The following is a 144179-nucleotide window of genomic DNA, read 5'->3' as shown; positions in this document are numbered from 1 at the left end:
ATAGACAGATTGACTACGTGGCACAGGAAGTCTCCATAAGGCCAGTTGTAGTCATTAAGGATGTTCATGGCCCAGAAGGGCAGGCAGGCCAGGAGGAGCAGGTCAGCCAGGGCCAGGTTTCCCAGGTAGATCTCTGGGACGGAGCACTGCTCCCTCTGGAGAAGGAAGACCAGCAGGACAAAGCCATTACCCAGCAGCCCCGTCACACACAGGGTGAAGATGTAGGGAGGAATGATGCTGTGGACCAGGATCCAATCTGTGGCATTGTGGAGAGGAGTCTTGGTGGTGGGAAGGAAAGACCTGTTGTTTTCTGACAGGAGCATAGCCATGGAGACCACCAGCTCTGTTGTCATAAGAAAATGTCAAAATGTCATATCTGAGCCTATTATCCACTAATCAACAATATTGATCTTAATATTGTGACACTGAAGTTTAATATTTTATGTGTGTGTGGAAATTGAAGCCAAAGAAAAAACTATTCTGTAATCAATCTCCAGACCGTCTTCATCAAAGCCAGATATCTATCAAAACTTAACGCTAAAGAGTCCAAACTCTCTTGAAAGGTCATCAACTAATTAGCTGTGGTTGCATAAATATGCTGAATCCAACAACAACTTTAGTATTTCTGGTGTTGTGGGATTTAAAGCAGGATGTTTTGATAAAGACTTGACTTGAACTAATTGATTACTTTTTTCAAATGTGATTTAGTAACTCATAAGTCGCTCTGGATAAGAGCGTCTGCTAAATGACTTAAATGTAATGTAAATGTAACAGCCAATTCGTTTTTTTGCTTTTCCATTTATTAGTTGCAACTCTGAGCAGAACGTCCTTAATATACAGATATATGACTGATCAAATAAACAAGGCTTTCTTTTTGTCAAGTTGAATAACCTCAAAAGTGTCTGTCTCAGTGTTTTTGGTCTATCAGTATTCATATGTACTAAATTACTATGTCTCTGTTCCATTTACTTTATTCAGAAGCCTGACTCACGAATGTCATCCCAAGGAACATTTGTTAAAATATGCATTTGTAAGAAATCGCTTACCTTGTGCCAATCGTGTGAAAATATATTTTAGTAAGGAGAAGAAAACACTGCAGTTTATCACACACACCAACCCAGTAGACCATGTAGTGTTCGTCTTTAAGCTTCTCACTGAGTTAGGGAGAGATGTGCTGGAAAGTTTGGTTCTGTATACAACATTCTTCCACACCCTTGTCCGACCGTGTATTTCAATTTGTTTATAAGCCTGTTTCAGTTCGCCTGAAGGTCAGGTGAGAATGTAGGAATACTCAAAGAGAGAAAACATGTATTTTTGAAGTGAACGGCTTCTTATCCAATGGTACAAACACTTATTTTAGAATTTTGGCACTGTGGAAAAACACATACACATAACCACAGGCCCAGGGCCAAGTAGCTAGCTTAATCCATTATTTTTTCTCTCCAGTAGATTTAAAGCTAATCATTTAATACCCTCTGTTTATATTTCATTATGAGTCATCTTAATTTGATCACTCTTTTGTTGCTGAAAAATGTCCCTGCACTGCAGATGAGCTTTGTGATTTACATAAATTCCCTGAAAACCCACACAAACACACGGTTACATTAAAAACAGGTTTGCACTGTTCATGTAGCCTACGTTTGGCCAGCTAACAGCCTAACCACCGATCAAGCAACACTATGGACTAAACGTTCAAATCATCTTGCTGAAGGATTATTTTTTCTGTGACGATATAGGTCAAATTAAGATGCTACATCTGTATGTCCCATGCTATAGGTCAGGGGCATTCATTTCTTACCCTATGAGGTCCAGAGCCTGCTGGCTTTCTGTTCAACCTCATAATTAATTGCACCATCCTGGTGTCCCAGGTCTAAATCAGTCCTTGACTAGAGGGGAATAATAAAAAAATGAAGTGACATCGAGCCTCCCGAGTAGCTCAGCGGTCTAAAGTCATCACAGTATTGCGGCATCACTACAGCCTGTAGTTTGATCCAGGTTTTAAGAAGTGCGGTTAGGCGGGAGGAAGCATGACTCGACTTTCGCCTCTCCCGAGCCAGTTGGGGAGTTGCAGCGATGAGACAAGATCGTAATCATGAAATTGGGGATAAAAAAGGGGTTGGCACTTGCTTCAAGGTCCAGAGATGAGTTTGAGGGCTATAGGTAATTTTTTTTATTTTTTTATTTCACCTTTATTTAACCAGGTAGGCTAGTTGAGAACAAGTTCTCATTTGCAACTGCGACCTGGCCAAGATAAAGCATAGCAGTGTGAACAGACAACAGAGTTACACATGGAGTAAACAATTAGCAAGTCAATAACACAGTAGAAAAAAATGGGCAATCTATATACAATGTGTGCAAAAGGCATGAGGAGGTAGGCGAATAATACAATTTTGCAGATTAACACTGGAGTGATAAATGATCAGATGGGCATGTACAGGTAGAGATATTGGTGATATTGGTGTGCAAAAGAGCAGAAAAGTAAATAAATAAAAACAGTATAAAAACAGTATGGGAATGAGGCAGGTGAAAAAGGGTGAGCTATTTACCTATAGACTATGTACAGCTGCAGCGATCGGTTAGCTGCTCGGATAGCTGATGTTTGAAGTTGGTGAGGGAGATAAAAGTCTCTCCAACTTCAGCGATTTTTGCAATTCGTTCCAGTCACAGGCAGCAGAGTACTGGAACGAAAGGCGGCCAAATGAGGTGTTGGCTTTAGGGATGATCAGTGAGATACACCTGCTGGAGCGCGTGCTACGGATGGGTGTTGCCATCGTGACCAGTGAACTGAGATAAGGCGGAGCTTTACCTAGCATGGACTTGTAAATGACCTGGAGCCAGTGGGTCTGGCGACGAATATGTAGTGAGGGCCAGCCGACTAGAGCATACAAGTCGCAGTGGTGGGTGGTATAAGGTGCTTTAGTGACAAAACGGATGGCACTGTGATAGACTGCATCCAGTTTGCTGAGTAGAGTGTTGGAAGCCATTTTGTAGATGACATCGCCGAAGTCGAGGATCGGTAGGATAGTCAGTTTTACTAGGGTAAGCTTGGCAGCGTGAGTGAAGGAGGCTTTGTTGCGGAATAGAAAGCCGACTCTGGATTTGATTTTTGATTGGAGATGTTTGATGTGAGTCTGGAAGGAGAGTTTGCAGTCTAGCCAGACACCTAGGTACTTATAGATGTCCACATATTCAAGGTTGGAACCATCCAGGGTGGTGATGCTAGTCGGGCATGCGGGTGCAGGCAGCGATCGGTTGAAAAGCATGCATTTGGTTTTACTCGCGTTTAAGAGCAGTTGGAGGCCACGGAAGGAGTGCTGTATGGCATTGAAGCTCGTTTGGAGGTTTGATAGCACAGTGTCCAATGACGGGCCGAAAGTATATAGAATGGTGTCGTCTGCGTAGAGGTGGATCAGGGAATCGCCCGCAGCAAGAGCAACATCATTGATATATACAGAGAAAAGAGTCGGCCCGAGAATTGAACCCTGTGGCACCCCCATAGAGACTGCCAGAGGACCGGACAGCATGCCCTCTGATTTGACACACTGAACTCTGTCTGCAAAGTAATTGGTGAACCAGGCAAGGCAGTCATCCGAAAAGCCGAGGCTGTTGAGTCTGCCGATAAGAATTTGGTGATTGACAGAGTCGAAAGCCTTGGCGAGGTCGATGAAGACGGCTGCACAGTACTGTCTTTTATCGATGGCGGTTATGATATCATTTAGTACCTTGAGTGTGGCTGAGGTGCACCGTGACCGGCTCGGAAACCAGATTGCACAGCGGAGAAGGTACGGTGGGATTCGAGATGGTCAGTGACCTGTTTGTTGACTTGGCTTTCGAAGACCTTAGATAGGCAGGGCAGGATGGATATAGGTCTATAGCAGTTTGGGTCCAGGGTGTCTCCTCCTTTGAAGAGGGGGATGACTGCGGCAGCTTTCCAATCCTTGGGGATCTCAGACGATATGAAAGAGAGGTTGAACAGGCTGGTGATAGGGGTTGCGACAATGGCGGCAGATAGTTTCAGAAATAGCGGGTCCAGATTGTCAAGCCCAGTAATAATGTGTCTTTCTTACAATCACATACAGGAAAGGGTTCAGTGAGCTGTTGCTGTAGCCCAAGTAGGTAGCTGATATGCTGATGTCTAATGCATTCAGCAAGCCACAACCACAGATGACTTCGTAGTGATAAAGGGTCTCGAGGAAGATAACCTCCTGGTAAGGCAGCCAGCAGAGGATGAATACAGCCAAGGCGCTGAGTACTAGGTGGGCAGCCTTCCTCCATTCCAGCCTGCCGCCGTGTCTTGTTGTCCCGGAGCACCCTGATGATGTGGTAGCTGCAGAAGGACACAATAGGTACAGGAACCAGGAAGCCCACTATGTTGACAGTCAGTTTATAGCGCATCCTCCAGACATTGTGGGGGTACGCCACGTAGCACGCCTCCACCCCCAGGTGAGGGGAAAAAGTGGACAGTATGGAAGAACTGAGCGGGGAGGCTGAGGAGGCCACTCACCATCCACACACCCAGGTAGATTTCACTGGCCCAGGCCAGTCTTCTCCCCTTGCCCTGGGATGACAGGGGCTGAGCCAGCACGAGGAACCGGTCCACACTGACCAGCGTGAGGAACAGGACGCTGCAGTAGTAGTTACTCCCAATGACAGTGTTCACCAGCTGAAAAATAGGCTCGCCGAACAGCCAGTGGAACTCTTGTGAGACGGCCACCACCCAGAACAGCAGGCAGGACACCATGAGGAGGTCTGCAGCGGCCAGGTCACCCAGATAGATGTCTGCCATGGTGGCGTGTCTACTCTGGAAGCAGAACACACACAGGACGAAGGAGTTACCCAGCATGCCCAGCAGGCAGATGATGAACATGTAGGCTGGCTGCATACAGTACACCCACTCACAGGCTTCTGTGTGGTTTACACTCCTTCTTGGCAATGAGGAAACCCTCTATGAGAGGGTTCCTTGACCAGTTTGAGACCATTTGGGGAGCTGTCCTAAGACAGATTGTGTGTGTCAATGTTGAAGCGAAATGTTATATTGTAAAACATTCAAAAAGCTTTTGATGTCAAAGGTACTTCTCTAATTTCTCTCAAACCGCTACTACCTGGTTCAAACTAAAGTGGATGGCGAGCTGGTGAACAGGCAGGGTAGCCTAGTGGTTAGAGTGTTGGATGAGTAACCGGAAGGTTTCAAGTTCAAACCCCCGAGCTGACATGGTACAAATCTGTCGTTCTGCCCCTGAACAGACAGTTAACCCACTGTTCCTAGGCCGTCATTGAAAATAAGAATTTGTTGTTAACTGACTTGTCTAGTTAAATAAAGGTTAAATAAATAAAAATGGACTGGGGATAAGAGAATGGAATGGCTAATATTGTTATCAGTGAGAGTGCACAGGCTGTGTGTGTTGTTGCCTTGTGAAGCACACCTCAGCTCTTTACATAAATCACTGTGATGTACAGTCATCTAAACAGAGCTGCAGGTAACAGATGGTCTGATCTGGATGACCGATTATGATTTTTCAATACTGATTATTGAAGGACCAAAAAAGCAGATACCGATTAATCTGACAATTTTTTATTTATTTTTGTAATAATGACAATTACAACAATACTGAATGAACACTTATTTTAACTGAATATAATACATCAATAAAATCAATTTAGCCTCAAGTAAATAATGAAACATGTTCAATTTAGTTTATATATAATGCAAAAACAAAGTGTTGGAGAGGAAAGTAAAAGTGCAATATGTGCTACATAAGAAAGCTAACGTTTAAGTTCCTTGCTCAGAACATGAGAACATATGGTGGTTCCTTTTAACATGAGTCTTCAATATTCCCAGGTAAGAAGTTTTAGGTTGTAGTTATTATAGGAATTATAGGACTATTTCCCTCTATACCATTTGTATTTCATTAACCTTTGACTATTGGATGTTCTTATAGGCACTTTAGTATTGCCAGTGAAACAGTATAGCTTCCGTCCCTCTAGTTAACGTGCTAACTAGCTAGCCATTTCACTTCGGTTACACCAGCCTCCTCTCGGGAGTTGATAGGCTTGAAGTCATAAAAAGCGCAATGCTTGACGCACAAGGAAGAGCTGCTGTCAAAACGCATGAAAGTGCTGTTTGAATGAATGTTTACGCGCCTGCTTCTGCCTACCAACGCTCAGTCAGATACTTGTATGCTCAGTCAGATTATATGTAACGCAGGACACGCTATATAATATCTAGTAATATCATCAACCATGTGTAGTTAACTAGTGATTATGATTGATTGTTTTTTATAAGATAAGTTTAATGCTAGCTAGCAAATTACCTTGGCTTACTGCATTCGCGTAGCAGGCAGTCAGTCTCCTTGTGGAGTGCAACGAGAGAGAGGCAGGTCGTTATTGTGTTGGACTAGTTAACTGTAAGGTTGCAAGACAAAAAAATCTGTCATTCTGCCCCTGAACAAGGCAGTTAAACCATCGTTCCTGGGCCGTCATTGAAAATAAGAATGTGTTCTTAACTGATTTGCCTAGTTAAATAAAGGTATAAAACATTTTTTAAATCGGCGCCCAAAAATACCGATTTCCGATTGTTATGAAAACTTGAAATCGGCCCTAATTAATCGGCCATTCCGATTAATCGGTCGACCTCTAGAGCACACTCTCTGTGGACTCTGTCTACATCTCCTTCCTCACAGTACTATAAGTCAGCACAGCCTCAGTGGAATGCAAAACTTTATGTTTTCAGTCTATCAAAAGGGGAGTAAATGTAGGGTACCCGTGGGAAACAGGGGAGAATATTATTGGTGTTGACTAGTGACACTCTGTTTTTTTTAAACTAGGAGTACCACTCAGTTTTTGAACCGGCAGCAAATCCGACCACAACTCTATCCTCCTCATTCCTGCTTACAAGCAAAAAATAAAGCAGGAAGCACCAGTGGCTCGGTCTATAAAAAAAATGGTCAGATGAAGCAGATGCTAAACTACCGGACTGCTTTGCTATCACAGACTGGAACATGTTCCGGGATTCTTCCAAGGGCATTGAGGAATACACCACATCAGTCACTGGCTTTATCAATAAGTGCATTGAGGACATCGTCCCCACAGTGACTGTACATACATACCCCAACCAGAAGCCATGGATTACAGGAAACATTAGCACTGAGCTAAACGGTAGAGCTGCCGCTTTCAAGGTGCGGGACTCTAACCCGGAAGCTTACAAAAAATCCTGCGATGAAACATCAAACAGGCAAAGCGTCAATACAGGGCTAAGATTGAATCATACTACACCGGCTCCGACGCTCGTCGGATGTGGCAGGGCTTGCAAACTATTACAGACTACAATGGGAAGCACAGCCGCGAGCTGCCCAGTGACACGAGCCTACCAGACGAGCTAAATCATGTCTATGCTTGCTTCGAGGCAAGCATGAGAGCATCAGCTGTTCCGCTCTCCATAGCCGACGTGAGCAAGACCTTTAAACAGATCAACATACACAGGGCAGCGGGGCCAGACGGATTACCAGGACGTGTGCTCAAACACCGGCCAAACAGATCCACAGATGATGCAATCTCTATGGCACTCCACACTGCCCTTTCCCACCTAGACAAAAGGAACACCTATGTGAGAATGCTGATCATTGACTACAGCTCATCGTTTAACAACATAGTACCCTCAAAGCTCATCACCAAGCTCAGGATACTGGGACTAAACACCTCCCTCTGCAACTGGATCCTGGACTTCCTGACGGGCCGCTCCCAGGTGGTGAGGGCAGGTTGCAACACATCTGCCATGCTGATCCTTAACACTGGAGCTCCCCAGGGGTGCGTGCTCAGTCCCCTCCTATACTCCCTGGTTACCCACAACTGCATGGCCAGGCACGACTCCAACACCATCATTAAGTTTGTTGACGACACAACAGTGGTAGGCCTGATCACCGACAATGACAAGACAGCCTATAGGGAGGAGGTCAGAGACCTGGCCGGTTGGTGCCAGAATAACAACCTCTCCCTCAACATAACCAAGGCTAATTAAATGATTGTGGACTACGGGAAAAGGAGCACAGAGCACGTCCCCATTCTCATCGACGGGTCTGTAGTGGAGCAGGTTGAGAGCTTCTAATTCCTTGGTGTCTACATCAACAACAAACTAGATTGGTCCAAACACACCAAGATAGCCGTGAAGAGGGCACGACAAAGCCTATTCCCACTCAGGAAACTAAAAAGATTTGGCATGGATCCTGAGATGGGTTTTAGGGTTTAGGCACTTCATGGATACTGATGTGACTGCTATGGGGCGATAATCATTTAGGCAGGTTACCGTCGCTTTATTGGGCACATGGACTATGGTGGTCTCTTTGAAACATGTAGGTATTACAGACTCGGCCAGGGAGAGGTTGAAAATGTCAGTTAATACACTTGCCAGTTGGTCCACGCATCACTCGAGTACATGTCCTGGTAATCCATCTGGCCCCACGGCTTTGTTAATGTTGACCTGTGAGCAAGACCTTTAAACATCTGCTACGGAAAGCATCATCATACAGTCATCCGGAACAGCTGGTGCTCTCAGTGTTGCTTGCCTCAAAGTGAGCACGAAAGGCATTTTAGCTTGTCTGGTAGGACCCTATCCCCTCCTCTCTTCTCCAGACCATTTCCGGAGACCTTCTCCCTTACCTCACCTCGCTCATCAACTCATCCCTGACCGCTGGCTACGTCCCTCCCGTCTTCAAGAGAGCGAGAGTTGCACCCCTTCTGAAAAAACCTACACTCGATCCCTCCGATGTCAACAACTACAGACCAGTATCCCTTCTCTCTTTTCTCTCCAAAACTCTTGAGCGTGCCGTCCTTGGCCAGCTCTACCGCTATCTCTCTCAGAATGACCTTCTTGATCCAAATCAGTCAGGTTTCAAGACTAGTCATTCAACTGAGACTGCTCTTCTCTGTATCACGGAGGCGCTCCGCACTGCTAAAGCTAACTCTCTCTCCTCTGCTCTCATCCTTCTAGACCTATCGGCTGCCTTCGATACTGTGAACCATCAGATCCTCCTCTCCACCCTCTCCGAGTTGGGCATCTCCGGCGCGGCCCACGCTTGGATTGCGTCCTACCTGACAGGTCGCTCCTACCAGGTGGCGTGGCGAGAATCTGTCTCCTCACCACGCGCTCTCACCACTGGTGTCCCCCAGGGCTCTGTTCTAGGCCCTCTCCTATTCTCGCTATACACCAAGTCACTTGGCTCTGTCATAACCTCACATGGTCTCTCCTATCATTGCTATGCAGACGACACACAATTAATCTTCTCCTTTCCCCCTTCTGATGACCAGGTGGCGAATCGCATCTCTGCATGTCTGGCAGACATATCAGTGTGGATGACGGATCACCACCTCAAGCTGAACCTCGGCAAGACGGAGCTGCTCTTCCTCCCGGGGAAGGACTGCCCGTTCCATGATCTCGCCATCACTGTTGACAACTCCATTGTGTCCTCCTCCCAGAGCGCTAAGAACCTTGGCGTGATCCTGGACAACACCCTGTCGTTCTCAACTAACATCAAGGCGGTGGTCCGTTCCTGTAGGTTCATGCTTTACAACATCCGCAGAGTACGACCCTGCCTCACACAGGAAGCGGCGAAGGTCCTAATCCAGGCACTTGTCATCTCCCGTCTGGATTACTGCAACTCGCTGTTGGCTGGGCTCCCTGCCTGTGCCATTAAACCCCTACAACTCATCCAGAACGCCGCAGCCCGTCTGGTGTTCAACCTTCCCAAGTTCTCTCACGTCACCCCGCTCCTCCGCTCTCTCCACTGGCTTCCAGTTGAAGCTCGCATCCGCTACAAGACCATGGTGCTTGCCTACGGAGCTGTGAGGGGAATGGCACCTCAGTACCTCCAGGCTCTGATCAGGCCCTACACCCAAACAAGGGCACTGCGTTCATCCACCTCTGGCCTGCTCGCCTCCCTACCACTGAGGAAGTACAGTTCCCGCTCAGCCCAGTCAAAACTGTTCGCTGCTCTGGCCCCCCAATGGTGGAACAAACTCCCTCACGACGCCAGGACAGCGGAGTCAATCACCACCTTCCGGAGACACCTGAAACCCCACCTCTTTAAGGAATACCTAGGATAGGATAAGTAATCCTTCTCACCCCCCTAAAATATTTAGATGCACTATTGTAAAGTGGCTGTTCCACTGGATGTCATAAGGTGAATGCACCAATTTGTAAGTCGCTCTGGATAAGAGCGTCTGCTAAATGACTTAAATGTAAATGTAATTCTACCTCAGGTGAGCAATACCTTGAGACTTCTTTAATGTTAGACATCGTGCACCAGCAGTTAATGACAAATAGACACACACATTAAAGAAAATATCTTCCTCCAGTTCGAGGTGAACAATCCCTGTTCTGATGTCCAGAAGCTGTTTTGGTCATAAGAGACGGTAGCAGCAACATTGTGTACAAAATTAGTTACAAACAATGCAAAAAACTAACAAAATAGCACAATTGGTTAGGAGCCCGTAAAACGGCAGCTATAACCTCTGTGTGCCATTTTTCCACCCTTTGCCCTGATGACAGCTTTGAACACTCTTGACATTCCTTCAACCTGCTTCACCTGGAATGCTTTTCCAACAGTCTTCAAGGAGTTCCCACATATGCTGAGCACTTGTTGGCTGCTTTTCCTTCACTCTGCGGTCCAACTCATCCCAAACCATCTCAATTGGGTTGAGGTCAGGTGATTATGGAGGCCAGGTAATCTAATGCAGCAGTCCATCACTCTCTTTGGTCAAATAGCCCTTACACAGCCTGGAGGTTTGTTGGGTCTTTGTCCTGTTGAAAAACAAATGATAGTCCCACTATGCGCAAACCAGATGGGATGGCATATCACTGCAGTATGCTGTGGTAGCCATGCTGGTTAAGTGTGCCTTGAATTCTAAATAAATAACAGACAGTGTCACCAGCAAAGCACCCCCACACCATCACACCTCTATACTTCACGGTGGGAACCACACATGCGGAGATCATCCGTTCACCTACCAAATTGGAACTCATCAGACCAAAGGACAGATTTCTGGGCCCAAGCAAGTCTCTTCTTCTTATTGGTGTCCGTTTAGTAGTGGTTTCTTTGCAGCAATTCAATAATGAAGGCCTGATTCACGCAGTCTCCTCTGAACAGTTGATGTTGAGATGTGTCTGAAATTCCACAAATTAACTTTTAACAAGGCACACCTGTTACTTGAAATGCATTCCAGGTGACTACCTCATGAAGCTGGTTAAGAGAATGCCAAGAGTGTGCAAGGCTGTCATCAAGGCAAAGGGTGGCTACTTTGAAGAATCTCAAATATAACATATATTTTGATTTGTTTAACACTTTTTAGTTACTTCATGATTCCATATGTGTTGTTTCATAGTTTGGATGTCTTCACTATTATTCTACAATGTAGAAAACAGTTCAAATAAAGAAAACACCTTTAATGGGTACTGGTATATATATATATATTTTTTTACAGTGCACTCAAAACATTGATTTCCTGTTTGGCACGACCAACTATACTTTGGGGACAAACTGGGGGTGTGCCCCTGACCACAGTCACTCCTGACAACATGTCTAGCCAATGAAGTTGGGGTTTGGAAAAAACATAATAAGAGAGAGTAACGTTCTCCTCCCACACAAAGGAACACAACTTGTGTCACCACTGGAAAGTCTGTGACACATTCACTAATGTGGCCATCCAGACATTTAGTCAGAGAAAACATCATAAATCACTTACCCAGGGTTCACCGGGAGTCTCTGGGTCTTGTTTTAGGTTGTCTGACATTGACATGTATTTCAAATGATTCCACAAGACAGCCATGGTTAGTTTTTTACTTCAATAATGTTCTCAAAAGTAACATAAAGTTGACAACTGTTCTATATACATTTCTAGTCAATTCTGACTTGTTTCTAGAACACAATCGGTAGATTCTATTTACACAGCTTATTTCACAGAAAACAATATTCATATATATTGCACTGAATTAGGAGAAACAGCCCTCCTAAAAAACACATTACTGATAAATACATTCTAAACTTAAATGTGGCTTTTAAGTAAAAGCACATTGATTCTATTAAGGTTATTAGTATAAAATGCAGTCAACTGAGGGCGGGGTGCTGAAGTGTCAAATTCTGTCATAGAGATAAAAGTAATATAACTAGTTCCCTTTTAGTTCCTCAAACTCAAGCCAGTGTTTTGAGCGTGGAAGACAGCTGTGACCGTTGTGACCCGGTGGCCATTTTCTTCCTCATAGACAACTGTTCGAACACCTCCATTACTTTCTTCCTGAAGTTCTTCCCCACAATCACATAGAGGACTGGGTTGAGCACGCTGTTGAAGAAGGCCAGGTAGGTAAACACCTGGTTGCAGATATCCAGACTGTTGCTGAGGTTGCAGCCTGAGATGTCCGCTGCCCTCAGGAGGACATCCAGAGCAGTGACCAGGTGGAATGGCACCCAGCAGAGTAGGAAGGCCAGGAGAACAGACAGCACCAGCAAAGTGGCCTTCCTCTCCGTGTGCTCTGTGTTGAATCTCTCCATGGCCTGGTTCTTCAGGGCTTGGATGATCTGACAGGTGCAGTAGGAGATCACCGACACAGGGATGGCAAACCCAAACACGATGAGCGTCACGTTGAACACCAGCTCCATCTTGGGACTGGGGTAGTCCAGAAAGCAGGCGGTCACCTCGAAGTCTGGAACCCACTTCACTGCTCTGAAGAGCATGGTCGGGGTGCCCAGGAGCAGCCCGAAGCTCCACACTAACAAACAGCCCAGCTTGGCGTAGGAGGGCCTCCTCATCCTCCCGTGGCTCATCGTATGCACTAGCGCCACATAGCGGTCCACACTGACTAGAACCAGGAAGTAGATACTGCAGTAGGCATTCATCTTGATGCCCACGTTGACCAGGCGACACAGCAGGGGGCCGAAGGGCCAGTTGAAGCCGTTGGCCACGTTGACGGCCCAGAAGGGGAGGCAGGAGACCAGGAGCAGGTCAGCGGCGGCCAGGTTACTCAGGTAGATTTCTGCTACGGTGCAGGCCTTCTTATGCAGGCAGAAGACCAACAGGACAAAGACATTACCCAGAATCCCCAGGACACTGATGGCCAGGATGTAGCCCGGTTGCATGGTGTGGAGCCAGTCCCACTCCTCAGCGAATGGGCAGTGGCTGGCATTGGTACTGTTCCTTCCTGTCATGTCTGTAGAATTGGTGATCATGTCCATTTTGGAGCTGTAGAGAAATATGTTGTGTAAATGTAACTGGGGTTGTTCAATGAGGGGGAGGGGGATACATGGCAGATACCGTTCCTGGACAGGTGACTCTCAGTAGGCATTAATTTATAAAGTTTACTGTATAATCTAGTACGTTAGTCACATGGTCATGCTGATTGTGTCATAACATCCAGTCCTCATGCACTTGTGGTGATGGGAGCTGCGACTCATGTGGTTTATAACTCAACAGAATACGGAACTTCCCTCTCCACAATGTGACTTTTTTGTATTATTTATTCAGAGACACTGTGTCTGCAAGTCATCATAAGGAAGTTGTCTTATTACAGTACTGTACAAGTGGCTAAGTGGTTGTTTCAGTGTGCTATTCATTATGCATAACTTTATATGCATTTCTTGTAAATATCATATACTTAGACCGGAAATAAAAAACGCTCAGGTAGCGAAAGATAAAATATTCATGAAAGTTAAAGTGAGGATCAATATCTCTTGTCATGAAAATATTTGGGAGCCACATTGCCCCATAATTATTCTCAGCATTATGATTGCAATACTTATCTTTTTACTGTTGTACATCAGTATCATCATTGGCTGCGACTTATGACAAAAACAGCCCCAACCTTCTTTGAAAAGGCGTGCAATAAAATCTTATACATCTGTGCTGCTGGAGGAGTGGTACACACATTATTTGCTCAAAAATAAACATAAATCTGTATCTGTGCACCGAATGCTAATGAACTTTTTTATAGAGAAGAAATCCCTTCAATATGAGGTATTAAGAGATTATTGAAAAAACTGCCTCTCTCCCCATGCTGTCAACCACATATTATCGTTCACATCCCTCAATCTGTTTGAGGAGTTTTAGAGTTTAGCCACAGAAAGGGCTCTCCTTTTTGTCTGTCAAAAAGTCTGACAACACAAACAATCTTCTTGTTTCTAAGTTGGATTCGAAAATGAGAGGAGAGGCAGCGATTCAATCCAGTTTACCCTAAATATGATCTGAACAGCAAATATACTGTGATATAACTCTCCACTCATTTATCATTTTCTTGCATTAGTGACAAATCTATGTTATACATGTTAACGATACAGTACTTCATTTTACAAACCTTGTTGACTGGAGCAGGAGTCCTCTGGTCTAAGTGTAAGTCCAGATGTGCCGTGCGTCTGGTCAGCCCAGTCTAGACGTTTCCCCGCAGTGTTCCAGGCTCCTCTACCCTGGGGTCGGCTCTGACTTATTCTCTTAAAGGAGGGAGTCCATCATGGAAGTGATGTCACTCAAAATCTGTGCATTTTTTTTGTTCCCTCTTCCCCCAATTAACTTAAATTGTGTCTGGTTTATCTTGTTTATGATTTCTGCCCTATCTCAAACTCCAATTTTTATAGAACTTTGATGGAATTCCCCTCGATATAAGTGTGTTTGGATATCTACTGACATCCCAGCTGTTGTTTAGGTCATCCTACCATAACCTAGCATTACTGAGAAAGAAAACAAACTCTGAACTTGAGTTACTTAAAACAATTAATCTTTACTAATTCATTACTAATACCGGGAAGGACAAATGAAACATTTGCCACACACAATGACTTACACGAGATTTAAGCCTACATACCAAGCTCTTATTTAGTGTCAATGTAGACCTATACCACTTGATTGTTTTCTGTACATTCATGGCTGGATTGCGTTTTAGGAATGTTGTGAATCTAATATCCCTCTGTGAACAACCTTGAATCCAAACTGGGTGGGGTATCATCAGAGGGGAACAGCAAGGCCGTGAAACAATAAGCCATCAAGTGTTTAGTATCAGGAAGATCACAATCAAGGGTCAAGGTCAGAGCACAGAACAATGATCCATTACAAGTGTGTGTGAGTGTGTGTGTGTGTGTGTGTGTGTGTGTGTGTGTGTGTGTGTGTGTGTGTGTGTGTGTGTGTGTGTGTGTGTGTGTGTGTGTGTGTGTGTGTGTGTGTGTGTGTGTGTGTGTGTGTGTGTGTGTGTGTGTGTGTGTGTGTGTGTGTGTGTGTGGTCGGTCGGTCGGTTCACATACTCCAAGATAATCAGAGGTAACTGGAATAGCACTTTTCTCATTGATTGGGTGTTTGAACTTTAATGTTGTTGTTGAAAGATATGCACATGAGATGTGAGAAGAAGTGCATGATGCAGTGTTTACAGTCAACATGATCTGTGATCCCAACACAGTAATGATGGCATCACTATTTCAAATACATTAGGCTCCTTCAATTAAACAGATGAAAAAGTACCTCTGTGAAAGAGGTAATGTTGGTAATCTGTTTTATAGTCATGTCACAGCACGAGGCAAGGTTCAAGGTGCAAAGTGAAGTGTAGGTTTATTCAAATTACAAGGTGATAGAGTCCAAATTCCAAGACCTAGGCCTGAACAGGCATTCCTGCACTGAAAGTCAATTGGAGATGCACCGCTGTAAATCATTCTGTTTATGTCATTCACATGCCTGGCCTCTTGTCCTGCATTGTCAAGTATTTGCATTTATCTGGGCATTTATCTAATACTAAGAGCTTTTCCACAGTTAGGATCCAACTTGCACTGTTCTGTAATGGACAAATATAAAACAAATATTTCAAGAGCAGCCTTTTCCATCTATGTAACATTGTAAAAATCTGAAACTTTTTGTCCCAAAATTATGCAAAAAAGCTAATCCGTGCTTTTGTCACTTCAAGATTAGACTACAGCAATGCTCTACTGTCTGGCTACCCGGATAAGGCACTAAATACAATTCAGCTAAATATGGCTGCTAGAATCTTGACTAAAACAAAAAAAAATATCATATTACTCCAGTGCCTCTCTACACTGGCTTACTGTTAAGGATGAGGCTGATTTCAAGGTTTTACTGCGAACCTGCAAAGCATTACATGGACTTGCTCCTATCTATCTTTCTGATTTGGTCCTGCTGTACATACCTACACGTATGCTACTGTCACAAGACGCAGGCCTCCTTATTGTCCTAGAATTTCTGAGCAAACAGCTGGAGGCAGTGCTTTCTCCTATAGAGCAACATTTTTATGTGGTCTGCAGATCCATGTGAGAGACACAGACTTTGTCTCAACCTTTAACTCTTTACTGAAGACTCATCTCTTCAGTAGGTCCTATGATTGAGCGCATTCTGGCCTAGGTGTGCGAAGGTGAATGGAGTGACGAACCAACCTTGCTGTCTCTGCCTGGCCGGCTCCCCTCTCTCCACAGGGATGCTCCGCCTCTGACCCTATTATGGGGGCTGAGCCACTGGCTTACTCGCACTCTCCCATCCTTCCTGTCCTCGGCCTAGGGCTATACTTAAGCAAGGCACGAGGGGGTCTGGTATATGGCCAATATACCACAAGTAAGGGCTGTTCTGAGGCACGACGCATCGCAGAGCGCCTGGATACAGCCCTTTGCCATGGTATGTTGGCCATATTCCACAAACCCCCGATGTGCCTTATTGCTATTATAATCTGATTACCAACCTAATTAGAGCAGTAAAAAGAAATGTTTTGTCATACCCGTGATATACGGTCAGATATACCACGTCTGTCAGCCAATCAGCATTCAGGGCTCGAACTATCCAGTTTATAATCGGCCTTGTCTCAGGGTAGTAAGTTAGTGGTCTGTTAATATCCCTTTGGTGGTGTGGGAGCTGTGCTTTGGCAAAGTGGGTGGGGTAATATCCTGCCTGGTTGGCCCTTTACGCGGGTAACTTTGGACGGGGCCACAGTGTTATTCCCCCCTTCTCAGTCTCCACTGTCTGTGCTGCAGTAGTACAGTAACAGTCATACGTTTGGACACACCTACTCATTCAAGGGTTTTTATTAATTTTTACTATTTTATACATTGTAGAATAATAGTGAGGAGATCAAAACTATGAAATAACATATATCGAATCATGTAGTAACCAAAAAGGTTTTAAACAAATAAAAATATATTTTATAATTTGATTCTTTAAAGTAGCCACCCTTTGACCTGATGACAGCTTTGCACACCCATGGCATTCTCTCAACCAGCTTCACGAGGAATGCTTTTCCTACAGTCTTGAAGGAGTTCCCACATATGCTGAGCACTTGTTGGCTGCTTTTCCTTCACACCGCGGTCCAACTCATCCCAAACCATCTCAATTGGGTAGAGGTCAGGTGATTGTGGAGGCCAGTCCATCATTCTGCTTCTTTGTCAAATAGCCCTTACACAGCCTTACACATTGTCCTGTTGAAAAACAAATGATAGTCCCACTATGCGCAAACCAGATGGGATGGCGTATTGCTGCAGAATGCTGTGGTAGCCATGCTTTTTAAGTGTGCCTTCAATTCTAAACAAATCACTGACAGTGTCACCATCAAAGTAAAGCACCACCACACCATCAAACCTCTTACTCCATGCTTCACGGTGGGAACCAAACGTGCCTAGATCATCTGTTCACCTACTCTGCATCTCACAAAGACACAGCGGTTGGAACCAACAATCTCTAATTTGTACTCATCAGACCAAAGGACAGATTTCCACCGGTCTAATGTCAATTTCTCGTGTTTCTTGGCCCAAGCAAGTCTCTTATTATTACTCTTATTCTTATTGGTGTCCTTTAGTAGTGGGTTCTTTGCAGCAATTCGACCATGAAGGCCTGATTCACGGAGTCTCCTCTGAACAGTTTATGTTGAGATGTGTCTGTCACTTGAACTCTGTGAAGCATTTATTTAGGCTGCAATTTCTGAGGCTGGTAATTCTATTGAACTTATCATCTGCAGTAGAGGTAACTGGATCTTCCTTTCCTGTGGCTGCCCTCATGAGAGCCAGTTTCATCATAGGTCTTAATGGTTTTTGTGACTGTACTTGAAGAAACTTTCAAAGTTCTGGGGTGGATACTTAAAAAAATGTAACATATTTTGATTTGTTTAACACTTTTTTGGTTACTACTAGCATTTCGCTACACTCGCATTAACATCTGCTAACAATGTGCATGTGACCAATACAATTTGATTTGATTTCATGTGTTATTTCATAGTTTTGATGTCTTCACTATTATTCTACAATATAGAAAATAGTAAAAATAAAGAAAAACCCTTCAATTAATAGGTGTGTCCAAACTTTTGACTGGTACTATATATGTGCCGGGGGGCTAGGGTCGGCCTGACCTATCTGGTGTAATTCTCCTGTCTTATCTGGTGTGATCTTATTCTGTGTGATCTTAGGTATGCTCCCTCTAATTCTCCTATCTCTCTCTCTCGCTCTCTCTATCTCTGTCTCTCTCTCTCGCTCTCTCTATCTCGGTCTCTCTATCTCTGTCTCTCTCTCCCTCTCTACCTTTTCCCAGACTTGCTGTTTCGACTCCCTCTCTCTCTCTAAGCTCTTCTGTATAAGACTTTTCTGTAAAAAGACCATGCATTAGCATCAACTAAATAGGTTTTATATTGACCCAAAGCAGAGTGATCTTGGTGTTTCTCCATCTGAATGTTGCTGCTGCACTTACTGCAAATATATCCTGCAATTAGCATTACCACACATTGTCTGATAGTGGCTGTCCTCCTCATGTAGGGGTCGACTCAGAGGTCAATGACCACTCTCTTTTGGCAGTGACCATTACTCACACGGACTACCAGCTCAGACAAGGGCATTCTTGTTCACGGTCATGTTTGTTGTTTTATGCCAAATTTGTAGTATGCACGGGGTATTTTTCAACCCGTGTTCTTCAGCCGGGGATTTAATGGACTGTACAGTTTGTGACTTGTATTGGGTCTCGTAAATGGAGTCCGCTGTAAAAAACAACAACATTTTTTTCTTAGAGACCATGTGGCCAATGGTGCTAACACAATAACAGGCTCATCTGTCACACTACCAAAGGTCTTGGCGCCACCTTATTCCCCCCACTGTCTGTCTCATATGACAGGTCATACATGTGGTGGGGGCCCATAGTAGGCTTCAACACACCACCATACAATCTAATATTCCACTGGTGTCATACCAGACTTCCTGGTCTAGCAAAAATGGCCTCCACGTTTCTCTGCCCTTTCCTCTTAAAAAGAGTTAATCTCAAAAGTTGCCGAAAACCTGGAAATCAGATATCCTCTTAGATGGATTGGCGCATCAGATTTAATGGTTTAACAGTGCCATTCATGTATTGGCCCATCTGTTGTTTATGACTGATCTTTGTCTCTCCTCTAAGCCATGTCAACAGATATGGAGTTGAGGGGGATACTCTAAATTAAAAACGTATATGGCTTGCTATCGCAAGATATGATCATGCTTTATATTAGAAACCAATGGTTTATAAATAGAATATGGCTTGGGAATTGTTTACAAATGAACACTAACATTTTTATCCATCAACTGAACTGAATTGAGTGGAAATCCACTTAAGACACTGATCATAGTTTCAGATCTGGAAATTCTATTCATGAATGTAAATTGCCAATCATTATATAATGGGTTTCTCAAATTGTGAATTTCCATCAGTTCATTCATTGACTTTCAGAATGACCCCAATACCTAACACTCTTCATCATTGTCAGTCAACTCTGGTTAGTGAATGCTCTCAGTGCATCAAATACATCCTATGGCGTACCGTTCTTTATGGGCCATCAATAAATGCTCAGCCTTGCAAGAGAACGGACACTCTCATTTCCCTACAGCATTGGCCAGTCTATCTCTTCTGAGATTCTTACTACTCAAATGTTGCAAACAAATTACACTTCCCTTAATTAGTCCCACTTAAAAACTGATTATCAGTCTTTGTTGAGACCAACCGGCTACTTTTTTTCAGCCACCTTATGTTGTGTTGTTTAAGAGCACCTCTTAAATTGGTTGACAACTGCTCCATGTGCAATATGATAAATGGATATTTGCAGTCCGCAGGTGACCATAACAAAGTAACACAACAGCACACATATGCTATGTGGTGAATAAAACACTTCAACACTGCATATTTCAACTGGGGAAAAAATAGTGTCTGAATAACAATGTCCTAGAAAGTGCATGCCTCAAACATCACACTGCACTGTGGCACTAAAATGTCACACACCCTGATCCTTTGAAGTGCTAGCCCTCTATCAAGGTAGTTTTTAATACAGATGCCAGAAACAACTAGATAAATGGTGCACTTCCATTGTCAGTGTACTGTACTCTATGCACTGCCCGTGACGCTGCTATAGAGATGCTGTACTTTCATCCAGAATTTGCAAGCTGTTACACAAATAGAAACATTATCTAGTTATGTCCCTCTCGAAGACAATGGCTTCTATAAGTGGAACTTGGTTTGTCGTCATGTCTGTAAAATATCAGATGGTCCACCATGAACTCACTGCTTTAGCGGAGGATAGGGAAAGCAGAGAATTGGAGATCTTTAGACGTGGTGTGGTTGAGAGTTTGAGGTGAGAGAAGGGTTTTCAGAATTTATATGTCCAGACTTATTTTTTTCCATCTGTTTTCTGTGAGTCATTTCCCTCTAAACAGTGAATCACAAGATGTTGATGCACAGGATTATGGAAGTGTGACCATAGTTACACAGACATACTTGACTAGATCCAAACAAACAACTTGTCTAGATTTTAAAAATTAACTTGGCAAGTCAGTTCAGAACAAATTCTTATTTACAATGACGGCTATAGGGACAGTGGGTTAACTTCCTTGTTCAGGGGCAGATGACAGATTTTTAACTTGTCAGCTCAGGGATTCAATTTAGCAACCTTTCGGTTACTGGCCCAGTGCTCTAACCACTAGGCTACCTGCCACCCCAAATAATGGATGATGGTGGATTTATTGTAATCTAAACCCAACTCTTGGTATTATTCATTATCACTTGATATCGACTGTATTTCTGACAGTTTTATCATACCAACATTGCAAGATAAACTTTAAGACTAGACTAGAATTTAGGTTAGTTACACATATTGTGCAGGTATCTTACCGGAACTTCAAAGACAGTGTGACATTTAAACTTTCTGTTGTCAGCAATGTCAAGTAGCCTTTAACTAGCATTGTGGGTAAACTGTTTGGGAAAACTGTGTGTAGCTGGGGGAACATGGGTAACATCATCTTGACGAGATGGCAAATTTCTCTGTCTGTTTCTCAAACATGCTAATTTCTGTCTCTTCCTGTCTCTTGCTCTGCCCCCGCATGACGTACTGCCGTCACCACCAGTCCTGGGCGCCATGCAGTGTTTAGCACCAGGAGGAACTGTGGGACTTATAACCTCTGTGACCACTAATGTAGCTGGGAAATTATGCCACTTCTCCCATAGGCAGAGAAGATTCTGTACACCAGACTTATGCTGAGTAGATTGGCTGAACCCCAAGGCTAAAAACCACATACTTTGCCCACCCATAGTAATAAAAAAACCTTGTAACAGCTCCAAAGTCGGGTGGTTGCAATGATCAGTCTGTTTATGATTAAAAATGAGAAGTGTTTTAGGGAAGTATTGAGTCAAAGTTAGAGGAGGCGTTGAATCTCCTGGCATTGGAATGAGAGAATGATAGTGCACTTTCCTTTCTACTCAATTGGCCAAATAAATGACCCCAAAACTCAAAAAACATCACTGAATCAATGTACGTGTGTAACCTACGTGTAAGTGGTCTCTCCCACATCTTATTGACTCATGCTGCTCTCTACTCAGATTTAGATATCATTACCCGTCTCCTCCACCTCCGCTATAAAAACTGTTTTCTCAAAGCTGCATACCAGTAGCTGAAGAACTCTTATTTATTCCACTGGGTGGAGGAATTTATGTTTATGGTAACAGCTGCAGTATTGAGCAAGGCTTCTATCTCTCTGGCAGCCAGCCATACATAGTGTTTACATTATCACGGTGGGAGCAAGGTAAACTATTGAAGAGAAGACACACAGAACACTTTGGAAGGTCTATTTCACCACTCAGGCATTTCCAGTTGCAGGTTCATCTTACCACTGGAACTTCCAGAACATAACAGAACATAATAATATAATTCAACAACAAAAATAATTCTTGCCATTGTTAAATACATCTTAGAGAAATCTAAGCTTGAGTTAAGCTTTATTGTCCTTGCACCTAATATACAGACAGTGGATCAGCTCATTGAGTATGGCGGCAGTTTCCTGTGAGGTGGAAACCAGGCTAATTTGACACATTTCTGTAACCTTTTTACTGCATGTCTGACTGGCCATGCAACGTAAAGTATATAGGCTATTGTGGGTCCATATGGAGCTATTCCAATATATACACATGCTCATTGATTACATTATTTGTCTTTTTAACCTAAATCATGTGTTAAATGTCCTCTCCTGGACAGACACTTGGCACTAAACAGCAAGCCTGCATTTGGCCAGCATCATAGACCTAATAACATGGATTTCCATGTCAGTATTTTTTTTGCAACATTGTATTATGGGAGGAATTACAGAAATAAATAGTTGGCTTTACCTGGACATTTTTATTTATTTAAAGACCATCTCTATCTCCAGCCACCTGCATGTTAATGGATAAAGCATGGGCCTGTCTGACAGAGGTTTAGATCGGTTTACATGCTGAGCTACAGCATAGATGGCCTGTTATCATCGCCATCATCATCATGGTCTTTCTGTACATTACTCAGGCAGACTAACAGCATTGGTTTCAAAGTCACAGCCTTTTGTTTTCACCATGGACACAGAGAATGACAGGAAAATAAGTAATGTGGAATTTTGACTTTTTGCAGAGATTATCAGCCTAGTGGTTAGAGCGTTAGAGCGTTGGACTAGTAACCCAAAGGTTGCAAGTTCAAATCCCTGAGCTGACAAGGTACAAATCTGTCTTTCTGCCCCTGAACAGGTAGTTAACCCACTGTTCCGAGGCCGTCATTGTAAATAAGAATTTGTTCTTAACTGACTTGCCTGGTTAAATAAAGGTCAAATAAAAATAAAACACCCTCAAACACATCAAAGAGCAGTGACTGAAAATGTTTGTTAAAGCATCCAGAGTTGAAATGAGGAAATACAACCCAAACAGCCGAAAGAAACAGAGAGAGAAAGATAAATAGTTTTTATGAATGTCCTACAGATCTGAATCACCTCTGAGTTATGACAGACTGACAGACCTATGTAAGCAAAACAGGGACATCCAGTAAACAGTTTGTTTTGCAGGTTTTCCCTGCCAGAATGTTTTTTTAGGTCTGTGTTGGTCTGTTCTGCTAGAATGGCTAAAGAAAATTCTTACAATATATCATGTAAATAGTCCTCTAAATGTTTTTCTCACTTCATATAATTCAGTGCCCTCTACTGGTCAAAATAGTCGCTTGCGTACAAATCCTCATATAAGTCCGTCTATATATATGTTTAAACCAGACTGGTCTCATAGACTAGACGTAACATGGTGAACTTAAATCCTGGAAACTTAAATTTGTCTATTATTTTATGTTTGGTATGGTTACATAAGACAGAAGGTTACTAATGCAGGGTGGGTAGATGCATAACATGAATGTCTAGCAACCTAAAGGTTGTGTGTTCAAATCTCATCATGGACAACATGAGCAACTTTTCAACTACTTACTATTTTTTTAAACACTTCCCCTTACCCTGGCTTTAACCCTTTTAGCTAACACTTGCCCTAACAAGTCTAAGATCACCATGTGCAATGCTAAGCGTAATGCTCGCCGGACTGGAGTGGCGTAAAGCTCGCCGGACTCTGGAACAGTGTAAATGCTTTCTCTGGAGTGATGAATCACTCTTCACCATCTGGCAGTCCAACGGACTAATCTGGGCTTGGCAGATGCCAGGATAATGCTACCGGCCCCAATGCATAGTGCTTACTGTAAAGTTTGGTGGATGAGAAATAATGGTCTGGGGCTGTTTTTCGTGGTTTGGGCTAGGCCCCTTAGTTCCAGGCGAAATCTTAACTCTCCAGCATACAATTTTGGACGATTCTGTGCTTCAAACTTTGAGGCAACAGTTTGGGGAAGGCCCTTTCCTGTTTCAGCATGATAATTCCTCTGTGCACAAAGTGAAGTCCATACAGAAATGTTTTGTTGAGATCGATGTGGAAGAACTTGACTGGCCTGCACAGAGCCCTGGCCTCAACCCCATTGAACACCTTTGGGATGAAAAGGGTACTCCGACCGCGAGCCAGGCCTAATCACCCAACATCAGTGCCCAACCTCACTAATGCTCTTGTGGCTGAATGGAAGCAAGTCCCCGCAGCAATTTTACAACATCTAGTGGAAAGCCTTCCCACAAGAGTGGAGGCTGTTAATGCAGCAAAGGAGGGACCAACTCCATATTAATGGCCATGCTTTTGGAATGATATGTTTGATGAGCAGGTATCCACATACTTTTGATCATGTAGTGTATCAATGACCAATTTAAATGATGCAGTCTCAATGGGCATGGGGGAAGGAAATGGCTAGAGTGGCAGTGGGATACACAAAAAATAATCCCATTCCATTCCCTCCTTCTCCCTCTCTCTGTTATAGCTGGCACATCATTTACCATTACTTGAGTTTGGGAGAAAATAAGCCGAGCTTAATGTAGAAATGGATTAGAACTCCCTCTTGTGTTTTTTTTACCCACCCCTTTTCTCCCCAATTTCGATCTTGTCTCAACTCCCCAATGGGCTCAGGAGAGGCAAAAAGATGGAGTCATGCATCCTCCGAAACATGACCCGCCTAACTGCGCTCCTTAACACCAGACAGCTTAACCCAGAAGCCAATGTGTCGGAAACACAGTTCAACTGATGACCAGAGTAAGCCTGCAGGCACCTGGACAACCACAAGGAGTTGCTAGGGCGCGATGAGCCAAGTAAAGTCCCCCCGGCCAAACCCTCCCCCAACCCGGACGCTGGGCCAATTGTATGCCGTCCTATGCGACTCCCGGCTATGGCTGTTTATGGCACACGGGAATGAATCCGGGTCTGTAGTGTTTTTAATGACAGTACAAAATCTGTCCCCAGACAAATTCATCATGAGAGAATCTTTCAATTAATGTAGGCCAAATCTGTCTCAGAGGGATAAATGACCTAATCGGATCTATTTGAAAACACATCTTCAGTTGACTTCTCCATGTCCAACTTTGCAAAGCATGTAATTAATCATGAATATTTCTGTTTAGCACCATTGTAATTTTCAACGCGGCAGTGGAGGCTTCAGCTCTTTATCTATAACACGTTCATAAGATTTGACATGAGCCAGCAATCTGGTAATGACGAGGGCCATTTTTGTGGGTGACAATATGGAGCCTCGGAAATGACAGCCAAGGGCCAAAGGTCTAACTCTAGTACTGTACTTCTCACTGTTGCTTTGCACCACACCTGAAAGTAATCCAGTTTTGCCATCCATCCATCCATCCATTCACCCACTCACCCAAACCCCCCCTCTCAATCCCCTGCCCCACTTCATCATCAAGTATGGCTCCATTCCGGTCCAACTCTCGATTAAAAAACTGACAGGCAGCTGTCAGTAAATCACCAAGCCATCGGACCGAACAATGACTTTATCACTTCTGCCTATTCAAGCAGTTAACTGTAATAACATTTATCATACGCACGTCAAGGCGGATTATAGATTATGCAACTGCCAACACAATTACAACTCCTCTGGCACACTGTGAAACATTTCCTGCTGCTTTTAATCATTCTGACTATTCAACACCATGGCATTAAGATTCAGATTTCCAGTCAATGCAGCACAATGCTAGTTATAATTCTGTCTGGGGCGAAAGGAGGGAGGGGTTGACAGGTGAAACCCCTCTGTGGATGATGATGGTGACAGGTCCTGTGGGATCAGGATCCAGTAATGGGATGCAGTTGTTAGCCCAACTCAGGGAGGTTAAGGGTCAGAGAGAGAGAGAGAAGGCTGTGACCCAAATCATACTCTATTCCCTATTTAGTGCACTACTTTTGACCAGGGTCTTTAGGCTGGTAAAAAGTAGTGCATTATATAGGGAAGAAGGTGCAATTTGGGACACATACAAACTCAGGCCATTAATCCAGAGCCACTTACCTCATTCACTTGTCCCAGTGTTTTAATGGTGAAGGCATGAGGTGAACTCATGCCCTCCTCCACTCACCTGGGGCTGCCATTCAATCAGGAGCTCCGGTCAGAGCTCTCCACCAACACTGCCAGGTCGGGTCAATGTTGTACTACTGCCTGATTGCACGTAATGAGTCTGGGAAGCCCTGAATGGGAGTCAGTGTCAAGTGTTTGAATTCAGCCTCCTGATATTCAAATCAAAGTTTATTTTGTCTCATGTGCTGAATACAACAGGAGACCTTACAGTGAAATGCTTACTTTGAGGCTCTAATCAATAGTGCAATCAAATTTATTAGGTGAACAATAGGTTAGTAAAGAAATAAAACGACATTAAAAAGACAGGCTATATACAGTAGAGAGGCTACATACAGACACCGGTTCGTCAGGTTGATTGAGGTAGTATGTACATGTAGATATGGTTAAAGTGACTATGCATATATGATGAACAGAGAGTAGCAGTAGCGTTAAAAGAGGGGTTGGGGGGGCACACAATGCAAATAGTCTGGGTAGCCATTTGATTACCTGTTCAGGAGTCTTATGGCTTGGGGGTAAAAACTGTTGAGAAGCCTTTTTGTCCTAGACTTTGCACTTCGGTACAGCTTGCCATGCGGTAGTAGAGAGAACAGTCTATGACCGGGGTGGCTGGGGTTTTTGACAATTTTTAGGGCCTTCCTCTGACACCGCCTGGTGTAGAGGTCCTGGATGGCAGGCAGCTTAGCCCCAGTGATGTACTGGGCCGTACGCACTACCCTCTGTAGTGCCTTGCGGTCAGAGGCCGAGCAATTGCCGTACCAGGCAGTGATGCAACCAGTGATGATGCTCGCGATGTTGCAGCTGTAGAACCTTTTGAGGATCTCAGGACCCATGCCAAATCTTTTTAGTTTCCTGAGGGGGAATAGGCTTTGTCGTGCCCTCTTCACGGCTGTCTTGGTGTGTTTGGACCAATCTAGTTTGTTGTTGATGTGGACACCAAAGAACTTGAAGCTCTCAACCTGCTCCACTACAGACCCATCGATGAGAATGGGGAAGTGCTCGGTCCTCCATTTCCTGTAGTCCACAATCATCTTCTTAGTCTTGGTTACGTTGAAGGATAGTTTGTTATTCTGACATCACCCGGCCAGGTCTCTGACCTCCTCCCTATCAGGCCTACCACTGTTGTGTCATCTGCAAACTTAATGATGGTGTTGGAGTCGTGCCTGGCCTTGCAGTCGTGGGTGAACAGGGAGTATCCTTCTTGTTTGGCCCTGTCCTGGGCTATCATCAGATGGGGCCACAGTGTCTCCTGACCCCTCCTGTCTCAGCCTCCAGTATTTAGGACCATGCCTCAGGACTACCTGGCATGATGATTCTGTGCTGTCCCCAGTCCACCTGGCCGTGCTGCTGCTCCAGTTTCAACTGTTTTGCCTGTGGCTATGGAATCCTGACCTGTTCACCGGACGTGCTACCTGTCCCAGACCTATTATTTGACCGTGCTGGTCATTTATGAACATTTGAACATCTTGGCCATGTTCTGTTATAATCTCCACCAGGCACAGCCAGAAGAGGACTGGCCACCTCTCATAGCCTGGTTCCTCTCTAGGTTTCTTCCTAGGTTTTGGCCTTTCTAGGGAGTTTTTCCTAGCCAACGTGCTTCAACACCTGCATTGCTTGCTGTTTGGGGTTTTAGGCTGGGTTTCTGTATAGCACTTTGAGATATCAGCTGATGTACAAAGGGCTATATAAATACATTTGATTTGAGTACAGGAGGGGACTGAGCACGCACCCTTGGGTAGCTCCAGTGTTGAGTATCAGATGTGTTGCAACCTACCTTCACCACCTGGGGGCCGTCCGTCAGGAAGTCCAGGATCCAGTTGCAGATGGAGATGTTTAGTCCCAGGATCCTTAGCTTAGTGATGAGCTTTGAGGGTACTATGGTGTTGAACGCTGAGCTGTAGTCAATGAATAGCATTCTCACATAAGTGTTCCTTTTGTCCAGGTGGGAAAGGGCAGTGTGGAGTGCAATAGAGAATGCATCATCTGCGGATCTGGATAAATTAGTGGCAGATACTGTGCCTGTGTACACTATGCTGTCTATTATACAGTATACTATACCTGTCTCTACATTTGAGATCTAGAATAGAGGGAGTGTATTGACTATGCTGTGAAAAAAGTATGTGGAGACTGAGATTGATTTGCGGTGTGTCCGTGCCTTTTCCCCCAGTTTCCCTGACAGAGTGGGTTTGAGAAGGATGCCTGGAAATGGGATCCAGAGACAACAAGGGTGAGTAACGCCTCATTATGATGGGAGCTAAATAATCCTGTAAGCCTCCTCATGCCCACGTTACAACTCACTCACAACCTCAGCAACAAGAAACACATTGATGATAATGATCTGAAAATACATGAGTCACTTCTTCCTGGGAGCAGAGTTGTATGGTAGGGCATATGTATGTAACATAGCATACACATGTTAATATATGATTATGTTATGTCACTTGTAGCTTCAGCAGTGCGGCTGTGGGGAGGAAAGGGAAAAGACCCCTGTGCTTCTGCCCCTATCTCTGAGCTGACACAGTTTGACAAGATGTGTCCGAGGCATTTGGCAAACATTAGCATATTCAACACCTCACTGCTGAGCTGTCAGCCGGGATTGGACAGGAGAGAGCTGGAGTGGTGCACCCTGGGACAACAAGGGGGGGGTTCCTGGCAGCATGCACTCAGACCTCCTCCACTACTATACCTTCAGACAGATTCATCTAACCCAAGGCTCAAATTAACCCACATTATTATCTACTATTAATTCACTATGGGAGCACTGTGGTGAGCAGCCTCATCAGCAACAAACAGTAGAGTAGAGAAAGCTGAATGCCATGCACGTACACCTGCAAGCACCATCATTATCATCTATTAGCATAGATTAGCATTCACCAGGTCAATGGTTATCGTCTTCATCTGACTGGTTCTAAAGGGGCTTTTGAGGGAATGGAACTGGCGAGTATGGCTAGCCTTCTGGGTATTTCTCCACACTTTGTGGGTAGATTTATACAGTGCAGTGTGAGGACCAGCAACGGGTTAAAACGAAAAGGAAAGGGTGAGCAGAGATCATCCACAGCTGACTTTACTCCTCTACTTCCTTTCCTTATGATGTGGATTTTGAAAAGCCCGTGGCTGTGTGAGGCTAAAGCAGATTCAGATATTAAGTAGACTGACTGACTGTAGCGGTCGGGGGAGGACATTCGGATTACCCAGGCATGGAGGGGTTTTAGGAATGAAGTTGCAGGGCATTGTGGGGGTGATCTCTTAATACACTTCATCTGTGCTAATTTCTGACCTGGCATCAAATGGATTTTCTACAGCACCTTGAGCACAAAGGTCTCTCTACCTGAGTCAGAGGGACTCAAATCGTACAGCCGTATAACAATATGTAATGTACTTGAGTAGTATGTACTTGAATGGCAAATCTATTGTTTCAGATGTGCTGTTAACATATCTGAGTTAAAGGGTAATTAGTGATATGACAATGTTATTATTGCATAGCTGTAAACATTTTCATGTAAACACAATTTACAATTATGTTCCTATTCCTAATTATATGAATGACTACTACTCAGCCTAGCCAATATCCAGAGTCTACTATAGAGACATCTATTACAACAAAGTAAAATGAGGAAACTTCTCCAATTTTCAGGGAAGGAATGAGAGTGGATCTCATCGAGACATAGATATATACAACCTGTGCCTGTGTAAGAATGAGTGATGGTACAATGCTTGTCTTGCATCAATCTCACCTGGGGGCACAGTATCCACTAATCAGTGCTAGTGCGTATACCTTCAGTAGGAAGCAGTGCCAGTGCATATACCTTCAGTAGGAAGCAGTGCCAGTGCATATACCTTCAGTAGGAAGCAGTGCCAGTGCATATACCTTCAGTAGAAAGCAGTGTCAGTGCATATACCTTCAGTAGGAAGCAGTGCCAGTGCATATACCTTCAGTAGGAAGCAGTGCCAGTGCATATACCTTCAGTAGAAAGCAGTGCCAGTGCATATACCTTCAGTAGGAAGCAGTGCCAGTGCATATACCTTCAGTAGGGAGCAGTTTCAGTGCATATACCTTCAGTAGGAAGCAGTGTCAGTGCATATACCTTCAGTAGGGAGCAGTTTCAGTGCATATACCTTCAGTAGGAAGCAGTGCCAGTGCATATACCTTCAGTAGGGAGCAGTTTCAGTGCATATACCTTCAGTAGGAAGCAGTGCCAGTGCATATACCTTCAGTAGGGAGCAGTTTCAGTGCATATACCTTCAGTAGGAAGCAGTGTCAGTGCATATACCTTCAGTAGGGAGCAGTTTCAGTGTGTATACCTTCAGTAGGAAGCAGTGCCAGTGCATATACCTTCAGTAGGAAGCAGTGCCAGTGCATATAACTTCAGTAGGAAGCAGTGCCAGTGCATATACCTTCAGTAGGAAGCAGTGCCAGTGCATATACCTTCAGTAGGAAGCAGTGCCAGTGCGTATACCTTCAGTAGGAAGCAGTGCCAGTGCATATACCTTCAGTAGGAAGCAGTGTCAGTGCATATACCTTCAGTAGGAAGCAGTGCCAGTGCATATACCTTCAGTAGGAAGCAGTGCCAGTGCGTATACCTTCAGTAGGAAGCAGTGCCAGTGCCTATACCTTCAGTAGGAAGCAGTGCCAGTGCCTATACCTTCAGTAGGAAGCAGTGCCAGTGCATATACCTTCAGTAGGAAGCAGTGCCAGTGCATATACCTTCAGTAGGAAGCAGTGCCAGTGCATATACCTTCAGTAGGAAGCAGTGCCAGTGCATATACCTTCAGTAGGAAGCAGTGCCAGTGCCTATACCTTCAGTAGGAAGCAGTGCCAGTGCCTATACCTTCAGTAGGAAGCAGTGCCAGTGCATATACCTTCAGTAGGAAGCAGTGCCAGTGCATATACCTTCAGTAGGAAGCAGTGCCAGTGCCTATACCTTCAGTAGGAAGCAGTGCCAGTGCATATACCTTCAGTAGGAAGCAGTGCCAGTGCGTATAACTTCAGTAGGAAGCAGTGCCAGTGCCTATACCTTCAGTAGGAAGCAGTGCCAGTGCATATACCTTCAGTAGGAAGCAGTGCCAGTGCGTATACCTTCAGTAGGAAGCAGTGCCAGTGCCTATACCTTCAGTAGGAAGCAGTGCCAGTGCCTATACCTTCAGTAGGAAGCAGTGCCAGTGCATATACCTTCAGTAGGAAGCAGTGCCAGTGCGTATACCTTCAGTAGGAAGCAGTGCCAGTGCCTATACCTTCAGTAGGAAGCAGTGCCAGTGCCTATACCTTCAGTAGGAAGCAGTGCCAGTGCATATACCTTCAGTAGGAAGCAGTGCCAGTGCCTATACCTTCAGTAGGAAGCAGTGCCAGTGCCTATACCTTCAGTAGGAAGCAGTGCCAGTGCATATACCTTCAGTAGGAAGCAGTGCCAGTGCATATACCTTCAGTAGGAAGCAGTGCCAGTGCATATACCTTCAGTAGGAAGCAGTGCCAGTGCGTATACCTTCAGTAGGAAGCAGTGCCAGTGCCTATACCTTCAGTAGGAAGCAGTGCCAGTGCCTATACCTTCAGTAGGAAGCAGTGCCAGTGCATATACCTTCAGTAGGAAGCAGTGCCAGTGCGTATACCTTCAGTAGGAAGCAGTGCCAGTGCCTATACCTTCAGTAGGAAGCAGTGCCAGTGCATATACCTTCAGTAGGAAGCAGTGCCAGTGCCTATACCTTCAGTAGGAAGCAGTGCCAGTGCATATACCTTCAGTAGGAAGCAGTGCCAGTGCGTATACCTTCAGTAGGAAGCAGTGCCAGTGCCTATACCTTCAGTAGGAAGCAGTGCCAGTGCCTATACCTTCAGTAGGAAGCAGTGCCAGTGCATATACCTTCAGTAGGAAGCAGTGCCAGTGCCTATACCTTCAGTAGGAAGCAGTGCCAGTGCCTATACCTTCAGTAGGAAGCAGTGCCAGTGCATATACCTTCAGTAGGAAGCAGTGCCAGTGCATATACCTTCAGTAGGAAGCAGTGTCAGTGCATATACCTTCAGTAGGAAGCAGTGCCAGTGCATATACCTTCAGTAGGAAGCAGTGCCAGTGCATATACCTTCAGTAGGAAGCAGTGCCAGTGCGTATACCTTCAGTAGGAAGCAGTGCCAGTGCCTATACCTTCAGTAGGAAGCAGTGCCAGTGCGTATACCTTCAGTAGGAAGCAGTGCCAGTGCATATACCTTCAGTAGGAAGCAGTGCCAGTGCATATAACTTCAGTAGGAAGCAGTGCCAGTGCCTATACCTTCAGTAGGAAGCAGTGCCAGTGCATATACCTTCAGTAGGAAGCAGTGTCAGTGCATATACCTTCAGTAGGAAGCAGTGTCAGTGCATATACCTTCAGTAGGAAGCAGTGCCAGTGCCTATACCTTCAGTAGGAAGCAGTGCCAGTGCATATACCTTCAGTAGGAAGCAGTGCCAGGAGCTTGTCTCTGAGAACAAATGCATCATCTGTCAGGCTTGTGTCCCACAAACACACTGAAAAGCCTATCTTTACTAATGTGATATATTGTGTTATGCATAGGGTATGGGTTTCATTCAATCCGTATCGCAGAAGTTCAGTGCAATAGTGCGCTTGACATTTTAAGGTAATTTCCAATTGAGCCGACATACCGTATGCAGCGTTTACCGTGATTGCAGTCTCCGTGAACACAGGAACATTGCCTTTAAATGTCAATCGTGCTTCAGCGTTACGGATTGAATCGAACCCTAAATCTTATGGTGAGATTTCTATTAATTTCCCCCCAGTGTACATTTAGCTCAGAAACTGTTACATTTAACACTCTCGCAATACATGTGAGTGCCACTGTACAGTCTTAAAGTAACACTTCTGTTGATGCGTTTCCCTGTTGGATTGAATGGGACATTTTTCATGCAATAAGGATTTATGTAGACATATACAGCAGTCCTGAAACTTTAATAGTAATAGATGTTCTTACAAAAAATAATATTGTGTAATTTATGTGAATTACAACATTGCTAAACACTCACACATTCACATCTTATTAGAAAATAAACTAACGGTCTTTGGAAGACCTTATCTCAACATTATATTATTACCTCCTAATTTGGGGATTTAAATATTACAATTTGTTGGAAGTTCTATCATAGTTGGGTAATGTAAGTAAGTTCTTTGCGTATGTTGTAGAAATACCAATATGTACAGTGTATACCATGACATGAGAAACCCTCTACAACCTTTTACAGTAGATAGTCTTACTACAAAGTCTTCTTTTATCAAGATCATATAAGAAATATAATTGAATACTAACAGCCCCTACCCAGATCCTTAAATATGTTATCGATAACACTATGTGATGCCCTGTAGCTTAAAATAATATATCATGTTACATAAAGATGTCAAAAAGGTTGATGGAATACATTTTCCCACTGGGCACACACTGGTTGAATCAACGTTGTTTTAGTTTCAATGACGTCTGTGCACAGTGGGTTGACATTCTGCATCAGCGCAAGAGTGGGGGATGTATACACAAGAAAATGGCTATTCACTTCAGCATCCAAATGTTATTCATTCATTAGATAATGTGGCTGATATAACTCACTGGCTATAATAGAGAACTTGGCTCAAATAGATGTTTATTACTCTCGCTCAGACAACATTCAAGAACAACCGTCTCCTTGAAAGAAGACAAAAGAAAATCAAGAAAGGAGCGACTCTTTCCTGTATCAGCTCTTCTCAGCGGAACAGAAAGCTTAGAAGCATGTTTTTATCAAACCATCACATTTACCAAGCAATCTCCATCATCATTTTGTGGGTATTGTATGTTCTTTTCAGTTCCGTTCTAGACAGAAATCAGTCAATCATTTTGATACAAACTCATAGAACTGTCACTGTGATAACCTAAAGAAATGATCTCCCTGACATCTATGTACACTAGAATGTGTGTTGTGGTGACACCAGGGGCCTCGCTCGCGTCTTGTTAATATTCTCAATTAAGGGATGTGGATTAATCGCCATTGTAATTGTTTTTGGACATACCGCAGCACAAAGCTATTTCACTGAACAGTTCTGAATGTAAAGAACCCAGCTTGAAGGAAACAGATAGAAAAACACCCAGCCTTTCTATTACCCCACTTATTTAGATCATACAGCACGTAAAGACCCCAAAGAAGGTAGCTAAATAACAATTAAGATTTGACAAAATAAAGCTGTACAGTATTTTTCCTGCTCATGTAAACTGTGCTTATATCTTTCAAGTCTGCCTCGGTTGTATACTGAGAGGTTTGTTGTAAAAAAGTGAAATGTCTTTGATAGACCAATTTGTAAGTCGCTCTGGATAAGAGCGTCTGCTAAATGACTTAAATGTAAATGTAAATGTAGATGTATTGTTTAGTGTAATAAATAATGTTTCAGACTAAGAATTTTCTGTTGTGATCAGAGTAAATTAGACGGTGAGTGATTGTCTTTATCGGACCATAAACTGGTGTGGCCTTGCTAAAGAAACTGAGAATCAATAACAGTTGGCGGATCCAAAAGGATGATGCAGGAATGTTTCATTAAAGCCAGTGTCCGTTGGTCCATTTTCTGTCGATATTATAAAGGAAAGCTAATACTTTGAGCCTTCCTTTGGCAGAACAGATAACAGGCTGTAAGAAGCTGAGCACATGGCTAATGCAGAAGTAATCCCAGAGTCCCATAAATGTTTTAAGAGTCACATCTCTGTTCATCCCAATAATTAAGCAGCACTCCTCTTAATTGCCTCTCTTCTATCTGGGGGACATTTTAAGATGGTCCAGTTTACCTTGTATGTATCTGTAAGCCCCTTCAGCCCCACAATGCAACACAACAACATTCAGGAGCATGATGTCCACTGAAAATTAGGCAACTAAAGTTGAAAATACCCTTCTGCCTCCAGTTGAACTTGCGTACTGTGTATACTGTTCATGTCCTGAAACTTTAGGATTTTTCTATTGAAAGTGAATGATGCGGAAGGTTCAACTATAGAACCCCCACACTATACCCAGCATCCGCATCCCAGAGCCCTTTGATAATTCAGTATGTGATATTTGTCCTTTGCCTTTTATCACGTTCCCCCATGGGGAGGCTCTCTAATTTTTGGCTAGGTGGGCGTCAAGGAGAGATGGATCAGAAGGTGAATGCGTAGACCACTCCCACCACCACAATGTTGCCGATAGTAGCGATGATGGCAATCCAGAGCCAGATGGCATCACTGGACGAGGACTGGTCATCCTGCTGGGCCTGGGCTGAGGCAGCCGCAGAGGCAGCGTGGACACTGGCCGAGGAGTTGAAGAGCGAGTGGTCGCCACTGTAGTTGTCATTGGGTGAGGAGTCCATGAAGGCCCCTGTCATGACTGGGATCTGGAGGAGAGGGAGGAAGCGAGGGAGAGAAGGAGAGAGACAGAGACAGATAGAGAATTAGAGAAGATTGAAAAGTGTTATTTTATTTCATATACAGTGTAGAGCTCTTTGCCAATAGGTACTGCACATCGATCTAACATTACAATAAAGTCCCTTATCCTGTGGGTAGGATTTGTTCTTGGGCCCTACATTAGCAAGTTAAAGCAGAACAGTATATTAAAATAAATAGTGAACATGATATTACTGCATATTGTTGCAAATGAGAACAAGGTTTCTCACTTGGTCGGGTGGATCCCCCCTGAGCACACACAGGCGAGTTCCTACCCTGGGAAATAGGGCTTAATTAACATCAAATTAATATTTAATCTGTGGGAAGTGAGATTTTTTTATTTATTTAACCTTTATTTAACTAGGCAAGTCAGTTAAGAACAAATTCTTACTTACAATGACAGCCAGTGGGTTAACTGCCTTGTTCAGGGGCAGAATGACAGATTTTTACCTTGTCAGCTCGGGGATTCGATCTAGCAACCTTTCAGGCCCAACGCTCTAACCTCTAGGCTACCTGCCGCCACTGATTTATTGCTTGGGACAATTAGAAGCCCTAAGAAGGCTGCTGGTTGGCAGAAAGATGGAGAGTATCTGTACTGCATGTAGTGTAGGAAGCTGAGGTGTGCCTGAGAACATAATAGCTCTCAAACTAGAAAACAGACTCTTCCTCTCCTCGGAGGGCTGTCAAAATAACCATGCTAAAAATACATTTGGATGAGATGATGTGGAGCAGTCGCACTATATACACCAAAACACTCTCACCCTCTCTCCGCTGGTGCTCAAAGAACACACACACACAATAATTAATTGAAACAAAAACACACACACGCTCCTTTGAGGTCTTTCCTCGCACACAATGAAATGTCTTTTTGAAAAGCATTCCTCTGCTCACCAGCCATTGGCCTCGGTAGTGAATAATGACATGACACATCCAATTGTGTGCCAGTTAGTCCTCATGAGCATGATGGGAGCGGACATCCATGTATGGGGGAAGTAGCCCGGGAGTCCCTAACCCCACTTAGTGATCACTCAGCCAGAAGTAAATACTGAGGTTGGCTGATGGAATGGATGGAATACTGATCTACAGCGGTTTGATCCCATCTGAATGTGTGATGGGATGTCTGTTTAATGTGTATGCTATGTACACTACCGTTCAAAAGTTTGGGGTCACTTAGAAATGTCCTTGTATTTGAAAGAAAAGCACATTTTTTGTACATTAAAACAACATCAAATTGAACAGAAATACAGTGTAGACATTGTTAATGTTGTAAATGATTATTGTAGCTGGAAACGGCTGATTCTACATAGGCGTACAGAGGCCCATTATCAGCAACCATAAAAACACAAGTCTCAATGTCAACAGTGAAGAGGCGACTCTGGGATGCTGGCCTTCTAGGCAGAGTTGCAAAGAAATAGCTATATCTTTTCGAGAAAAAAAAGTTTTTTCTTTGCAACTCTGCCTAGAAGGCCAGCATCCCGGAGTCGCCTGTTCACTGACGTTGAGACTGGTGTTTTGCGGGTACTATTTAATGAAGCTGCCAGTTGAGGACTTGTGTGGCTTCTGTTTCTCAAACTAGACACTCTAATGTACTTGTCCTCTTGCTCAGTTGTGCACCGGGGCCTCCCACTCCTCTTTCTATTCTGGTTAGAGCCAGTTTGCAATGGCACGTTGTGTTAGCTACCTTCTGTGAAAGGAGTAGTACACAGCGTTGTACAAGATCTTCAGTTTCTTGGCAATTTCTTTGCATGGAATAGCCTTCAGAACAATAATAGACTAACAATTTAGACTGACAATTTTCGGAACAAAGTTCTTTGTTTCTGTCCATTTTGAGTCTGTAATCAAACCCACAAATGCTGATACTCCAGATACTCAACTAGTCTAAAGAAGAATCATTTTTTATTGCTTCTTTAATCAGGACAACAGTTTTCAGCTGTGCTAACACAATTGCAAAAGAGTTTTCTAATGATCAATTAGCCTTTTAAAATGATAAACTTGGATTAGCTAACACAACGTGTCATTGGAACACAGGAGTGATGGTTGCTGATAATGGGCCTCTGTACGCCTATGTATATATTCCATAAAAAATCTGCCGTTTCCAGCTACAATAGTAATTTACAACATTGACAATGTCTACACTGTATTTCTGATCAATTTGGTGTTATTATAATGGACAAAAAAAAAGATTTTCTTTCAAAACAAGGGCATTTTCTAAGTGACCCCAAACGTTTGAATGGTAGTGTATGTATTTTCCACATGCACCTAAGCGTTTCTCCGTAGTGGTAGTAGTAGGTTTCACTGAGCCTAACGAGGAGTGACAAAAATCTAATCGCATAGAGACACATCAAACCCAAACACCCCCATCATGTCTCATTTCAACATAGCCTTGCTTAACATGCAAGAATTGTCAAGGTTTGAAGTAAACACTGGTCCTCTCGTATCACTACATACCCCAGCCTTATCCAAACCCGCTATTCCCCAATGCACAGGAACACGAGGCCAGAACAGAGAGTGGGAAGCATTAATGGAATGGAAAGAGAGAAACCCTGGTATGGAGCATCCCCAAGTGGGCAATGAGGGCCATATCCAATCCATTTAATGTCAGGAAACCGATACCAGTAAACCTGCATGGGCGAGAGGCTGCGTAATAGAGCTAGTCCTCTAGTCGCTGACCAGGGCCATGCTCAGAGGAACCAAACACTGGGCAGAACTTTCCTGACCCTGCTTAAGGGTAACGGAACTGCTGGCTAAATGGCCATAGCTGGATCTATTTTAACATTGCGAGCAGTTTATTTGTGCCTTATCGGATAATACCAAACATGCCCATTTTGCATGGTCAATGTAATATCTACAATACATTATAGAGCACAAACTATTGCTAGGTCTATAGCTAGGTAGTGTAGCGCTATAGGAAACCATACCAGTGCCGTACACCTGCTATCACACCCTGATAAATGCGGCCCATCTGTTCCTGGGATCATGCCATGATGAGGGCCCAATTAAAGTAAGCGTTATGTAGAATGTTCTGTAATTGCATCCCATTAGGATATAACCACCAGGAAGTGCTCTTTATAATGGCCGACCCCCCCCCAAAAAAAAAACACTCAACTGTTGAGGAGCAATAAATACATAATTTCTGCTGTACTTTATCATCTGAAATCGACTTCAGGTAGACAACAAATGGATAGCATGAGCAAATTATGTCACCTCAAATTATGTCACAGAACAATAGATTTGGCCTCTTCCATTGTGTATTGACTAAGACCAGGTGGCATTTTACCTCAGTCCACCACGGTTCTGTTCTGCCGTCCAGATTTACAACTCGAGTCGATTTTTCTCTGCGGCCCAGCAGCATTTCATAGTAAATCTTTAACTCAATAGAATGCGTGTAGCACAGTGATCCAGCCCAGCCACCTACATTATGTTCACAGTCAATCTTGCATTTCAATCAGTGGAGACTGCAGAGTGGAGGACATACATATATAAAAGTAAAATATATAATATATATACCATAATAATGGCCGGAATGGAGGAAATGGAATGGCATGTGTTTGATGTATTTGATACCAATCCACCAATTCCGCTCCAGCCTTTACCAAGAGCATGTCCTCCCCAAGTAATGTGCCACTAACCTCCTGTGTCAATATATAGTGTTTCTGCAGCTTCGTACACATGGTTAGCTAACACTTTACTGCAGGGTACACAAAAACAAAACTATTTGAGAATATCCGATCACACAAATTTCCTAGATGGCAAAGGTCCGGATGGATATTGTCATTTATCGGTATAGTAACAAACCCCAACCACGCTACCCATGCGACCCCAAATTGTTCAAACCCCTCTTGTTGGCAGAGATCAACTTTTGCCATTTTAAAGTTCATTTCCTGCAATTCTACAAATTCTGCCATGTGATCTGTGTTCATATGAAACCTGAGTGACTGAACAAAACAATGGGTGCCCCCTGAGGGTCAAGGCAACTGGGGATGTAATCTGACCATGATAACTACAAGATTTAGATAGCTGGTTAGCCTAATTGACCTATTTAGCTAACATCGCCAGTAGTTGATCAACTGGAAATTTCTGACTGGTTTTATATAGCTCTAGTGAATGACTGCCAATGCACTACCACATTTTGAAATCGCACCTTATGCATTCTACTATTACAACTCTCAACAGCAGTATGTTGAAAGCCCGACTGAGTTATTTTTTAGCCGACACTAATGGCGACAGCTAGTCCGACATAATATATTAACCCTGTTCTGGGTCTGGATCCGGACTGCGGTCCACCTGTTGAGTATGGCTGCTTTACTATGTAGTATTGTACTGTATTTTTTCTCTTGACCCATAAGCTTCGGCCAGACTGTGTAATTAAATGTAATGTAATGTAATACAATGCCTCTAATCTTAGTGTGACATTTTAAACTATCTCTGCACTCTTCTTGTATATCCCTTTGAGATTAGAATTAAATTCCCTTCACTTCTTTCAGAAGTATGTTTCATTTAAATCACATACAAATATAAAAGAAACATTAAATCACCTAACACAGTTATCAGGAAACCCCGATCATCAATCAAGTTGAAAGTAATTTACTTTCACAGCTGGGATTCCAGTGATGGTGATGAGTTGAACCTTCTATTTACAAAATACCAGTCCCTCGTTGGTGATGAGCATTGATAATTGTCAGTTGCGTGATCAACTCATTGAAAAATGTAAATGCACAAACAACAAAAGGTGATTTCCCATTCTAGCCAGCTGAGAGGGAAGCCAATGCCTGACTCTTAGCACACACAGAAGATAATCTTTGATTAAGACTTCACTGTTATATGGGTGCAGTGTGTTTGGTGTGTGTGTGCGTGCGTGCGGGTGTGACATCTGGACAGTTATCCTTGTTCCAGTGTCTAACTCCTGACATGTGTTACTCTGTGTCTGATTCTGTGTCTGAAGTGCTCTGGTCCATGACTCCATTGGCTGCACCACGCACTCTGTCAACAGGCAAACCAACTTAACACCCACATTTCTGACACCCGAGAAGGACACTGCTTTAAAGACAGGCTGAGGCAGAGGTACAGAAGAATTGGAGGTTTTAGAGCATAAACATTTTTCATGAGTCAGAATTTAATCTTTAATCTCTCCCAAAAAATATTCCCTCACTTCAAAATTAGGATTTAGAGAGGAGCTCAGAAAGGCAGATGAGGAGAAAGTGTGTATATTGGCTTTTTTATGGTGTCTTTTCTCAATCTTCTGAAGAAGTATTCATTGTCATGAATGTATAAGACCACCTACCAAAGATATATTCTCATCAGCAGTATACTTGAGAATTACTACAACTTTGAAAATATTTTTCTGAATTGTTTCTATTCCCTGAACACTGGTTTCACACTGCATATCCGGAGGTCTGTCTATAGTTGCCTGTTTGCCTTGAGGCATAACTTTGGGTTTTAAATATATAATAAGCAGAGCATTCTGCGCCTGGAGGTCCTTCATAAGATCACTTCTAGTGGTATTTTACTCTCTTTCAGTGAGCCTCATGAATTTAAAAAGATGGCCCTGTCTCCAAACTGTTCTAATGGGAATAGCCCTGACTTGGCCTCTCACTGGAGCTATGTTGGTGGTTTGGACAGGGTATGAAAATGTGCTGACAAGTTATGGATAGTGATAGCTTTGTATTTTGACAGTGAACAGTAAAGCTGTTTATTTTTCATGGATACTCTCCTTTTCTCTCCTGTCTTTGTTTGGTTTGAGTGCTCTGGTTGTAACGATTTTCCCAAGCTGTAACGTGTTGCTTTTAGGTTCAGAAAAAACTCAGGGCACTGTAGAATAGGTCAACCAATTTATACAGTACCAGTCAAAGTTTGGACATACCTACTCATTCAAGGTTTTTAATTATTATTATTATTTTTTACTATTTTCTACATTGTAGAATAATAGTGAAGACATCAAAACTATGAAATAACACATATGTAGTAATCAAAGAAGTGTTAAACAAATCAAAATACATTTTACATTTGAGATTCTTCAAAGTAGCCACCCTTACTCTTGATGACTGCTTTGCACACTCTTGGCATTCTCTCAACCATCTTCATGAGGTAGTCACCTGGAATGCATTTCAATTAACAGGTGTGCCTTGTGAAAAGATAATTTGTGGAATTTCTTTCCTTCTTAATGTGTTTGAGCCAATCACTTGTGTAGTGACATGGTAGGGGTGGTATACAGAAGATAGCCCTATTTGGAAAAAGACCAAGTCCATATTATAGCAAGAACAGCTCAAATAAGCAAAGAGAAATGACAGTCCATCATTACTTTAAGACATGAAGGTCAGACAATACGGAAAATTACAAGAACTTTGAAAGTTTCTTTAAGTGCATTCACAAAAACTTCAGAGTTCAAGTAACAGGCATATCTCAACATAAACTGTTCGAGAAGACCGAGTGAATCAGGGCTTCATGGTCTAATCGCTACAAAGAAACCACTACTAAAGGACACCAAGAAGAAGATACTTGCTTGGGACAAGAAACACAAGCAATGGACATTAGACCATTGGAAAATCTGTCCTTTGGTCTGATGAGTACAAATTAGAGATTTTTGATTCCAAACACTGTGTCTTTGTGAGATGCAGAGTAGGTGAACGGATGATCTCCGCATGTGTGGTTCCCACCGTGAAGCATGGAGGAGGTGTGATGGTGTGGAGGTGCTTTGCTGGTGACATTGTCAGTGATTCATTTAGAATTCAAGGCACATCAAGGCCATCCCATTTGGTTTGCGTTTAGTGGGTCTATCATTTCTATTTCAACAGGACAATGACCCAACACACCTCCAGACTTTGTAAGGGCTATTTGACCAAGAACGAGAGTGATGGAGTGCTGCATCAGATGACATGGCCTCCACAATCACCCGACCTCAACCTAATTGAGATGGTTTGGGATGAGTTGGACCACAGAGTGAAGGAAAAGTAGCCAACAAGTGCTCAACATATGTGGGAACTCCTTCAAGACTGTTGGAAAAGCATTCCAGGTGAAGCTAATTGAGAGAATGTCAAGAGTGTGCAAAGCTGTCATCAAGGCAAAGGGTGGATACTTTGAAGAATCTAAAATAAATATATTTTTATTTGTTTAACACTCTTTTGGTTACTACATGATTCCATATGTGTTATTTCCTAGTTTTGATCTCTTCACTAATATGTATGTAGAAAAATGTAGAAAATAATACACATTTAAAAAATCCTTCAATGACTGGTACTGTATGTATTTTGACAGAGAATAGTAACTGGTGGACAACTCTTTTCTGTTTGGTTTGAGTGCTCCAATTCAGACTATATATGTTGTTGTTGGGTTCATATTAATATTCTAAAAAAACAAAACAGGGCACTGTAGATTAGGTCATCCATAACAATGGCCACAGTACATGTCCAGAGTAATAGTGTTAAGTGCAAGTATAGAGTCATATTGCGTAATGCTGGTGTTTTTACAATGTTGATGTCATCTTTTGTCCTCCGACAAGAAACCTTTAACTCTTCACAGTGTCAAAGTCCTTTGTTTCACAAATCCTGAGCTTCTTTGTATAGAAAAATGGTTGTTTTACTCATGAATAACATTAAAATGAGCTTCCTCAGCCTTTCATTCCAATAATTAAAATTACAGCAATGCAGTTTGAGAACTGATTAAATGTTTCATTCTTCATTATGAGATAGCTTTCAAAAATGTAAGACAAATGTTCCTTCTGTCTACAACTGCAATCCATGAATCATTTACAGTATATAAGCATACATTTTAATTATGTATGCGCCGGATTAAATGTGCAGCATGTGTTTTAAAGTATAGTTTACACCCAAAAGCACATGTACTTTTCTCCCACACACACACAGTACTTGGCATTAATTGTAATGTAGCACACTATTCCCATGTTTCTATGTGTGGATGTTAGTCATGCATTTTTTATATGATTTTTTAAACTTAAAATACGCTCACTGGAATCACTTCTCACCGGCCCTGATAAACTGGGTAAAAAGACACTACTGAGAATTTCCTATACATCTAACCATTTTGTGAAAGAGCGTTTGGTCATTTCAAGTTCTTGCATATAAAATACACAAACGCAGGTGCATACGGAGGGCATTTATTTAAGTTATAATGACCAGAATCTCGTTCCTTCTCTTGACCCTTCTTTGCCACACTCTTTGTGTACTCCTGTCTGAAAACTTCTGCTGAAAACAAAACTTCACACCAGTGAAAATCCATAATATACCAGGCCATTAGAGTACCAAGGACCTGTAGGCACAGATATTCCACTCCAGAGTGCATGCAAATGAAGTGTCCGTCTTAGAAAACTGAATCCTAGGGAGCTCTGTATCCATCTTCTGCGCTGATGTCACTACGGCAGTAAAGGTGCTCTCCTTGCACTCAATGAGCTTTGTGCTTGTTGCCGGGGGGATGTGCTTAGCAACAAATAATTGCTTTTCCTGACAACCGCTGGCAGCTGACAGAAAGGTGCAGCTCCATCTCTTTAATTTTATTTTATTTAACCTTTATTTAACTAGGCAAGTCAGTTAAGAACAAATTCTTATTTACAATGGATGATGCTGGGCCAATTGTGCGCCGCCCTATGGGACAACCAATCACGGGCGGTTGTGATACAGCCTGGATTCAAACCAGAGTGTCTGTAGTGACGCCTCTAGCACTGAGATGCAGTGCCTTAGACCACTCAGGAGCCCAATCTCTAACGTGGAGAGTTTGCTCCTCTCTGATTTGACACTGCGGGGCATTAGATCATATTGCCATCCTCCTCCGATACGTCTCTTTGACTGTCAATCACATACCCAGGATGATACCCACATCCTCCCCCATCTATATCTGTTATGACATGCTATTTTAATAAGACCTAGGGTCAAAAGACTTTGCATTACTGGGGAAAAGGCTGTTACGGCAGAAAAAAAACTAAAAGATGGGGGGTGATGCACAAAAACAGCCAAGCTAGTCGGTTATCTTGTGTGAAAGACACATTTCAGGTTGAAATCATTCAGTTGTCCAACTGACTAGGTATCCTCTTTCATTCAGGGTGCAATATTGAGATATCTCTACACAAGTAAAACTTAGTTTCTGAGGGGGCAGCTGTGCTTTGAGCTCATTGGAAATACAAAGAGCAGTCAAAAACACCGTCATCCACAGTAAGTTGCATGGCAAATAGCTTCTCCTCAGGAAATTACTGTGTAGCTCTATGACTCACGTGTGTGTACATTATTTTCATGCCTGTGATCTGTAATAGTTAAAGTGGTCAGTACTATGACAGATTGGGACATAAATTAAACCTTTCACATGATCAACTACTCATGAAGTTCCCCTTTCTAAAATGTGAGGGTTATACTTGTGCAGATGAAATTACTTTATTTTTCTACTACTACTATTGTGATTAGGCAATCATCCCAGAAACCATAATTATATGACAAGTGGCAGCCATGATCTTCATGTCAATGGAGAGTTGGACTGAAGAGCCACAACATGGTCATAGTCCAATTTACCCAATAAATTACTGGGAGTTTATATATAGAGTGTGCGACTCTTTATTTTTTATAGCTTTTAGTTTATTGCCGTTAGTCAGCACCTCTACATTAAATAATTTTCTCTGGGTGTGTCCCAGCTCATGTTTTTCATAGTCCAATGACAAATATTATAGTGTTGAGATTGGTGTGTACACAGTTCCTTTTCAGCCGGTCACTCGGTATAACATACTATGGGGAGTCAATGACCAATCATATTCACCTGAAGAAAACTGAAATCATGCCCAAGGGGCAAAATTATATCTTCCTGGAAATAATACCGGACTTTTCATTCGTTTCCTAAATTCTTTGCTCTTCAGCTTGCCTGAAGGAAGAAGGTGTCACATAATTTAAAAACTTTTCAAGCATACAAAGACTACGAGATGGGGCTTCAACTTAGGTGTACGTTATTGGGAGAAAGTACTCTTCCCCTTAGATGTTGCGATTTTTGGTCTTGGTATCGGTGTTTGTGTTTGCTAAAAACACACTACTTTCTGCCTTGCTTGCGTAGCCAGTACTTCCTTGCTTGAGTTTTAACCTCCGGCCGTGCCCTAGGAGATCTAGTCTCACAATGAAAATTAAAGATAATCACGAGTGCTGTCCTGTTAGCCTGGGGTGGAAACACGCTCAGGATTGGGGATGCTGGCTAAGGGACTTCCAGATTCCGGGGATGACATAGTATCCCTGGTTGGCTCTGGAGGATTTTCAGAGTGTGAATTGGATGATATCAGTCCGGGGCTTGATATGGATTCGGCGGGGGAGAGTGAACCATTGGTGGTTAATGCGCCTTTGATGGAGCTGCGTCGTAGGGTGGCAGATCATCTGGGAGTGGGTTGGCAGTCTTCTCCCAGCAGCAGAGCTCTTCCAGGTTTGGGGAAAGGTATTTACTTCCTGTCCCTTCAGCGGTGAAGAATCGCTTACTTGTTTCAATATTTTGTCGATGAGCTAAATAAAGGCAACCTCGGATTATTCAGCCATGCTGGTGCTACCAGGTTATGATGCGTTCACGAATGTCAAGGGTATGGAGGAAGTGGAGCTCGTTTGCACAACACCGATGGATGGAAAGCTGGTGAGTTATTTAGCTCCAGAGGCTAACAAGGGAGCGAATCGTAGCACAGTTCTTCTGAATAAACAGTGCTGGTTCTCGGCCGATCAGCTAGACCAAGTGTACCAGACTGAGGGTGTGGTTAATGACAGGGACAGGCGGCTGTATCTGGATGATCCAGTTTCGCCAACTACGTTGTTGGGCTCAGCTATGGAGTCTTTACAGGCCCGTTTCGAGGAGAAACAAAAACAGGATGCAGCTCTACGGGTCCTTTTTCCAATAAGATCCTTCGCGGTGGGCATATCGGGTCCAGGCGAGAAGAGGGTTGCCTCGGGACAGGGGGTGGCTTCAAGGTCGATTTGGGCAGCGGCATAGTCTTGGCACAGACACCGTGATGGATCGAAGGAGAGCGGCGTGAAAGCTGATTCTTCTGCAACGCATGGGAAGGAGCAGACCTCGCAACCCTAGCTGGAGGCCGGTGAGGGGGCGTGCTCTTGGGGCTCCCAAGAGTGGAAACAGTGATCCCAAGTGGCTCAGTCAATGGGGGCAAGTTACTAGTTGCAAACCCGATGTGGGCCGGGTATCAGAACAGCGGTACCACAAAAGCCCATTGTTTCTACCCATGGTTCCTCTGTGTTCAGCGGTATCGAGAGTGCAGTATTGTCCAGGTGTGGGCATAATAAACACAGTTCCTTTCCCATATTCAGACACACGGTTGTCAAGAGTGCTGGATATGAAAACAAGCATGCTCCAAAAAATACCATCCCAGTTCTGTGTTGCGATCTACCCCTTCAAGAGATAATGTATGGGAGACTTGTAGCATGCTCCACCCAGTGGCGGGTATGCGCAGTTTCACCATGGTCGACGAGGACGAGGGGTTACGGTCTGCGGTTTGCTATGCATCCTCCTCCTTTTTGTGGTGTCATTATGTCAATGGTCCCAGAGGTCCTCGCGCCTGTCTTGAGAGAGGAGAATTCCGATCTCTTTCAAATGCAGGCTATTCAGGTGGACCCCGTGTCAGAAGTACAGATTGTTTGGTACAGCCGGGTACTTCTTAGTTCCCAAGAGTGATGGAACGTTACATCCAATCCTGGACTTAAGGTTTACAATTTCAAAATGCTCACACTTTGCCGGCTATTGCAGTCGGTGCATTCCAGTGCATTCCAGTGATTGGTTCCCGTCCATAGATCTGAAGGATGGAAAATATTCAAGTGTCTAGATATCCTCCCCACAGAAAGTTTCTTAGGTTTAATTTCGAGGACGTGGTCTACGGGTTTCTGGTCGTGCCTTTCGGCCTCTCCCTATCGCCCTGCACATTTTCTATGGTGGAGGAGATAGCTTTGGCAACAGTGCAGTGCCAGGGGATCAGAGTATTGGCCTTTATGTTTACATACCCTACATTAGTCATCTCATATGTATATTCTGTACTCGATACCATCTACTGCATCTTGCCTATGCCGTTCTGTACCATCACTCATTTATATATCTTTATGTACATATTCTTTATTCAAATCAAATTTTATTTGTCAAATCAAATCAAATTTTTATTTGTCACATACACATGGTTAGCAGATGTTAATGCGAGTGTAGCGAAATGCTTGATTCCTTTACACTTGTGTGTATAAGGTAGTTGTTGTGGAATTGTTAGGTTAGATTACTTGTTGGTTATAACAGCATTGTCTGAACTAGAAGCACAAGCATTTCACTACACTCGCATTAACATCTGATAACCATGTGTATGTGACAAATAACATTTGATTTGATTTGGATGATTGGCTGGTCGTTGTGGAGTTGAGGAACAGGTGGAGCTTCACACTGCCACACTGGTTTCCCATATTCAATCTCAGTTCAAAGTAAATGACAATAAAAGTTCTTTGCCCGTTTCTGGGTCTTGTTCTGGACTCGGTTCTGAATCATGTGCTTTATTCCCAACAGAGGAGGGTTGCATTCCGGCTCTGTCTGGCACGGTTCCTCTATGATAGCTATGGTACCTCTGGAACTTCTGTTGATGCGTCTGTTTCAGCACTGGGGGATTGCTATGCTCTGGATGCATCTTGCGACTGCCATCGGTTGCTCAAGGTGTCTCCTTTGTACCTATGGGAGGGACCTACGACTGCTGTTGCAGGTGGTTCTCATGGGCCGGGTAGTGTCCCGCAGGGTGATCACGACAGACGCAGTTTTACTGGGATGTGGAGCCCTGTGTGTGTGCTTCTTGGAAAAAGGTATTTGGTCAACAGCGCAAAGGGCGCTGCATATCAATTACTGACTGTTTTGCTGGCGCTGAGGCGTTTCCGTCCGATGTTGGAGGCCCAGCATGTGTTGGTAAGTTCTGACAACAGGAGGGTGGTGGCGTTCATCAACAGGCAGGGTGGGGCCCGGTCTCTCTCTCTCTCCTAAAACTGGCCTGTTATCTGCTCGTAGGGAACATTTCCTGTCGCTCAGGGCGACTTATTTTCTTGGAGCCTGCACCCCTCTTTGGTTGCCTAGATCTTTTTTGGATCTAGGCAAGTGGATCTTTTGGAAGTGCGTAAATCCCCCTCCATAGTGTAGGGTGTCCATGCCCATCATGAAACGAGAGATGAGAACCTCAGTGAATACTGGTGAACCTTATCTGAATCATTACATTTTATAATTATTTGTTGGTGTTATATACAGTTGAAGTCGGATGTTTACATACACTTAGGTTGGAGTCATTAAAACGTGTTTTTCAACCACTCCACAAATTTCTTGTTAACAAACTATAGTTTTGGCAAGTCTGTTACTTTGTGCATGACACAAGTCATTTTTCCAACAATTGTTTACAGACAGATTATTTCAATTATAATTAATTCACTGTATCACAATTCCAGTGGGTCAGAAGTTTGCATACACTAAGTTGACTGTGCCTTTAAACAGCTTGGAAAATTCCAGAAAATGATGTCATGGCTTTAGAAGCTTCTGAAAGGCTAATTTTCATAATTTGAGTCAATTGGAGGTATACCTGTGGATGTATTTCAAAACTCAGTACCTCTTTGCTTGACATCATAGGAAAATCTAAAGAAATTAGCCAAGACCTCAGAACCTTCACAGGTCTGTTTCATCATTGGGAGCAATTTCCAAACGCCTAAAAGGTACCATGTTCATCTGTACAAACAATACTACGCAAGTATAAACACCATGGGACCACGCAGCCGTCATACCGCTCAGAAAGGAGAATAGTTGTCTCCTAGAGATGAACGTACTTTGGGGTGAAAAGAGCAAATCAATCCCAGAACAACAGCAAAGGACCTTATGAAGATGCTGGAGGAAACAGATACAAAAGTATCTATATCCACAATAAAACTAGTCCTATGTCGACATAACCTGAAAGGCTGCTCAGCAAGGAAGAAGCCACTGCTCCAAAACCGCCATAAAAAAGCCAGACTACGGTTTGCAACTGCACATGGGGACAAAGATTGTACTTTTTGGAGAAATGTCCTCTGGTCTGATGAAACAAAAATAGAACTGTTTGGCCATAATGACCATTGTTATGTTTGGAAGAAAAAGGTGGATGCTTGCAAGCCGAAGAACACCCATCCCAACCATGAAGCACGGAGGTGGCAGCATCATGTTGTGGGGGTGTTTTGCTGCAGGAGGGACTGGTGCACCTCACAAAATAGATGGCATTATGAGGCAGGAAAATTATACGGATATATTTAAGCAACATCTCAAGACATCAGTCAGGAAGTTAAAGCTTGGTCGCAAATGATTCTTCGAAATGGACAATGACACAAAGTATACTTCCAAAGTTGTGGAAAAATGGATTAAGGACAACAAAGTCAAGGTATTGGAGTCGCCATCACAAAGTCCTGACCTCAATCCTATAGAAAATGTGTGGGCAGAACTGAAAAAGCGTGTGCGAGCAAGGAGGCCTACAAACCTGACTCAGTTACACCAACTCTGTCAGGAGGAATGGGGCCAAAATTCACCCAACTTATTGTGGGAAGCTTGTGGAAGGCTACCTGAAATGTTTGACCCAAGTTAAACAATTTAAAGGCAATGCTACCAAATACTAATCGAGTGTATGTAAACTTCTGACCCACTGGGAATGTGATAAAATAAATAAAAGCTGAAATAAATAATTGTCTCTACTATTATCCTGACATTTCACGTTCTTAAAATAAGGTGGTGATCCTAACTGACCAAAGACAGAATTTTTACTAGGATTAAATATCAGGAATTGTGAAAAACTGAGTTTAAATGTATCTGGCTAAGGTGTATGTAAACTTCCGAATTCAACTGTATATATTTTTTTAACATGTTTTATTACAACCAATCTCAATTGAATGATTCACCTTCCTGGTTTCATGGTTGCAACGTCAGTGGCACGCATGCAATGCAGCATCTGGAGATGTGTGAATGCGATCTGATCTGTAAAATGGTTCCGATTATGTTCATGAAACATAGGCCTATTTGGAAGCAGTATAATAATAATATTTTTTTTAAATTTTACCTTTATTTAACCAGGCAAGTCAGTTAAGAACATATTCTTATTTTCAATGACGGCCTGGGAACAGTGGGTTAACTGTCTGTTCAGGGGCAGAACGACAGATTTGTACCTTGTCAGTTCGGGGGTTTGAACTCGCAACTTTCTGGTTACTAGTCCAACGCTCTAACCACTAGGCTACGCTGCCGCCCCTCAATACTGAATTTAATCTTGCTTGTTGGCAATGTTTGGCATGTTCATGCTCAGTTCTAATGTAATTTATAGTAGTCCTTGCCTCTATATCAGTGTGAATCCTATTGAAGCCATGCAATTACTTAGAACTATGTGGACTGCAAATGGGTTAAAGTTAACCTGCATTTAGCAAAGATAAGACTACATTTTGTTATTTTGTTTCTGGAAGCCAAATTATAACAGACTAACATTGGAATTGGAGTTGATTCCAAGGCAATACACAAAAGACCATAAATACACAAATTGAAGCACATTCTGATTGGCCAAGCCTCGACACAGCCACAACTTGTTTATTCATCTGAACACAGCCCTTTCTCACCAACGCCAACAAGTGTAAAGATATTTGTGAAATTAGCTAAAATATTTCTGATACACGCCGGTACTGTCACATTCGTCATAACGAGGAGACCAAGGTGCAGCGTGATATGAATAAATTATACTTTATTAAAAGAAGACCACTAAACAAACTAACAAAACGTACGTGAAGCTATTACATGAGTGCTGACATGCAACTACACATAGACAATAACCCACAAAATACCCAAGGAATATGGCTACCTAAATATGGTCCCCAATCAGAGACATCGATAAACAGCTGCCTCTGATTGGGAACCAATCTAGGCAACCATAGACATATAAACACCTAGATATACAACAACCCCGAGACATACACAACCCCTGGACAATACAAAAACTACACAAACCACCCTCGTCACACCCTGACCTAACCAAAATAATAAAGAAAACAAAGATAACTAAGGTCAGGGCGTGACAGTATCCCACCCCCAAAGGTGCGGACTCCCGGCCGCAAACCTAAACCTATATGGGAGGGTCTGGGTGGGCATCTAACCTCGGTGGCGGCTCTGGTTCTGGACGCCGCCCTCCTTCTTTACACTGAGTCCTCGCCGTAGGACCCAGGCTGGGGATCATCGCCGGAGGTTCCAGACTGTGGCCCGTCATTTGAGGTTCCGCACTGTGGCCTGTCGTTGGAGGTTCCGGAATGTGGCCCGTCGTTGGAGTTTCCGGACTGTGGCCTGTCGTTGGAGGTTCCGGTCTGTGAACTGTTGCCGGAAGCTCTGGACTGGGTACTGTCGCCGGACGCTCTGGGCTGGTGGTACCGAGCTGGGGACAAGCACCTCAGGGCGAGTGCGAGGAGCAGGAACAGGGCGTACTGGACTGCCGATGCGCATAATAGGCCAGGTGCGTGGTGCCGGCACTGGTGGTACCGGGCTGGGGACACACACCTCAGGGTGAGTGCAAGGAACAGGAACAGGGCGTACTGGACTACCGAGGCGCACTATAGGCCTGGTGCGTGGTGCTGGCACTGGTGGTACCGGGCTGGGGACATGCACCTCAGTGCGAGTGCGAGGAGCAGGAACAGGGCGTACGGGACCCTGGAGGCGCACTGTAGGCCTAGTGCGTGGTGCTGGTACTGGTGCTACCGGGCTGGTGACACGCACCTCAGGGTGAGTGCGGGGAAGAGGAACAGGGCGTACGGGACCCTGGAGGCACACTGGAGGTCTGGTGCCGGAACTGGTGGTACCGGGCTGGGGACATGCACCTCAGGGCGAGTGCAGGGAGGAGGAACAGGGCGTCCTGTGCTCTGGAGGCGCACAGGAAGCCTGGTGCGTGGTGTTGGCACTGGTGGTACTGGGCTGGTGACACGCACCTCAGGGTGAGAGCGGGGAGGAGGCACAGGATACACTGGACCGTGGAGATGCATTGGAGATCCAGAACATAGAGCACGCTCAATACGTCCTGGCTGGATGCCCATTCTAGCCCGGCAAATGCGAGGAGCTGGAATAGAGCACACCGGGCTAGAATAGCACCTTGGAGACACCGTGCACTCTACCGCATAACACGGTGCCTGACGAGTAACACGTTCCCCACAGAAAGCACGAGGAGTGCCCCCTCCCAAAAAATCTTGGGGCTCCCTCTCGGGCTTCCGTGCTAGCCGTGTACCTTCATATCGTCGCCGTTCCTCTATTCCCCGGTATTTTTCCTCGTAGTATCGCCATTCCGCTTTCGCTGCCTCTAACTCCTCCTTAGGACAGCGATACTCCCCCGGCTGTGTCCAGGGTCCTGCTCCATCTATATCTCCTCCCTGGTCCATCTCCCCATTAAGCGCTGTTCCTCCTTTTCGTGCTGCTTGGTTCTTGTTTGGTGGGTTATTCTGTCACGTTCATCATAACACGGAGACCAAGGCGTAGCGTGAATAATAAAGTTAACAAAGATAACTAAGGTCAGGGCGTAACAGGTACCTATGGCTCTACCACCTGTGCTTAGATTTACCATTGCATTAGGTTTGTTAAAATAGAGCCCTTAGTGTTTCTGTGTGTGTGTGTATATAAGTCCATGAGTCATGAATCACTTTGATGTAAAGAAATCTTCATCCGTTTGATACACACAAACATTTGCTCTCTCTCTCTATTTCTCTCTCATTTTATTTTTTGCATGCACAAGTACGGTGAAATGCTTAATGGCAAACAAGTGCTTCTGGAGTGAAATTGCTTAAAGTGCAATTAACAACAGAAGTCATTCATAGAGACATGAATGGGTATTTTATGCAGTAACAGCAGCAATTGCACCATCATCACAGGTGTTTGTTCAGCTGCTGAACACCTGTATTGCCTGTAGTAATACATTAGTAGAAAGGAAGCAGCTTATCTCTGCAAAACAGGCCTGTCCATGTCTCCAATCTTAATAGGAACCAAGCTCGAGGACATGAAACAAGCTCAAAGAACATTATGAGGACATCTTACACATTAGACTCAAATATTTGGATTTTTTATGTTACAGTTTAGAGTTTCATATTGATGCCAGAGAGAGCTGCATCCAAAGATGAAAACATTTTCACAAGGCCCAGTCCCCCAAACACCAAAAAGTGTGATGAAAAACTCTTAAGATAATGTATTGTTGGCAGCACTACTACTATAAAAAGCTGGAGGGCAGAACAGTGAAACAGAGCGAAGCAATACAATATATGAGAAAGATATGATTTGTAATAAAACCCAACCTAGAGCGATAAGATGAGGGAGTTGTGCCTGGGCACGTAGGCCCAGGCAGAGTGAACGAGTGGAGTTTTACTCCATTGTTTTGCTACAACATTGGGAATTTAGTGGAGGCCTACAAAGATAAACTTTGCCTATGAATTGCGTCCCTAATATATCCTTGTTAAGTTTTTGGTTGGGAATAAAATAGACTACTGTCATTTATTATGATATTTCAGCTCAAGTGAAGGACATAAGTTCAAATATTTATTTACACAGTATGTGACATTCAAAATGATTTGCATGAGAAATGGGTCAAACTGACAGTATTTAGATGTTTTCTGCATATTAGAGTGAGTTGTGTTGAAGGGAGAAAAATCTTACTGTCAGTTAGCATTACCATACATCTGAGAAAACAAAGTGTATCTTATTATGTTGATCAACACAGAGAGGTGCTGTAAGAGAAGTAGAGCTATTGACTACACTTAGATCCAAGATGGCGTAGCAGTAAGTCGTCCTGTCGTATCGTGTCCCCTGTATATATCGTTTCTTTTTCGTTTTACATATTTTTCTTTGCATATCTTTAAAAACATTTTGCTAAACCTAAGCTTCCAAATACTCTCCTGCAACCCGCCTCACCCAATGAAGCTACTTTTTCCTAAAGCATTTATATTTACTTCGGAACCGGAACCCCTCAACTGAAGCTAGCCAGCTAACCACCAGCTATGCTAGCGGTCTTCAGCTAACCGGTCATCAGCTAACCTTTAGCTCGGAAAGCTCTCGCCAGTTCGAACAACGCAACGCTAACCAGAGCATAACGGACCTATTTATTTTTTATCCCCGGATTTCCACCTCAAACGGAACATTTTTCAGCTGGATCTTCACAACTAGCTATCGAGCTAAACCGCAACCCCGGATGATTACTCCTGGCTAGCGTTTCCATCCACTTAGCTTGAAGCTAGCCCGGCCAGAGCACCTGTGCTTACCACCGTAGCATACTCCTGGGCTACAATACCCGGACCCACGACCGGTCTATCGATGTCACCGCATGAAGAGGAATAAACAGACTCACCCCATCGTGCCGTCCCCCAAAGGCTAAACTCTCTAGTCCTTGCTATCTCCTTGCTTGCTAATTCGGCCTGCTAACTGCTAGCTTGTTTATACATTCCGGAAACCTGCCTCACCCAATGTGATACGGAAATCGCTATTATTTTTAATTTTTAGAAAACACTCAAGAACCTCAAGAAGCAAACCAGCTAACTAGCTACAAGCTATTTAGTCATTGTTAGTTTTTTAACCTGGATAACACTCGCCAGTCCAGCTTCCCTGCCCCATCCACAGCTGTCACCTGGACACTGATCGCTTGGCTACATAGCTGATGCACGCTGGACTGTCCATTAATCACGGTACTCCATTCTGCTTGTTTGTTTTATCTGTCGGCCCCGTTGCCTAGTCAACGCCATTTTACCTGCTGTTGTTGTGCTAGCTGATTAGCTGTTGTCTCACCTACTGTTTTAGCTAGCTTTCCCAATTCAACACCTGTGATTACTGTGTGCCTCGCTGTATGTCTCTCTCAAATGTCAATATGCATTGTATACTGTTGCTCAGGTTAGTTATCATTGTTTTAGTTCACAATGGAGCCCCTAGTTCCACTCCTCATACCCCTGATACCTCCTTTGTCCCACCTCCCACACATGCGGTGACCTCACCCATTACAACCAGCATGTCCAGAGATACAACCTCTCTCATCATCACCCAGTGCCTGGGCTTACCTCCGCCGTACCCGCACCCCACCATACCCCTGTCTGCGCATTATGCCCTGAATATATTCTACCATGCCCAGAAACCTGCTCCTCTTATTCTCTGTCCCAAACGCTCTAGGCGACCAGTTTTGATAGCCTTTAGCTGCACCCTCATACTACTCCTTCTCTGTTCCGCGGGTGATGTGGAGGTAAACCCAAGCCCTGCATGTCCCCAGGCACCCTCATTTGTTGACTTCTGTGATCGAAAAAGCCTTGATTTCATGCATGTCAACATCAGAAGCCTCCTCCCTAAGTTTGTTTTACTCACTGCTTTAGCACACTCTGCTAACCCTGATGTCCTTGCCGTGTCTGAATCCTGGCTCAGGAAGGCCACCAAAAATTCAGAGATTTCCATACCCAACTATAACATCTTCCGTCAAGATAGAACTGCCAAAGGGGGAGGAGTTGCAGTCTACTGCAGAGATAGCCTGCAAAGTAATGTCATACTTTCCAGGTCCATACCCAAACAGTTCGAACTACTAATTTTGAAAATTACTCTCTCCAGAAATAAGTCTCTCACTGTTGCCGCCTGCTACCGACCCCCCTCAGCTCCCAGCTGTGCCCTGGACACCATTTGTGAATTGATTGCCCCCCATCTAGCTTCAGAGTTTGTTCTGTTAGGTGACCTAAACTGGGATATGCTTAACACCCCGGCAGTCCTACAATCTAAGCTAGATGCCCTCAATCTCACACAAATCATCAAGGAACCCACCAGGTATAACCCTAACTCTGTAAGCAAGGGCACCCTCATAGACGTCATCCTGACCAACTGGCCCTCCAAATACACCTCCGCTGTCTTCAACCAGGATCTCAGCGATCACTGCCTCATTGCCTGCATCCGCTACGGAGCCGCAGTCAAACGACCACCCCTCATCACTGTCAAACGCTCCCCAAAACACTTCTGTGAGCAGGCCTTTCTAATCGACCTGGCCCGGGTATCCTGGAAGGTCATTGAGGATGCCTGGTCATTCTTTAAAAGTAACTTCCTCACCATTTTAGATAAGCATGCTCCGTTCAAAAAATGCAGAACTAAGAACAGATACAGCCCTTGGTTCACTCCAGACCTGGAAAACATCCTGTGGCGGACTGCAATAGCATCGAATAGTCCCCGCGATATGCAACTGTTCAGGGAAGTCAGGAACCAATACAAGCAGTCAGTCAGGAAAGCTAAGGCCAGCTTCTTCAGGCAGAAGTTTGCATCCTGTAGCTCCAACTCCAAAAAGTTCTGGGACACTGTGAAGTCCATGGAGAACAAGAGCACCTCCTCCCAGCTGCCCACTGCACTGAGGCTAGGTAACACGGTCACCACCGATAAATCCATGATTATCGAAAACTTCAACAAGCATTTCTCAACGGCTGGCCATGCCTTCCGCCTGGCTACTCCAACCTCGGCCAACAGCTCAGCCCCCCGCAGCTCCTCGCCCAAGCCTCTCCAGGTTCTCTTTTACCCAAATCCAGATAGCAGATGTTCTGAAAGAGCTGCAAAACCTGGACCCGTATAAATCAGCTGGGCTTGACAATCTGGACCCTCTATTTCTGAAACTATCCGCCGCCATTGTCGCAACCCCTATTACCAGCCTGTTCAACCTTTCTTTCATATCGTCTGAGATCCCCAAGGATTGGAAAGCTGCCGCAGTCATCCCCCTCTTCAAAGGGGGAGACACCCTGGACCCAAACTGTTACAGGCCTATATCCATCCTGCCCTGCCTATCTAAGGTCTTCGAAAGCCAAGTCAACAAACAGGTCACTGACCATCTCGAATCCCACCGTACATTCTCCGCTGTGCAATCTGGTTTCCGAGCCGGTCACGGGTGCACCTCAGCCATACTCAAGGTACTAAACGATATCATAACCGCCATCGATAAAAGACAGTACTGTGCAGCCGTCTTCATCGACCTTGCCAAGGCTTTCGACTCTGTCAATCACCATATTCTTAACGGCAGACTCAGTAGCCTCGGTTTTTCGGATGACTGCCTTGCCTGGTTCACCAATTACTTTGCAGACAGAGTTCAGTGTGTCAAATCGGAGGGCATGCTGTCCGGTCCTCTGGCAGTCTCTATGGGGGTGCCACAGGGTTCAATTCTCGGGCCGACTCTTTTCTCTGTATATATCAATGATGTTGCTCTTGCTACGGGCGATTCCCTGATCCACCTCTACGCAGACGACACCATTCTATATACTTTCGGCCCGTCATTGGACACTGTGCTATCTAACCTCCAAACGAGCTTCAATGCCATACAACACTCCTTCCGTGGCCTCCAACTGCTCTTAAACGCTAGTAAAACCAAATGCATGCTTTTCAACCGATCGCTGCCTGCACCCGCATGCCCGACTAGCATCACCACCCTGGATGGTTCCGACCTTGAATATGTGGACATCTATAAGTACCTAGGTGTCTGGCTAGACTGCAAACTCTCCTTCCAGACTCATATCAAACATCTCCAATTGAAAATCAAATCAAGAGTCGGCTTTCTATTCCGCAACAAAGCCTCCTTCACTCACGCCGCCAAGCTTACCCTAGTAAAACTGACTATCCTACCGATCCTCGATGTCATCTACAAAATTGCTTCCAACACTCTACTCAGCAAACTGGATGCAGTTTATCACAGTGCCATCCGTTTCGTCACTAAAGCACCTTATACCACCCACCACTGCGACTTGTATGCTCTAGTCGGCTGGCCCTCGCTACATATTCGTCGCCAGACCCACTGGCTCCAGGTCATCTACAAGTCCATGCTAGGTAAAGCTCCGCCTTATCTCAGTTCACTGGTCACGATGGCAACACCCATCCGTAGCACGCACTCCAGCAGGTGTATCTCACTGATCATCCCTAAAGCCAACACCTCATTCGGCCGCCTTTCGTTCCAGTACTCTGCTGCCTGTGACTGGAACGAATTGCAAAAATCGCTGAAGTTGGAGACTTTTATCTCCCTCACCAACTTCAAACATCAGCTATCTGAGCAGCTAACCGATCGCTGCAGCTGTACATAGTCGATTGGTAAATAGCCCACCCATTTTCACCTACCTCATCCCCACACTGTTTTCATTTATTTACTTTTCTGCTCTTTTGCACACCAATATCTCTACCTGTACATGACCATCTGATCATTTATCACTCCAGTGTTAATCTGCAAAATTGTAATTATTCGCCTACCTCCTCATGCCTTTTGCACACATTGTATATAGACTCCCCTTTTTTCTACTGTGTTATTGACTTGTTAATTGTTTACTCCATGTGTAACTCTGTGTTGTCTGTTCACACTGCTATGCTTTATCTTGGCCAGGTCGCAGTTGCAAATGAGAACTTGTTCTCAACTAGCCTACCTGGTTAAATAAAAGAAAAAAGAAAAAAAAGAAAAAAGGGTTCATGAAGGGCTGTCTCTTTGGTTCTTCAGTTCAAACTGGAATAAAAAAGGGTTCTTCTGCCTGGAAGTCCTCAAACCACAAAAGGGTTATATTCTACAGAGACCCTTCTAAGAACCCTTCATTAAGATAAATATGATCCCCAATCAGAGACAACGATAGACAGCTGCCTCTGATTGGGAACCATACCAGGCCAACATAGAAATAAAAACAACTAGAGTACCCACCCTAGTCACACCCTGACCTAACCAAAGTAGAGAATAAAATGGCTCAGGGCGTGAAAAGTACCCCCCCAAAGCTGCGGACTCCGGCCGCAAAACCTGACTCTATGGGGGAGGGTCCGGGTGGGCATCTATCCTCGGTGGCATCTCCGTTTTGGGATGTAGACCCCGATCCGCTCGCGGATCCCTCCGCTTCTGTTGAACCGGACCGTCGCCGGAGGCTCCGGACCGTGGATCGTCACCGGAGGAACCGGACCGTGGAGCGTCTCTGGAGGTACCAGACCGTGTATCGTCACCGGAGGAACCGGACCGTGGACCGTCGCCGGGGATTCCGGACCATAGATCGTCGCCGGAGGCTCCGGACCGTGGATTGTCACCGGGTATCCGGACTGTGGATAGTCGCCTGGGACTCCGGATTGGGAAGCCTCGCTGGAGGCTTCAGACTGGGAACCCTCGCTGGAGGTGCTGGACTGGGAACCGTTGCTGGAGGCTCCGGACTGGGAACCGTTTCTGGAGGCTCTGGGCCATGGATCGTCTCTGGAGGCCTCGGGCCATGGATCATCACTGGAGGCTTCGGGCCATGGATCATCACTGGAGGCTCCGGGCCATGGATCATCATTGGAGGCTTCGGGCCGTGAACCGTTGCTGGAGGTTCCGGACTGTGAACCATCGCTGGATGTTCTGGGCTGCAGACCGTCGTCGGAGGCTCAGGACTGGGAACCGTCGCTGCAGGCCTGGTGCGTGGAGCTAGCACAGGATGGACTGGGCTGTGGAGGCACACTGGAGGTCTGGAGTGTAGAGCTGGCACAATGCGTCCTGGATAAATTACCACCTTCACATGGCAAGTGCGGGGAGCTGGCACAGGACGCACTGGGCTGTGAAGGTGCACTGGGGACACAGTGCATAGAGGATGTACTGGACCCTGGAGCGTACTGGAGACCAGGAGCGCTGAGCCGGCACAACCCGTCCTGGACAGATACCCACTATAGCACGACAAATGCGGGGAGTTGGCACAGAACGCACCGGGCTGTGGAGGAGCCCTGGAGACATGGTGCGTAGAACAGCAAAATATGGCACCTGAACGGTGACCAACTCCACACGGTGAGTACAGGGAGTTGGTTCTGGTTCCCACCTTGGCTCCGCCAATCACCCCGTGCCCCCCCCCCCCACAATATTTTTTTGGGGGCTGCCTCTCGGGCTTCCGTGGAAGGCGATCCTTTCCGGACAGGATTTCCTCCCACGTCCAGGATCCCTTCCCGTCCAATATATCCTCCCACATCCAGGATGTCTGCTCCTCCTGGGTACGCTGCTTGGTCTGTGAGTGGTGCGATCTTCAGTAATGTGGTGCGATCTTCGTTGTAAGGATGTCGGACCAAGATGCAGCGTGGACTAGGTTAATCATTTTTATTAATGAGAACCAGGAACAAAACAAGAAAGAGTAACCAACTAAATGTACAGCCTTATAGGGCTCAAAAGCAAAAATAGAAAAACAAGATCCCCAATCAGAGACAACGATAGACAGCTGCCTCTGATTGGGAACCATACCAGGCCAACATAGACATAAAAAAACTAGAGTACCCACCCTAGTCACACCCTGACCTATCCAAAATAGAGAATAAAAAGCCTCTCTAAGGTCAGGGCGTGACACTGGGTGGTTCGAGCCCTGAATACTGATTGGCTGAAAGCCGTGGTGCATCAGACCGTATACCACGGGTATGACAAAACATTTATTTTTACTGTTCTAACTATATGGTAACTAGTGTATAATAACAATAAAGCACCTCAGGGGTTTGTGGTACTGTATATGTCCAACATACCACGGCAGGGCTGTATCCAGGCACACCACGGTGTGTCGTTTATATGAACAGCCTTTAGCCGTGGTATATTGGCCATATACCACACCCCCTAGTGCCTTATTGCTTAATTATGCTACATTATGTTCTTTCTTACCGTTTTAAATGAATCATGACCAGTCTACACCCTGTCGATCGTCAAGCTGAATGAAAAATAAGTAGGATACAGATACCAAATACTTATTAAGACACAATCCACAAAAGATGTAAAGCTACATAATCAATTGTGTAACTAGACAGCTAGGCCTGTTGTAAATGCTGTTATCTATGCTTACAAACCATCTGTGGACTGACAGACAGGATAAAAGGATAACCTCCAGCAGAAACCCTTTTATTCAACAGTACCATTTGGTTTGATGATCCACAGCATTTGCTATCAGAGCTTCAGTAAAAACAACAGTACCAGAACAAAGCCTTGGCTTCCCACTTCACACTGCAATCATTGACAGTACGCTGGGCTGTGAGAGGCCTCTCTGAAGTATGAGAGGCCCCGCTGTGCCGACGGTAAACAAGCTTCTGTTCGCTGCCTCGCTTGTTGCGGAGAGAACGGGGTTTGATAGGGAAAACCTGCCATGCCTTTTCCTCTTTACAGCTTCAGGCTAAGTGTCTGTCAATAGCTTCAATGTCAGGTTCAAGGATCTTCTTCACTCAGTAAATCTATGGTTGAAGGTGGCAGGAAATTTGCTCATTGATGCTACTGATTCTGAAGTGCTAGTTTTGTTGAATCGTCAAGGTTATTGTTGAAATTGAGGATATTTAATTAAAAAAATACAGTTAGCTCAGAAGACAGGTTTTGTGCTTTAGATTCCTCTCATACAATACCCATGTCAGTTGAGTAATTCAGCGTTTATCGATCAGTATCAAATCAAATCAAATGTTATTGGTCACATGGTTAGCAGATGTTATTGCGAGTGTAGCGAAATGCTTATGCTTCTAGATCCGACAGTGCAGTAGTATCTAACATGTAATATCTAAGAATTCCGCAACAAAACATTATATCAACCAAATTCCACAACAAAACCTAATACAGACAATCTAGTCTGTAGGTAGGCAGCCGCCTCTCGTTGCTAGTGGTGGCTGTTTAACAATCTGATGGCCTTGAGATAGAAGCGGTTTTCAATCTCTCTGTCCCAGCTTTGAGGCACCTATACTGACCTCACCTTCTGGATGGAAGCGGGGTGATCAGGCAGGGTCTCGGGTGGTTATTGTCCTTGATGATCTTTTTTTACTTCCTGTGGCATCGGGTGCTGTAGGTGTCCTGGAGGGTGGATAGTTTGCCCCCGGTAATGCGTTGGGCAGACCGAACCACCCTCTGGAAAGCCTTGCGGTTGTGAGAGGTACAGTTGCCGTAGCAGGCGATGATACAGCCCGACAGGATGCTCTCAATTCTGCACCTGTCAAAGTTAGTGAGGGTTTTTGGTGACAAGCCACATTTGTTTCAGCCTCCTGAGGTTGAAGAGGCGCTGTTGTGCCTTCTTCACCACACTGTCTGTGTGCATGGACCATTTCAGTTTGTCGGTGATATGTACACTGTGGAACTTAAAACGTTCCACCTTCTCCATTGCTGTCCCGTTGATGTGGATAGGGGGATGCTCTCTTTGCTGTTTCCACGATTATCTCTTTTGGTTTGCTGACATTGAGTGAGAGGTTATTTTCCTGACACCACACTCCGAGGGCCCTCACCTCCTCCCTGTCGGCTGGCTGGCCGTTGTTGGTAATCAAGCCTACCACTGTAGTCTGCAAACTTGATGATTGAAATGGTGGCGTGCATGGCCACAGAGGCGTGGGTGAACAGGGAGTACAGGAGAGGTCTGAGAAAGCACCCTTGTGGTGCTCCAGTGTTGAGGATCAGCGGAGTGGAGATGTTGTTTCCTACCCCCGTCAGGAAGTCCAGGACCCAGTTGCGCAGGATCTCAAGCTTATTGATGAGTTTGGAGGGTACTATGGTGTTGAATGCTGAGCTGTAGTCAATGAACAGCATTCTTACATAGGTATTCCTCTTGTCCAGATGAGATAGGGCAGTGCGCAGTGTGATGGTGATTGCATCGTTTGTGGACCTATTGGGTCTGTAAGCAAATTGAAGTGGGTCTAGGGTGACAGGTAGGGTGGAGGTGATATGATCCTTGACTAGTCTCTCGAAGCATTTCATGACAGAAGTGAGTGCTACGTGGCAATAGTAATTTAGTTCAGTTACCTTAGCTTTCTTGGGACCAGGAACCATGGTGGCCATCTTGAAGCATGTGGGGACAGCGATTGATTTAATATGTCCGTAAACACAACAGCCAGCTGTTCTGTGCATGCTCTGAGGACGAGGCTAGGGATGCCCTCTGTGCTGGAAGCCTTGCGAGGGTTAACACGTTTAAATGTTTTACTCACGTTGGCCACGGAGAAGGAGATCCCACAGTCTTTGGTAGTGGGCCGTGTCGGTGGCACTGTATTGTCCTCAAAGCGCACAAGGAAGCTATTTAATTTGTCTGGAAGCAAGACCTCAATGTCCGCGGGGGGCTGGTTTTCTTTTTGTAATCAGTGATTGTGTGTAGACCCTGCCACATACGTCTCGTGTTTGAGCCGTTGAATTGCGACTCCAATTTTTCTCTATACTTACACTTTGCTTGTTTGATTGCCTTACGGAGGGAATAACTACACTGTTTGTATTCAACCATTTTTATAGTCGCTTTGTCATGATTAAATGCGGTGGTACGTGCTTTCAGTGTTGCGCGAATGCCGCCATCAATCCATGGTTTCTGGTTGGGAAGGTTTTAATAGTCACAGTGGGTACAACATCTATATGCTTCCTTATAAACTGGCTCACCGAGTCATCATATACGTCAATGTTATTATCTGAGGCTACCCGGAACATATCCCAGTCCACGTGATCGAAGAAATCTTGAAGCGTGGAATCCAATTGGTCAGACGAACGTTGGATAGACCTAAGCACGGGCGCTTCCTATTTTAGTTTCTGCCTATAGGAGGGAAGCAACAAGATGGAGTCATGGTCAGATTTGCCAAAAGGAATGCGGGGGAGGGCCTTGCATGCATCTCGGAAGTTAGAGTAGCAATGGTTGAGCGTGTTACTTGCTCGTGTACCGCAATTGATATGCTGATAGAATTTAGGTAGCCTTGTTCTCAAATTAGCTTTGTTAAAATCCACAGCTACAATAAATGCAGCCTCAGGATATATGGTTTCCAATTTGCATAAAGTCCCGTGAAGTTCCATGATGGCCGGCATTTGGTTGTGAGGAATTCTAGGTGAGGTGAACAAAAGGACTTGAGTTCCTGTATGTTGTTACAATTACACCACAAGTCGTTAATCATGAAACCTACACCCCCGCCCTTCTTACCGGAAAGATGTTTATTCCTGTTGGCCCGATGCACTGAAAAACCTGTTGGCAGTATGGACTCCAACATCATGTCCCCAGCTAGCCATATTTCCGTGAAACATAGTATGTTACAATCCCAGATATCTCTTTGGAAAGCAACTCTTGCCATGATTTCATCGACTTTGTTAATAACTAGGGACTGGACATTAGCAAGTAATATACTCGGAAGTGGTGGGTTGTGTGCATGCATCCGAAGCCTCGTTAGAAGACCGCTCTGACACCCTCTCATCCAGCGATGTTGTTTTGGGTCAGCATCTGTAATCAGTTCAAATGCCCTGGGAGGTGCAGACAAAGGATCCACTTTGGGAAAGTCATATTCCTGGTCGTGGGGTGGTTGTGCTGGCAAGTTGACGTCTCACTGATATCCAATAATCTTCCTGGTTGTATGTAACAACACTTAAGGTTTTCTGGGCTAACAATGTAAGAAATAAATCATAAAAAAACAAAATACTGGACTAGAAGCAAAGCTGCCAGCAAAAATATCCTTTAAAGAAGAAAACACAGAGCCTGCTGTGGATGACCTACTTACTGTAAGCTCAATTTTCACAGTAAAATATTACCCACACGTATTAATGAGTTGATATGGGCCAAGTAGAATATCCATATGAATGCATTATTCATCCATGGCAATGAGCATCAGAATACATAGGAGGTCATACAGGATGTGTCATGCACTGAGTGGTTTGGAAATCCACCAGGATTATTATTACTTCATACTCCTCTGTCAGATATGACTAAATCTCCCTTCACTCCCTTTCAGCCAAGTCCAAAATAGCATGCCGATGCTATTGTAGTTGTCTGCTATGCAAATATATGTGCTAGAGCCGTGACAGGACAATATATTAAGATGTATTATAAACTGGGTGGTTCGAGCCCTGAATGCTGATTGGCTGACAGCTGTGGTATTTCAGACCGTATATCACTGGTATGACAAGAAATGTATAATTACTGCTCTAATTACATTGGTAACCAGTTTATAATAGCAATAAGGCACCTCAGGGGTCTATAGTATATGGCCAAGGGCTAAGGGCTGTATCCAGGCACTCCGCGTTGTGTCGTGCTTAATAACAGCCCTTAGCCGTGGTATATTCGCCATATACCACACCCCACGTGCCTTATTGCTAAATATGATATGGCAGCTGAGCAACATTATTAGTATTAGTTATCAAGTAAGTCAAAGAAACGGGGCCAACTCAGACTATAATTGGGCAGCTTTCTTGACACCTGCCTCAAGAATCCCCCATGTCTTGATGCACACAATTTCTTTTTTGTTGGGCGATTGAGACTGTGGGGGGACGATAAAGATTTCTCAGTTTGACAGGAAATGGGCTAAGCCTAAGGCTGCTCGATACTTCCACATTTTACAACCTGCAGTGGTTGCCCATGGCTACGGCCTGATAACTACCAAACATAGATACGATCCCCCAGGATACGTTGCGACGGGGTCTCAGTCAGGGCCCAGCTCCCACTTTGATGTGTTCCATGTTCTGTGTACTCAGCTCTAAAGGTGGAACCATCAAGTACCAGTAGATGCTGAGGAAGCTATGCTGTAAAGAGCATCATCTATTTACGGAGACATGTCAAATTAGGCTACCGCGTTGTCACTTACAAAGCTCTCTCTTTGTCTTCTTCTTCGATAACAATAACCCAGCATCAGCTGCCACCTCCTCCACTATCATAAATGTCTGAGTGAGCTGCTATAGCCTATATGAGGAGGGCTTTATGCAATAGTGAAGTGAGAACACTGAGCGGTGTGAGTTGTACTGTCACTCTGAACTGCAGATTGCCCTCCACAATAAACAAAGGCAGTACAGAAGAATACGTGATAAATCCTTCACCCTGCTCAACAGACTGATCACAATAGGTCAGGTTATCAGATTTGCTCTGCAAACCAAGATATGAGGGAGTTTTCTAAGTGTTGTGATGGGGGGAAGGTATCAGTTATAATATTGCAGATTGTGAGTTCTATCAATTTAATTGTTTGCATAATTTCTCATTTATTTTCTTTATTATAACATAATTTTGCAGAACCTACCACCCCTCCATGATTGGAGTAAACTAACGGACAACAATACTTCTAAATCAAATCCAAGTTTATTGGTCACGTACTAGGCTTGAGTGGGATCCAGACTTTCATATCATCATACCGTCCTTCTCTCAACCCGAGATTTACGGTATTACACAAGGGGGCGCTAAAAACACATGGGCCTCCACTACCAGAATGATAACAAAATTAGCACAAACAAATAGACGCTGTTAGCTAAATGCTAACGAGCGAAAACGAACATAAAGTAGTTACAAAGACTGGCAAATCCAGCTCCTAAGTTATACAAGCATAGCTAGTAGCTACCGAATTTCATTGTCGGTGAGTGTGGAAATGTACTAGTGAAAGTGAATGAGAGAAATTGTGCAAATGAACAGAGTTGTGATGCATGCTTTTCTGAATGAAGAGCATCATGTATACACAGAGCCGAGGGAAGAACATTTGAGGAGAAAAAAATGTTAGTAGGAAGCACAGGAAAAATTGGCAACTGTACAGATAACTCATCCAGAGTTCTTTTGACTTCTGTCAGAAAGAGATATCTGATGGCAAACATTTAGTAGTGAATTGCATACAAGTGTAACTTCATCAACTCATGTGCGCTGCACAACAAAGACTCGCCAATAGATATAGAACGCTATAGACTTACCAGCTCCTGCTTTCTTCCATTGTGATATTTACAAACAAACACGGGACTGGCTCAACTGTTCTGGGGAACTAAGGTAAGCGTCATAATTTAAAATAATGTGACAGGTGAAATGCTTTATCTCCTAACGGATTGCACAAGTTGACTGCAGGCTATTGACTTAAAAAGGAGCTACAAATATTGAAAAAGGTAAAAAAATAAAATAATACGTTTTTACCGTATTGACGGTTTTGAAAAACCATCTTGTGGCTTTTTCAAAATACCCGGTATACGGTATGTACGGTATACCGCCAAAGCCTATCGCGTACACAATTTGGCAGATGTTATACTGGGTACAATAAAATGCTTATGTTACTAGCTCCTAACAATGCAGTATAATGTCAAACAGTACACAAATAATCAATAAACAAATACAAATGTTGGAACAAATCCAATTATCAACCCAAATAGCACTGTAACAGTAATCCAAATGCAATCGATGCGTATCTACACCAGATGAATTTACACAAGATATACCAGGAATTATACCGTATGTACAGCAGTATATATATTAGATTCATCCTGGTTACAACTGTACTGGGCAGATGGTAGACAGCGTGTATGGCATCGTGTGGGCGAGCGGTTTGCTGATATCAACGTTGTGATGGTACAGTATGGGCAGGCATAAGCTACGGACAACGAACACAATTGCATTTTATTGATTGCAATTTGAATGCACAGAGATATCATGACGAGATCCTGAGGCCTATTGTCGTGCCATTCATCCGCTGCCATCATTTACATTTACATTTAAGTCATTTAGCAGACGCTCTTATCCAGAGCGACGTACAAATTAACTTCATGTTTCAGCATGATAATGCATGGCCGGCCCCATGTCGCAAGGACCTGTACACAATTCCTGAAAGCTGAAAATGTCCCAGTTCTTCCATGGTCTGTCTCCAGACATGTCACCCATTGAGCTTGTTTGAGATGCTCTGGATCGACGTGTACGACAGCGGTTTCCAGTTCCCGCCAATATCCAGCAAATCCACACAGCCATTGGAGAGAGGGACAACATTCCACAGGCCACAATCAACATCCTGATGAACTCTATGTGAAGATGTGTGCGCTGCATGAGGTTAATTGGGGTCACACCAGATACTGACTGTTTTTCTGTGAGGTAGCTGTGACCAACAGATGCATATCTGTATTCCCAGTAATGTGAAATCCATAGATTAGGGCCGAATGAATTAATTTAAATGGACTGATTTCCTTATTTGAATTGAAACTCAGTAAAATCTTTCAGCCCAATGCATTTGCCAAGACATGACCAACCTCAGCCATGATCGGCTACAATATCAAATGAGTCTGTGTGAACTGTATATTTACCATATCCTTTCCTTCATTTAATCCAAAACATGACTCATTCAATAGATGAAAATAGGTTTAGAAACTGAAACTTGTCCAAAAAAGAAGTGAACATACCCCTATCTCCAAAACGAATACCAAATGCTGACAGTAGAAACTTTTTAAAACTATGGGGATGGGGAGAATGTTTGTCAGCACAGACGAGCCTGAGGAGATGCCCAAAGGGCTGAAGAGTGCTGCCTGGAGTCATAGGGTTATGGATTGATGGAGTCTGTATGGCTCTGTGTGACAGATCAGTCACTGGGGCCATGGATCCGGCTGACTCTACAGGACCAGCATGGTCTCTACAGCACTTACACGCCAACATGGAACCACGCTTAAAGCATTAGCCCTGCATCACTGAGTGATCGATGGGAGAAGGTTACACCTCAGCTTACTCTTAATCAACGATGATGAAATGCTATCTCTTTGGCTCAAGTTCTGCTGTAATATGGCCAAACAATATGGCTATTTATAGTGATCTTATAGAGTATATTTATTATGAAAATTATATGGCATATTCCTTCAATTATATTGTGTTACTAATCTTAAGCAGTGTTTGTAGGTTATGGGATGTATCATTTCATAATTGTCTGTTGTAGACAGCAGGCAGCGTTATCGCTCTCAACTTAGCATTCAAGAGTCATGGTGTTATGATTGCTGCCTATTAATACATGTCATGTAATGCTTGAGGGTGCCTATACTTTTGATTTAATGAAGTATTCCCTTTTAATTTGTAATTACTGAGGCGGAGCCACCATATGCAAATAGTTTATGAAACACAAAAGAATGCATTGTTTGAGCACTTCTATTGAAGGACATTTTACTATGAGATTCTGCTCACCCCTTTCATCAAAGAGAATGAACAGTGGCAACTTTGGGTTACCTAAACTCACTGAACTTGAGCACTGAAATATACAGTACAGGGAAGAAGACAACCTTTGATTTATGCCTGCGACCTTCAAGCTGAGGAGGTCTTGTTGTGTGGTGGGCATCAAAAGTGCTCTCCCTGCAATGCATAATGCATAGCACATGTTACAAGAACAATCAACATTAATTATTTGCTTGAAGCTTTACTGAAAACTATTGTCAAAGACCTCAGCCACCCCAGTCATAGACTGTTCTCCCTACTACAGCATGGCAAGCGGTACCGTAGTGCCAAGTCTAGGGCAAAAAAGGCTTCTCAACAGTTTTTATCCCCAAGCCATAAGACTCCTGAACAGGTAATCAAATAGCTACCTGGACTATTTGCGAACCCCTCTTTTACGCTGCTGCTACTCTCTGTTTATCATATATGTATAGTCACTTTAACTATACATTCATGTACATACTACCTCAATTGGCCCGACCAACCAGTGCCCCCGCACATTGGCTAACTGGGCTATCTGCATTGTGTCCTGTCACCCACCACCCGACAATCCCTCTTTTACGCTACTGCTACTCTCGGTTCATCATATATGCATAGTCACATTAACCATATCTACATACTACCTCAATCAGCCCGACTAACCGGTGCCTGTATGCAGCCTCGCTACTATATATATTCTCACTACTGCTATTTTTTACTGTCTTTTTACTGTTGTTTTTATTCCTTTACTCATTGTTCACATAATCCCTTTTTTGCACTGCTGGTTAGAGCCTGTAAGTAAGCATTTCACTGTAAGGTCTACCTACACCTGTTGTATTCGCCGCACGTGATTCTCCTCAATTATGAATAAATAATTGTGTACAATGTTATCTCTGTTCACATGTCCCATGCTTAGGCTATTCTTTGTTATTTACTCCCTGTGATAGAATTATGTACAAGAGCAATTTAATCTCTGTGGAACATGACCCCAGCCCATCCCCACCACCCACCATCAACCACTATCTACTGCTGGACAGTATCCACAGCAAACTCTGCATCCAGTACTAGAAAAGTTCAGCTTTTCTAGAACTTCTATTCTCTGTAGGAAAGAGACTTATGACGCCATCAATTATATTTTGGAGATGAAGTGGATGTAGAAGGTCCATCGGTTTTCAGGCAGTGCCGGAATACTGAGATGGATGGACAAAAAAGCACCCATGTTCTCATAGCAAAGTCAATCTTCAAGATTCCAAGGACTCAAAGCTTGGAATTAGCTTCACCTCCATTAAATTAGCCTGTCCATTCTGAGAAAAGCACGTTCATAAAAGTCGAGCATGCTGAGTCTGCTTTAGTGGGATTAAAACAGACTGTTTGAGGGACAGAGAGCATGAATTGTGTGAAAATGACAGAAACCTTCCAGTGTCAGAGCACTACTGTATGAGGCTTTAACTAACTCACATTTGATGCATACAGTAGAACAATGTCTGTACTTTCCATTGAAAGCATTTTAATTCAGTCAGTTCAATCTATGAACCGAATGGCCCTTAAGAGAACAATGGAAACGTTTTCATTAATTAATTAAATTCTGTGTTATCTTCTGAATTGGCTGAATTAAAATGGAATACAACTAGCTACAGGTAACTGCCAAAATAAAGGAAACACCAATATGTGACCGAAATAAGAGAACAGCTCACTGACCATTTTACTCGACCTAGCAGAGCTGGTTAGGCTGTTTTTATGTTATCCAGAGGGTTGGTGACTACAACTGTGTTGCTGGCAACAACTTAAGCTATTTTTCCAACGTTTACTTTACGTTTACTTATTCAATGGTGTTGAACGTTTGTAAATTAGTCAGTTATTCTGCACTCTGGCACACTCAGATAAGAGTGCTGTGAAATCAGAGTGGATAGCCACAGCAAATTTACCAGCTATGTCTATCAACAGTTGTCGCAGTGACATTCTATTGAAATGGTTACTTGCAAGGTGGAGTCTTTTCTTAAGACATGTCGCTAGCTAGGTAAATAATTAACCATAATCCCAACTCATGACGTTACTACCCTGCATGAATCTGCACATACAGTGGGGCAAAAAAAGTATTTAGTCAGCCACCAATTGTGCAAGTTCTCCCACTTAAAAAGATGAGAGAGGCCTATAATTTTCATCATAGGTACACTTCAACTATGACAGACAAAATCAGATTTTTTTTCTCCAGAAAATCACATTGTAGGATTTTTTATGAATTTATTTGCAAATTATGGTGGAAAATACATTTTTGGTCAATAACAAAATTTTATCTCAATACTTTGTTATATACCCTTTGTTGGCAATGACAGAGGTCAAACGTTTTCTGTAAGTCTTCACAAGGTTTTCCCACACTGTTGCTGGTATTTTGGCCCATTCCTCCATGCAGATCTCCTCTAGAGCAGTGATGTTTTGGGGCTGTTGCTGGGCAACACGGACTTTTAAATCCCTCCAAAGATTTTCTATGGGGTTGAGATCTGGAGACTGGCTCGGCCACTCCATGACCTTGAAATGCTTCTTACGAAGCCACTCCTTCGTTGCCTGGGCGGTGTGTTTGGGATCATTGTCATGCTGAAAGACCCAGCCACATTTCATCTTCAATGCCCTTGCTGATGGAAGGAGGTTTTCACTCAAAATCTCACGATACATGGCCCCATTCATTCTTTCCTTTACACGGATCAGTCCCCTGCTTCACAGTAGATATGGTGTTCTTTGGATGCAACTCAGCATTCTTTGCCTTCCAAACACGGCGAGTGGAGTTTTTACCAAAAAGTTATATTTTGGTTTCATCTGACCATATGACATTCTCCCAATCTTCTTCTGGATCATCCAAATGCTCTCTAGCAAACTTCAGATGGGCCTGGACATGTACTGGCTTAAGCAGGGGGACACGTCTGGCACTGCAGGATTTGAGTCCCTGGCGGCGTAGTGTGTTACTGATGGTAGGCTTTGTTACTTTGGTCCCAGCTCTCTGCAGGTCATTCACTAGGTCCCCCCGTGTGGTTCTAAGATTTTTGCTCACCGTTCTTGTGATCATTTTGACCCCACGGGGTGAGATCTTGCGTGGAGCCCCAGATCAAGAGAGATTATCAGTGGTCTTGTATGTCTTCCATTCCCTAATAATTGCTCCCACAGTTGATTTCTTCAAAACAAGCTGCTTACCTATTGCAGATTCAGTCTTCCCAGCCTGGTGCAGGTCTACAATTTTGTTTCTGGTGTCCTTTGACAGCTCTTTGGTCTTGGCCATAGTGGAGTTTGGAGTGTGACTGATTGAGGTTGTGGACAGGTATCTTTTATACTGATAACAAGTTCAAACAGGTGCCATTAATACAGGTAACAAGTGGAGGACAGAGGAGCCTCTTAAAGAAGAAGTTACAGGTCCGTGAGAGCCAGAAATCTTGCTTGTTTGTAGGTGACCAAATACTTATTTTCCACCATAATTTGCAAATAAATTCTACAATGTGATTTTCTGGATTTTTTTCCCGTATTTTGTCTGTCATAGTTGAAGTGTACCTATGATGAAAATTACAGGTCTCTCATCTTTTTAAGTGGGAAAACTTGCGCAATTGGTGGCTGACTCAATACTTTTTTGCCCCACTGTAGCTAACAAACCAGCTTCAATGTTAGCTAGCTAAAATTAGGCTATAACTAGGAAAGCAAATGGCTCTGAGATACAAATCATAAGATCATACATGTAACTTTAGCAAGCCAGACAGCTAACGTTAGCTAGCTAGCTAACAGCACACTTGAACATGACATTTAAATTACTTTCTGTTAAAATTAGAAACATGTAATATCTGAAAATGTAGCTAGCTAGATTATTTTACCCTTATGCATCATGGATGGACGCTTCTCCCTGTCACGGATACCATAGTTGCCCTTCGTTTGAAGATGTAACCCGGAGACAGGTTTTTTTCTCCATCTCCTTCGCTAACATACTGTAATTCCATTGACTTCAAAACTCGGTCCTCCAGAAAGTGGAGAGCAACACTTATGCAGTTCTGTACTGCAATATATATATTTTTAAACAAGCCACGTTGGACAGCATTACCTACACATACTGACCAGCTCAAATAGACAGAAGTGGGCTATATGGCAGACCAATCTAAATTCATCTCGCGGCATGTCCAGCCCACTCATTATGTCAGCCAATCATGGCTAGCGGGAAGGTTGCTGGATTTTTCTGTGGCTAAATCAACAAGGCTCGTAATTTAACAATTATATTCATATTTACAGATGGCACACACGTTTGTTATTAAGGCACATGAAAGTTCACATGTTCCAGAAGGCATTTCCGCCAAAAAAACACATTTCGATAAAAAGGTTTACGTTTAAATGGCTCTCCTGTAAAATAGTGACCGTGACATACGCCAAGTTTCCTGAAACAAGTTCCATATAAAGTGTCTTAATAGGGTGTTGGGCCACTACGACCCAGAACAGCTTCAATGCACATTGGCATAGATTGTACAACGTCACGAATATTACCGAAGGTGGCTCCCCTTCCTGTTCGGGTGGCGCTCGGCGGTCGTCGTCGCCGGTCTACTAGGTCCCACCGATCCTTTGTTCTGTGTTCGTTTGGTTTTGTCTAATTGGTTTCACCTGTTCCTTGTTTGGTTGTTAGGGTGGGGTTATTTAAGTTCGTTTAGCCCGCTTCTGTTTGTGCGGGCTTGTTCTTCTGTATTTGTGAGAGTGGTTAGTGTTTTGTTGGGTTTTCTCGCTGTCCTAATATTTCACAATAGGGTACTATTTTTGTTTTATAGTTACACCTGTGTTGGGTATACTATTTTGTTCCTGTGATTTTTTGGACATTAAAGCATGTTTTTTCCCGTATCCTTTGCTCACTGCGCCTGACTCCACACCCATTCACTCATTGAGCGTTACGTACAAGAAGTGTCTGGAACTCTATTTGAGGGATGCGACACCATTCTTCCATGAGAAATTTAATTATTTGGTGTTTTGTTGATGGTGGTGGAAAATGCTGTCTCAGGCACCAACTGGGTTGAGATCTGGTGACTGATATGGCCATGGCATATGGTTTACATCGTTCTCATGCTCATCAAACCATTAATTGATCACTCATGCCCTGTGGATGGCAGCATTGTCATCCTATGGGGGCATAGACATAGTAGACAAAGTAAGGGCCAAAATAATGGCCTTCCCAGCAAGATAATTGCTCGATTAACTCAGGAACCACACCTGTGTGGAAGCACCTGCTTTAAATATACTTTGTATATTGCTCAAGTGTTCCCATTATTTTATCAGTTTTCTAATTGACAAATTAGTAATAATGATACTATTGAGACTGACTAATTATTGCTTAAATTATTTAACAGATGTACACTACCGTTCAAAAGTTTGGGCTCACTTAGAAATGTCCTTGTTTTTTTAAAGTAAAAGCAAATACATTTTTTCCCTGACACGGATGCCATAGTTGCCCTTTTTTTGTCCATTAAAATAACAGCAAATTGATCAGAAATACAGCATAGACATTGTTAATGTTATAAATGACTATTGTAGCTGAAACGGCAGATTTTTTATGGAATATCTACATAGGCGTCCATTATCAGCCACCGTGTTCCAATGGCACGTTGTGTTAGCCAATCCATGTTTATAATTTTAAAAGGATAATTGATCATTAGAAAACCCTTTTGCAAATGTTAGCACTAGAGGTCGACCGATTAATCGGAATGGCCGATTTCAAGTTTTCATATCAATCGGAAATCTGTATTTTTGGACACCGATCTGGACTATTTTTTTTTTTTTACACCTTTATTTAACTAGGCAAGTCAGTTAAGAACACATTCTTATTTTCAATGACGGTCTAGGAACGGTGGGTTAACTGCCTTGTTCAGGGGCAGAAAGACAGATTTTTACCTTGTCAGCTCGGGAATTCAATCTTGCAACCTTAGAGTTAACTAGTCCAACGCTCTAACCACCTGCCTCTCATTGCACTCCACGAGGAGCCTGCCTGTTATGCGAATGCAGTAAGAAGCCAAGGAAGTTGCTAGCTAGCATTAAATGTATCTTATAAAAACAATCAATCAATCAATCATAATCACTACTTAACTACATATGGTTGATGGTATTACTAGTTTATTTAGCGTGTCCTGCGTTGCATATAATGGATGCTGTGCGGATTCACGAAAAAGGACTGTCGTTGCTCCAACATGTACCTAACCATAAACATCAATGCCTTTCTTAAAATCAATACACAAGTATATATTTTAAACCTGCATGTTTAGTCAATATTGCCTGCTAACATGAACTTCTTTTAACTAGGTATATTGTGTCACTTCTCTTGCAAGAGAGTCAGGGTATATGCAGCAGTTGGGCCACCTGGCTTGTTGCGAACTGTGTGAAGACTATTTCTTCCTAACAAAGACAGCCAACTTCGCCAAACGGGGGATGATTTAACAAAAGAGCATTTGCGAAAAAAGCACAATCGTTGCACGACTGTACCTAACCATAAACACCAATGCCTTTCTTAAAATCAATACACAGAAGTATATATTTTTAAACCTGCATATTTAGCTAAAAGAAATCTAGGTGACCTGGCAATATTAACCAGGTGAAATTGTGTCACTTCTCTTGCGTTCATTGCATGCAGAGTCAGGGTATATGCAACAGTTTGGGCCGCCTGGCTTGTTGTGAACTAATTTGCCAGAATTTTACGTAATTATGACATAACATTGAAGGTTGTACAATGTAACAGCAATATTTAGACTTATGGATTGTTGGGGAATAATCAGAATTAGTTGGGTAAGCTAGATAAGATGTTTTATATTCATTATATGCTTGTAAGTTACTTCTCATCAGAATGTCTATTTTTGGATAATACTGTTGGCCAGTTGCAGTTATCTGTTCTCTGACATGGGGTCAGATACTTGGGCCGCAGAGAGTGGAGGGGTCAAGCTTGTCTTCATATGTAAACATATCTTTTAAATAAATTATCTCTTGGCTCCACAATGTCTGTGTGCCAGTCACTGTGTCTCTGTGATCTTGTCAAGGAGGGATGTATTTGATATATGCCTGTTGATAGGTTTTGTTTTATGGTCCTGAGAGCGAGAAAATAACATAGGAGACAAAGCTGAACGATAATTTATGGCCAATGCTGTCTGGCTATGTGTGTCTTTGCTATAAAGGATCTCAGTTGCAATGTGTAAGGACTCTCAGAGAATTCATTTATAGACACTGAATTGATCTGAGAGTCACAGGGTTGTGATGGAGCTCATATAATTAAAGATGGACTTTATGATAACTCTGATTTGTGTGTGGTTTGCTCTCATGATTTGGCAAATACAGGACATTTCCACGACAGGATGCCACAACGTTTCCTGGGATTTGCCAACTTCTATCGCCACTTTATCCCGGGGTTACAGCACCCTGGCTTCCCCCCTGTCCGCACTCACCTCACCCAAGATTCCGTTCACATGGTCCCCAGCTGCTGACCGGGCGTTCCGGGACCTCAAGCACTGCTCCACCACTGCTCCCATATTGGTTCATCCAGTTCATGATGGAGCCCGATGCTTCAGATGTTGGAGTGGGGCGCTGTCCTATCCCAGCCCTCTGCCCTGCACCTCAAGTTACATCCACGTGCCTTCTTCTGCCATCGCCTCAATGCCACAGAGAAGAACTACAATGTGGGGAATCGTGAGGAGTGGAGATAATTGTTGGAGGGGGCGGAACTTCCATTCATTGTGTGGATGGACCACAAGACGGCACTCAGCTGGGGAATAGGGAAGCATGTGTGTGAGGCGCTGCATTCCCAGCCGAACCCTGGAGGGGGGAGGGGCATATAACTGGATGTTTGTGCCTGATGCTGTCAGCTCCTCGGTCCTGCGGTGGCCCACTCCTTCAGGCTTGCCTGCGACCTGGGCTCCCATCGGACCCTGGCCTATGTGTGGCAACACAATGGTTCCGGACGTCTCCGCGTTCGTAGCCACCTGCACAATCTGTGTGGAGAACAAGATTCCTCAGCAAGCTCCGGCTGGTCTTCATCAACCACTGCCTGTCCCTCACCGTCCTTGTTCTCACATATCCCTGGACTTTGTCACTGGTATTCGCCATCTGATGGCAACATCGCCATCCTGACAGTAGTGGACCGGTATTCCAAAGCCGCCCACTTCATTCCTCTCCCCAAGCTACCCTCTGCCAAAGAGACGGCCCAGCTCATGGTGCAGCGGATCCATGGACTATCGGTGGACATGGTCTCCGACCGGGGTCCTCAGTTCTCGTTCCCGGATCTGGAAGGCGTTCTGCATTCTCATTGGGTCATCAGCCAGCCTGTCCTCCGGGTTTCACCCTCAGTCCAATAGCCAGTCGGAGCCAGCCAACCAAGACCTGGAGACGACTCTTCGCTGCCTTGTCTCATCATCCCCACCACCTGGAGCTAACAACTTGTGTGAGTTGAATACACCCACAACACCCTGCCCTGCTCTGACTCTGGGCTCTTGCCATTGGAGTGTTCCCTGGGATATCCCTCTGCTCTTCCCGGAGTAAGAGGAAGAGGTCGGCCTAGCCTCGGCCCAGATGTTTGTTCGCCGCTGTTGTTGTACCTGGAAAAGAGCCCGGTTGGCTCTTCTCAAAACCACCTCCAGGTATCGATGACAAGCGGACTGCCATCGGACCCCGGCTCCCCGGTATTGTCTCGGGCAGAGGGTATGGCTGTCCACTCATAACCTGCTCCTCCGGGTGGAGTTCTGCAAACTTTCCCCCCACTTTAATCAGTCCTTTCCCTATCTCCAAGATCATTAGCCCTTCTGCTGTTCGTCTTCTGTTGCCCTGTACCCTCCATATTCATCACACTTTCATGTGTCTAGGATTAAACCTGTCTCACAGCCCTTTGTCTCCTGTTTTCTGCATCTGGGTCTTATCCTGAGCTTTGATAATACCCATACAGTTATGCAGCCACCTCCATGCTTGAAAATAAGGAGGCAGTTACTCAAGTGGAAGGGTTGTGTCGGATCCGCTCCAAACATAAGGCTTTGCATTTAGGCCAAAAAGTGTTTTATTTGCTGTTTTTTTTTGCAGTATTACTTTAGTGGCTTGTGGCATACAAGATGCAGTTTTTAAAATATTTTTATTATGTATATTTGTATTCTTCTTTTCACTCTTGTCATTTGGGTCACTATTGTAGAGTCACTACAATGTTTTTGATTCATCCTCAGTTTTCTCCCATCACAGCCAATGAACACTGTAGCTGTTATAAAATCTCCAATGGCCTAATAGTAACATCCCTGAGAAGTTTCATTCCTGTTATGCAGCTAAGTTCAGAAGGATGACTGTATCTTTGATGTGTTTCGGTGGTTTGATGCATAATTATTAACTTGACCATGCTTAAAGAGATATTAAATGTCTGATATGTTATTGTTACCCATCTACCAATCACTCCCCTTCTTTAAGAGGCTTTCGAAAAGTTCCCTGGTCGAAAAGCTCTGTGTAGTTGAATCTGTGCTTGAAATGTAATACTTGACTGAGAGACCTTACAGATGTTGGTTGTATGTATGGGGGGGACAGAGTGAGTCCATGTAACTTACTATGTTTTTTGTTGTTGTTGTTTTTAATATATGCAGATAGATTGTGGCTTCTATCAATCAATGTAATTGTTTGGATCATTTCCAAATCCCCATATACAGTGCATTCTGAAAATATTCAGACCCTTTTACTTTTTCCACATCTTGTTACGTTACAGCCTTATTCTAAAATGGATTAAATAACTTAAAATCCTCATCAATCTACAGTCGTGGCCAAAAGTTTTGAGAATTACACAAATATTAATTAAGTCTGCTGCCTCAGTTTGTATGATGGCAATTTGCATATACTCCAGAATGTTATGAAGAGTGATCAGATGAATTGCAATTAATTGCAAAGTCCCTATTTGCCATGGAAATGAACTGAATCACAAAAAAACATTTCCACTGCATTTCAGCCCTGCCACAAAAGGACCAGCTGACATCATGTCAGTGATTCTCTATTTAACACATTTGTGAGTGTTGACGAGGACAAGGCTGGAGATCATTCTGTCATGCAGATTGAGTTCGATTAACAGACTGGAAGCATCAAAAGGAGTATGGTGCTTGGAATCATTGTTCTTTCTCTGTCAAACATGGTTACCTGCAAGGAAACACGTGCCATCATCATTGCTTTGCACAAAAAGGGCTTCACAGGCAAGGATATTGCTGCCAATAAGACTGCACCTAAATCAACCATTTATCGGGGCACCACCAGTACAGAGCTTGCTCAGGAATGGCAGCAGGCAGGAGTGAGTGCATCTGCACGCACTGTGAGGCGAAGACATTTGGAGGATGGCCTGGTGTCAAGAAGGGCAGCAAAGAAGCCCCTTCTCTCCAGGAAAAACATCAGGGACAGACTGATATTCTGCAAAAGGTACAGGGATTGGACTTCTGACGACTGGGGTAAAGTCATTTTCTCTGATGAATCCCCTTTCCGATTGTCTGGTGAACCCGGAAAAAAGACGAGCGCTACCATCAGTCCTGTGTCATGTCAACAGTAAAGCATCCTGAGACCATTCGTGTGTGGGGTTGCTTCTGAGCCAATGGAGTGGGCTCACTCGCAATTTTGCCTAAGAACACAGCCATGAATGAAGAATGGTACCAACAAATCCTCTGAGAGCAACTTCTGCCATCCATCCAGGAACAGTTTGGTGACGAACAATGCCTTTTCCAGCATGATTGGGGCACCTTGCCATAAGGCAAAAGTGATAACTAAGTGGCTCGGGAAACAAAACATCAATATTTTGGGTCCATGGCCAGGAAACTCCCCAGACCTTAATCCCATTGAGAACTTGTGGTCAATCCTCAAGAGGCTGGTGGACAAACAAAAACCCACAAATTCTGACAAACTCCAAGTATTGATTATGAAAGAATGTGCTGCCATCAGTCAGGATGTAGCCCATAAGTGAATTGACAGCATGCCAGGGCGGATTGCAGAGGTCGTGAAAAAGAACACTGCAAATATTGACTCTTTGCATCAACTTCATGTAATTGTCAATTAAAGCCTTTGACACTTGTGAAATGCTTGTAATTATACGTCAATATTCCATCTGAGAAAAATATCTAAAGACACTGAAGCAGTAAACTTTGTGGAAATTAATATTTGTGTCATTCTCAAAACGTTTGGCCACGACTGTACACACAATACCCACAATGAAAAAGAGAGAAGGTTTTCAGATGTTTTTGCAAATGTATTAAAAATTAAAAACAGAAATACCTTGTATACATAAGTATTCAGACCCTTTACTATGAGACTCGAAATTGAGCTCAGGTGCATCCTGTTTCCATTAATCATCCTTGATATGTTTCTACAACTTGATTGAAGTCCACCTGTGGTAAATTCAATTGATTGGATATGATTTGGTAAGGCACACACCTGTCTATATAAGGTCCCACAGTTGACAGTGCATGTCAGAGCAAAATCCAAGCCATGAAGTCTAAGAACCTGTCTGTAGAGCTCCGAGACAGGATTGTGTCGAGGCACATATTTGGGGAAGAGTACCAAAACATTTATGCAGCATTGAAGGTCCCCAAGAACACAGGGACCTCCATCATTCTTAAATGGAAGAAGTTTGGAACCACCAAGACTCTTCCTAGTACTGGCTTCCCAGCTAAACTGAGCAATCGGGGAAGAAGGGCCTTGGTCAGAGGGGTGACCAAGAACCCAATGGTCACAATGACAGCCTCCAGAGTTCCTCTGTGGAGATGGGAGAATCTTCCAGAAGGACAACCATCTCTGCAGCGCTCCAAAAAGCAGGCTTTTATGGTAGAGTGGCCAGACAGAAGCCACTCCTCAGTAAAAGGAACATGACAGCTTGCTTGGAGTTCGTAAAACGGCACCTAAAGACTTTCAGACCATAAAGAACAAGATTCTCTGGTCTGATGAAACCAAGATTGAACTCTTTGGTCTCAATGTCAAGCATCACGTCTGGAGGAAACCTGGTACCATCTCTATGTTGAAGCATGGTGCTGGCAACATCATGCTGTGGGGATGTTTTGGAGCAGCAGGGTCGGGGAGACTAGTCAGGATCGAGGGAAAGATGAACGGTGCAAAGTACAGAGAGATCCTTGATGAAAACCTGCTACAGAGTGCTCAGGACCTCAGATTGTGGCAAAGGTTCACGTTCCAACAGGACAATGACCCTAAGCACACAGCCAAGACAACACATGAGCGGCTTCGGGACAAGTCTCTGAATGTCCTTGAGTGGCCCAGCCAGAGCCCAGACTTGAACCCAATCGAACATCTCTGGAGAGACCTGAAAATAGCTGTGCAGCGACGCTCCCCATCTAAACTGACAGAGCTTGAGAGGATCGGCAGAGAGGAATGGGAGAAACTCTCCAAATACAGGTGTGCCAAGCTTCTAGCGTCATACCCAAGAAGACTTGAGGCTGTAATCACTGCCAAAGGTGCATCAACAAAGTACAGAGTGAAGGGTCTGAATACTAATGTAAATTAGTATTTTGTGCTTTGTCATTATGGTGTATTGAGTTTAGATAGATGAGGGGGGAAAAAAACAATTTAATCTATTTTAGAATAAAGCTGTAACGTAACAAAATGTGGAAAAAGTCACGTGGTCTGAAAACTTTCCGAATGCATTGTATATACAGTACCAGTCAAAAGTTCAGACACACCTACTCAAGGGTTTTCCTACATTGTAGAATAATAATGAAGACGTTGGTGTCCTTAAGCCATTTTGCCACAACTTTGGAAGTATGCTTGGGGTCATTGTCCATTTGGAAGACCCATTTGCAACCAAGCTTTAACTGACTGATGTCTTGAGATGTTGCTTCAGTATATCTACATCATTTTCCTGCCCCATGATGCCATTTATTTTGAGAAGTTCACCAGTCCCTCCTGCAGCAAAGCACCCCCACAACAAGATGCTGCCACTCCTGTGCTTCACAGTTGGGACGGGTGTTCTTCGGCTTGCAAGCGTCCACCTTTTTCCTCCAAACATAGTGATGGTCATTATGGCCAAACAGTTCTATTTTTGATTCATCAGACCAGAGGGCATTTATACAAAAAGTACGATCTTTGTGCCCATGTGCAGTTGCAAACCGTAGCCGTCCTTTTTTTCGGGCGGTTTTGGAGCAGTGGCTTCTTCCTTGCTGAGCGGCCTTTCAGGTTAAGGTTGCACTTTTCAGGTTGCACCGTTCAGGTTGCACTTTTCGCACCAAAGTACGTTCATCTCTAGGAGACAGAACGCGTCTCCTTCCTGAGCAGTATGATAGCTGCGTGGTCCCATGGTGTTTATACTTGCGCACTATTGTTTGTACAGATGAACGTGGTACCTTCAGGCGTTTGGAAATTGCTCCAAAGGATGAACCAGACTTCTGGAGGTCTACAAAAAAATAATTCTGATGTCTTGGCTAATTTCTTTAGATTTTCCCATGTCAAGCAAAGAGGCACTAAGTTTGAAGGTAGGCCTTGAAATACATCCACAGGTACACTTCCAATTGACTCAAATTATGTAAATTAGCCTATCAGAAGCTTCTAATGCCATGACATAATTTTGGGGAATTTTCCAAGCTGTTTAAAGGCACAGTCAACTTAGTGTATGTAAACTTCTGACCCACTGGAAATGTGATACAGTGAAATAATCGGTCTGTAAACAATTGTTGTTAAAATGACTTGTGTCATGCACAAAGTAGATGTCCTGAAACCCCACCTCTTTAAGGAATACCTAGGATAGGATAAAGTAATCCTTCTCACCCCCCACACTTAAAAGATTTAGATGCACTATTGTAAAGTGGCTGTTCCACTGGATGTCATAAGGTGAATGCACCAATTTGTAAGTCGCTCTGGATAAGAGCGTCTGCTAAATGACTTAAATGTAAATGTCCTAACTAACCTGCCAAAACTATAGTTTGTAAACAAGAAATTTGTGGAGTGGTTGAAAAACTAGTTTTAATGACTCCAATCTAAGTGTATGTGAACATCTGACTTCAACTGTAGATGGGTCAAAACAAAATATTCCTTTGAACATGGTGAAGTTATTAATTACACTTTGGATGGTCAATACACCCAGTCACTACAAAGATACAGGAGTCCTTCCCAACTCAATTGCTTGAGAGGAAGGAAACCGCTCAGGGATTTCACCATGAGGCCAATGGTGACTTAAATAGTTAGAGTTTAATGGCTGTGATAGGAGAAAACCGAGGATAGATTAACAACATTGTAGTTACTAAATGATAGAGTGAAAAGAAGGAAGCCTGTACAGAATCGAAATATTCCAAAAGGTCCATTCTGTTTGCAACAAGGCATTAAAGTAATACTTCAAAAAATGTCACCACTGAGTACCACATTACTGGGGAGTTTTTCAGGATAAAAAATAAAGGGAATGGAGCTAAGCACAGTCTAACTCGTAGAGGAAAACCTGGTTCTGTCTGCTTTCCACAAGACACTGGGATATTAATTTGTCTTTCAGCAGAACAATAACCTAATACACAAGGTCAAATCTACACTGGAGTTCCTTACAAAGAAGACACTAAATATTGCTGAGTTACAGTTTAGACTTAAATCTGTTTGAAAATCTAATGCAAGACCTGAAAATGGTTGTCTAAACAATGATCAAGAATTTTGAGAACAATAATGGGGAAAAGCTCTTAGAGATTCACGCAGAAAGACTCACAGCTAGAATCTCTGACAATGAATGGTGCTTCTACAAACTTAGGCATGACATACCAGCAACAAACGCTGCCACTACACATCTAGGTGAAAAAATGATTGTTGTCTATCAACAATGACAAGCCACCGGGGTCTGACAACTTGGATGGAAAATTACTGAGGTTAATAGCAGACGATATCGCCACTATCTTCAATCTAAGCCTACTAGAAAGTGTGTGCCCTCAGGCCTGGAGGGAAGCAAAAGTAATTCCGCTACCTAAAAATAGTAAAGCCCCCTTTACTGGCTCAAATAGCCGACCAATCAGCCTGTTGCCAACCCTTAGTAAACTTTTTGGATTTTGTTTTGTTGACCAGATACAATGCTATTTTAAATTAAACAAATTGACAACAGACTTTCAGCACGCTTATAGGGAAGGACATTGAACAAGCACGGCACTTACACAAATGACTGATGATTAGCTGAGAAAAATTGATGATAAAAAGACTGAGGGAGCTGTTTTGTTAGATTTCAGTGCAGCTTATGACATTATCGATCAGTCTGCTGGTAGAAAAACATGTGTTATGGCTTTACACCCACTGCTATATTCTGGATAAAGAAATACCTGTCTAACAGAAGACAGAGGGTGTTCTTTAATGAAAGCCTCTCCAACATAATCCAGGTAAAATCAGGAATTCCCCCATGGCAGCTGTCTAAGCCCCTTACTTTTTTCAACCTTTACTAACGACATTCCACTGGCTTTGAGTAAATAGCTGCAGTTAGTTTCAGAATGGGTGGCAAGGAATAAGTTAGTCCTAAATATTTAAAAAACTAAAAGCATTGTATTTGGAACAAATCATTCACTAAACCCTAAACCTCAACTAAATAAATAATGTGGAAATCGAGCAAGTTGAGATTACTAAAATGCTTGGAGTAACCCTGGATAGTAAAACTGTCACGATCAAAACATGTTGATACAACAGCAACTAAGATGGGGAAAAGTCTGTCCATAATAAAGCGCTGCTCTGCCTTTTTAACAACACTATGAACAGGGCAGGTCCTACAGGCTCTAGTTTTGTTGCACCTGGACTATTGTTCAGTCGTGTGGTCAGATGCCACAAAGAGGGACCTCAGAAAATTACAATTGGCTCAAAACAGGGCAGCACGGCCGGACCTTAAATGTACACAAAGAGCTAATATTAATCATATGCATGTCAATCTCTCATGGCTCAAAGTGGAAGAAAGATTGACTTCATCAATACTTGTTTTTCTAAACATGTTGACATGCTGAATGCACTGAGGTGTCTGTTTAAACTACTAGCACACAGCTCAGACACCCATGCATACCCCACAAGACATGTTACCAAAGGTCTCTTCACAGTCCCCAAGTCAAGAACAAACGATGGGAGGTGCATAGTACTACTCTATTCCATATCAGGTAACTGATGCAAGCAGTAGAATCATATTAAAAAACATAGAAAAAATACACCTAATGGAACAGCGGGGATTGTGAAGAGACACAGACACAGCCACAGACACACATACACATGATAAGACACGCACTCTACACAGACGTACACATGGATTTTGTATTGTAGATAAGTGATAGTAAAGTAGTGGCCTGAAGGAACACACTTAATGTGTTATGAAATGTAATGTCATGTAATATTTTACAATTGTATACAACTTCCTTAATGTTGCTAGACCAGGAAGAGTAGGTGGGGATCCTTAATACAAATACAATGGAAAGTATCGACTCAGGGGTGTGAATACTTATGTAAATTAGATATTTCTGTATTGAATTTTCAATACATTTTCTAAAAACATGTTTTCAGTTAATATGGTGTATTGTGTGTAGAAGTGTGAGGGGAAAAAATAACATTTGATCAACTTTGAAGTCAGGCTGCAACAGAACAAAATGTGGAATAAGTCAAGGGTATGAATATTTTCAGAAGGCACTGTATGTGATCATATACAAATGTATGCAAGGTTTGAAGTAATTTTAGTCAAATATTATATTTGTTTGGGCTTCTTGCGGTCAATTTGCAATCTAAAAATATGTTTGATTATGTTCCCAGCACCCTGACCATCCACTCAAGAACAAATCGGCCCACGGCTGAATCTAGTTGATGATCCATGGTCTATGGTGTAGTCCCCTATAGCCTACTTCAGTGATGTAAATGTGCAAAATGTCCTTCCACCATATATTTTAAACCAGTCTCTACGATTTTTAAATCCAAGTCACATTGAGATTGACTTCATGACTTAAACCTAAGCTAACCTATCATCTGACCCATCACCGTATGTATTACTGCTCCCCAGTTGTAAGAAGTGACATCCCAAAAAACACTATAGGCTTCCAACACAGTAGGCATGCTTTCTATACCTAACCCTAAAGCTAAATCTGAAACCTAATAATATAAAACCAAAATATGTATAACTATAACAAAAAAAAACGATCAAATCAGGTCTAAAAACTTACTGAAACTAAACTGCATTTAAAATGAAATACTAATAGAAATAAAAATGAATGTAAAAACACAAAACTACACCAATCTGGGAATGTTCCACATGTCAGTAGCAATATAGTTGACAACATACAAACGGAGATAGGCAGCCTACCCTTGTAATGGTCAATTCAATATGCGTTGAACTGAACTAGACAATAACAAGGATTTACAACATGTATTCTAGGGTCTATCTGTCAATAGAACTAGCCTAATCTCCCAAAACATCTGTATTTTGGACATACTGTATATATTGCTAAAAAAGAGTGACAAATAGGCTGCAACATGTAAAGTGTTGGACACATGTTTCATGAGCTGAAATAAAATATCCCAGAAATGTTGTATATGCAACAAAATGCTTCTTTCTCTCAAAATGTGTGCACAAATTTGTTTAAATCCCTGTTAGTGAGCATTTCTCCTTTACCAAGATAATCCATCGACCTGACAGGTGTGGTATGTCAAGAAGCAGAAGCTGATTAAACAGCATGATTCCTACACAGGTGCACCTTGTGCTGGGGATAATGAAAGGCCTGTATGTTGAACTGTATGAACTGTATGTTCATGGACCGCCACCAACGTTCTTTTAGAGAATTAGGTAGTACGTCCAACCGCCCGCGGGGGGCTGAGGTCTGTATTAAAGCCCTTTTGTGTGGAAAAAAACTAATTTTGAGTTTCATGTGAAATCCATAGATTAGGGCCTAATTATTTCATTTAAATTGACTGATTTTCCTTCTATGAACTGTAACCCGGTAAAATCTTTGAAATTGTTGCATGTTGTACATATATTTGGTTCAGTATATTTTTACTTAGCCTATCTTAACATAAACTAAATGTGTCATCAATTTATAACACTAAAAACAAAAAATGTATATCCCACGCCCTCAAATTTGATAAAACAAAAGTTAAGACAGGTATTCGCTTTTCATCCACCTTTTCCCCAAATAGCCTAAACCACTTCTGACACATAAACACTGTGCATATTCTTACCTGTGCAGCCATAAATGAGAGATCCATACTGTTGCTTTAGTCTAGTCAAACCAACTACGCACCCAAAAAGAAATGGAAAATGGGTGAATAGTTTAGTTTATTTTATTCCCAAAAAGATCATTGGTCTTTTTGCACACAGCGGTCTTCAGGATCTGTATAATTGCATGTGAAATACATGTTGTTGACAATAAAAAAAAGTTTAATAAATGTTTGTTACTTTGTAACACAATAACATGTGAAGAAATCCAAGGGGTCTGATTACTTTTGCAGGGCACTATATTCATCTCATTGGAGTTGAGTTGCGAGGCTTGGTAGCTAACTTGATTTTTCTTACAAGTTAAAAAGCATTGGATCGGTGTAAATCAGGGCAGAACTATTCTCCCCTTTCATTTAAAATTTCAAGTTGAAGGCCGAATGCGGTACTCTAGGCATTGTTTCCAGAAAACGGGATCCCCCATTATAGTGAATGTGAAAATGGCGATCTTCATGGTCAATATTTGTGGCCACAAAAAATATATATATCGAGCACCATCATTGTACCAATAATTGCTTATATTTCACTAGATTTATGCCCTTATTACAACAATTAAATATGTCACGCCCTCAATTTTGATAAAACAAAAGTTAAGGCAGGTGTTCGCTTTTCATCCACTTGTTTCCAAACAGCATAAACCCCTTTCTGACACATAAACACAGCGCATATTCTTACCTGTGCAGCCATAAATGAGAGATCCATACTGTTGCTCTAGTCAAACCAACTACGCACCCAAAAAGAGATGGAAAAATGGTTGACTAGTTTATCTTATTCCCAAAAAGATCATTGGTCTTTTTGCGCCCAGCGGTTTTCAGGATCTTTCTAATTTCATGTGAAATAAACGTCGATCAATTACACAGAAAGGGCAATTGTGTGACGAGAGATGGAGTTGACTGGTCTTTAGGTCGACATCTGCGCGAGCAAAGAGCGGGAGAATGGATGTGAGCTTGAGAGACAGCACGAGAAGAGAACATTGAATGATGCTGCTGTTCACTGAGTTCTCGAAGTCTATATGGACGGAGGCGGGTGGTCAACGGCTATAGACTGCTCCCCCATCTCTTTTTCGGTTTCTTTCGCTCTCCCTCTCTCTCAATTAGATTAATACTTTTACACAGTTTTACGCAGCTAGAATCGATTACCTCTCGCGTTAGCTGTCACGGCATTATTCTCAAACTCACGTGCCCCATCATGTCGTTATCCTGGCCGATATTTTACAGTGACACAGACTAGGCTAAAAAAGAAAACGACAGTACTCCCATGAAGTTCATTGATTCTGAGAAGACCTAGCCTTTATAATCTCCCTACCTGCTTGAGTCAGATGTACAGCCTGGTCTCAGAGCAAAACGTATAATATTTGTACTAAAATCTGTGCAAATCCTTTTAGTACTGCATGTTACTTTGTGTTAATTGATTTTACTTTGGCCTATGTAAATCCGGGACACTCAAATGAATATGACATGTTACTATTGGTGTAGCATATCATATCATAAAGCAATGGAATGTAATATACTAAAGCAGTCTAATGTAATATATCATACAAAAGCAGCCAAAAGTAATTATATCATACTAAACAATCAAGATGTAGAATACTATACGTCCTACAATTCATAGTATATTGTAGAACCGCTATTTCATTAGTAGGCCAATGTAATATAAACTCGGCAAAATAATAAACGTCCTCGCACTGTCAACTGTGTTTATTTTCATCAAATTTATCATGTGTAGATATTTGTATGAACATAACACAATTCAATAACTGACACATAAACTGAACAAGTTCCACAGACATGTGACTAACAGAAATGGAATTTGTGACAAAGGGGGTGGGGGGGTCAAATTCAGAAGTAACAGTCAGTTACACTGCATTAAGTACTGCAGTGCATCTCCTCCGCATGGACTGCACCAGATTTGCCAGTTCTTGCTGTGAGATGTTATCCCACTCTTCCTTCAAGGCACCTGCAAGTTCACAGACATTTCTGGGGGAATGGCCCTAGCCCTCACCCTCCGATCCAACAGGTCCCAGACGTGCTCAATGGGATTGAGATCCGGGCTCTTCACTGGCCATGGCAGAACACTGATATTCCTGTCTTGCAGGAAATCACGCACAGAACGAGCAGTATGGCTGGTGGCATTGTCATGCAGGAAGGTCATGTCAGGATGAGCCTGCAGGAAGGGTACCACATGAGGGAGGAGGATGTCTTCCCTGTAACGCAAAGCGTTGAGAGCGCTGCAATGACAACAAGCTCAGTCCGATGATGCTGTGACACACCGCCCCAGACCATGACAGACCCTCCACCTCCAAATCGATCCCACTCCAGAGTACAGGCCTCGGTGTAACGCTCTTTTTTCACCTTTATTTAACCAGGTAGGCTAGTTGAGAACAAGTTCTCATTTGCAATTGCGACCTGGCCAAGATAAAGCAAAGCAGTGTGACACAGACAACAACACAGAGTTACACATGGAGTAAACAATAAACAAGCCAATAACACAATAAACAAATCAATGACACAGTAGAAAAAAGAAAGTCTATATACAGTGTGTGCAAAAGGCATGAGGAGGTAGGCAATAAATAGGCCATAGAAGCGAATAGTTACAATTTAGCAGATTAACACTGGAGGGATAAATCAGCAGATGATGATGTGCAAGGAGAGACACTGGCGTGCAAAAGAGCAGAAAAGTAAATAAAATAAAAACAGTATGTGGATGAGGTAGATAGATTGGGTGGGCTATTTACAGATGGACTATGTCCAGCTGCATCAATCGGTTAGCTGCTCAGATAGTTGAAGTTTAAAGTTTGTAAGGGAAATAAAAGTCTCCAACTTCAGCGATTTTTGTAATTCGTTCCAGTCACTGGCAGCAGAGAACTGGAAGGAAAGGCGGCCAAATGAGGTGTTGGCTTTGGGGATGATCAGTGAGATATACCTGCTGGAACGTGTGCTACGGGTGGGTGTTGTTATCGTGACCAGTGAGCTGAGATAAGGCGGAGCTTTACCTAGCATAGACTTATAGATAACCTGGAGCCAGAGGGTCTGGCGACGAATATGTAGCGAGGGCCAGCCGACGAGAGCATACAGGTCGCAGTAGTGGGTGGTATAAGGTGATTTGGTAACAAAACGGATGGCACTGTGATAGACTGCATCCAGTTTGCTGAGTAGAGTGTTGGACGCTATTTTGTAAATGACATCGCCAAAGTCGAGGATCGGTAGGATAGTCAGTTTTACTAAGGTAAGTTTGGCGGCGTGAGTGAAGGAGGCTTTGTTGCGAAATAGAAAGCCGATTCTAGATTTGATTTTTGATTGGAGATGTTTAATATGAGTCTGGAAGGAGAGTTTACAGTCTAGCCAGACATCTAGGTATTTATAATTGTCCACATATTCTAGGTCGGAACCGTCCAGGGTGGTGATGTTAGTCCGGCGGCGGGCGGGTGCGGGCAGCGAACGGTTGAAAAGCATGCATTTGGTTTTGCTAGCATTTAAGAGCAGTTGGAGGCCACGGAAGGAGTGTTATATGGCATTGAAGCTCGTTTGGAGGTTAGTTAGCACAGTGTCCGAGGAAGGGCCAGAAGTATACAGAATGGTGTCATCTGCGTAGAGGTGGATCAGGGAATTCTCCCGCAGCAAGAGCAACATCATTGATATATACAGAGAAAAGAGTCGGCCTGAGAATTGAACCCTGTGGTACCCCCATAGAGACTGCCAGAGGTCCGGACAACATGCCCGCCGATTTGACACACTGAACTCTATCTGCAAAGTAGTTGTTGAACAAGGCGAGGCAGTCATTAGAAAAACCAAGGCTATTGAGTCTGCCGATAAGAATACGGTGATTGACAGAGTCGAAAGCCTTGGCCAGTTCGATGAAGATGGATGTACTGTGTCTTTTATCGGTGGCGGTTATGATATTGTTTAGTACCTTGAGCGTGGCTGAGGTGCACACGTGACCGGCTCGGAAGCCGGATTGCACAGCGGAGAAGGTACGGGGTTATTCTAAATGGTAGGTGATCGGGGGCTGTTGGCCGGGGTTGGAGTAGCCAGGCGAAAGGCATGGCCAGCCGTTGAGAAATGCTTATTGAAATTTTCGATTATCGTGGATTTATCAGTGGTGACCTAGCCTCAGTGCAGTGGGCAGCTGGGAGGAGGTGCTCTTGTTCTCCATGGGCTTTACAGTGTCCCAAAACCTTTTGGAGTTAGAGCTACAGGATGCAAATTTCTGCTTGAAAAAGCTAGCCTTTAGCTATCCTTAGCTAGCCTTAGCCATTCCTTTCGTAATCAGAAAAGAACAGTAATACCTACTGTAGCCATGACCCCAAAGGGTTACTCAAGTAGCTATGAACCAACCACTCTCCCCTGTTGTTGACCGTAGGGAAAGAGAGGAAAAAATGAAAGAAAGAGAAATAAAAAAACATATAGCTCTTTAGCGCTGTAAGTTTGATGCAAATAATTGATGGAATACAATATGTTTAGTTAATCCTGAAGCATTCTTTGGCTTATTACTGTACTTTCAGTGGCGGGAAGGGAAACATTTTGAATAGAGCAAATTAAAGGGAGGAGAATAAAGGATGTGAAAGGACAGAGATGAATGCAAGGGAACCGACCTGTGGGAGAATGTTTATGGCCTTGATTTCATCTTAAAATGTCTTTTGCTATGGAGGAGATGAGGCAGACATACCGGATCAGCAGTTTGGTTCCTCAGTCTCTTATGCTACTCTTTTTGCTGAGCAAAAAGACATCCACACATCCAATCCCTCAGTGAGTGAGTGGGATTTAGCTTCAGTTCAGTTCTCACAGGAGAACTCAGATCCAGCAGTTGAATGTCTCGTTTTGAGACTTTTTACTCATAAGTTCTGGTCCCAGTTGTTGGTTTGGATGTATGGTTTGGTTCGAAAATTACCATACCAGGAGTTTCAGATGTACCATGCGCCACAGACATCCTTTTGTAGGGAGGATAAATACTTTTGTTAATCCACTCTTGTGCTGGCGGTACTGCACTCAAGATGTTCATGTATCTGACGTACAGAAGGTTATAGCTGTGGTTATTATAGATAAGCTGGAAGTTATTATTGTCAGCATCTTATAGAATATTGAAAACAATAGGGTTAATTTGCCCTTTTTGAAAAAATTAAATCATGACAAAACAATGTATGCAAGACTAGACTACTTAGGAAACAAACAAAATACGTCAGCCTAGGTTGTATCAGTCTGCGCATTGTAATGAGCTGGGATGCTACCTGATAAACATTTATGAATGCCTGCTGCCTGTGGCTGACTGATTCTGTTGTTGCTATCACAGAGCAGTGATAAGAAGCCCAGTGCACAGCCATTGGTGTTATGTATGTGTGTCTCTCTTGCTCAGTGGGCAGTCACACTCTCTGAGCACTCCTAAACTTCCTTAATCTTTTGGGACTTTTGTTGTTGTTTCCTTAATTTGACTGAGGCAGCTGTGTGGGTAGGATCCTTATGAATAGCATTACGAGTATCGAAATTGAAGACCAATAAATCAAAATGCAATATGAAGCTGCCAGACAGGGCTTTTGGACCAAAACCATGAGGGAAATTAGGTTTTATGGGAACAATCAGCCACCTTGGCTTAGTATTTGTCAAAGCAGATGGAGGGATTGGAAAATTGATGGTCCTCTCGCAACACCCACACAAACCTAGACACACATAGCGGTGAACAAAAACATGCATCAACATGGCCCCTGTGTATCTGTTTCCTCTGTCTTTGCTTGCTTCATGTCAATTGATGCATACCCAAAGAGGTACATTATTCATTATTAATGCTTTCAATTCATCATGTTGCTCATGTATGTGTTTTACCATGAGCAACCCAGCAGGATTAAGCTCTACACAACATCCATACCATTTTGTATTCAAAAGACCTCTTTCATGTGCTCATATACAGTACATTTACATTACATTTAAGTCATTTAGCAGACGCTCTTATCCAGAGCGACTTACACTGTCAAAAAAACACTGCTAACCATCTCCTTATAGCTAGCAGCTGTTGATGCACCTTTTGCTATTTTCCACGCTAATAATCCTGCAGAAGAATTGCACTAGAGTAGCTATAATATACACATAGCATCATTTGCCTCTTATCTGTCTGTGCACTTGAAATTGCTAGCTTAAGTATTGGTCCTGACAGGAATGTATGAGAACATCAAACGGTTTGGTAATCATGCACAGAAAACCTGTAGCTCTTTTCTTTAGATTTATCAGAAGAATTCCAATGTGAAGAAGAATGATTTCTACATTGTTGTAGCTTGTAATGCTCTCAATCTGTTTATTACCACACAGTGAAATCATAATCTAGTGTCATTTTCAGTTTCACTAGAATCCAGAGCTCCAGAATCAGGCAGCTATGGCAACAGCAAATGAAGACGGTAGGTTATGTGATAGGTTTCCCACAGCACCTGCACACCACATCTGGGCCGGCTAAATGAAAGCATTTACAATCCAAATTGTAGTCGGCTGTTGTTACATTGTGTTTCTCACAGCTGTTACTGCCTAGTCAGATGGGATAAGGCAAAGTGGCACCAGTCACTGATGCAATTGTGGTTCACTCTATAGCCATTCCCAGACAGGCAGTAGCTGGCTCCCTGGCTCCATGCTCCACACAGTGCCCAGGGTGAGTGGTGGTAGTGGGGTTGGGTAATGGGGATAGGGTGGGGAGTTGGTATGGAGTACCCATCTGTGAGCAGCTGGAGAGGGCATGTGGGCGTTGGGATGTCAGGATTATGCCCTGTCATCCAACCTTCAGCTCTTATTTACCAGACCCTCCGTCAGCCAATGGCAGGCATCAGAGTGATTCATGTGTGCCTGTTAGGGAGCTGGCTTTGCAGTTTCAAGCTGGAACACACATGTGCCACATATAACCCTTGTATTCTTTGTTCTCCTTCTCCTCCAACAGAGAGAAAAAAAGGCAAACACAGCAGTATACTACTCCGTGTGGCAGCCATCATGCCTGGAGGCTGAATCTCTCTCTTGCTCCCCTGAGTCACAGCACATGGACACTCCATTTGTTGCTGTTTGTCAATGTGCGAAAGAAGCCGTGCAGGCGGTTGGCTTTCAGCAAATGGAGTCCCTGGAGACCCCTTGGTTGGTCCATGTCCTTTCTCTCAACCAGAGTGCACATCACATGTGACGCTAATGCCGATTGCCTAGCATGCAAGCATTTCTCCATCTCCATCACTTAGTGGTGTTCAACCTCATCCTTAGAGACATCTGACCAAGGTCTTAATGTAATTATTCCATTTACATCTCTCTGTCCTCAGTGATTGATGATGACCCACAAATTACCGTTGCTGACATCACACGTCAGTCCAGTTTACTAAAAGATTTGGCATGGGTCCTGAGATCCTCAAAAGGTTCTACCGCTGCAACATCGAGAGCATCCTGACTGGTTGCATCACTGCCTGGTACGGCAATTGCTCGGCCTCTGACCGCAAGGCACTTCAGAGGGTAGTGCGTACGGCCCAGTACATCACTGGGGCTAAGCTGCCTGCCTTCCAGGACCTCTACACCAGGTGATGTCAGAGGAAGGCCCTAAAAATTGTCAAAGACCCCAGCCACCCCAGTCATAGACTGTTCTCTCTACTACCGCATGGCAAGCTGTACCAAAGTGCCAAGTCTAGGACAAAAAGTCTTCTCAACAGTTTTTACCCCCAAGCCATAAGACTCCTGAACAGGTAATCAAATGGCTACCCGGACTATTTGCATTGTTTTTCTTCAAGCAGTTCCTCAACTACTTTGGAACTTTATTTGAATGATTTATTTTCCACAACACCTACTGTACAGTCCAAGGACAGCTTAAGAATGTTAAACAGTGAGCACACTAGCATACTCTGGCAGAAATCATGTTGAGTCACTTACATTAAAAGACACACATTAAAGTAGAAATAATGACTGTGTTTGTGTTCGTTCTGTATAGCAGATGTGTGTACATCTGTGTGAGTAATAGCTAATGTTTTCTCGGTACTGTATTATAGAACATGTATTGGCCCTTGAAAATAACACTCTGGTGACCTAGCTGAAATATAAATGTTTTACCATTGTGTTTACTCTTCCCTGTGTGGATATGGAGACATTTTAATATGAATTATTATCTAAGAGAGCATATAGATTTTGTTTTTTAATCTAACAAACATGTTAAACACGCACTTGTTAAAGATTTAGGGTTCAGAAGTTCTTCGGTCACATCTTGGAACTTTCTGTGTGAACCATCAAGCCAATACATATGTAACAATCTCTCTTGGTATTACATGTCTAACCTTTCCAATCCGACACTCTTCATGACAACATAACAATGTATTTCCTTGTAGAATGCAAACATCTTTGCAAATGAGATTCCATTTCAGTTCTGCGAATGAGAATATTACCGCAGCGTGTTTGGCCCCGAAGGAGGAACAATATAACTCTTTCTAATTAAAAACAAAATATTAATATTTAAAAGTTATCATAGAAATGATCTACCATCATTAGTATGTTCAAATCTGCCATGGTGTCATAGTTTTGACAAGGGACAGTGATAGCGTTATTTCCCATTTTAGCTTTCACCATTAATTAAGTGCTTCACATTATCCTAAATTATACCACTGTTGTTGCCTCAGGTCAGGGGTTAACCTCTCTCTGTTTATTATTTTATCTCAAATTACTTGAAGGGATTATTTCCACTCTTTTAATCAGTTTAACAATACGCTTACCAAAGTACACTACCGGGACAAGAACGTGTATTTTCCATGTAAAAAAAAAAATCTAACCTGTCTTTGCACTCTGAAGAACAAGTCAAGTATAGTATGTTTCTGACACTTACATTATGGAGTCAGCTCATCCAACCCCTCTCACCCCACAAACATCATGAGTTCATTGGGTTGCCTTATTGGATAAATATTGCATAGAAGCCTCTTTTAATATTTATTTCCTCCTCGATGTAAAGGAATAATGTATGTCAAATAGAATAGTTTTGAATGTACAACTTGTTGAATAGGTGTTTGTTGTAATAATTATTGAATAGCTTCAGGATCATTTTATAAAATGAAATCATCTGAGTGAGCATTTGTATTACTCTCAGTCCTCCAATGTCATAGGGACCAAACCATTCAGACACAGAAAGCAGGCTGCTGTTGGGGACTAGGAGTGAATAGCTAATCTTGTTCAGGACTTATATTGCATCTTGTGTCATCATCAATGTGTCAGCCTCAGACAACAGCCTCTGAGTGCTTTTGGGCTGGTATAAATATACTTTACAATTTAAAAAATATTTATTGTCATCTATTTACAGGCCCTATCCTGTAAGCAAAAAGGCATATCAGACAGAGTTTGTCAACTGACAGTCCAGTACAACATTGGTGCCCAAAAACCCATAAAATAATGCACAACTCGTTGTACCTTGACCTTGACACGAATGGGGTATTGCAGACAACGACTTACATAGTTCCACTTCTTTCAGCTAAAAACAAGAAACTGCAGTTGCAGTGGGCTAAGGAAGGAAAACACTAGACACTGGAAAGCCATTGCTCTGTCTGATGAATCCCAGGTTCCTCCTGTTTCACACTGATGCATGGACTAGGGTATGGAGAAAACCACATGAGTACATGCGTCCATCATGCCGCGTGTCAACATTGCAGGCTGGTGGTGATGGTGTGGGGTGTGTTTTCAAGGCACACATTTGGCCCCTTGATAAAAGTGGAGGAACGTTTGAATACCACAGGATTGTCACGCCCTGATCTGTTTCACCTGTCTTTGTGATTGTCTACACCCACCTCCAGGTGTCACCCATTTCCCCCATTAGTCCCTGGGTATTTATTCCGATGTTCCCTGTTTGTCTGTTGCCAATTCGTCTTGTCAAGTCAACCAGCATGGTTTTCTTTGCTCCTGCTTTTTCTTAGCTCTTTTGCTAGTCCTCCTGGTTTTTACTCTTGCCTGCCTTGACTCTGAACCCGCCTGCCTGACCATACTGCCTGCCCTGACCTCGAGCCTGCCTGCCACACTGTACCTCCTGGACTCTGACCTTGTTTATGATCTTTTGCCTGTTGACGACCATTCTCTTGCCTGCCTCTTGGATTACAATAAATATCAGAGACTCAAACCATCTGCCTCCCGTGTCTGCATCTGGGTCTCGCCCTGTGCCCTTATAAGGATATCTGAACATAATTGCCAATCAGGTACATCCCTTCATGGCAGCAGTGGATTATTTCAGCAGGATAATGCTCCATGCCACAAGGCTAGGATTGTCTAGGAATGGTTCCACGAAAATGACAGTCAATTCAGCTTACTGCAGTGGCCTGCCCAGTCACCAGATCTCAATCCAACTGAGCATCTGAGATGAAACGAGCTATTCGGAGTAGAGATCCACTACCAGCCAATTTGACATAACGATGGGAAGCACTGAAATCAACATGGGCCAGCATCCCTGTGGAATGCTTTCGACATCTTGTGGAGTTCATGCCCTGAAGAATTGAGGCTGTTCGAAAGGCAAAAGGGGGTGCAACTCAATATTGGGAAGGTGTTCCTAATGTTTTGTACACTCAGTGTATTATGAATTTGCATGGAGAGGTAGATGTAAAGCAGAATGTCAAAAGACATCTGTCGAGCATCCTGAAGGTGGATATGACAGGTGAAGCTCCCTTCTAAAGGAAAGTAGTTATTCTGTTGAGGTTTTTAGTGTTTTGTCTTTACCCCTGGATCAGCCAAATCATAGATGCTCATACAATGATGTAATCATCTCGTAACCTTTATCTAATGCTTGTAAATTTGAGTGTGATCACAACTTTTTGCAGTTAATGCCAAATGTTACTGCTTGCAGTAACTGATGTCAAACTGCAGTGATGATATCCTAAAATGAAGTCTTACCTATAGCATGTTTGTCAGTGAGAGTCAGTTATCAGCTTCTGGCCTCTGTTAGTCCCACATACACAGTAGGACATTGGGGTTTCAATCATGTAGCCTCCTTCTCAAACAGCAGAGATTACATTGGTGTGTCCGGGGTGGGAGAGAAGGATGGCATCAGGTAACTGATGGCAAGGGGATGGAGGGACTGAGCCTCACTCTATGTTTTTCACTAGATTTCCTCACGGACACCCCTCCTACCCCTCACTCCCACCCCCACCTGGTTTTTCATTCCATTTATGTTCAGGCAGCAGCTTATGACAGGCCATATCCTCCCCTTCTTTAGAAGCACTTGGTATGCTTGCTGTGTTCGTTTCCACGGCAGCGAAAGGACAGTTGGAAATCGGAAGCTGCACGACACACTTTGACTTAATTGACATTTTGCTGCACGAAGATTTACGTTGCAGAAGAGTTAATTAATTGGATTTAGTGGAGAGACTAGATTGTGTGCCACAGACAAAACATGCCCTCCAATGAACCAGTGCAGAGAATCCAGGTTAGACACCCACCTGCTTAGCTAGAGCTGGATGTAAAGTTTTTAGCAGCTTCACTGTAACTTATGATGATGGTGTCCCTAGGGGGAAAGCAGGAGCGTAGACCACATGTTCACCAGGCAGACACCCCTATAAAAAGATGCATAAAATAAAGTACAGTATGACCTCTGAAAGCTGCTAAACTGCAGTTTTATTTATCACTGGGCATTAATGGCTTCCCAAAGGTGAGTCATCCACGCTAGGATATGTGGATAGTGTTTGCTATATAATGTGTAAATTGTAGTAATATTTCCCAGTGGTAAAATGGGGCAGAGGACAGTGTTTAGCCCGTAAATAAGACCGCTTTAGAGTCCAGGGGACACATGAACAGTTTATCAAGACAACAGAAACGTAACGTTTTAACAACTAAAGCATAACCTAATCACTAGCTAATCATCTATTCCAGTCTCATCTGGGTGTTAATGTGATTCATCACAGAAGCCTGCCAGTGAGCGTTGTTTTTAGCATCAACACCAACCCTTGAATGAATTATGGGAAAACCCTGCTGATGATATTCTCAGGAATGGGAGGAGAGAGAGACCAATAATAAGCTTGTGTCAGGATCTTAATCTCATCTGCATGCAAATGTATTCCAGTTTAGCTTTTAATTTATTCATCCAAACGCAACTTCAAGAATTTATCCCTCATCTTTTCCTATCAACATAATTCTCAGACGAGATTGGAGAAACACACAGGAATGTACACCTCACCACCAAGATGACAAGTTTGTGCTGAAGTTCTCTCCCAGCTGAGGAAAACAAGGAAACAACATGGGGATCTTTTTTAGCTCAAATGTAAAGGATAAGTAGCGGCGTGGTTGAGTATAGGGCTGTGTAATTGCTTCATATTTAATATGATGAACATGAGGCAAGGTTGGTGAGAGCTTGCCACAGATGAGTGGAGGAGCGGTTGCGTGCCCCTTGCTGCCTAGTACTCCTGCTTTTATCTTCATTGGGCTGTTTTCGGTATGCACTTCTCTTGTTTGCTGCACTGGTGCATAAAACTTGTCGCCAACTGAGTGTGGCCAAGCACTCTCAGCAAATGTACTAATACAGCACCTCGGAAACAATCCTTGTCACATTTGTGGTCGCCAGAGGGAGAAACCAACTCATGTAAGAGCCCTGCTACATATTGTCTACTGGCCAAAGGTACTGTCAATGTCATTTGAAGTATCGGAAGGGTTATAACTTTGAAATCGGCAAAAATATACAATATTTGATGTCTTTGGTATGTTTTTGCTAGTGGTCTAAGGCACTGCATTTCAACACAAGAGGTGACACTAACGTCCCTGGTTCAAATCCAGACTGAATCACATCCGACTGTAATTGGGAGTACCATAGCGCGGCACACAATTCACACAGCGTCGTCCAGGGTAGGCCGTCATTGTAAATAAGAATTTGTTCTTAGCTGACTTGCCTAGTTAAATAAAAATTAAATGGATAATCCTTAAAAGTTCAATATTGATTTTGTGTTGTTCTTATCGTTCCAATGCTGGATGGAGCCAGTCATTCGATTAGTGTTTGTGGTGTAGTTTGTTGGGTATCCTAATTTGGTTGGCCAGATGAATGGTAAGCAGTCTCTAAAAGGCTGTCAGGGCCACCAGCCCCTCTAGGCCTTCAGCAACGCATGATGACAGGGGCTGCCTTCCAGATGGCACCCTATTCACTATATAGTATACTACTTTTGACCAGGACCGATAGGGTATGCACACAGAGACACAGTAATGGAGAGAGAAAACATGGGGGCCAATTACATCCACTGCAGTTAACCTCCTAAGCATTCACGGACAATTCAAATAATGTCCCGTCTGTAGATGTCTTATTTAATATACTCTTTGAAGAGACAGAGTGTCAGATGTTTTTGGAAGATGGCCAGGGAATCTGCTGTCTTAGCATCAGCGGGAAGCTGATTCTATCATTGGGGTGCCAGGGCAGAGAATAGCTTTGATTGGGCTGAGTGGGAGCTGACCTGTCATATGAGGGGGGGGGAGGTCGCAGTGGAGGAGCGGGTTGATATGAGAGAAATTGGGAAGGTTGAACACCAGACATGCTTCGCCATTCTGGATAGTTGCTGGGGTTTGATGGCACAAGCCTGTATTAGGACCTGCGCTGCTTCCTATGTGAGGCCGTACTATGTGAGGTCGTACTCTAAGGATGTAGAGCATGAACCTGCAAGTCACTGCTTTGATGTTTGCAAAGAACAGGGAACAGGGACACTGAGGTTGAGCTTGAGGTGGTGGGCCGACATCCAAGCTGAGGTATCTGCCAGGCATGCAGAGATGCATGTCGCCACCTGGGTGTCAGAAGGGGTAGTCAGAAGAGAAGTTGAGTGTCATCTGCATCTCAATTATAGGAGAGACCATGAGAGGCTTTGATGGAGACGTATAGAGGAAAGTGGAGAGGGCTTAGAACCGAGCACTGGGGGACACCAGTGGTGAGAGCATGTGGTGCAGACAGATTCTCTCTATGCAACCTGGTAGGAGCGACCTGCCAGGTAGGATGCAATCCTAGGTTAAGACTTCCAGCCCTGAGAGGGTGCAGAGGAGGATCTGATGGTTCACAGTATCAAAAGCAGACGATAGATCTAGGAGAATGAGAACAAAAGAGAGAGAGAGTGTCAGCTTTGGCAAAGCAGAGAGCCTCTGTGACACAGAGGAGAGCAGTCTCAGTTGAGTGACCCGGCTTGAAGCCTGACTGGTTAGGGTCAAGAAGAATGTTCTGACAGAGATAATGAGGGAGTTGGCCAGAGACAGCACGCTCAAGTGTTTTAGAAAGAAAATAAATAAGGCATACCAGTCTGTAGTTTTTGACATCAGAGGATTGTGTTGGATTCTTGAGGAGGTTTTGAAGTCAGAGGGGACACAGCCAGTGGTCAGGATGAGTTGATGTGGGAAGTCAGGAATGGGAGAAGGTCCCCAGAAATAGTTTGGAGAAGGGAAGAGGGGATGGGGTCGAGTGGGCAGTTTGTCGGGTGGCTGGACATCACAAGTCACATGATTTTGTCTGGAGAGAGAGGGGAGAAAGAGGTCAAGGCATAGTGTAGTTCTGTGTGAGTGGGACCAGTGGACTCAGTAGGCTGAGTGAATAAGGAGTGGATGTCATCAACTTTTTTTTCAGTTGTCTGCAGAGTGAGAGGAGGGAGGGGGAGGAGGTGAAGGATTAAGGAGAGAGGAGAAGTTGGCAGAGTTTCCCAGGGTTGGAGGCAGAGGCTTTGAATTTAGAGTGATAGAAAGTGGCTTAACAGCGGATACAGAAGAAGAGGAGGGAGTGGAAGGATGATACTGTATGTCCCCTGGAAGTTTAGTTTTCCTCAATTTTTGCTTAGCTGCCCACAGCCCTGTTCTGTGAGCATGCAGTGAGTCACATAGCCACGGAGCAGGAGGGAGGATCGAGCCAGCCTGGAGGAAAGGGGACAGTGGAAGTCAAAGGAGGCGGAAAGGGAGAAGAGTAGGGTCGAAGAGGCAGAGTCAGGAGACATGAGGGAGAATGATTTAGCAGAAGGAAGAGATGATAGGATATAAGAGGGGAGAATAGCGGGAGAGAGAGAGTGAAGATTCTGTGACCATCTGGGAAGGGTTGGAGGAGAGAGGGAGAGAAAAATAAACAAAGTAGTGAACAGAGACCTGTAGGGGGGGTTGCAGGGAGATTCGTCGGCGAACAGCCTCTAGTAAAGATGAGGTCAAGTGTATTGCCTGCCTTGTGAGTGGGAAGGGACTGCGAAAGGGTGAGGTCAATAGAGTCAATGAGAGGGGAAAAAAGAGGTGGAACGAAATTAGTCCAAGTCATTTGTCGGGGAGGTTGCAGTTGCCCAGTACAATGAGTGGTGAGCCATTGTCGAGAAATTAGTATATCAAGGTGTCAAGCTCATTGAGGAACTCCCCAAGGGCACCTGCTGGGCGATAGATGACAACAATGTTAAGCTTGAGTGGACAAGTGACAGTGACAGCATGGAATTCAAATGAGGAGATGGACAGATGAGAGAGGGGCAAAAGAGAAATTCTCCATTTAGGAGAAAAGAGACCATTACAGTACCAGCACTCATGAAAAGAGGACCTATGATGAAGTGCTGGTTATTCTTACCACAAAGTACAATGTAAGGTATACAGTATATTGCATTCTATTGAATTTAATTAAGTGCAACTTAAGAGGGAACTTTGTCCGGTGTGTTAACTTCCTAAGGTCCATTTAGCAATGTGATGATTTCAGAGGACTATAGAACATGTCAACACTAATCATGTTTGTCTTTTCTGGTCACATTCTATTCAGAGTGAGTCATTCCTCTAAGAACTTTCGTTTTCAGGTGCGCTTACTTTTCTCTCCAAATCCCAGATGGTCATGCAATAAACCAAAGCCACAGCTAGAGTCAGAGAATCAGGAAGGTAATAGACCTCGTATCGAGTTCATGCAATGAGTGTGATTAAACACAATTAATTATCCATGTGTACAATACATACGGGTTTTAATCTTGGAAGGGGACAAAGTCTAAGACCCAGCTAATGGAATAAATTGTCTGCTCTATTTTGTCAGGAGAGTCAACAGGCTCTTTATTGTGAGTCCTTATTTCACGGTGCTAAAGTCTTGTACCAGCAGTCAGAGTCATGCAGAGGAGCCATTGCACAGAGTCGCAAACTCATTACAGAATTGGTCATGCGGACACAAGCAATATTCATGACATGGTTATTGTCTGAACAATATTAGACCTTGAAGCTCAAGAATTGTGGAAATTGTTTTTCCTTTTTTGAAATGTTTTTCAACCCCGTAACTTCAAGGCAAACCTCATTACCATAGCAAAGTATCCGTTGTGTATACATTGGCTTTCAAGCCTGTGGACTGCTGGACTAAAAAGAGACGAGTGGCAAATCATTTGAGTTGCTGAGCATCATTTTTGAGCTAAAGAGATGCAGAAATACTGTACTTCCGGTCACAATACTAGGCGTTTTCAAGATTGACCTTTGAGGACCAATCTATAAAAATAAAGTCTATAAAAAATCAAAGGCCTTGAAATCAGATACCTTTTGTGTATTTTTAACTGTTTGGCCAAAATACACAGTAGTTGCTCTAAATGTTACCAATAATTTTGATCTTCCAGGTGAAATGTTGTATTTTTTACCTTTATTTATCTAGGCAAGTCAGTTAAGAACACATTCTTATTTACAATATGGCCATCACCGGCCAAACTCAGACGACGCAGGGCCAATTTTGCGCCGCCCTATGGGATACAGCCTGGATTCAAACCAGGATGTTTGTAGTGACGCCTATACATGCTAGGTAAAGCTCCGCCTTATCTCAGTTCACTGGTCATGATGGCAACACCCATCCGTAGCACGCGCTCCAGCAGGTGTATCTCACTGATCATCCCTAAAGCCAACACCTCATTCAGCCGCCTTTCGTTCCGGTGCTCTGCTGCCTGTGACTGGAACGAATTGCAAAAATCGCTGAAGTTGGAGACTTTTATCTCCCTCACCAACTTCAAACATCAGCTATCTGAGCAGCTGACCGATCGCTGCAGCTGTACATAATCTATTGGTAAATAGCCCACCCATTTTCACCTACCTCATCCCCACAGTTTTTATTTATTTACTTTTCTGCTCTTTTGCACACCAATATCTCTACCTGTACATGATCATCTGATCATTTATCACTCCAGTGTTAATCTGCAATATTGTAATTATTCGCCTACCTCCTCATGCCTTTTGCACACATTGTATATAGACTCCCCTTTTTTTCTACTGTGTTATTGACTTGTTAATTGTTTACTCCATGTGTAACTCTGTGTTGTCTGTTCACACTGCTATGCTTTATCTTGGCCAGGTCGCAGTTGCAAAAGAGAACTTGTTCTCAACTAGCCTACCTGGTTAAATAAAGGTGAAATAAAAAAACAAAAAAATAGCTTTGAGATGCAGTTCCTTAGACCGCTGCTCCACTTGGCTGGGAATCCCTGAAAACTCACTGAAGCCCTCTAGGGGTCCAGGGCCTCCTGGCTGATTGCTACACTATACTATGTTCTACATCCCTAGAATTGAAGTGTCTTTAATTGCCTCAAAAGAGGCAGAGCTCCTCAAGCTACTGGGAAACATCAGTGTGGTAGTATATAATACTGCACTGCCTAATTACCATGTAGACACTGCTCTATCTAAATTTCATGGCTCATTTCCTGTGAAAGATTCTGATTCTATGTCGGCTGTGATATCTGGGTAAGGTTATGGCTTGTTCAACATTGCAGCAGACAGTTTTTTATTTTTTTTATTTTACATTTCACCTTTATTTAACCAGGTAGGCTAGTTGAGAACAAGTTCTCATTTACAACTGCGACCTGGCCAAGATAAAGCAAAGCAGTGCGACACAAACAACAACACAGAGTAACACTTGGAATAAACAAACACAACAGAAAAAGTCTATATATATTGTGTGTAAATGAGGGGGGTAAAATAATAGAGGCAAAATAATGACAATTTAGCAATTAAACACTGGAGTGATAGATGTGCAGAAGATGAATGTGCAAGTAGAGATACTGTGGTGCAAAGGAGCAAAAAATAAATAAATAATAATAACAGTATGGGGATGAGGTAGTTGAATGGGCTATTTACAGATGGGCTATGTATAGGTGCAGTTATCTGTGAGCTGCTCTGACAGCTGGTGATTAAAGTTAGTAAGGGTGATATGAGTCTGCCCGAGAGAGAAAAGAGTCTGCCCGAGAATTGAACCCTGTGGCACCCCCATAGAGACTGCCAGAGGTCCAGACAACAGGCCCTCCGATTTGACACACTGAACTTTGTCTGAGAAGTAATTGTCGAAGCAGTCATTTGAGAAACCAAGGCTATTGAGTCTGCCGATAAGATTGCAGTGATTGACAGAGTCGAAAGCCTTGGCCAGGTCGATGAAGAAGGCTGCACAGTACTGTCTTTTATCGATAGCGGTTTTGATATCGTTTAGGACCTTGAGCATGGCTGAACTGCACCCATGACCAGCTCGGAAACCAGATTGCGTAGCGGAGAAGGTACGGTGGGATTCGAAATGGTCGATGATCTGTTTGTTAACTTGGATTTCAAAGACCTTAGAAAGGCAGGCTAGGATAGATACAGGACTGTAGCAGATTGGGTCTAGAGTGTCTCCCCATTTGAAGAGGGGGATTATCGCGGCAGCTTTCCAATCATTGGGGATCTCAGACGATACGAAAGAGAGGTTGAACAGGCTACTAATAGGGGTTGCAACAATTTCGGCAGCAATTTCGGCATTTTAGAAAGAGAGGGTCCAGATTTTCTAACCCGGCTGATTTGTAGGGGTCCAGATTTTGCAGCTCTTTCAGAATATCAGCTATCTGGATTTGGGTGAAGGAGAAATGGGGGAGGTTTTGGCAAGTTGCTGTGGGAGGTGCAGGGCTGTAGACTGGGGTATGGGTAGCCAGGTGGAAAGCATGGCCAGCCGTAGAAAAATGCTTATTGAAGTTCTCAATTATCGTGGATTTATCGGTGGTGACAGTGTTTCCTAGCCTTAGTGCAGTGGGCAACTGGGAGAAGGTGCTTTAATCTCCATGGACTTTAGTGTCCCATAACTTTTTGGAGTTTGTGCTACAGGATGCAAATTTCTATTTGAAAAAAGCAAGCCTTTACTTTCCTTTACTGCCTGGTTCCTAACTTCCCTGAAAAGTTGCATATTGCGGGGGCTATTCGATGCTAATGCAGTACCTCACAGGATGTTTTTGTGCTGGTCAAGGGCAGTCAGATCTAGAGTGAACCAAGGGCTATATCTATTTCTGGTTATACATTTTTGAATTGGGCATGCTTATTTAAGATGGTGAGGTAAGCACTTTTAAAATAATAAGAGGCATCTACTGACGGAATGAGGTCAATATCCTTTCCAGGATACCCGGGCCAGGTCGATTAGAAAGGCCTGCTCGCTTAAGTGTTTGACAGTGATGAGGGGTGGTCGTTTGACCACAGACCCATTACAGACGCAGGCAATGAGGCAGTGATCCCTGAGATCCTGGATGAAGACAGCAGAGGTGTATTTAGAGGGCATGTTGGCTAGGATGATATCTATGAGGGTGCCCGTGTTTACGGATTTGGGGTTGTACCTGGTAGGTTCATTGATAATTTGTATGAGATTGAGGATGGTCGGGGTGTTAAGCATGTCCCAGTTTAGGTCACCTAAGAGCACAAGCTTGGAAGATAGATGGGGGGCAATCAGTTCACATACGGTGTCAAGGGCACAGCTGGGGGCGGAAGGTGGTCTTTAGCAACGGAGAGAGACTTGTTTCTGGAAAGGTGGATTTTTAAAAGTACAAACTCGAACTGTTTGGGCACAAACCTGGATAGTAAGACAGAACGCTGCAGGCTATCTCTGCAGTAGATTGCAACTCCGCCCCCTCTTTGGCAGTTCTATCTTGTCTGTAAATGTTATAGGTAGGGATGGAAATTTCAGGGTTTTTGGTGGCCATCTTAAGCCAGGATTCAGACACAGCTATTACATCTGGGTTGGCAGAGTATTTTTTATTTTATTTTTTATTTATTTCACCTTTATTTAACCAGGTTGGCAAGTTGAGAACAAGTTCTCATTTACAATTGCGACCTGGCCAAGATAAAGCAAAGTAGTTCGACAGATACAACGACACAGAGTTACACATGGAGTAAAACAAACATACAGTCAATAATACAGTATAAACAAGTCTATATACAATGTGAGCAAATTAGGTGAGAAGGGAGGTAAAGGCAAAAAAGGCCATGGTGGCAAAGTAAATACAATATAGCAAGTAAAACACTGGAATGGTAGTTTTGCAATGGAAGAATGTGCAAAGTAGAAATAAAAATAATGGGGTGCAAAGGAGCAAAATAAATAAATAAATGAAATACAGTTGGGAAAGAGGTAGTTGTTTGGGCTAAATTATAGGTGGGCTATGTACAGGTGCAGTAATCTGTAAGATGCTCTGACAGTTGGTGCTTAAAGCTAGTGAGGGAGATAAGTGTTTCCAGTTTCAGAGATTTTTGTAGTTCATTCCAGTCATTGGCAGCAGAGAACTGGAAGGAGAGGCGGCCAAATAAAGAATTGGTTTTGGGGGTGACTAGAGAGATATACCTGGTGGAGCGTGTGCTACAGGTGGGAGATGCTATGGTGACCAGCGAGCTGAGATAAGGGGGGACTTTACCTAGCAGGGTCTTGTAGATGACATGGAGCCAGTGGGTTTGGCGACGAGTATGCTAGAGCAGTGAATAAAACAAACTTAGTGAGGAGGCTTATAATTAACATGCATGAACATGCATGAAACCAATGCTTTTACGGTTACAGAAGTCAACAAATGAGAGCTCCTGGGGAATGGGAGTGGAGCTAGGCACTGCAGGGCCTGGATTAACCTCTACATCGCCAGAGGAACAGAGGAGGAGTAGGATAAAGGTACAGCTAAAGGCTAAAGGCTATAAGAACTGGTTGTCTAGTACGTTCGTAACAGAGAGTAAAAAGAGCAGGTTTCTGGGTGCTGTAGAATAGATTGAAGGCATACTGTACAGACAAAGGTATGGTAGGATGTGAATACAGTGGAGGTAAACCGAGGCATTGAGTGACGATGAGAGAGGTATTGTCTCTTGAGACATCATTTAAACTAGGTGAGGTCACTGCATGTGTGGGAGGTGGAACAAAAGGGTTAGCTAAGGCATATTGAGCAGGGCTGGAGGCTCTTCAGTGAAATAAGACAATAATCCCTAACCAAAACAGCAATGGCCAATGCATATTGACATTAGAGACAGGCATGCGTAGCCGAGTGATCATAGGGTCCAGTGAGTAGACACGGCGATTCAGACAGATAGCAGGCCGGGGTTAGCAGGCTAGCATAAGGGCCTTAGAGGGACATCGCGATGGAATAAGTCTGTTGTAGCCCCCTTGTGCAGTTACGTCAGCAGACCAGTAATGATGGATCAGCAGCGTTCCGTGTAGTAAAAGGGTCCAGGCCAATTGGCAAAATAGATATAGTATTCCAAGAAATTGACTGATGGTCCTCTTCTGCTAACAGTCCGATATGCTCTAGACAGCTATCCGTCCGCGGCTAGCAGGCTAGCAGATGAGCATTCAGGGGGCGTCGGGACGTAGGGGCATGTTGAAAAAATAAACCTTGGGCGGATTACATCGGTAGTCCAGTCGTGATGAATCAGCGGGGCTCCGTATCGGCAGTAGAAGGGGTCCAGGCCAATTGGCAAAATAGGTATTGTAGCCCAAGGAGTGGCTGATGGACCTCTTCAGCTTGCCGGGAGATGGACCTAGCATAGACTAGCACCAGGCTAATTGGTGCTTGCTTTGGGACGGAGACGTTATCCAGGAGTTGCCTCTCGGATAGCAGCTAGCTAGCTGGAATGATCCAGGTGAAAAGGATCAGAGCTTGCGGTAAGGAATCCGTAGATATGGAGAAAAAGAAGTCCAATATGCTCTGGGTTGGATCGTGCTGAGCAGACTGGCAGGAGTTGTCCGGGCTAAATATTAGCTGATGACCGCTAGCAGTGGCTAGCTGACTTCTAGCTAGTAGCAAGTTAGCTGGCTAGCTTCTGTTGGAGGTTCCGGTTCTAAAGTAAAGAAAATAGCAGATCCATACCACATTGGGTGAGGCGGGTTGCAGGAGAGTATGTTGAAGTTGAGTCTAAGACAAATATAAAATATTTATGCTAATTTAAAAAAAAAAAAAAATATATATATATATATATATATATATACACGGGACACAACAAGACGAAGACAAAGACACCTGACTGCTACACCATCTTGGATTCAGTAGTGCAGGCGACTACTGACTGAATAATCTACAAAGAACCTTGCATGACAAATAACTACTCATTATTATTTGTAGATCAGTCAGTCACAATTTACACATGATACATTGCGGTATTGATAATCTTGTACATAGGCCGTCTATGTCTCTGAGATAAGTGCTCATGTTGACCCACTTTCTCGCTAGACACAGACAGTACAATCAAACCACTCCAGACATAGTTTGGGGATGCAATTCCTTGCAGGGAGAGTCTCAGAGATGGAAGTACCTTAGCACATAATAAGAGGTATGGAAAACATGGGTTTTCCCCACATTGATATTTAATATGTATCCTCACACAATAGTTAGTCTCAATACTGAACTTGAAAGAAATGTAAAATAGTGTTGCTAGTGAACATAGTGTGCAGCATTTGGCTGAGAGGAATATCAGTCTCACCGTTTTGAAATAATATAGGCAAATCTACAAAACTGGATAGTGTACACTGACCATGTGAACAGGCTGACATCTTTTTTTGTATTGTTATTCATATTATTCATGTTTTTATTTTGGTATTTTATTGGCTGACATGTATTACCATATTTCCCTTTGGCATGAGAATATGTAACAGTTTAGCTTCTGTCCCTCTCCTCGCCCCTACCTGGGCTCGAACCAGCCACCCTCGAAGCATCGTAACCCATCGTGCCACAAAAGCCGCGGCCCTTGCAGGGCAAGGGGAACAACTACTTCAATGTCTCTAACTAGCTAGCCATTTCACATCAGTTACACTCACACCCCCTTTGACCTCCTCCTTTTCCGCAGCAACTGGTAATCCGGGTCAACAGCATCAATGTAACAGTATAGCTTCCGTTCCTCTCCTCGCCCCTACCTGGGCTCAAACCAGGGACTCTCTGCACACATCAACAACTGACAACACTGATTGAAACGCTATTAGCGCGCACCCCGCTAACTAGCTAGCCATTTCACATCGGTTACACATACATATAACCTGAAGAACTCCCAAGATTAGAATTCAGGAGCACAATCCTCCCTCACTTTTACTGGTCATCATAACCGTCTATCCATTCTATTTTGTTTCAATGATCTGCTATTACCTTCTCTCTCACTAGAGGTCAGCAAATCTCACATTTTGTTGAGCATGTACAGCAGGTTTTTGACTAGTTTTCAGTGAAAAGGAATAGGGATGGGTGAATATCACAGGAGTTTGGTGGCATCTTAATTGGGGAGGACGTGCTTGTGGTAATAGCTGGAGCGGAATAAGTGGAGTGGTATGACATACATCAAACATATAGTTTCCATGTGTTTGATTGCATTCTATTTGCTCTGTTCCATCCATTATGATCAAACTAAATCAAATTGTATTGGTCACATACACATGGTTAGCAGATGTTGTTGCGAGTGTAGCAAAATGTGTGTGCTTCAAATTCTGACAGTGCAGCAAAATCTAGCAAGTAATCTAACAATTCCACAACAACTACCTAATACACACACATCTAAGTAGGTATGCAATAAGAATATATACATATAAATATATTGATGAGCAATGACCGAGCGGCATAGGCAAGATGCAATAGATGGTATATACATATGGGATGAGTAATGCAAGATATGAAAACATTATTAAAGTGGCATTATTAAAGTGACTCGTGATCCATTTATTAAAGTGGCCAATGATATCAAGTCTGTATGTCGGCAGCAGCCTCTCTGTGTTAGACATGACTGTTTAACAGTCTGATGGCCTTGAGATAGAAGCTATTTTTCAGTCTCTCGGTCCCAGCTTTGATACACCTGTACTGACCTCACCTTCTAGATGTTAATGGGGTGAACAGGCAGTGGCTCGGTTGGTTGTTGTACTTGAGGATCTTTTTAGCCTTCCTGTGACATCGGGTGCTGTAGGTGTCCTGCAGGGCAGGTAATTTGCCCCCGGTGATACGTTGTGCAGACCACACCACCCTCTGGAGAGCCCTGCTGTTGATGAGCCGTCCTCCCCTCAGCATCCTCCACTGGTGAATGAATATACAGTAACAATGATTCATTTGTTACACTCTTACCCTAATTTGTTATGGCTTGGTTGGGTACGCTTGATCTCACATATGTTTAAAAAATACATATATATATATTTAACCTTTATTTATCTGTGATGTGATATGTTTGCAAACTACAAAACCTGAAAGTTAAAGCTGCTTAAAAACGGACAAAATAAAATATTCAATGATATCAATGATTCAGTAGTGTTTTATATGATGTTGAAAACACTAAGATAGATGAATGACTCATCCTTGTGTTTGTGTGTGTGTTTGCTTTACAGCCATGAAGAGACAACCTATACAGCACACAGGGTGAAAGGTCACAAAATGACCATTGTGAACACACTCATTACAGTACACTGATTCCATTTTGAAGTTTGAATTTGATTCTAAATCTCACATGAATTAGGACGAATTTAGAAGTTATGTGGATAAATTAAGTCAATCAAAACAATCACATCCATTCCCAAAAGCAAGTGGCCATCAGCAGAGGGCAGTGTGCAACACAAAACAGCATGCTAACCAGATCATCATACTTTAAAGTATTATCCATCCGTGTGTTTAGTTGGACCGTTCTGCTCATCCTCCCTTTGAAAACAGACTTGTCTGTGGGGCTGTGAAATCATTCTGGCGGCTCAAAGAGAGACATCCCCGCTGTTCCTTGGCACTCATCCTCCTCTCGCAATGTCTGTTCTGTTAGTGTCTCCAACTCCATCCCACATAGCCCCCTAAACGGGTGGCTACAGTCCAAACAGAATGCTTCTCGCCTACAGGGCCTGACAGCTGTACGTATTGTATCGCCCTACCGTGACAGAATCCGACTGTGTGGACAGCAACCCCATTATGACATGGGCCTCAGCCAAATGCCCAGACGGAGTCGCTGTGGCAACATCTTAACGAGGTTCATTGAGACTTGTGGTCCACTCTGAGCTTTGTGACTGATGTTGCTCACTGACCGAGCGTGACTTCTGCTCTCTCCAATAACAGTGAACTGTTGACCAGTGGTCCTACGAGCTGAGGGGAATGACCTTTACTCTCTCACACAAACCCTGGGTGACCCGAAATGACTACACAGAATGATTTCATGGTTTTGTGCAGTTTAACAAAAATTATGTTCCTATTATTTCGATATTCTTAGAAATGGATACTTCGTATGAGATTATGTTCTTACTGTACACACAGATAAGACTTCTTATAAACAAGACACTGGGCATAAAGTAGACCTTGTTAATGGCTAGACCTGATTTAACAACAGCACTGCCCTACAATTATGCTTCAGAAAGCCGTTGTGTCTGTGTCCATAACATGCTTCACTGAGTGAAATAAAAGGTTCTACTGTCTGTCTACTGTATGTTCAGCGGCTCAAAGGCTAAGATGCTATCTCAGCACTCAGTAACATAGTGGCAGATTTATTACGTTAATTGGAGTGTTTCAGCCTTTGAGGACCACAGTGTCTGCAACTTTTTCACACTACCTCAGGTCTACTACTCCAAATGATTTGGTCAGAAAGTCGCATCATCCTCTCCTTTTCTAGTGTAAAACGCTAATTGAACGGTAAACTTAAAACCTGCAGGCCTGTGCATGAGGTTAACCACCACTGATTTGTCTTGGAATAAACTCAAGCTTACTCTTGCTGAATGTAAAATACAGTGTCTTAACAATTAAGCCCTTATTTTCCCTGACCAGAATGATGAGGCTCTCCATGCATGTATAAAACCACAACTGCATTTGCCAAACAACATGTTCCTGGGTCAGAAATGCAGTTGCCTCATTTATTGATGAGTTTTGTCCCGGTTTGATGTGTGTTTGTTTTGTGGGCACAACTTCAGGGACATGCAACAGTGACAGATAGAGTCAGAGCAGTATCAAGGCACAGTCTGAGACAGCACAGCACAGATGTCACTCCTCCTCATTAAAAAAACAAGTTGCTGAGATCTGTCCTTTTCATTTCTGGCTTCAATCTTTTCCAAAACAGTTCAAAAAGATTGTTTGTTTTCTGCTTACCAATGAATATAAGGTAAACAATATATTTGACAGGTAAATTGCAGGTAAATCAATTAAAGGGGCGGCAGGGTAGCCTAGTGGTTAGAGCGTTGGACTAGTAACCGGAAGGTTGCAAGTTTCAAACCCCCGAGCTGACAAGGTACAAATCTGTCGTTGTGCCCCTGAACAGGCAGTTAACCCACTGTTCCTAGGCCGTCATTGAAAATAAGAATTTGTTCTTAACTGACTTGCCTAGTTAAATAAAGGTTAAAAAAATTACAAAATGTAAAATAACTAAACTATATCATAACCGCCATTGATAAAAGACAGTACTGTGCAGCCGCCTTCATCGACCTGGCCAAGGCTTTCGACTCTGTCAATCACCATATTCTTATCGGCAGACTCTCAAATGACTGCCTCGCCTGGTTCACCAACTACTTCTCAGATAGAGTTCAGTGTGTCAAATCAGAGGGCCTGTTGTCCAGACATCTGGCAGTCTCTATCGGGGTACCGCAGGGTTTAATTCTCGGGCCGACTCTTTTCTCTGTACAGTGGGGAGAACAAGTATTTGATACACTGCCGATTTTGCAGGTTTTCCTATTTACAAAGCATGTTGAGGTCTATCATTTTTATCATAGGTACACTTCAACTGTGAGAGACGGAATCTGAAGTTTTCCAATGACCAAATGGATGATCCAGAGGAGGAATGGGAGAAGGTCATGTGGTCTGATGAGACAAAAATAGAGCTTTTTGGTCTAAACTCCACTCTCCGTGTTTGGAGGAAGAAGAAGGATGAGTACAACCCCAAGAACACCATCCCAACCGTGAAGCATGGAGGTGGAAACATAATTTTTTGGGGATGCTTTTCTGCAAAGGGGACAGGACGACTGCACCATATTGAGGGGAGGATGGATGGGGCCATGTATCGCGAGATCTTGGCAAACAACCTCCTTCCCCCAGTAAGAGCATTGAAGATGGGTCGTGGCTGGGTCTTCCAGCATGACAACGACCCGAAACACAAGGCCAGGGCAACTAAGGAGAGGCCTAGCCAGTCTCCAGACCTGAACCCAATAGAAAATCTTTGGACGGAGCTGAAAGTCCGTATTGCCCAGCGACAGCCCCGAAAGCTGAAGGATCTAGAGAAGGTCTGTATGGAGGAGTGGGCCAAAGTCCCTGCTGCAGTGTGTGCAAACCTGGTCAAGAACTACAGGAAACATATGATCTCTGTAATTGCAAATAAAGGTTTCCACCCAACTAGCATCATTGCTCTGGACGGTTCTGACTTAGAATATGTGGACAACTACAAATAGCTAGGTGTCTGACTCTCCTTCCATTCTAATCTTAAACAACTCCAATCCAAAATTAAATCTAGAATCGGCTTCCTTTTTCGCAACAAAGCCTCTCACTCACACTGCTAAACATACATAATTGCAAAAATTGCTGAAGCTGGAGACTTGTATTTCCCTCACTAACTTTAAACATTGGCCTTCTGAGCAGCTAACTGATCCTGCAGATGTACATAGCCCACCTGTAAATAGCCCACCCAATCTACCTACCTCATCCCCATATTGTTTTTATTTAATTTTCTGCTGTTTTGCACACCAGTATTTCTACTTGCATATAATCAATCACCTGCTCATCTATCACTCCAGTGTTCATTTTCTAAATTGTAATTACTCCGCTACTATTTATTGCCTTACCTCCTCACACCATTTGCACACACTGTATATAGACTTTCTTTTCTATTGTGTTATTGACTGTATGTTGGTTTATTCCATGTGCAACTCTGTGTTGTTGCTTGTGTCGCACTGCTTTGCTTTATCTTGGCCAGGTCGCAGTTGTAAATGAGAACTTGTTCTCAACTAGCCTACCTCGTTAAATAAAGGTGAAATAAAAAATATATAAATAAATAAATACTGGTTTAATGAAAACCAGTGGCGATTTAAGCATGCAAATCTTGGTAGGGCAAACTCCCCAAAATGTTTTTAGACGCATGCCAGCAAAGCCACTATACAACACAACACTAAACAATACATTAATTGCACTATAACGGTGACAAACAGTGCCCACTGTCATGATCGTTGGTTGAATTAATGGACCAAGGCGCAGCGTGCATAAAGTTCCACATGTTTATTGGATGAAACTCACAGAAAACAATCAAGCGCAAAACGGAACTAATGTAGTGCTCGCAGGCAACTAGACAGAGACAAGATCCCACAAAAACCCAGTGGGAAAAGGCTGCCTAAACATATCCCCAATCAGAGACAACGATAGACAGCTGCCTCTGATAGGGAACCATACCAGGCCAACATAGAAATGAAAAACTAGACTACCCACCCTAATCACACCCTGACCTAACCAAAATAGAGAATAAAATGGATCTCTAAGGTCAGGGTGTGACACCCACAAACTGTTAGGGCCTACATGAAGCTGTCCCAACAGTAGAGCTTTCTTTTCAGCACCATGGAGAGAATCCTTACCACTGCTAAACATGGCTATCAGCGGAGCCTTGTCTGGCAGCAAAACAGTTAATTCAGCCTCAATTACTGCCTTAAAAAACATAGCTGATATGGCTGACTTGCTTAAACTGGTGTGGTTTCTTCTGACAATTGAGATGTACAAACTAAGGCATAAGAGGCGTAAGAGAACGATGAACAGATAAGAGGCAATCTGTAATTTCGTTTAAGATACATGAGCGAACTAAGACGGACGTAGTAAATATAACTATTTGTTCAGCACTTTTGAAATTTACAGAAACAAAATTCAGAACATGGGGCGTTCTTACAGTATTCTCCCTCTACACCAAGTCAGAGCCATAGGATAAATAAAGGGGGACTATAATAAGCAGACAATTAAAGCTCTTACAATATTCGATGATGACATTTGTCGGAAACAGACTATAGGCTACATGTGCACCACCAAGTCAGAACAGTAGCCTAAATTATGAGGGGGAAAGGGACAAAATGTTTAGAGTGAGGCACATGGGCTACTAACAGCTTACTACACGACATACACTTAGTATTACTTTCTTAGCTAATGTATACATATCTCCCTGGCATATTACATAATTTATGCAGTAGCATACAAGACATTTTTGGACTCACCTTGTTGTGCTGTGCTCACTTGAACAGGAAGGTGGCACGGCTGTCCTACTTGTGGGCAAATTTTGTCATCAAACTTTGTCATCAAAGTCTGGCATTCTCTGGATTTATGTTGCTTTCAAGACAACTGGGAACTCTGAAAAAAAACTAGGTTGAATCATGACATCTGTGATCTTCAGGTCAGATTTCTAGAAAGATGCCATAATTCCCGACTTGGAATTCCGAGTTGGATGACCTTTCAAAAAGTATTTTCCCAGTCGGAACTAGTTTTTTTTCCAAGTTCCCAATTGTCTTAAACTCACTGAAGTCTGAGGTTTCCGAGTTTCCGGTTGTTTTTTAACGCAGCAGAAGTCATGCTGGATTGACAGCATTGGCAATGTATTCAACCTTTTCTGGCCCATGGTGTTGCATGTGCTTGAAGGTTTTTGCGACTTCACTTGAATAAACTTTAAAAGTTCTTGAAATATTACTTATTGACTAACCTTGCTATCTTAAAGTAATGATGGACTGTCATTTATCTTTGCTTATTTGAGCTGCTCTTGCCATAATATGGACTTGGTCTTTTACTAATTAGGGCTATCTTCTGTATACCACCCCTGCCTTGACACATCACCACTGATTCGCTCTGGCTACTTTTCAATATACAGAACAAATAAAGTAAAACCCTGAGTACCAGTCAAAAGTTTGGATACACCTACTCATTCAGGGGTTTTTCTTTATTTTTACTATTTTCTACATTGTAGAATAATAGTGAAGACATCAAAACTATGAAGTAACACATATGGAATCATGTAGTAACTTCCACGTGCGCTCCGTCTCCAGCCTCTAGGTCATCAGGCTGCTCGTTATGGTGCATATGGTGCATATTGACACTCACCTGGACTCCATCACCTCCTTGATTACCTGCCTGGGTTTCCTCCCCAGTCGTCATTGTTGCTGTTTCATGTAGATGTGCTGTTCGTGTTTCTTGGTTTGTTCATTTATTTATTAAACGTATTCACTCCCTGAACTTGCTTTCCGACTCTCAGCGTACATCGTTACAGAATGACAACTCAACAAAGGGACGCATCAGGGAGTGTTTAAAAAAAAAAGGGGGGAAAGTATTTTTTATTTCTTTTGTGTTGGAGGTGATGTCGGGTCTGGGCGTCCGAACCGAGCTACCTGGGAGGCCTCCGACGGTTTGTCGGGTTCCCCTGCCTCAGCTGGCCCGACGGGTTTCCATATCTCAGCGGGATCGATAGGCTCCCATGCCCCAGCTGGCTCAATAGGCTTCCATGCCTCAGCCGGTTTGTCAGGTTTCTGTGCCTCAGCAGATCATCCCGTTGGTAGGCTTCCTGTGGCTGGAGCAGAATGCGCCGGGGAGGGGGTACTGTCACGTATGCTCTCTTTCCGCCGATCAAGGTCATCATGCTCCCGCGCCTCAGCCGAATTGACAGGTTCCCGCGCCTTAGCAGAGGTGATCGGTCCACTCCTGATACCTAAATAGGTAAAGACCTTATAGAGTTTCATTTGTGAGATGGTAACTCTCTAAATAACTTATTCTGTAGTGCCCCAAATCCTAATTAGTAAAGTGTTACATGATTAATTTGGGTAACAATTAAACATAGTTAGTGGATTAAATAAATAACAGTCATCAGATTAATGAAAATAAAGTCACAACAGAGGCGACTGCGTGAATCAGGCCTTCATGGTCGAATTGCTGCAAAGAAACCACTACTAAAGGACACCAATAAGAAGAAGAGACTTGCTTTGGCCAAGAAACACGAGCAATGGACATTAGACCGGTGGAAATCCTTTGGTCTGATGAGTCCAAATTTGAGATTTTTGGTTCCAAATGCTGTGTCTTTGTGAGACACAGAGTTGGTGAACGGATGATTTCCACATTTGTGGTTCCCACCGTGAAGCATGGAGGAGGAGGTGTGATGGGTGCTTTGCTGGTGACACTTTGATTTTTTTAAAATTCAAGGCACACTTAACCAGCATGGCTACCACAGCATTCTGCAGCAATACGCCATCCCATCTGGTTTGCCGTTAGTGGACTATCATTACGTTTTCAACAGGACATTGATCTAAAACATACCTCAAGGCTGTGTAAGGGCTATTTGACCAAGAAAGAGAGTGATGGAGTGCTGCATCAGATGACCTGACCTCCACAACCACCCGACCTCAACCCAATTGAGATTGTTTGGGACCGCAGAGTGAAGGAAAAGCAGCCAACAAGTTCTCAGCATATTTGGGAACTCCTTCAAGACTGTTGGAAAAGCATTCCAGCTGACTATCTCATGAAGCTGGTTGAGAGAATGCCAAGAGTGGGCAAAGCTGTCATCAAGGCAAAGGGTGGCTACTTTGAAAAATCTAAAACATAAAATATACATTGATTTGTTGAACACTTTTTTGGTTACGACATAATTCCATATCTGTTATTTCATTTGAGGGACAGAGTACACGCTGATGCTGTCCATAGTGTAATATTTCTTGTTGAAGTATGGATCCTGAATTTGTATATGCCCGCACTGTTATGTAGTGTTTACAATTTGGGCAAATGTGTATACTATGCAAAATTCCTTGAGTATTTTGGAAAGAATAACTCAAATGTGTTAACATTTTGTCCCCTTTTCACTATTGGAAGAATCCATTTTTGAAGCAGCTCTAAAATTCGGGTTTAACTTTTAGTGAATATAAGATGGCAATAGAATTTGATAAATATAACTGTTGTGCATACTGTATCTTGTTGTTGTGATGTTTATTTGTTGAATACATTATCCAACCTAACATTTAAGCCCCTATGCAGTCTTTGTAAAAAAAAATGTCTCCACTGTATGTTTAATACATCACTGTGTGTCTTTTTTAGGAAAATAACCAAATATATAGTTTATCATTTATTTCCCTGAGCCTCCGTTGGTCCTTGAAATTCTCAATCTTGTTGTGTGGGTGTTATGAAGACAACTCTGAAAATATTTACATACACAGCCCTGACTGTCTGATAAGGTGGTCTAGAGCCCATAACCTTACCGACCCAGATCAACAGTCATTGGTCTATTATAATCAGATCACATTGTGACATCATGATGTGGATCAACAGCTTTTACACAAAAAGAGCATGATCATAATTTTCACAATATCAGAGTGTTATTTCGACCTCATAGTGTGGAAAGAAACAACATAATCATGTTTTAGCTACACTGCCCCTTTAAACGTCCATAGTAAAACATTTAAAAAATGCTCAGCACTCAGGACAATGAGTTTGACTGAACCTGAATCATCTCTCTTTGGTACGTTGCAGTCTTCCACCCATTGTTCAGGAAGCATCTCCCTGCTTCAAAGGGAGACGAACTGCGGCTGTTGGCTGCTGTATCCAGGTGAAACCATAGCTGAAAGAAGGCTCCTGGGCTTGGTTGAATTTAAGCAGCTGTGCAACTTCGAACAACATTGTTTACTTGGTTTGCTGCCAAATACAATATATTCAAAAAATGTGATAAACTGTTTTTCTTTGCTTTCTTTTATTCCAGAATAGGATTATCCCAGTCTGTTTGGAATTCCAGTGTATTCCCAATAGAGGGAGAAATTATTTTGGCACATATATGACATAAATGATTCATACAACGAGTAGACAAAATAAAAAAGAAACGTGTTTTGGTCTCTTTGTCCACTGTGCTTTGTATTCTTTTATTTTTTTTCTGTCTTTCAGTTTGATTTGGAATTTGACAGAGAAGTCTGTCTCGTTGTGTGAAACGCTGTCCGCTCTAAATTTAATTTTCTCTCGCACTTGAAATAAGCGTATTTATCTCTGTCTGACTGTCAGTAGGGAGTAAGTTATTTCTTCAGAGCTCTCTGTTGAGAGTGATTGTGAGTGCCACTCACTTTCAGTTGTAAATCATTTCCCAAACATCACTAAACAATCTCTCAACTTCAAACAATGTCAGAAACTCCAGATATTCTTTACAAAGTTGCGTTTTAAAAAAAAGACATACAGTACCACTTATGAAAGATTCCAAATGTAAGTCTGAGTGAATATATGTTTATACCTTAGGCCAAGATCCTTAAAGATAATCAAATGGAACACTGTGTGTCATGTCAAATTTTGTTAAGGTTTTATTTAATTATGTTTAACAAAATGGCACGCAAAAAACTCTTGCATCTTAGACATGAAAAAAAAGGAAGATACGATCTGAGAATGTTTGGGAATTTTCCAGTATTGAAAGTACTTCTTCCAATATTACCCATTAAACAATGTGTAATGGTGTCACGTTCTGACCTTTATTTCCTTTGTTTTGTCTTTATTTAGTATGGTCAGGGCGTGAGTTGGGGTGGGCAGTCTGTTTTGTTTTTCTATGTGTGGTTTCTGTTTCGGCCTAGTATGGTTCTCAATCAGAGGCAGGTGCCGTTAGTTGTCTCTGATTGAGAATCATACTTAGGTAGCCTGGGTTTCGCTTTTGGTTTGTGGGTGTTTGTTTCCGTGTCAGTGTTTGTCGCCACACGGTACTGTTTTGGTTTCTTCACGTTTCTTTTGGTATTTTTATATTCAGTGTTTAGTGCTTTCTTTGATTAAAGTTATGGACACTTACCACGCTGCATTTGGTCCGATCCCTACTCCTCTTCGGACGAAGAGGAGATCTGCTGTTACAAATGGGCTTTGCGGGACAGTTTCCCAGACGCAGATTAAGACTCATCCTGGACTAACAGGCACTTTACTGTGTACATTGAGCAGCTTCATTAAATAGTACCCACAAAACACCAGTCTCAATGTCAACAATGAAGAGGCGACTCCGGGATGCTGGCCTGTATAGGCAGAGTTCCTCTCTCCAGTGTCTGTGTTCTTTTGCCCGTCTTAATCTTTTCTTTTTATTGGCCAGTCTGAGATATGGCTTTTTCTTTGAAACTCTGCCTAGAAGGCCAGCATCCCGGAGTTACCTCTTCACTGTTGACGTTGGGACTGGTGTTTTGCGGGTACTATTTCATGAAGCTGCCAGTTGAGGACTTGTGAGGCGTCTGTTTCTCAAAATAGACACTGTAATGTACATGTCCTTTTGCTCAGTTGTTCACTGGGGCCTGCCACTCCTCTTTCTATTCTGATTAGAGACAGTTTGCGCTGTCTGTTAAGGGAGTAGTACACAGTGTTGTACAAGATCTTCAGTGTCTTGGCAATTTCTCACATGGAATAGCCATCATTTCTCACAACAAGAATAGAATGACGAGTTTCAGAAGAAATAACATTAAATGTTTACACCGTATTTCTGATCAATTTGATATTATTTTAATGTACAAAAAAGTTGCCTTTCTTTAAAAAATAAGGACATTTCCTCAAACTGACCCCGCACTTTTGAATGGTGGTGTACATTCTCAACACTGTCCATGTACTTACTCCACTACTGTTCCCATTCAAGTCTCTGCTAATTCTGGTGTAAATGGAATAGGAACACGCCACCTTTGGGACTAATTTTGAACCTTTTCTAATGGCTCCTAATGAAAATCAAGAGTAGATATAAAGATGATGGAGGGTCTCATAATACATTGAGCAAGGATTATCTGTAATTAGTTACCAGCGTTCTAGAGATGTTGTACTGTAGATAGCCATTAGGGCAGGTTAAACAGCCATGAAGCACTTTCATAGACTTTCCTCTGTGTGGTATGTCTTGCCGATATATCCCCTTGTATGTTGTCCTCTTCTGCTTTGAGATCTGAATGATGGGATTGAGATACTGAACTTGAATTTAGGCACTTTCTTAAATTTACAAGAGGTTGTAGGCTGCAGCATACACACTTTACACACATTTGCCCATACATTTGTACATACTGTGAATAGTCATGTCTAAATTGTGCTTTTAAATTCACTGTACATATAATCTCAAGGCAGCACAATGAATATGCAGACGTTTACCTTTGATTACTTGACACAGTCCTGAAGGAGGGGACAACACAAAATGTAGTCTATTCAATCGAAGCGCAGAAGCTCAGTAAAAGCTTTATACATTTATATAAAGTGATTGATTACACTGTAATAATATTATTTCCCATATCACCATTTTAAATGCAAATTTTGACACTCTATCATGTCTTGTAAAGATCGCCTGTTTGTGATCATATTTGATGCTATGCCCTACTTCAGCAAATACCTACCTACCTCCAGAAAGCTAAACTTAACATTTAATTCACTTTGTTTCTTGATACTCATTAAAAAATGCATCTCAACAACACTAACAAGAACTCTTAGAAATGTAACATTTCCTCCTCATTTTGCTACTGCCAAAATAGAGATATTTCCAAAAATGGTGTTCTCCTTTTCTATCACTGTACTTACAGTAAACAAATGATGTAAAGTAACATGGTTCAAAATATTTTTTTCCTGAAAATAGAAATCAGAACACGACAATAAATAGCATAAACTTGACTTACACATTTCTACTGCCTATCCACTAAACACACTCAGTTCAAAGTATTTTTCTGTAAAAACCTTTTTCTTTACAATATGATAGTACTCGTGTAAAAACAGTTTTGGCTAAATGATCCATTTACTCATACTGTACATGCCTTTTCGGTCATTGCAATCTGAGATCCTTGGGACGTCCCTACCTTGTTGAATTTGAAATTAAAATGGTTAAGTGTTAAGGTTAGGGTTTAGGTAAGGGTTATGATTAAGGTAAGTGTAAGGGTAGGGATTAAGGTTAAGGTTAGGGTTTAAGGTACAAAGTATCCCGGATCGCACTAACCATGTCTTTTCTCCAGAATATCATCTATCCATTCTCTGGGTATGCTGTATCATCCCTTTTAATATCAAAATGTTTATCAGGCTTTTTCAAAAGACTGCTGCAGTGCTTTAAGATCCTTATACACCCGATTGCAGTCTCTTTTTTCTCCTCGGCTTGGCACCAGTGAAAGAGTGCTGGATCGTGAGAGCGTGGCTCGTGTTTGCCTCATGCATATTTACAGGTTAAAAGGTCAAAGTAGCATCAGAGAGTAGGTATGATACTGACACCCCATAAGAACGGGCCAGTCTCCCATAGACATAGTTTCAGCGCCACTCTATGACGCTGCTGTATGTTACATTTAATGCGGTAATCACACAGCCTTAGATCCCTTTGATAGTTGGGACAGTCGATCGACGACACAGTGCCATCTTGGCACAGTCTCAACTGCCAGCCAAACAACATGGCTGCATTCAGTAGGCCCAATAGGCCTGTTCAAAGCAAAATAGTTGATTTTTATCACAGTCACAGCGTGGTGTAGATGTAGACAAAGATGATGACTACCATGTTGAGAATGGTGCCGATGATCCCAAGCATGGCCAGAATGGACTCCTCTGTACCTTCCTTGTCTTGAATTCCTCTTTCTTCATCACAGATGGCAGTGTTTACCATTTTTCCAGGAAAGGTCTGCAGTTTCCCTTTCAGACCAGTCTGGAAAGAATAGAAACACAAAATAAATCAATGTATGAATCAACTGTTCTGCTTGTATATTGAGAAACAGTCGTAACAAACGATAAGGAATATAAACAAATAAATCAAACTGACTTTTGTAAAGGCAAGAGTTGAAAATAAATGAATAGCTTCATGGGCTTTATATTGTTCAACAGCTTCGAGATGATTTGTGTTTGTATGATGCATGTACCATAGCTGATTGTCTGCTTCACAGTGTGAAGAGGTGGGTAAAAACATCATATAGAGCTACTCATATAGAGTTAGTAATGTTCACTGCACCCTAGTCACTGTTTTATCAGACATTTACTGAATTACCTGATTTTGATGTAGGAGATTGTGTCTTCCTTAATACTCAATACAGTTTGTCAATTTGAAATATTAAGTAAAATACTACTTGAGTAAAAGTCTAAAAGTATTTGGTTATAAATATACTTAAGTATCAAATGTAAATGTAATTGCTAAAATATACTTAAGTATCAAAAGTAAAACTATTAATAATTTCAAATTCCTTATATAAAGCAAACAAGATGCCATCATTGTATTTTATTTACAGATAGCCAGAGGCATGCTCCAATTTACAAACAAAGCATGTGTTTAGTGAGTCTTCCAGATCAGGGGCAGTAGGGATGACCAAGGATGTTCTCTTGAATTAGGACATTTTCCTGTCCTGCTAAGCATTCAAAATGTAACGAGTACTTTTGGGTGTCAGGGAAAATGTATGGAGTAAAAAGTACATCTTTTTTTTTTTAGAAATGTAGTGAAGTAAAAGTAAAAGTTGTCAAAAATATGAATAGTAAAGTAAAGTACAGATACCCCAAAAAATAACTTAAGTAGTACTCTCAAGTTATTTTACCTAAGTACTTTACACCACTGGGTCACACACACCACAGTTGCTTCTGAATGTTGCATCCCTTTTCTTCAAGCTTTTACAGAATAATCTTTATTTAAGTGCATGGAAAAGAGTTATCAAAAATATATTAATTTCCGTCCACTGAATAAAATATAGTAATCTGCTGTACATTTGTAGTCAAATACTATTCCACATGGTTGATTTTTCATTCATCTGCCGCATGTCCAGCTTTTATAAATTGATATTAACTGTAGGTATTTAAAAAATATCTTAATGTCAAGTATCTAGTTGTATTTTATTGGAAAGATCACACTAGTACTTTAGATGAGGAAAATGTGTTACTCATTCATAGGTTATTTTTTCCAACTTTCTTAGATTTCTTAATGATATTCTCATTCCAGTTGTTGTTTGACTCACTGAAGTAAGGGGGATGAAGGGGAGCAAAGAAGCATAGCTCAGTGGATTGCCCAAGATGATTGACCTGACACACTAGTTGCCTCCCCAATAGTGGAAAACACTGTCAAGGAGCAGCTAATAGACCATCTTGATTGACACACTGGTCATCGTGCAAATGGCTCATGGGATGAAATCACTCTCCACGCTTGCACTTATAGCTCTATATAGCTTATGGTTTATGAGGGGTACATTTGCTGGGTCTGTGGTGCATGTTGTCGGCCCACAGGAGGAGCAGCCTGGGCAGGTTGGTATCTGAACATGACCCAGAGGACCAAAGCTAGCTCCTCTAACGGGTCAGTGGTTTTGATGTGTACACTTGTAACTGTAAAAGCATGAAAACTCATGTACATAAAAAATAGAAAGACCACCTGCTTCAAGCCTTAGTTGGTGTGTCGTATAGTTTTGACCTGGAGATGGTGTCTTGAATGTGAAACTGGTGTTATATTGATAATAACTAATTCAAATGGAAAGATGAGTCCCATGGAGAACAGCTAGTGTAACGCATTGTAAGTTTGAACCCATTGTTTGGCCTACAGTATCATCCCTTTGTAACGACCGTTGGTGGAAGAAGGTGAGGACCAAGATGCAGCGTGGTAAGTGTTCATCATTATTTTAATAAACTGAACACTAAATATAACAAGGAACAAAAGAAATAACCGAAACAGCTCCGTCAGGTGTAAAACACACTAAACAGAAAATAACTACCCAGGCTGCCTAAGTATGGTTCTCAATAAGAGACGACGATTGACAGCTGCCTCTGATTGGGAACCATACCAGGCCAAAACCAGATATACAAAACGTAGAACAAAAACATAGAAAAAAGAACATAGAATGCCCAACCTAAGTCACACCCTGGCCTAACCAAAACAGAGAATAAAAAGCCTCTCTATGGCCAAGGCGTGTCACCCTTTCTTTGGTTCACATTATCAATAATTAAAACAACATCTAATTAATTGAAGGATATGTTAATGACAGGACAAATATATTTTCCTTTCAGTTCTCTGGGACTTTTCCAGTGAGATTGTGTGAAAACACACCACAGTCTTAAGGACCGTCCACACCAAGGGCAATAACTATAACTGTTCAAGTGAACTCACTGAACAATAACTACAAAATGATTGGAGAACGATAACGAGAGTTATCATTTGGATCACTTTCAGAGTGTTTTTTTCCCTGTCCCTCAAACGATTAAACACTGACAACCAATCAAAAATGCGTTATTTTGAAGCGTTCTTGTTTCTTAGTGTGCGAGGCTGACCATTCGGCAATCTCATTAACATTCTATCATTAATGAGCTCGAGGAGATCAAAGGATTTTGTCCTGATTTGATAACCCTCACATCTATCATCCAATCACAAAGTTTATACAAATTAGACTGTTAGGAAAACATTTTAGTTAATTCATGAATTTGATTGGAAGCATTCTAACATTGGGCATTCTGATGTAATACATTTTAATGTAAATATAAACAATGGACGTGGGGAGAACAGAGGATTCCCTTTAATTCCATTGTTACCACCGGCCAATGTGATCACATCACACCAGAGAAGCCCTTGCCGTTCAAACTTCTCTGCCAGTTCATTGTGAACACCCTTGCCAAAAATCAGGCTTCTGGCAAACAGTATTGGTAAATCTTTGGCCAAGTCCATGGAGCATTCTTTTCCAGAGAATGCATAGAGCCCCAAGCTGATTTTCCCTTTTATACCATTGATATAATTTAACACATTTAACACTTGCCGGTAGAAATGTGTTCAACATCCACTGAAGTAGCTAGCAAGTTTATTAGCTACAGTAGTTGTTGTGGTAAGCAAACAAACAGACTAGCTAGTTTAGCTAACCAAATCATCTGTCCAAGCTTGTTATTATGAAAATCAAAATCAACAATACGAATAATAAAGTTTTCTTTATGCTTTAAAAAGCAGCTCTAACAAAACGTTTAAGAATGAACTATAGCCATTGGATTCTACCGTGGCGATATACTGTGCGTTATAGGGAATTATACAACAGGTGGGTCAAACTCCAAATTCTGATTGGTTAAAACCGTAATCCAGCCGGTGTCTATTCCACAAGTTACAACTGGCTAAATCTATGACGTTAAAATGCCTATTTACTCTGTTCCACCTGACTGCGCAATCCACAATCAGCCCAGCCAGGCCATTTATAAACTTGATCTCCACTTTAAAAAGCATCTAGACATTATCTCACATACATTTTAGACGAACATTTTGTTTTCAACAGAGGAGATTTTTTTCAATGTTCAAATTCGATCTCCAGCTGTCCCATAGTATTGAACGTGTTGAGAGTTGAGACTAAACAGACAGGCAGGCAGCCATTTGAAATCATGAATCAGCTAGTATATCAGCTGGTATATATGGATATATACAAAGAAATGTCAGTTGAAAAAAAGTATAACAAAAAAACGAAGTTCAGCTAGTTTGCAGTCTTTCCAGCTTCAGTTTGAAGTGATTGTGTTAGCTGTGTTGTTGTCTAGCTCCTCTAAACAACAGTGTCCTAACGAGTGAGCACATTTTCTATGCCTGGCGAAGTCGCGCATTATTAGCTCATTGTTATGGATGTATCCAAATAAATGTCATTAGAGAAAAGCTGAAACAAATACAAATGCAGAAACTTTGCTGTTAATCTAACTGCACTTTTTGATGTAACTGTAAGTCAGCCGTAGTTGGCTAGCTAGAATAAGTAATAAGAACAATGCCTGCCAATATGGCAATATAACATTTAGAATGAACGATTGTCCATAAATACAGAACAAAAAGACTGAAAGACTGGGTCGCGTCTCTGGCAACCGAGCCGATAGAACGAACAACCAGCTAGCTTGGGTAGCAACCTTAGATTTGTATCTTGTGGAAGGATGAAATAGTGTAAATAAATTCATCAAATATGTCAATCATTATTTGAATATGTTGGTAACCCATTGTATAAAAGTGCTAATGCCCTCGAAGCTGGTGTTTGGAGAATATATTGGCATGGTTTGCCGGACCTCGACTTTGTCTCTGGCCTAACAATACCCATGCCAATATATACTGCAAACACCGGCTTCTCAGGCATTATCACTTAAATAATATACGTTTTGAATGCCTTTCTAGCTAATAAGAAATTAGTATTCAACAATGCCATGGTATAAAGCATTACTCTATAATGTAGCCTAGGCCTACTTTCTGATCGACTACAGCCAAGATTTGAAGATGAGCCTAGGTATTGAATAAGTTTTTAGGAAAGGAGAATTGTGATTTGTCAGTGTCTGAGACGTGCTGGTGGCTTTGATTGATGGATCCTTTTAAGGTGTGTCTGTGTATGTATGTATGTGGGTGTGTGTATGTGTGTGTGTGTGTGTTCGCTTATTCTCTCTATGTCGATTCAGAAAGTTTCCTCAAGTAGCCTGTCATGGACTCCATCTACTAATAAGAGAGGAGGGACAAATAATGTAACTGAAATAAGCATAACACATTTTTATTTATTTGAGCAAGTCAAGATGATCAGCATATGTGTGATGAATGACGTCAGGTGTCAGTGTTGTGTTTCTTGCCTTTCCTTAATGGGATTCAACCGAAGCAAACCTAGCTCGATGTTTTTCTTCTTCTTTATTTAACCAAGTAGGCCAGTTGAGACAGGTTTACATAAATAAACGTACAGTCAATAACACAATAGAAAAGAAAAATAGAAAAATCTATGTGCATTGTGTGCACATGCAGAAGAGTAGGGAGGTAAGGCAATAAATAGGCCATAGAGGTGAAATAATTACAATTTAGCATTAATACTGGTGTGATAGATGTGCAGATAATGATGTGCAAGTAGAGATGTTGGGGTGCAAAAGAGCAAGAGGGTAAGTAATAATATGGGGATGAGGTAGTTGGGTGTGCTATTTACAGATTGGCTGTGTACAGGAACAGTGCAGCTGGAGACAGCTGGAGACACGGCCATTCAGACAGCTAGCGGGCCGGGGCTAGCAGATGGGCCTTCGGGGGACATCACAACGGAAGAGCCAGTTGAAACCCCCTTGGACGGATATGTCGGCAGACCAGTCATGATGGATCGGCTGGGCTCCGTATCGGCAGTAAAAGGGTCCAGTCCCATTGGCAAAACAGATATTGTAGCTCAAGAATTGGCTGATGGACCCCTTCAGCTAGCCTGGAGATGGGCCTAGCTTGAGGCTAGCTCCAGGCTAACTGGTCCTTGCTTCGGGACAGAGACGCTAGCCAGGAGTAGCCACTTGGATAGCAGCTAGCTTGCTATGATGATCCAGTGTAAAGGTTCAGAGCTTGCGGTGGAATCCGGAGATGTGATAGAGAAAATCCAATCCGATATGCTCTGGGTTGATATCGCGCTGTGCAGACTGGCAACAATTGACCGGGCTGAGGCTGGGTGATGTCCGAGTTAACGGTGATGATCGCTAGCAGTGGCTAACTGAGTACTAGCTAGTAGCTAGTTAGCTGGCTAGCCTCTGATGGTGGTTCCGGGTTCTAAAGTGTAAAAAATAGCAGATCCGTACCACATTGGGTGAGGCGGGTTGCAGGAGAGTATGTTCAGTCCGTAGATGGAAATTGAGATATAAAAATATATAAAAAATATATATGAAGAAAAATATATATACATGTGCGTTCACAGGGGAAGGACCTGCATTCCACCGGTCATCTGAAGTCATTCTAATTCTCCGGTTGGAATGTTATTCAAGATATATGTAAACAACATTCTAAAGATTGATTCAGTACATCGTTTGACATGTTTCAACTGACTGTTACGGAACTATTGGACATTTCGTCACGTTATAGTGGATGCGCTTTGTGACTTTGGAATTGTTTACCAAACGTTAACCAAAGTAGCTAATTGGACAAATCAAGCATTTATTGTGGACCTGGGATTCCTAGGACTGCATTCTGATGAAGTTCATCAAAGGTAAGGAAACATTTATCATGTATTTTCTGGTTTCTGTTGACTCCAACATGGCGGCTAATTTGGCTAATGTTCTGAGCTCCGTCTCAGATTATTGCATGGGTTGCTTTTTCCGTAAACAATTTTTGAAATCTGACACAGCGGTTGCATTAAGGAGAGGTATATCTATAATTCCATATGTATAACTTGTATTATCATCTACATTTATGATGAGTATTTCTGTTGAAACGATGTGGTTATGCAAAATCACTTGATGTTTTTGGAACTAGTGAATCTAATACGCCAATGTAAACTTTATCAAACAAAACATGCATGTATTGTGTAACATGAAGTCCTATGAGTGTCATCTGATGAAGATAATTCAAGGTTAGTGATTAATTTTATCTCTATTTCTGCTTTTTGTGAATGTTATATTTCGCTGGAAAATGGCTGTGCTTATTGTGGTTTGGTAACATAACATAATCGTTTGTAGTGCTTTTGCTGAAAAGCATATTTGAAATCGGACACTTTGGTGGGATTAACAACAAGATTACCTTTAAAATTATATAAAACACATGTATGCTTTAGGAATTGTAATTATGAGATTATTGTGGTTTGAATTTGGCGTCCTCTATTTTCACTGGTAGTTGTCATATCGATCCCGTTAGCGGGATTGCAGCCATAACAAGTTAAGAACAAATTCTTATTTGCAATGACAGCCTACACCGGCCAAACCTGGACAATGCTGGGCCAACTGTGTGCCGGCCTATGGGACTCCCAATCACAGCCTTGATTTGAACCAGGGAGCCTGTAGTGACACCTCTAACACTGAGATGCTGTGCCTTAGACCGCAGCACCACTCGGGAGCCCAATCAATAATTACTTCACCAATTACTAATTTCTGAAGCATGTTTTATTCAGCAAATGTCACTTGGTTAAGAATAAGCTAATTCAATTAAGTAAATTCTATTCATGATGGACAACAGGTGAAATCCAACTTGAAGTCAACAATGGGCTTTGATTGCCCCTCTTGGGGAGTGCTATAAACAGGGCATCCCTCAAACTGAATGGCACTCATGGTGTAATGTGCTGCTGGATGGGCCCTAATGCCAATACGATGGGCCCTAATGCCAATACGCCTACTCGCTGCTGATACAAACTACACTTGGGAGAGAGAGAGAGATATGAAGGCCCTGCCAAAACTAGGTACAGAGAAACAGCTTTACCACAGAGTGCAGTGCAGTTGCTCCTCTCAAACAAACGCTCTGGATTCCACCCAGACAAACCTCCACTGCGCTGGCTGGCTGGTCCAGTACTCACGCTTTACAACAGGAAAGGTGTGTTGCAGTCAGTGGCATTTGGACTATACAATGCACTCTACTCTACTCAATGGTCACATGGTTCTTTATGTCATGTTCGCTTTGTTTTACACCTATCAGGCTTTCTTTGTGGGGTACTTTGAACACTAAAGTAGTCACTTTCCTGGTCATACTAAGCACAATTAATTGCTGAGGACCTCCAAACTATATATACTTGTGTAATATCTGTGACTCGAACATTGTAGTGCTGAGCGATTAACTGAAATTGTGGATATTTTTGACTGACATTGGTTAAATTATTTGAATCCCATTTTGTTCGTTTTTTCTTCTTCTGTGAGCTCGATGCCAGTTTCTCTAGAGATTAATCAGAACAAACCCGAACTTGGCGATGGAGTTGTAGTTTCCAACAGGTCAATAATTCTACATAGTTCAGTGCAGAAAACGTGGACATTGACTACAATGACCATAACCCATTGCGCGCTTTATCTTTCTGTTTGACACAGACAAAGAGATGGAGAGAAGAGGAGAGCAGTTGCCTCTCTACGTACCTCTACCTAAAAATAAATTATCTAAGTGATTGACATTTGGTATTCAGCAGTCATAAAATATGCCTTACTTTGAAGAACTAATACAATAGTGATTTTGTCAGACAGCATAGGCAGCAGCTCTATATAGATGAGATGATGGACTTGGAATGAAATAATAAAGTCAACAAATAAAACAAATATACACAACACTTGAAATGTTTTATTTCAGTAATGTGAATAAATTATAGTTAAAAAGTCATAAGCAGTAATGGGCAGTCACCACCATCATGGCACTTGGATTCATTGTTTTGTTCTGTGTTGTTACAGCATTCAACCGATATAATGCATAGCGCATTTAATGTTTGGAAATATATATATAATCGAACCTAAAACCAAACCGACCTCAGAAAGCACTAATTGCTCAGCAGTAGTGCATTAAAACCTATGTGCATAACCTTAAAGAAAGACTAAAAGGATTATTTCAAATGTGGTCCATTATTACTGCTCAGACAGAGTGTGTCAGATCGGAGGGCCTGTTGTCCGGACCTCTGGCAGTCTCTATGGGGGTGCCACAGGGTTCAATTCTCGGGCCGACTATTTTCGCTGTATTATACATCAATGATGTAGCAGCTCTTGCCGCTGGTGATTCTCTGATCCACCTCTACGTAGATGACACCATTCTGTGTACTTCTGGTCCTTCTTTGGACACTGTGTTAAGACAACTCCCGACAAGCTACAACACTCCTTCCGTGGTCTCCAACTGCTCTTAAATGCAAGTAAAACTCTTCAACCGATGCTCTTCAACCGATGGCTGCCCTCCCCCACCCGCCCGTCTAGCATCTCTACTCTGGACGGTTCTGACTTAGAATATGTGGACAACTACAAATACCTAGGTGTCTGGTTAGACTGTAAACTCTCCTTCCAGACTCACATTAAGCATCTCCAATCCAAAATTAAATCTCGAATCAGCTTCCTACTTCGCAAACAAAGGATCCTTCACTCAAGCTGCCAAACATACCCTCATATAACTGATTATCCTACCAATCCTTGACTTCGGCAATGTCATTCACAAAAGAGCCTCCAACACTCTATTCGGCAAACTGGATGTAGTCTATCACAGTGCCACCCGTTTTGTCACCAAAGCCCCATAAACTACCCACCACTGCGACCTCTATGCTCTCGTTGGCTGGCGCTTGTTTCATATTCGTCACCAAACCCACTGGCATTAAGTCTTCTTTAAGTCTTTGCTAGGTAAAGCCCCGCCTTATCTCAGCTCACTGGTCACCATCGCAGCACCCACCTGTAGCACGCACTCCAGCAGGTATATTTCACTGGTCATCCCCAAAGCCAACTCTTTGTTTGGCCGCCTTTCATTTCAGTTCTCTCCTGCCAATGACTGAAACGAATTGCTAAAATCACTGAAGCTGGAGTCTCATATCTCCCTTTAAGCAATCATTGCACCTGTACACAGCCCATCTGTAAATAGCCCACCCAACTACCTCATCCCCATATTGTTATTTATTTTTTGCTCCTTTGCACCCCAGTATCTCTACTTGCACATTCATCTTTTGCAAATATATCATACCAGTGTTTAATTGCTAAATTGTAATTATTTCGCCACTATGGCCTATTTATTGCCTTACCTCCCTAATCTTACTACATTTGCACACACTGTATATGGTCTTTCCTAAAAGAAAGAGCAATGGCGAGATCAAATGTGTTTGGAAGTGTTGGCACTAAATATTATTATTTTGCAGTAACTTATGCTGTATTTGACAAAGGACTGTGACAGATGCTGAAAGAAAATAATAATGGCAAATTGTTGTGGACCATTAGCAGAATGTTTGAATTCAACAATGTTTTTCTTTGATTTTTCACCCAACCTAAATATGCTGGACTTCCTGTGAATTCTGAAACATTGTCTAGGCTATTTCCAAAAAAATCACATTCAGCTAAACTTGAAATACATAACCTATCTATTTACTTGACAAATAAGCCCAGTTAAATTATTAGATGCACATGGTAATTTGTTATACGGCTACTTCAGGAATATGAACCAATCACTGCAAGAAAAGGTGAGGAATTTATTCTGCAATGGTTGTGAAAATAAAATAAATGGGAAATACATTCCTATGTCTAGTTACTTTAGATTCCAAAACAAAACAGGAGGGTAGCTCTCCAGGAACAGGGTTGGAGAGCCATGAAGTTTGAATGGAAGTAAGGACATTCTTATGCCACGTTCAGTTTTTATAAATGCCAACTTTTGTTGGAAAACGGGCACAAGCATGTTTTAGAGTATATTTTTTACACGCAACGTTTTTAAATGAGGACCCTGGTTCCTGTGTTTTAGAACAAAAGCTGGAAGTGTGTCTAAGAAAAAAAGAGCATCACCATGGAAACAAGGAAACGTTCATACCTGGAACAACACATCCAGGCTCTCCAGCTACACCTAGTCGGGTTCAGCGTCTGTAGATCAGTGAAGAGTAAAACCTTTTGCCACTTGAATAATTCTGAGCATGTCAAATATTCCCAGATGTTAACAGGGTCTGACAGGCAGAGTTGCTTTTGGCACTGTTTTAAAATGGAATTAAAACAAACAACAACCCCTCACTCATTCAGAGTGTACTGTACAGCACACTGCAAAAGTATTCAGACCCCTTGGACCCTTGGATTTCTTCACATGTTGTTGTGTTACAAAGTGGGATTAAAGTGGATTTGATTGTCTTTTTTTATTTTACAATCTACACAAAATACTCTAATGTCAAAGTGGATAACTAAAGTATTGTCGCTGCATAACTATTAAAATCTGGCTTAACAAATAAAATATAATCGTAAAGAAGGGGAGTGATTGGTAGATGGATAACAATAACAAATCAGACATTTAATATCTCTTTAAGCATGGTCAAGTTAATAATTATGCTGTGGATTATGTATTTAACCACCCAGTTCAATGGTTGTGATTGGAGAAAACAGAGGATGGATCAACAATATTGTAGTAACTCCACAATAATGACCTAAATTACAAAAATACAGAATACAAATATTATGTAACAACACACTAAAGTAATACTGCAAATAAAACACACCAAAGGAATACACATTTTGGCCTAAATTAAAAGCCTTGTTTTTGAGAAGGAAAATCCAACAAAACACATCACTGAGTAACATCCTCCTTATTTTCAAGCATGGTGGTGGCTGCATCATGGTATGGGTATGCTTGACATCGGCAAATACGGGAGAGTATTTCAGGATAAAAATAAATGGGATGAACTCAGCACAGGAAAAAATCCAGAGGAAAACCTGCTTCAGTCTCCTTTACACAAGAGACCGAGAGGAATTCACCTTTCAGCAGGACAATAACCAACAACAGAAGGCCAAATCTACACTGGAGTTGCTTACCAAGAAGACAGTGCATGTTCCTGAGAGGCCAAGTTACAGTTTTGACTTAAAGCTGCTTGAAAAGCTATGGCAAGACTGGAAAATTGCTGTCTAGCTATGATCCCCAATATCTTGACAGAGCTTGAAGAATTTTGAAAAATCATAATGGGCAAATATTCTACAATCCAGGTGTACAAAGCTCTTATATCAAATCAAAGTTTATTTGTCATGTGCGCCGAATACAAAAGGGGTAAACCTTACAGTGAAATGCTTACTTACAGGCTCTAACCAATGGTGCGGGAAAAAAAGGTGTGTGTGTGTGTGTGTGTGTGTGTGTGTGTGTGTGTGTGTGTGTGTGTGTGTGTGTGTGTGTGTGTGTGTGTGTGTGTGTGTGTGTGTGTGTGTGTGTGTGTGTGTGTGTGTGTGTGTGTGTGTGTGTGTAAGTAAAGCAATAAAACAACAGTAAAAAGACATTTGAAAAATGAGTAGCATGGCTATATACAGACACCTGCTGGTCAGGCTTATTGAGGTAGTATGTACATGTAGGTATCATTAAAGTGACTATGCATATATGATGAACAGAGAGTAGCAGAAGTGTAAAAAGAGGGGTTGGCAGGTGGTGGGACACAATGCAGATAGCCCGGTTAGCCAATGTGCGGGAGCACTGGCTGATCGGGCCAATTTAGGTAGTATGTACACTGATTGTACAAAACATTAAGGACAAAACAGCCTCAATTCTTCGAGGCATCGACTCTACAAGGTGTCGAAAGCGTTCCACGGGGATGCTGGCCCATGTTGACTCAAATGCTTCCCACGGATGGCTCAACTTGGCTGGATGTCATTTGTGTGGTGGACCATTCTTGATACACACTGGAAACTGTTGAGAGTGAAAAACCCAGCAACGTTGCAGTTCCTGACACAAACCGGTGCACCTGGCACCTACTGCCATATCACATTCAAAGGCATTTCAATATTTTGTCTTGCCCATTCACCCATTCTGAATGGCACACATACACAATCCATGTCTCAATTGTCTCAAGGCTTAAAAATCCTTCTTTTAACCTGTCTCCTCCCCTTCATCTCCACTGATTAAGTGGATTTAACAGGTGACATCAATAAGCGATCATACAGTAGCTTTCACCTGGATTCACCTGGTCAGTATATGTCATGGAAATTGCAGGAGTCCCTAATGTTTTGTAGATTTACCCAAGAAGACTCAAAGCTGTAATCAATGCCAAAGGTGTTTTCCAAATGAAATGTATCCAAGGAACTGAATACTAATGCAACAACTTTATTTTGGTTGTTTAATTTGTATAATTCTTTCTTTTTTTTTTACTTCCACTTTGACATTACAGAGTATTTTGTGGAGATTGTTGACAAAACATTTACAATTAAATAAATGTTAATCCCACTTTGTAACACAATAAAATGTGAACAAATCCAAGGGATCTGAATACTTTTGCAAGGCACACACACACACACACACACACACACACACACACACACACACACACACACACACACACACACACACACACACACACACACACACGCACACAAATTCACAGTTGCACAACCCCGCACACACGCTTTCACTAAATGAAGTACATTTCATCTTTTTATGAGATTTTCTTGATTTACTCATTATGGTCGAACTTCCAGTTATTAAGACTCTTTTTTTTTATTTTACAGAGCCACATCACATATTGATCTTAATCCAATTTTATATTACCTCTTCTAATTGAAATCCAGTGACAAAGAAAAATAAAGAGCTTGTAATACATTGTCTTCTGCATCTAGCACTGCACCAGTATCCCAATATCCTCAAGATAAATGAGTAGTTCAATATGCGATTTTGCTGAAAATGTCATTTTACAGGGGAGGTGCAATCATGAAACACTATTAAACAGTTTTTTTTTGTACAGGAGACATCTCAAATCTAAGCTTTGTTCTTTTCCTCTAGACATGACTAAGTTAACACCTTACGTATACCCTATTATTTCTCAACATTTTCCTCTAGACAAAAATATATATTATTAAGAACATTTAAAAATAATAACTAATAATTTGCCTAGTTGAACTGCAAAAAGACATAACAACCATGATAAAAAAAATCTAGGTTATAATAATAGGTCTATATAACCCTGTTGTTGTCAACAAGCAGATACAAGATACAAGTTTGACATATGGTAACCCCAGCTGACTGCATGCGAACCAGGGTGATGACTTACCTTGCAGAGCATTAGGAGGAACATAGCATTGGACATACTGGAGGGATTTTTTGCCTTTCCGTAGTGCACAGACATCCCTGGCAACTAAGGGAAAAGTCATCTCCTTTCATACTTTGACAGTGGGGGGGCACGGGATCTGAGGGAGAGGGCTGGCTCGTCTTCCAGGCTGTCCAATTCGAGGGCTTCTTTCATCAGATGTCGTACCACGCGGCAGAGTGTTCCCTCCCTGAGTTGCATCTCACTGGTGACCAAGTTCGCGCTGTCGTCAGTTTCTCCTCCTCAACCTTGACGAGCCGGAGCTGGAACAGTACTGCTCTCCTCTCCACTCCTCTTCTGATGGGGAGATGTCAGGTTGAAGAGGGGAGTCAGATGATGAGCAGATGAGGAGGGAAGTGGTTTCATGTGTACAATTCAATCTCCCCTCTTTTTGCTTTGCAAACCCCTATTGATTCCACCAAAGACTTTAGTCTTCTTTCTCATATCAGAGTACTGTACACGTCAACCATAAAATACATACTATACCATACAGTCTCATTTTAAAAAACTAACTCACACTGTCAAACTTTGGCTCATACGTCTTAGCAAATTTGCAACAGTTTCAGCTGGCTTTTCAATTTTAAGGTAAAAAAAACCCATTCAAACAAGCATCAACTTCAACTGATTTCAGACAGTGGATTTCCCTCTGTAAATTGTTAGCAATCTAACCACCCTTTTCTTGTTACTCTGCTCCAGTGGCTGTGTTTCCCTAGCTGTCTACTGAACAGTATGTGCGCTGGATGGCTATAAGAGCAGGGGCTGTGAGAGAGGGATTCAGTCTTCTACCCATGCTGACGCTGTCATAGCAGTTGCCACGCTCCAGAGAGAAGAGGCTTCCCCTGCTCCTTCTACCGTGCATATTAATGCAGCCTGGATTGCCTAGCAACCAGCTCAGTGGAGACAATGAACACCTGACAACAAGAAGTGTTTGTGACAGGGGCCAGAATGAGAGGTGAGGGTTTCCTCCACAGTCTTCCCTGTTGTTTTTGAGGGGAGTGAGTGTGTGCTTACGGCATGCATGTGTGTGTTGGTGTGCCCAATTTACATACTCTGGGATCAGCTGTCAGTCTGACCAAAGCAGGAGCACACATGTGCATGTGTGCGCGTGTGCGCGTGTGTGCGTGTGTGCGTGTGTGTGTGTGTGTGTGTGTGTGTGTGTGTGTGTGTGTGTGTGTGTGTGTGTGTGTGTGTGTGTGTGTGTGTGTGTGTGTGTGTGTGTGTGTGTGTGTGTGTGTGTGTGTGTGTGTGTGTGTGTGTGCGTGTGCACGCATGTGTGTGTGCGTGTGTCTCACAACTATGGTTGTGTGGACAGACAGGAGTAAGGTCCTCTCAGAGCCACCCGGTAGAGCACTTAGCCCTCCTAGCCAAATCCCACAATAGGATCCTCTATAAGGGACCAAAGCCAGAGCCAGCTGATCGAACATGAAATCCAGCAGGATGTAACGTTCCAAAACCAACACAGGACAACACCTCCTAAAGTCAAACACCCCCTCCCATACAATCCCATTACTCCACTCTTCCACTTCGTCTCCAGTTGGAGACAGATAGATACACATGAGCTCATAATGGGAGGATAAGACCAAGGATTTCTGGCTTTGTATCTTATACATTGTGATACTAAGTGTGAATCTGCTGGACAGTATCCCCCTTTCCAAAAGGAAAATGCAGATTCACGCTGTGAACTTATCTGCTCAATAACTCATTCATATTACAGTTACTTCAGTGATTAATATATCTGTCTTACAGTAAAACAGGAAAGTAAACTATCGCTCATTAAAAGCCTCCGGTTTTGGACTTTTGAGGTCCATATCTCTCTCGTTTTTGATCACCAATAACATGTCAAATGTTTTCAAAAATAACATATACTGTATGTTGTTTCACCTCGTTTAATGTGTGTGAGTAACAACAAAAGGAGTGCAGATGGATGGTGAGTATCAGAGGGAATTGAAAGTCCCAGCCATCATTCATCACCATACTGTAAAAAAGCTGTGCTACACATTCCGACACTTCAACACACAAACAGTACAGGTGGAAAAAAGCATCAAGCCCAAAACAAATCCATAAAAATGTTCAAATCAAAACCCAAAAGGATAAAGCTTTTTTTTCCAATTTCGGAAGCCATTTTCCTGTTGACTGGTATTGTTTTTATGGTAGTGAAAATGCTAATACCGTATAGGTAAGTTAAAAAAAATTTATGAATGTTGTCTCTACCTTACTGATCAAAATCTAATTTCTGCTCCATAAAGTTGAAACAAATTAGATAACTTCATAGTTTAGTGATCCATGTTTAGTGATCCCTGGCATGATTCGATTTTTATATTGCACAAACTGTACATCCAACATTTTACATGGACAACATTTCATTACGTAGGGGCCAATGTTAATGCAAATATGTTGAGTGGAAACAAATTGGTTTAAGCGTAATGTTGCTTTGCGCATGAAATGGCCCAGAATGGACAGCAATAAAAATGGAAATGGAAAGAAACCATTGGTGTGCATAATTGTGTTGCTTATTTTGTATCCCTATCCAGGGACATTTAGAATGATTAATCAGACAGTACATATCATTTATTTTTGTCATCTGATAACCAAATCACAGAATTAATCCTGAAATTGTACCACCATGCTTGATTTCTTTGCTCTTTCCGATGGCCCCACACAGTATGTGTGCTATGATGTAGACATAGGGTATACCGGTCTGAAATGATTATTATTATTTTTGGCAGTATATGTTGACCACTGTTCAATTGACAGTGTTTTCCCCCATAGTGTGAATAGGTAAGCAGTGCTTTCCCACTGGAACTCAGTCACCTGTCTGTCTCCTGTGTGTTGAAAGGGAAAGGGAAAGGTGGATACCTAGTCAGTTGTACAATTGAATTCCTTCAACGCATTTAACCCAACCCCTTTGAATCAGAGAGGTGCGGGGGGCTGCCTTAATCGACATCCACATCTTTTGTGGGTTAACTGCCTTGCTCAGGGGCAGAACGGCAGAATGCAAAGCAGTTTGCATGTGTTTGCAGAACAAAGAAAATGGGACATTGCCATAGCCTGAAAAGCTGTAGGTATCTCCCTTTTAGAGGAAGTTGAATAGGACACTGCAAACATCAGCTTTGACTGGGGAGAAACTAGTGTTATAACGACCGCACAAGATTCACTGTGCAGAGTGAAAAACATTATGGCCTTGATGTGACCGCTATATTGAATATCCTAGGCGTTCACCTTGAGGATGCTAGAAAACAAATAAAACGTTCAGATTTTGTTTTAAATTAAGGGCAAAAGAGTTATAGAGACATTGCTAGTAGGACTAATGAGTTGTCTTTTCATTCGGTTTCTTTCAGCACTTGTGTTCAGACACAACTTTGTCCTTCTGATACGTCACTCAGAGAACATAGCTGTACTGCAATGCAGACTCATCTTTTATTGAAATGACAGGACCTTGTTTCCTGCACAACAAGTTCACTACAAACTCTAACACACCAGCTGCTTTACTGCTTTAAAAACTCAAACCCTCTTTTCAATTCTGAATTACATATGAAAAGTGAAAAATACACCAGAGATAAGAAATGTCTGGCATCAAAAACAATATGGGAATTCCAAAAGCAAGGGTCTAAAGGGGAGACTTTCTGGGGCCTCAGAACTTTCACATTGCGATTAAGGCACTTTGGCATCTACTGTAGTTCAGACAGAGTTCCAAGTTAAGTGGGCTTTACGTGTGGTTATCTCTGGCTCAGGAAGAAGAGAAGGTCATGGCTGCCGTTAATCCTCATAGGGAGGAATATGACATGACCATATGGTCGTCCCTAAGCTGGAGAGGAACCTTCCTTCCAGAGACCAAGCCCATCCGGATGGTCTCTGTTGCTTACCCCTGTTGCTAATTGAGATGCCAGGGCAAAGAAAAGGACGATATGAAATTCCAAAGATTTTTTCCCCCGAAGGATGGTTGGCTTTTGATCACAGTAAAGGACACTATCGGACCACTACTGTAGATTCAGTGACAGTGGGGGTTAAGATGGTATCAATAATAAATTACTGGTTATAAGTTGACTGTAAGTTGAGTTTTCAAGACAACGGTTACTAAAGTGCATGATAGCACATGTTTGTGGGCAGGTAAAAGTTTGAAGGTATCGCATGACCTACAAAAATTCTTCAGAAAGATTTCTAATATCCATCTTAGGACTGATTGATGGAGGTTTGCTGCTCTCTGACCAAAAACCTAGCTTCATATTGGCATGGATATTCAATTATGTAATACAATTAGACATAACTTTACCTTGAAGACAGCAGTAAAGTAATCCTCTGTCCAAGCTCAAAATCAGGAATCTGTCTACTTTATATGGACATGGATAGCAGCTCCTTTCAACTAATCGATGATAGAAATTCTAATGCACACATTTAAAATATGAATACCATAAATAGAATTTAAAAATGCATAAAACATTGATGTTTGAGGCAGAATGCAACTGCAGGCTTAATTAAATAAATTACATAATCAGCCTAGTACTCTATATATATATATAATGTCAGGGGTACTTTACTGTGTATGCCTTCTAATGTACTTGCAATGTATTTAACCACTTGAGTGCTGAGATGTAGATGAACCTGGAGAGCTAATCTGTCCTTGGTTGTGGTACTTGATCACTGGTAACTTACGGATAAACTGTGTGTTCGAAAGCTATGACCAAAACCTAAAGTCTGTACATTAATGTCTGTACAAATGGAGGCCTCCTTTGGGAACTATTTATTCTGTCACTAGTGGTTCTTCAATCTTACAATGTTCTAGGTAATGTTGAAGTCTGAAGTTTATATACACCTTAGCCAAATACATTTAAACTCAGTTTTCACAATTTCTGACATTTAATTAATCCTAGTAAAAATTCCCTGTCTTAGGTCAGTTAGGATCACCACTTTATTTTAAGAATGTGAAAGGCCGGAAGAATAGTAGAGAGAATGATTTATTTCAGCTTTTATTTCTTTCATCACATTCCCAGTGGGTAAGAAGTTTACATACACTCAATTAGTATTTGGTAGCATTGCCTTTACATTTTTTTTACTTGGGTCAAACGCTTCAGCTAGCCTTCCACAAACTTCCCACAATAAGTTCAGTGAATTTTGGCCCATTCCTCCTGACAGAGGTGGTGTTTATTTTTTATTTTTATTTTTATTTGACCTTTATTTAACCAGGCAAGTCAGTTAAGAACACATTCTTATTTTCAATGACGGCCTGGGAACAGTGGGTTAACTGCCTGTTCAGGGGCAGAATGACAAACCCCCGACCTTGTCAGCTCAGGGGTTTGAACTCGCAACCTTCCGGTTACTAGTCCAACGCTCTAACCACTAGGCTACGCTGCCACCCCAACTGAGTGTTGGGTGTAACTGAGTCAGGTTTGTAGGCCTCCTTACTCGCACATGCTTTTTCTGTTCTGCCCACTAATTGTCTAAAGGATTGAGGTCAGGGCTTTGTGATGGTCACTCCAATACCTTGACTTTGTCCTTAAGCCATTTTGCCACAACTTTGGAAGTATGCTTGGGGTCATTGTCCATTTGGAAGACCCATTTGCAACCAAGCTTTAACTTCCTGACTGATGTCTTGAGATGTTGCTTCAATATATCCACATAATTGTCCTGCCTAATGATGCCATCTATTTTGTGAAGTGCACCAGTCCACATAATTGTCCTGCCTAATGATGCCATCTATTTTGTGAAGTGCACCAGTCCTGCAGCAAAGCACCCCCACACCATGATGCTGCCACCTCCATGCTTCACGGTTGGGATGGTGTTCTTCGGCTTGCAAGCTCCCCCTTTTTCCTCCAAACATAACGATGGTCATTATGGCCAAACAGTTCAATTTTTGTTTCATCAGACCAGAGGACATTTCTCCAAAAAGTATGATCTTTGTCCCCATGTGCAGTTGCAAACTGTAGTCTGGCTTTTTTTATTGGCGGTTTTGGAGCAGTGGCTTCTTCCTTGCTGAGCGGCCTTTCAGGTTATGTCGATATAGGACTCATTTTACTGTGGATATAGATACTTCTGTACCTCTTTCCTCCAGCATCTTCACAAGGTCATTTGCTGTTGTTCTAGGATTGATTCGCACTTTTTGCACCAAAGAATGTTCATCTCGAGGAGACAGAACACATCTCCTTCCTCAGCGATATGACGGCTGCGTGGTCCCATAGCGTTTATACTTGCGTACTATTGTTTGTATAGATGAACATGGTATCTTCAGGC

General features: G+C 42.7%; 3 protein-coding genes and 1 pseudogene across 4 annotated transcripts in view; all 4 read right to left on the bottom strand.

The window, feature by feature from the left end:
* bdkrb1 (bradykinin receptor B1) overlaps nucleotides 1-1185 on the bottom strand; it is a 4157-nt gene extending 2972 nt beyond the window's left edge. The window contains exons 1-2 of the mRNA XM_035753685.2: nucleotides 1047-1185; nucleotides 1-343 (exon numbers count right to left, since the gene is read on the bottom strand). The exon at nucleotides 1-343 is cut by the window's left edge and continues 2972 nt beyond it. Of these exons, the coding sequence (XP_035609578.2) occupies nucleotides 1-329 (329 nt within the window). The 5' untranslated portion in view covers nucleotides 330-343; nucleotides 1047-1185. The remainder of the gene's footprint in view (nucleotides 344-1046) is intronic.
* Nucleotides 1186-4037: 2852 nt separating this feature from the next.
* Nucleotides 4038-10288, bottom strand: LOC127915495 (B2 bradykinin receptor-like; annotated as a pseudogene).
* A 1526-nt stretch (nucleotides 10289-11814) lies between these two features.
* On the bottom strand, nucleotides 11815-14482 carry LOC118369222 (B2 bradykinin receptor). Its single transcript, XM_035753683.2, has 2 exons — nucleotides 14333-14482; nucleotides 11815-13224 (listed from the first exon to the last, which is right to left on the bottom strand). The coding sequence occupies exon 2, from the start codon at nucleotides 13215-13217 to the stop codon at nucleotides 12180-12182; it is 1038 nt and encodes a 345-aa protein (XP_035609576.1). The 5' UTR covers nucleotides 13218-13224; nucleotides 14333-14482; the 3' UTR covers nucleotides 11815-12179.
* An 18647-nt stretch (nucleotides 14483-33129) lies between these two features.
* LOC118369221 (uncharacterized protein C14orf132-like) lies at nucleotides 33130-88827 on the bottom strand. Of its 2 annotated transcripts, none has more exons than XM_035753681.1 (2): nucleotides 88260-88827; nucleotides 33130-35572 (listed from the first exon to the last, which is right to left on the bottom strand). In XM_035753681.1, exons 1-2 carry the CDS (start codon nucleotides 88284-88286, stop codon nucleotides 35339-35341), a joined length of 261 nt encoding a protein of 86 aa, XP_035609574.1. In that variant the 5' UTR covers nucleotides 88287-88827; the 3' UTR covers nucleotides 33130-35338. The 2 variants fall into 2 exon arrangements, with proteins under 2 accessions (XP_035609574.1, XP_035609575.2); XM_035753682.2 differs by lacking the exon at nucleotides 88260-88827 and adding an exon at nucleotides 87551-87572.
* Between the last annotated feature and the right edge of the window lie 55352 nt (nucleotides 88828-144179).

Source organism: Oncorhynchus keta, chromosome 35 (assembly GCF_023373465.1).
Source record: "Oncorhynchus keta strain PuntledgeMale-10-30-2019 chromosome 35, Oket_V2, whole genome shotgun sequence".
NCBI lineage: Eukaryota > Metazoa > Chordata > Actinopteri > Salmoniformes > Salmonidae > Oncorhynchus > Oncorhynchus keta.
This window is presented reverse-complemented; position numbering and strand designations above follow the sequence as displayed.

Bases quoted from the DNA above. Each gene is read 5' to 3' on its own strand.
- LOC118369222 (XM_035753683.2), bottom strand. From the start codon at position 13,217: ATGGACATGATCACCAATTCTACAGACATGACAGGAAGGAACAGTACC.
- LOC118369221 (XM_035753681.1), bottom strand. From the start codon at position 88,286: ATGGATCTCTCATTTATGGCTGCACAG. The intron at 35,573-88,259 runs GTAAGAATATGC...CCTCTCCTCCAG, and splicing joins TCTCATTTATGGCTGCACAG to ATCCCAGTCATGACAGGGGC.